This window comes from Chenopodium album, chromosome 7 (assembly GCF_948465745.1).
Source record: "Chenopodium album chromosome 7, dcCheAlbu1.1, whole genome shotgun sequence".
Lineage (NCBI taxonomy): Eukaryota > Viridiplantae > Streptophyta > Magnoliopsida > Caryophyllales > Amaranthaceae > Chenopodium > Chenopodium album.
Window position 1 is genome coordinate 757,199 of NC_137840.1, and position 144,179 is coordinate 901,377.

At 37.1% G+C, this 144,179-nt stretch overlaps 9 protein-coding genes across 14 annotated transcripts; 5 read left to right on the plus strand and 4 right to left on the minus strand.

Annotated features, from left to right (window-relative positions):
• Positions 1-14,001: 14,001 nt before the first annotated feature.
• LOC145639829 (AT-hook motif nuclear-localized protein 10-like) lies at positions 14,002-19,033 on the plus strand. Its single transcript, XM_081691156.1, has 5 exons — positions 14,002-14,008; positions 14,184-14,242; positions 16,289-16,420; positions 17,123-17,287; positions 18,606-19,033. The coding sequence occupies exons 1-5, from the start codon at positions 14,002-14,004 to the stop codon at positions 18,810-18,812; spliced, it is 570 nt and encodes a 189-aa protein (XP_081547282.1). The 3' UTR covers positions 18,813-19,033.
• A 441-nt stretch (positions 19,034-19,474) lies between these two features.
• Positions 19,475-22,783, minus strand: LOC145640750 (uncharacterized). Its single transcript, XM_081691980.1, has 5 exons — positions 22,423-22,783; positions 21,131-21,473; positions 20,409-20,677; positions 20,052-20,248; positions 19,475-19,965 (listed from the first exon to the last, which is right to left on the minus strand). The coding sequence occupies exons 1-5, from the start codon at positions 22,613-22,615 to the stop codon at positions 19,525-19,527; spliced, it is 1,443 nt and encodes a 480-aa protein (XP_081548106.1). The 5' UTR covers positions 22,616-22,783; the 3' UTR covers positions 19,475-19,524.
• Positions 22,784-30,170: 7,387 nt separating this feature from the next.
• On the minus strand, positions 30,171-49,369 carry LOC145638756 (uncharacterized). Of its 3 annotated transcripts, none has more exons than XM_081689766.1 (6): positions 48,992-49,369; positions 47,406-47,748; positions 33,631-33,902; positions 33,234-33,430; positions 31,833-32,276; positions 30,171-30,603 (listed from the first exon to the last, which is right to left on the minus strand). In XM_081689766.1, the coding sequence occupies exons 1-5, from the start codon at positions 49,182-49,184 to the stop codon at positions 31,842-31,844; spliced, it is 1,440 nt and encodes a 479-aa protein (XP_081545892.1). In that variant the 5' UTR covers positions 49,185-49,369; the 3' UTR covers positions 30,171-30,603; positions 31,833-31,841. The 3 variants fall into 3 exon arrangements, with proteins under 3 accessions (XP_081545892.1, XP_081545891.1, XP_081545890.1); XM_081689765.1 differs by having other exon boundaries at positions 31,802-32,276; XM_081689764.1 differs by lacking the exon at positions 30,171-30,603 and having other exon boundaries at positions 31,742-32,276.
• A 9,331-nt stretch (positions 49,370-58,700) lies between these two features.
• On the plus strand, positions 58,701-62,923 carry LOC145640751 (increased DNA methylation 3-like). 2 transcript variants are annotated; one of them, XM_081691982.1, is made up of 4 exons: positions 58,701-58,857; positions 61,326-61,390; positions 61,661-61,877; positions 62,304-62,923. In XM_081691982.1, exons 3-4 carry the CDS (start codon positions 61,709-61,711, stop codon positions 62,591-62,593), a joined length of 459 nt encoding a protein of 152 aa, XP_081548108.1. In that variant the 5' UTR covers positions 58,701-58,857; positions 61,326-61,390; positions 61,661-61,708; the 3' UTR covers positions 62,594-62,923. The 2 variants fall into 2 exon arrangements, with proteins under 2 accessions (XP_081548108.1, XP_081548107.1); XM_081691981.1 differs by lacking the exon at positions 61,326-61,390 and having other exon boundaries at positions 58,703-58,857.
• A 573-nt stretch (positions 62,924-63,496) lies between these two features.
• LOC145638757 (putative inorganic phosphate transporter 1-9) lies at positions 63,497-67,065 on the plus strand. The gene is made up of 2 exons (XM_081689767.1): positions 63,497-65,589; positions 66,008-67,065. The coding sequence occupies exons 1-2, from the start codon at positions 64,895-64,897 to the stop codon at positions 66,924-66,926; spliced, it is 1,614 nt and encodes a 537-aa protein (XP_081545893.1). The 5' UTR covers positions 63,497-64,894; the 3' UTR covers positions 66,927-67,065.
• A 232-nt stretch (positions 67,066-67,297) lies between these two features.
• On the minus strand, positions 67,298-69,167 carry LOC145638759 (cysteine protease XCP2-like). The gene is made up of 4 exons (XM_081689768.1): positions 68,615-69,167; positions 68,296-68,531; positions 67,785-67,925; positions 67,298-67,704 (listed from the first exon to the last, which is right to left on the minus strand). Exons 1-4 carry the CDS (start codon positions 69,105-69,107, stop codon positions 67,489-67,491), a joined length of 1,086 nt encoding a protein of 361 aa, XP_081545894.1. The 5' UTR covers positions 69,108-69,167; the 3' UTR covers positions 67,298-67,488.
• Positions 69,168-76,529: 7,362 nt separating this feature from the next.
• On the plus strand, positions 76,530-77,823 carry LOC145639830 (NAC domain-containing protein 87-like). The gene is made up of 2 exons (XM_081691158.1): positions 76,530-76,872; positions 77,095-77,823. The coding sequence occupies exons 1-2, from the start codon at positions 76,579-76,581 to the stop codon at positions 77,821-77,823; spliced, it is 1,023 nt and encodes a 340-aa protein (XP_081547284.1). The 5' UTR covers positions 76,530-76,578.
• A 2,864-nt stretch (positions 77,824-80,687) lies between these two features.
• Positions 80,688-85,866, minus strand: LOC145640753 (uncharacterized). 3 transcript variants are annotated; one of them, XM_081691986.1, is made up of 3 exons: positions 83,840-85,866; positions 82,070-82,127; positions 80,688-80,920 (listed from the first exon to the last, which is right to left on the minus strand). In XM_081691986.1, exon 1 carries the CDS (start codon positions 85,558-85,560, stop codon positions 84,028-84,030), a length of 1,533 nt encoding a protein of 510 aa, XP_081548112.1. In that variant the 5' UTR covers positions 85,561-85,866; the 3' UTR covers positions 80,688-80,920; positions 82,070-82,127; positions 83,840-84,027. The 3 variants fall into 3 exon arrangements, with proteins under 3 accessions (XP_081548112.1, XP_081548111.1, XP_081548110.1); XM_081691985.1 differs by having other exon boundaries at positions 81,675-82,127; XM_081691984.1 differs by lacking the exon at positions 80,688-80,920 and having other exon boundaries at positions 80,939-82,127.
• A 1,261-nt stretch (positions 85,867-87,127) lies between these two features.
• Positions 87,128-90,142, plus strand: LOC145638760 (protein PLASTID MOVEMENT IMPAIRED 1-like). The gene has a single exon (XM_081689769.1). The coding sequence runs from the start codon at positions 87,426-87,428 to the stop codon at positions 89,979-89,981; it is 2,556 nt and encodes an 851-aa protein (XP_081545895.1). The 5' UTR covers positions 87,128-87,425; the 3' UTR covers positions 89,982-90,142.
• The last annotated feature ends 54,037 nt before the right edge of the window (positions 90,143-144,179 follow it).

Here is a 144,179-nt window from a genome sequence, read left to right on the forward strand (position 1 = left end):
TCCAACCTCTTTGTTATGTATTCTTCTTTATTTTCCTTGTATTTTCCTTACGTAATGTCTCTTTAGTCTTTCTTTTTATTTTTCTAGACCCTAGGGAGAATTATTGTGTTACTGTCATTTCAACGTTCACTTGTAATTCTCTACTAATGCAATATAAAGCTCTTTAGGGAGCGAATGGTTATTCAATCAAAGCTCTCTACCCCGTTGTTATTGCTTTAAGACTTGTGTGTTGTTTAAGCCTTTATAGATATTGTGCTTGCCTTGTTTTAAAGCATCCCCCACCAAACCAAGAGACCCTAGAGACGTCCTCATTTTCGTCGGTTCCGCTTGTGCCCGCTTCGAAGTATCGGCCGTCACAAGCCCCGACTCCGCACTCGTTGTTCTCGTGTGCCCTCTTGAGACACCGTAGGTCCGTGTTGCTGTGTGCTCACGAACCTCCTTGCTTTAGGCTTGCGCCCTTGTCGCCAAAAGACGAGAGCGCGCCGCACGATCTGGTGTTGAATCACTCGGACCGTGACAGTTTGGTATCAGAGCCAGGTTTGCCGTAGAGATGGCAGAAGAAGGAGAGATGCATGAATACACATTCGAGGAAAGACTTGCTTGGCTTGAAGGCAAGTCCGAACAGTGGGCTATGCTTGAAGAAAGGCTGCCCAAACTCGAGGATATTGTAATAAAACAAGCCGACCAAATAGAGAGGCTTGCCGCTACTGTGGATGGGTTAACGGAGCAACTTAACTTCGTGCAAGGCGTCGCTGATGAAGCACAAGATAAATGTGCAACCTTAATGCGTGCCCAGAGAGGGCTCGGGGGAAGTGGAGGTGCCAAGATAAAACCTCCCAAGCCTTGGACCTTCAACGGCACGAGAGATTCAAAAGAAGTCGATAATTTCATTTTCGACATGGAGCAATACTTTCGAGTCTGTCAGTTGGAGAATGAGTTAAAAGTTGATACCGCCACTATGTATTTGGTGGATGATGCAAAGCTTTGGTGGCGCACCAAGTACGCCGACATCCAAGCTAAGAGGACGTCGGTGGATACTTGGGAGGATCTGAAGAAAGAGCTGATGGCCCAATTTTATCCCGAGAATACCGAGTTTGTTGCTCGCACCAAGCTCGCTGCTTTGCAGCATAAAGGTTCCATCCGGGAGTATGTCAAAGAGTTTTCAGCGTGCATGTTGGAGATCCACAATATGTCCGAGGAAGATCGCCTATTCAACTTTGTTCGTGGTCTTAAGGAATGGGCCCAAAGAGAAATTTGGCGCCAAAAGATTGATACTTTATCGGGAGCCATCGCTGCAGCCGAAAGGTTGATGGACTACTCCTCAGATAAAGGACAAGGTTTGAAGAAAGGGAATAGCGGGCCGACATCGAACCCTCCTAAGAACTCCGGACATGGCTCGCAAGTGAGCTCCAACAACTCGAACAATAGATACAATAGGAGTGGGGGAGAAGACTCTCGGAAGAGTGGAGCTTCTTCCTTCTCTAGTAGAGGTAGCACCCCTAGTTCATCTTCGGCAGCCAGGCCATTGACGTGTATCCTTTGCCGAGGACCGCACAAGTGGTTTGAATGTCGACATAAGGGAGAAATTGACAATCTCCAAAAGAAACTGTCCTCCATGTCCTTAGAAAACCCCGAGGGTGAAGAAGCCGATGAGGTAGAACCTAGTGAAGGAGAACATTCCAGGCTGGGGGCCATCCGCATGATGTGCGCTATGGGAAGAGAAGGCTCTGAGGGCCAACCCAAAAACTCTGGATTGATGTATGTGGATGCGTTGGTAAACGGAAAGGAAACTCGTGCCATGGTGGATACCGGTGCTACCCACAACTTCATTTCAGAAAAGGAGGCAAAAAGACTTGGGTTGAAGCTCCTACCAGAAGGAGGCAGTATGAAAGCGGTGAATTCAGTTGCCAAACCGACCCACGGCGTTGCTAAGAAAGTAACAATGAAGCTGGGAGATTGGAGCGGACAGGTGGACTTTACCGTTGCGCCAATGGACGACTTCAGCTTGGTGCTTGGCATGGACTTCTTACACTTTAGTAAGGCAGTCCCGATGCCGCATCTTAGATCTATTCTGGTGCCCGGGCAGCAACCATGTCTTCTCCGAACCTGCGATCCGGGAAAAGGGCCCCTCCTTTCAGCAATGCAATTGGAAAAGGGGTTGAAGAGGAACGAGCCCACGTTCCTAGCAACACTTTCCACGAAGGAAGATGAAGCAAGTGGAGACTTTCCGCCTGCAGTTGCCGAGCTACTATCAGAGTTCCAGGATCTCCTCCCGAAAGACCTACCAAAAGTTCTCCCACCTAGAAGGACAGTGGACCATGAGATTGAGCTGATTCCAGGGGCGAAACCCCCAGCACGAAGCCCTTATCGCATGGCTCCCCCAGAATTGGCTGAACTCCGGAAACAATTGGAGGACTTGCTTGAGGCAGGCTTCATCCGCCCATCAAAGGCTCCTTATGGGGCTCCTGTGCTTTTTCAGAAGAAACAAGATGGAAGTCTTCGATTGTGTATCGACTACCGAGCATTAAATAAGGTTACGGTGCGCAATCACTACCCTATCCCTTTGGTGGCGGATTTGTTCGATCAGTTAGGGGATGCAGTGTACTTTACAAAGCTAGACTTGAAGTCTGGCTATCACCAAGTTCGTATCGCCGAAGGAGATGAACCAAAAACTGCTTGTGTGACGAGATACGGGGCATACGAATGGCTAGTCATGCCCTTCGGCTTGACGAATGCACCTGCTACGTTCTGTACTCTGATGAACCAAGTATTTCGAGAGTACTTAGACAAGTTTGTGGTTGTGTACCTCGATGACATCGTTGTCTACAGCAAGACTTTGGAGGAGCACCTCGAGCACCTAAGATTGGTCTTCGAGAAGCTGAGAGAACATCACCTTTTTGTGAAACGAGAAAAGTGTGCCTTTGCGCAGGAAGAAGTCGGATTTCTTGGACACTTTGTGGGGAAGGGTCGATTGAGGATGGACCCAAAGAAGATATGTGCTGTTCGCGATTGGCGGGATCCCAAGAACCCCTCTGAGCTGCGATCCTTTCTAGGACTGGCGAACTATTATAGAAGATTCATTAAGGGATACTCAGAGATCGCAAGTCCCCTCACCGACCTATTGAGGAAAGATTGTCGTTGGGAATGGTCAGGGCCCCAGAAGGAAGCTTTCCAGAAGTTGAAGGAAGCAATGGTGAAGGAGCCGGTCCTTGCCCTCCCAGACATCACCAAACCATTCATGGTCGAGACGGATGCTTCGGATTTTGCTTTAGGAGGAGTGCTCCTCCAAGAAGGACATCCTATTGCATTCGAAAGTAGGAAGCTGAATAATGCGAAGAGAAGGTATGCGGCACAAGAAAAGGAGCTACTAGCCATTGTGCACTGCCTAAGAGGATGGAGGCACTACTTGTTGGGGTCAAAGTTTACCGTCCGCACAGACAACACCGCGGCGAGTCACTTTCTCACCCAACCCAAGCTGACAGGAAAACAAGCTCGGTGGCAGGAGGACTTAGCTGAGTTCGACGTGGAGTTCACCTATAGAACGGGATCCAGCAATAGAGTTGCCGATGCCCTGAGTAGGCGGGCCAATCTTTCTGCGATGTACAAGTTAGCGCCAATGACTGCAAGCAGCATTGCCACATCCGTTAGAGATCAAGTTCGTGCTTATCTCCCAGATGATCCGATGACAAAAACCATAACAAGGATGATTGAAGAAGGGAAGACTAGACGCTTTTGGTTGGAAGATGGCCTCATCTTCACCAAAGGTACAAAGCTGTTCATCCCCAAAGTAGGGGGATTGAGGAAAATGTTGTTGAAGGAATGCCATGATACGCTGTGGGCGGGACATCTAGGCTGGCAGAGAACCCTCAGTCTACTCGCGATGGGGTACTACTGGCCAGGAATGAAGGAAGATGTGATGAGCTACACCAAAACCTGCCTTGTGTGCCAGCAAGACAAGGTTGACAGACAGAAGCCCGGGGGCCTCCTTGAACCTCTTCCGGTACCAACTCGACCGTGGGAGAGTGTGTCGATGGACTTCATTAGTGGCCTCCCGAAGGTTGACCAGTTCTCTTCTATCATGGTGGTGATAGACAGGTTCTCAAAATACGCAACGTTTGTACCCTTGCAGAAGGCTTGTGGAGCAGAAGAAACGACATCGCTCTTCTTTAAGCATATTGTGAAGTACTGGGGATTGCCAAAGAGCATAGTAAGCGACAGGGATACCAGATTCACGAGCATATTCTGGTCTGAGCTATTCCAAATGATGGGGTCTGACCTCAACATGTCGTCAAGCCACCACCCTCAATCTGATGGGCAGACAGAGAGATTCAATGGGCTTCTCGAGGAATACTTACGTCACTTTGTGAGCGCCAACCAGAAAGATTGGGTGAGACTTTTGGACGTCGCACAACTTTGCTTCAACGCTCAAAGGAGTTCTTCTTCCAACAAAAGCCCCTTTGAGTTGGTCATGGGTCAACAACCTCTCCTCCCGCACACAGTGGCTGACTGGGAGGGCGGTAGGAGTGCTCAGGCTCGAGATTTTACAAGAGAGTGGAAGCAAAACACCGACATTGCGAAAGCCTACCTAGAGCGAGCATCGCGCCGGATGAAGAAATGGGCTGATCAAAACAGAAGGCCAGTTGATTTTGCTATTGGGGACATGGTGATGGTGAAGGTCTTACCAGAACAACTGAAGTTTCTCAGAGGGAGAGATCGTCGCCTCATTCGGAAATATGAAGGCCCCATCCGCATCACTAAACGGATTGGGAAGAACGCATACAAGGTAGAACCGCCTGCATGGATGAGGATTCACCCCGTCTTCCACGTTAGTCGTCTAAAACCCTACCATCCAGATCCCGACGACAGCAACCGCAACGTCAGCTACCGCGCCAACATCAGAACCAGGACAAGAGCCACCCCTACAACAGAAGACTGAAGCTGCTAAGCTCTTAGTGTAGATTTTGTAAGTCGACGAGGACGTCGACGACTTAAGTGGGGGAGGATGTTAGAATCCAACCTCTTTGTTATGTATTCTTCTTTATTTTCCTTGTATTTTCCTTACGTAATGTCTCTTTAGTCTTTCTTTTTATTTTTCTAGACCCTAGGGAGAATTATTGTGTTACTGTCATTTCAACGTTCACTTGTAATTCTCTACTAATGCAATATAAAGCTCTTTAGGGAGCGAATGGTTATTCAATCAAAGCTCTCTACCCCGTTGTTATTGCTTTAAGACTTGTGTGTTGTTTAAGCCTTTATAGATATTGTGCTTGCCTTGTTTTAAAGCATCCCCCACCAAACCAAGAGACCCTAGAGACGTCCTCATTTTCGTCGGTTCCGCTTGTGCCCGCTTCGAAGTATCGGCCGTCACAAGCCCCGACTCCGCACTCGTTGTTCTCGTGTGCCCTCTTGAGACACCGTAGGTCCGTGTTGCTGTGTGCTCACGAACCTCCTTGCTTTAGGCTTGCGCCCTTGTCGCCAAAAGACGAGAGTGCGCCGCACGATCTGGTGTTGAATCACTCGGACCGTGACACATGGCTTAGGGTATTTTTTATTTTTCTCATGGGCTTTTTTTTTTTTTTTTTTTTTTTTTTTTTTTTTTTTTGCCTACGAGGGAGATCAGGGGCAGAATCAAGGGGGGCTAGGTAGGCCATGTGTAATATATGTATTTTAATTAAAATAAGTATTTTGAGAAGTATTTAATTAAATTGAATTGTTTTATTTAAACTATTTTAATTATTTATTTTAAATAAGTTTGGAAATATTTATAAAAGGAAGAAGGGGAAGCAGCGGGGTTTAGGGTTTAGGGAGAGGCTAAGGATCGCGATGGCCGGGGAAGGAGCATGTTGCCGTCGCCAGTGGGTGTTGCCGCAATAAGGGAGAAGGGGAGGTGGCTGTGCGATAAGGGTGAAGTTTTTTTTTTTTTTAAATATTGACACGTGTGAAAAAACAAAATTCTAACTCACAAATGTCAACCAGTTGCAGGTCATTTGGGGGTGATAAAAATTAATTAAGTGCAAAGTTGGGAGTGATAGGGAATACACTGAAGTTGAGATTAATATCGGCGGATGGAGCAAAGTTGGGATTAATGGTAGCAATTTATAAGTTGTGCAATGAGAGAATAAAAATTACTTCTCGACGAAATAAATAAAAACTTCGTATATATATGATCTTGGCCCTCTTAACGTAAAATTTATGGTTACGCCACTGAGTGAGATACATGTTTTTGGGTTTTTATTTTGAATTTCTCCTCATTGACATATTTTTTTACCATGAGTGAGAGTCCTTTAAGAACCGTGATGTCTTGTAAATTTTTCATTAAGAAAACTCATAAATTCATACTCCTTTCCGTCCCTAAATTTCTTATATCTAAACTTAAACGGGAAATAAGGAACTTGGAGTAACCTTAAAACCATGATTAGAAAGTACAATGAGAATTCAAGACATTTATTGTTATCTTTGAATAAAATAAAACAGAATGATATTAAATGCTTGCACATGTCATCAATCCTTTGAAAAGAAAAAAGGCATATCAAATTTGTTTATGAAAAATAAAAGGACCAATCAAATTCATTTATTGTACTGCACATGGATTGCAGTTGTTCACATGGACCAATCAAATTATGGTTTCTATGCAACTATTAAGTGAATTGCTAAATACCGCCAACAAAATTTATCAAACCGCCAACATTTCAAGTAAAGGGACAACATTGCCCTTACTAAAATCTTCCCCATATTCTTTCTCTTAACTTCATTCCATGATTTCCATCCACCACTTCTTAAGCAACCACATCAACCACCACCAATCACACCACCGGTACCACCCATGCCACCATGTCGACCACTACAAACCCACAACCACCGCGTCAACCACCACCATCTACACCAGATTGCCAAGAATAATAACAGTTAATCAATATAATTATCTACAACAATAGTAATAAAATTAATTACAATTATTTTGTAATAATAATAACAATTAATTAGAATAAGTTTTGAATAAAAAAAAATAAGTTTTTTTTTTAAAAAAAAAAATTGCTGGCTAACGACGCTCAAAACCGGTTGGCCGCCACCGGTAACCGGCGGTCAAATCGATTGACCAGCACGGTCAACCGGTTTTGACGGTCGGTTACCGGTGGCGGTCAACCGGTTTTGAGCGCCGGTTACCAGCCACCGGAATTTTTTTTTTTAAAAAAAAAACTTAAATTCAAAACAAAAAGCTAATCGACAAATTTACCTCCTTCCCCGGTTTCCAGCCATGTCCCCACCGTCAACCACCGTCACCCATGTACGAGCCACCACCTCTTGAACGCCGCTGACTGGTACGTTGGTTGTCTCTGTGGTGGTGGTGGTGGTGGTGGCTGTTTTTGGGGATCTTGAGGGGTTGTTGATGAGAGAGAAAAAAGAAAGAGGAGAAAGATGGGTTTGGGTTTAGTATTTTAGTAAGGGCAATAACGACATTTTGCTTAAAAAGTTGGCGGTTTTGATATTTTTTGTTGGCGGTATTTAACACCTCCCACTATTAATTGCCAAACGGAAAAGTATTTTGTGCAACTATTAATTGCCAAACGGAAAAGTAATTAAAGTAATGCCACATCTCACTGATTTAGGGATAATTTGAGGACATTTTGGGGAATAAATTTGGAGAAGAAGGATAATTTTGTAAAAATTCACTTACTAAAAAGGAAAGTAAGAATCTAATTTTAAAACCCCAAAAAGAAAAGCAGGAATGTAATTTAGGGATGGAGGGACTAATAATCTAATAAGTGATCAGTTTGATCACTTTGTATATCTCAAATTTATTGATGGACAATGGTTTCAACTTCGACCAAGTTGGTGTGCAAAACTATATAGTTTAATTTCTCCAATGTCATTTAGATGCTCTTAAGTTATATACGAGGTGTTAGCTTCTCGTATTGTATTTGTTATGTAAAATTAAGACTAACAAATAAAAAAATAGTGATGTCTTTGTTGCTAACAAGCTATTTTTTATGTTCGAAATATCCAAATAAACTTATATATATATATATATATGACTTGTTGTGAACTTGATGACATTTATTTTGAATTTTTTTTTTTTTTTTTTTTTTTTTTTTTTTTTTTTTTTTTTTTTTTTTTTTTTTTTTTTACTCTGGAAAGGAGAGAATGACGCGTAGTTGTGTATGTATGGTATATTCACGGGTGTGTATTTTACCTGGATTTCAAGCATACAAATGCTGTAGATTTTTTTTATGTGGGCTTCGAGGCAGATTTCCAAAACATTAGTAGATTTTTACTTATAAAGGATTCCGCAATTCATTGGTAATTAATGTGGAACTAGCTTTAGCACTGCATTACACGTCTTTTTTCGTTCTAACCTAGCTACCCGACACAGGATTTTTGTGTTATATTATGATAAGATTCCCTTGAAATTTTTAGATTTTAATAATTAAAGTTCTAAAATAAGTTTAGAATTCATTATGGACTTATCTAGCTTTATATATTTTGTAGATTCCATCATTAGTTTAGGGTTACTTCCATAATATTAATTTACACAATTTGATGTCTCGAGTATTTTTCTAATTCTCAAATTAAAGGATGGATTATTTGATTTGCCTTAGGTCTAAGGTAAATTTCCATACTTAAGGTTCTATCTCATATTCTCTTTCAAACCTTTGCTTAACATGCATGTTTCCTCCATGTCCATTACTTGAAGCTGGGGTTTATTGTGTACCTGACATATTTTCCTCCATGTAAAAGGTGGATTTATTTAACAACATTTGTCTCTCAAAATAGTTTTATGGTGATCCCACCCTAAACCTTATCAGATTAAATATAACTAATGTACTTGACTTTAATTTGAAATTTGTCATCCAGGATTATTCTTAACTCTAAACCAATTCAATTAATTGTTGTAAAGGTAGATCAAGGACCTATATAAGTGTAGGTAAAAATAAGAGGAATGATTTCGTTTTCATCTATTTTATTTCTAATTTACTCACTTATTCTTCGTAATTTAGTTCTTTTGTACTGCCAACATATATTATTCATAAGTATTATAAGTTTATAACTAGCCAATTTATGGGACCCATGTTGTTTTGAAAACTAGGACCCAATTGTATAAATTTCTTACATACTCTCTCTCATCTTTAAAGTAAAACTACCAAAATAAGTTTTCATTTCAATTTTTTTTCTTACTTATTTTCTATAACAACAATAATTGAGTAGAACTCACATGATATATGACATTTGAAATATCTATAACAATTAGGATGTTTTCACATTTGCTACCACCTAAAATACCTCGCTTTAGATTCTCTACCATTTTTTAAAATTTTTTTACTTTGCTACCACCCTAAACAGAGTTTATTAGAAATTACTACCCCATGCTTTACACCATTACAATTTCCGTCAGTGGGGCCGAACCACCATGCAGCCACCCCACTACCACCCCCTCCCCTCAACTGTCACCCTCCCCCTCCCCCTCCCCCCTGCCGACGGCCAATGCCCAAAACAACGGCCGACGCCGGCGACCCCATCCCCCTCCCTTTCCCCCATCCACGAAGCTAACCCCCCTCCCTTTCCCCCATCCACGAAGCTAACCCCCCTCCCTTTCCCCCACCTCCCTTTCCCCATCCATCGAAACCAACCCCTGTCGAATTCAGCCCCCCTTCCCGTTCCCTCCACCGGAATTGACCCCCCCTCTCCTTCTCCTACCCTTTTCGACTACCTCTAACCCTAAACCACCACCCAAAAACCACCATGAGCGAAACCCTAAATCTTGTTAAGAGTGGTTTCGGGCGGGTGGTTTAAGGTTAGGAGTGTCGGTTTTTGGGTGGGGGAAGGGAAGGGGGGTCGCTTACGATGGGGGGTAACGGGGAGGGGGGCTGATTTCGATGAGGGTGGGCTTCGTAGGTGGTGGGGTTGGCTTCGTGGGCGGTGGAAAGGGAGGGGGGTTGGCTTCGTGGGTGGAGAAAAGGGAGGGGGGTGAGGTCGCCAGCGTCGGCCGAATCTTTTGGTGCCGGCCGCCGGCAGCGGGGAGGGGGAGGGGTGACAGTGGGATGGCTTTTTTTTTTTCTAAAAAAAAAAAAAACTCTTTTTTTTTTTAAAAAAAAAAGGGTAGCGAATCTGAAGCAATGCGTTTTAGGTGGTAGCGCAAAAACCACTTTTTTCCATCCCTTCTACATCACTTTAGTTTCTCTCCTTTATTTATTTATTTATTTTTACTCCCTAAATTTTAAGAATTGTTCATAAGTTCTCCTTAATTATTCTTTTAGTTCATTGTTACTTTTTCTTTCTTACAAAAAACATTTACCTCATTTGTATTACACTCATTTGTTAAAAAATATAAAGTTGTTAATAAGACACTTTTAGCAAATTTTAAAAATTATTGTGAATACATGGTTTATATTACTAAATAAAGTTGATACATGGATAGGAATTAAAATTTCAAAATTTACTGTGAATTCTTTGTTTGGGCGGGCAAGGGCCCATTGTATTTCATGTCAAAGTTAATTAACGATTGTGATTATTAATCATTTATACTTTCAGTAATGCCAAATTTTTTTATAATTATATTTAAAAGATTTTTTTTAATTGCAAATAGCTTTAAAATCCGAGAATATAATTTACTCAGGGATAGATTATCTAGTATTTTACCAAAATTATTTTTATAATTTTTCGAACAATATTAAAAACCTCAACAATTATTTATACAGTGAGAATCGAGAAGTAGATGATCTTTGTCCCCTTAGATAAATTAATTTTTATGAGAAAGCAAATGAAATTATGACACGTTAAATTATTTACAGAGTAATAAATACTTAAGGTTTTGCTCTGTTCATCCTGTAAAAAATAATTAAGTAAAAATAATTTCAGTGCAATAAAAATAACTCTAGTTAAGTATATATAATCCAATTTAATAAAAATAATTTTAGTTGGTAAAAATCAGTAATTTTATAAAAGAAATATAATTAAGAATTATTAAAATTAATTTAAATTTAGTAAAAATAATTTGAATTTAATAAAACAAAGTCATAACAGCATAAATAAGATGAAAAGAACATGAATTTAGTAGTCCTAAAAAAACATGAATTTAGTAGTTACTTTTTTAAAAAAATATAAATAATTAGTGATTTAATGTCTTATATTTTTACAATGACAGGCTCACAGCCAAAACACCTAAGAAAAAAAAGATGTTGAGCGAAAATCTACAACTAAGTGATGTGTTCTCCCACATTAGTTGAGTTTATAAGTGAGAGTTAGTATTAGGATGTGTATCCCACATTGAAGAAATAAAAAAGTTGTGTTCACATTATAAGGCTAAGGGACTACTTTTTTATCGGCATATGATTTTAAGGTGGAATCTCCTTGATAGTATAAAATGGACAGTTGTGACGGGCGTGGCTCAGACCCGTTTAAAAAAAAAAAAAAAAAAAAAAAAGATTTTCTTAAATATTATAGTTAAGGAAAGAAATCACAATGATAGTATAATATATCTATAATAGGTATAAATCAGAATACAATAATCAATTACACCAACAATAATACAAATGATAATTGAATTTGATTCAATTTTTTTCTCAGTCATCTTCTATATATAATCTCAATTCTCTGCTATTTTTTTTTTTTTTATCTCTCTCATTGTTGTCATCATTTCTCCCTTATTTTTGGTGAGTTTTTATTTTGTTTTCAAAATTCCTCTTTTTGTTGTTTGATTCTTAATTATTGGTAAAAAAAAAAAATTCCTAATTTTTATTTTCATCATGGAATTACAAGTAATTACATTGAAATTCGACAAATTCTGCGATTTTTCTGGTTGATCATAAAAAAAAAAAAAAAAAAAAAAAAAAAAAAAAAAAAAAAATTCGCTAGTAAAATCAGCAGAATTATCTGGTCTGCCGTATTTTAGTAAAAAAATTTCTTACATAAGGTAGTTAGGGTTTTAATTGTACTCACTCACTCATTTACTCGCTTACTGTAAAATTTACTAAATTTCAGGAGTGGATTCTATATTTTTTTTTTTTTAAAAAAAAAAAAAATAAAGTTTTTTACTTGTAAGATCATTTATTTTTGTTCTTAATTATCTGTGGAATTAATGGATTAAATTAAAATTATTATTATTATTTTTTTTTTACTAAATCTCAGGAGTGAATTTAAAAAAAAAAAAAAAAACAAAAAATTTGACATGTAAGATCATTTAGTTGTGTTCTGAATCATCTGTAGAATTAATTTATTAATGGATTGAATTAAAATTAATTAAATTTTTTTTTTACTTAATATTTGCAGGGAATTTAAGAAAAAAATAACGGCAGTGAAAAAGAAATGTTAGGAAGTGAAATGACTAACGTTGGTGGCAGCAGCGGCGGCGTTGACGGTGGAGGAATGCAAAATCCACCAACGGAGCCTCCGCAGGCGGTGACACAGAACATTCCTGTTGTTGCTGGCTCGGAAGGAATCGCCGTGTCCAGGCCGGTTTCCGGTATTGGCAGTGGACGTGGCAATGGCAATGGCCGTGGCGGTGACAGTGGAAGAGGCCGTGTCAATGGTAGTGGACGTGGCAGTGGCAGTGGCAATGGCAATGGCAATGGGGAGTCATCAAGGAAGAGGAGAGGTAGGCCTAGAAAGAATGGCCCTGAATTTTCATCAATGGCTATTCCTCTCTCTTTTGCTTCTCCTGGTGTCACCATTGCCACTCCGCCGCCGCAGCAACATCAAAGGATACAGTTTCGCCAACTGCCTCCTTACCATCTCATGCAGCACCAGCAACAACTACATCAGAGTTTTCTTCAGCAGGAGCAGCCACCGCTGCCGATGCTGCAGCAGCAACAGACTGCTCCTCAACTGCAGCAACAACAGAGTTTTCTTCAACAGGAGCAGCCGCCGCTGCCAATGCTGCAGCAGCAACAGACTGCTCCTCAACTGCAGCAACAACAGAGTTTTCTTCAGCAGGAGCAGCCGCCGCTGCCGACGCTGCAGCAGCAACAGACTGCTCCTCAACTGCAGCAACAACAGAGTTTTCTTCAGCAGGAGCAGCCGCCGCTGCCGACGCTGCAGCAGCAACAGACTGCTCCTCAACTGCAGCAACAACAGAGTTTTTTTCAGCAGGAACAGCCGCCGCTGCAGCAACAACAGAGTTTTTTTCAGCAGGAGCAGCCGCCGCTGCCGACACTGCAGCAGCAACAGACTGCTCCTCAACTGCAGCAACAACCTCCTCCTCAGGAGCAGGGGCAGTCACCGCTGCCGCAACATCCGCCTCTTCAAGAGGTGCAACAACAACCGCAACAGCCACCTCTTCAGGAGGTGCAGCAACCATCGCTACTGCAACAACCACCGCATCTTCAGGAGGAGCAGCAGCCGCCTCCACCGCAGCCACAACAGGAGGACCAGCAGCAGCTGCAACCACAGCAACAGGGTGGTGGATCGCGAAGGAGGGTCAGAGGACGTCCCCGGGGTGGTGGGAGAGTGCGTCAGGGTATGCATATATATGATTTTAACACTATATATTTTCAGCTTTTGATTTCTGATGTTAATTATATTTGTCGCAGGACAAAAAGAAATGGAGTAATAGTATATGATATCTAGTACTAGTATATATACTTATTGGATTGGTTATGATTGACTTATTCAATATGTTCTGTAGATTAAGAGGTTATGTTGCAATATCAATTTAAGATTCTCCTGAATTAGGGAAAGTTACATATTTGCCCTTCTTCTTGCCTTTGATCTTCTTCTTTAAGCCATTGACCCTTAACTCCCTTTTTCACAAGCACTTTTATATATATGCTACCTTTTCTCCATCATCCTCGCTTTTGAAAATTATACTAACCACGGTTTTAAACTAGAAAGCTATTGACTGTATTTGTAGTTATGCTAATTATATGAATGATGGTTTTTTTGTTCCTCTTTTTTTCAAATTAACATGTTAATATATGGTTTTTATAGATAAAAATGGCGTATATAGAATGAATTTGTGAAGTAAGAACGCCTTAATAATGCACCATGTTAACAAAAATAGACTTACCGATGCTAGGTTTGTGAACATCCTCCTTCATAGTTGAGTCTTTTTTTTTCGCACATTCATCCTAAGTTCTGTCTATTTACATCAATTGCTCTTTTTTTTTTTGTTATTATTTTATTTTTGTAGAACCATCTTCATGCAGTAAGATTTTGAAGTTGCACTTGCTTATTTGATGTTTTAATTGCAGGAAATCCTGCACTTTGTGGCGGCCTTAATGGAGATGTAATTATTGTTAATACTGGAGAGGTAATAACTCATCTTCATTTTGCTTTCAAAGAATAGATTAAATATAGTTGATGATGACTAATTAATGGTAGATTTAGGAAAGCTATCTACATTTGGACCTCTTGAGACATGCTAGCAAAATTTGTTAAAGAGTTGCTGCTGTTAATTTCGATGTATCTAGTGTTGTTTTACCTTGTGATATATGTATGTGATTTAGGTGTATGGCTGGTGAAAAAAATTAACTATTAAAACATATGATTATATATAGATTAAAAACTAATTTATTTCAGATTAATAATTGAGAATTTTTTTAACTCAAGTTTCTTAACTCTTTTGATGATGGTAATTATAAATGGGTCTATATTCATATCAATCATCAAATGCGGCAAAATTTCAATGTTAAATGCAGAACATTGGGGAGTTGATTGAACTAAAATTTTTTCCTCCTGGAATTTATTATTCCTCTTATATTCTTCTAGTTATTGTGTAAGATTTGTACATACTATTTTGTGTGCAATATTCCTCTCTTGTTATCTGCTATGTTGGTGTTATTAAACTAGTCTTTTACATGATAAGAATGCATGTGGTTCTTATCTTTTTGAGTAAATGAGACTAGATGCTGTTGGCTGCTTGGCATATGAATTCAGAATTGATATCGACTTATCGAGTACTATGTCTTCTCTGCTTATACATCATTCAATTCCATATTCTTCCTCTTGCAATGGCAAATTGGTGGATCTCCATCATGTGATACATGTATACATATGTTTTGTAGATAATTAAGTTGTCAAATAGTCTTATGATATCCTCCTTAATGTCCATGTTTTACTTTGCAAAAACAACTATTGCATCATGTTTAATAAGTAATGATCTGCTTCTAGGTGGAACAAAAAACTTGGGCAAATTGTTATAATAATATATGAGTAGATGTCATGTTTTTGGGTTTGTTTGTCAAACATTCTTAATTTACCTTTGAACTAATCAGGATATTTTGCTTTACGTTTTACGTGAGTTAGTTTTAGATTAGTTAAGCGAAATACCATAGATTTAATAGTTATTGCTGAAGAAATGTATCCTTTTTTATTTGCAGTTGCATAAGCTATATTATTTGCTCCTCTTTTCTCCCAATGTGAAACATGTTTCGCTTGTCTGTGGTATTGAATAAAGTAATTCTAAAGGTCACAACTTAATGTAATTAGTGTGTGTGATAAGTGGACATTATATTAGTTCACCGTTGAAAGCTTTTCATGTGCCAAGCTGTTGGCATTCCCGTCAGTTATATTTTGGTTTGCTATATATATGCTTCTTGTAACTTGATGAAAAGCAAGAAGAAATGAAATCAGTAAAAAGGCAAGCTAGTCATAGCCTTTATATTTTCCTCTTATTCTAATATAAAGCAGTAGCATTATTTCTTCTTCCCAACAAGTAGCACAAATTGAAGCTGAAGAATGTCATCTCTTCTTCTTTGTTTTCCATGCTGTTAAGTTTGTCCTTGTTTATGATTAGCTTCTTCGCTTACTATGTCCAAATTGGATATGAATGTCTGCATAGTCCAGATTTTAACAAGTCTTTTTTTTCTCTTCATGTCTGCATGCAATGTGTTATAAGCCTAGGTAGGTGGATTCATGTTGTAATTATAGTTCTTCCTTCCAAAACTTAATCACAAAAGTTGTCATTCTACAAAATTATTGCAGAACAGACATATCTCAACTGCCAATTTAATTCATCATGAGCATTAGGTGATATAATTACTGAGAATCCAAATTCTTGATTTTGATGATGTAAGCTGTCTTTATTTTTTAACTTTTGCTTCTTTACTTGTTGGATCCAAGTTTGATATGAATGGCTTTGTGGTTCATATATTTGAACAAGTTGTTTTCACTTCATGTTTGCGCGCAATATGTGTCATCAGGGTAGGCAGGCGGAATTGTGCTGTATTGTAGTTTTTCCTGGTTGTTCTCAAACCTAAACCAGATAAATTATTATTCTACATTAAGTCGAGCCTTTTGGTCAAGCTTAATTTGTTTTTTTGACTTCCATACCTTTTTTTTTTTGTGATTGTTGCAGGATATATCCTCTAAAATCATGTCACTTACCCAAAGTGGTGCTAGTGTTATCTTCATTAATTCTGCTATCGGATCTATATCGAGTGCGACAATTCGTCCAGTAGTGTTGCCTGGTGACTTATCAACATATGAGGTTTGTTGCCACATTTATATGCGTTACATGCATCATTTAGAAGTGGATATGTAATGGGTGTGTATGTTAAGTAACTAATTTCTAAATTGCCTTTTAACCATTATTATTGAGAAGGGTTGAAGCTGCTTTTTAGATTTAATAAGATAGTTACTTTTGCACATTGAGAAAATTTGGATGATTTGAACATCACATGTTCATTATACATAAGATGCTTGCTTTAAGGTTCAAGGGTATTAATTATGGATATGTTACCTATAATGCAATTTTTAGGTTTACACTACAGTCTATAATGATTGAAATCGTAATATACTCTGAAAATATTGAATTTTTTTTTTTTTTTTAATTTTATTTAATATCAATAATGCAATACCCCCTTATTGATTAGATTACATTGTACTCATATAGTAAACTAAGACAAAACATGCATGGTTTCATCTTACAATTTAATTGGCTACTTAAGTATTAATTCTGATAATCCTGCATTCCATAAGGATAAGTGATCTTCATCCTTGTGTAATTGCACAGCTCAGGCAACAATGTTTTACAAATGTGGTGTGCCTTTTCGAATTTCAGTTTGTCTGGTTTATAATTTACCATGTCATGAGTAGGCAGAAGATGAAGACTGGGCTACATTAACGATTCTTTCTAAAATCTTCTTCTTGGTTTTCTGTTCTGTTATATTTCTCCTGCTCTCTACTGCAGGGACGTTTCGAAATTGTGTCACTCTCAGGTTCATTCAGGCTTTTAGATGGCGGCAGTGGTCCACGTAGTTGGAGTGGCGGTTTAACTGTTTCTTTAAAAGATCCTGATGGCCGTATTTTAGGAGGTGGTGTTGCCGGTCTCTTAACTGCTGCGTCTCCAGTACAGGTTTGACATCTGTCCATCTCTCACAGGCCAATTTTATATTTTTCTACCGAGTTTTACAGTTGTTATAAATCATGGACTAATTAATTTTTGTTAAAGAAACGCTAAGTCTAAATGCTCTTAGACGGATGGATATTATGTTTTGACTATGTAGTTGATGACTGAGCAGATATCGAGTGTGCTATTAGAGTCCAGGGCAATGTCAATATATAATCTTATGATAAACACTGATTTCAGCCTGCAGCTTTAAAATTGAGTTTCCAATATGGCAGATCTTTGTTGTTTAAAATGCTTATTGAGCTAATGTTCTCCTCAAGTGTGTTGTCTTCTTACCCTAGTTAATCTTGCTGTCTTTCTACTTGTTTCTTGTTATTATAATCGAGGACAGCAAAGCTATTAGTTTATTCTTTGGTAGCTAAGTAAACATATTCAGGTCTTAGGTTGCTCAAGTTGGGTGTGTTGTTATTGATTATTTTGGTATTAATGGTTTTGAACATAGGATCTTTCTTAATACTCGTGAATATTCATGGCTCTTTAAAAATTGTTTGCTACTTTTGGAATTTGTGAATGGAGAGTATTTAATAACTTAGACCTTACATGAGTCAATATAAGAAAATATTAGCTACTCATTATTTTAACTTGATCTATATGCACCCAGGCGCAATATATAGGGTAAGTTTTTTTAAAAAAAATCTAATAAATCCCCGAATTTAGCAAAATTTATACTAAAATGCTCCCCTTGTTACATCTTACATGAAACACCAAAATGCCCTCTTTGTGATAGAGAATTTTTTAAAACATTTGTGAATGAAATTTATTTATCACTCCTCCAATGGATACAGTTACATTGACCAGTTTAGGCTTTCATCATGTGCATCTATGTTTTTATGTATAATTGTATACCATTTAAAATAACTGGCTGCATTGATTTTGTAGTTATTTTCAGGAAATATAGCTAAACTACCTTTGCCATCTTTCATAATTTATTTCTTACTTCTTCTACTTAGTACATCATTGGGATTCTTATAATTATATCATCAAGAGTGAAATGTTCAAGTTCAATTTTAACTTGCTAAGAAAGAGACCTATGTTTTTTGTAAAAAAACTAAACTACAATAATAGATGTTGCTTATTATATTAAGACGAAGGTAGTACAATGATCTATGCCCTTCCAGTAGAAGTACCTGCATTGTAGGTTATTAGAATGTTATTTTAGGTCTTTGAATGCCCTTTTTATGGTTTCGAAGTGTGTAAAAGATGGAAAGTCATACATTAAACCAAGTAGTGCATACTCTAAAACAGTTTCTGATATGTATGGCAGGTTGCTGTATTCTGCAATATGGGAAATACAGAATCTGTTGTTACTCCTGCACGACCTCTTGCTGTGGCTGGACCAGCAGGACCCAGAAGCCCACCATCACATGGGACTTTGAGTGAATCTCCATGCGTGACAGGAATCCCATTTAACCAAACTGCCGGAGCTGCTGATAGCACTCCGGATCCACTCATCATATCCGTCAGTCCATGAGGAAGTGGCATCTTTGCTACATGCTTTGGCATGGTGTAAAACTATCATATTGATCAGGCCACCACAATCTTGGTCCTGATTCGTATTCAATGCCTTTGTTTAGTTCAAGTACTCTCTTGATTGTCATGCTTGACTGACAGGAGAGTGAGTAGTTACTAGTTATAGATGATACAGCCCATAGGTTTAAGATCTACTAGTCTAGGTCGAAGTGTAGCTCATGCTCTCAGGAGAGGGTATTAGATTGGGATTCAGGTCACAATTCTTTGATCTGATGTTTAATTAAACATTATTAATTATTTATTGCAGTTTGATCCTTCATCATAATGATAGTCAGCAATTCTCTTGATACCTCACTTTGACAAGACTCGTTATAATCTTTATATACTTGGATATTAATCATAATGATGCTTAAATCAGAGTGTGATCCTGTAATTTATGTTTCCCTTGTCTATCTAGCTCTTTGTCTCATTTTTCCATCCTACTTTTAATAATGCTGATCCACTTATGCTTTACAAATTTCAATCCAAAGCCGAAAACAGTAACTCAGTAAGCCTATGAAAATCAAGGGAAACAGAAAATATGTTAGCAACCTTGTCAGTAATCCTAAAATATGTTTAGTTTCTCTGAATCTGTTTTCGACTGTAGGAAAAAGTAATCTGTATATAAGTGCAACAAATTTAAAGATAAACAATATTAACAAAGAGGTCACACCCTAGCTTATAGGTCCTGCCCTAGCCAACAGAAGACGCAATGAGAATGTTGCAAGAAGCAGTGTCTGCCAAAACCAGCCTCTTGCATTCGCAGGGTCAACCTTTTTCGCTAGGAACCATGCAAATATGGCCTCAGATAAATGTGCAGTTGCCACAATGCACGATACTATCCGGATTTTCCTCATTGATCTGAAGATGAGAAGAGCAATGGCTCTGAGAAGCGTCACAGGACCGATATCTGGTAAGAAGTTGACTATAAAAAGACCAGACAACCCAAACACACAAAAAAGCCATGCATATAACTTGGGACTGTCTATATTTCGCCTCTTTCTTTCTCTCCAATACGAAATCATGGTCTCCACGCCTTCCTGTGGACTCACTACGGGAAAATATCCCAACTCCTCCTCAGCTTTTCGCAATGAGAAGTAATGTGTTACACCAATCTGTCACATCATTTAATTTGCATATTAGCAATTGTGATGTACTCTTGCAAATATGCTGCAGAAATGGAAGGATAAGGGATTAATACCTGGTACACTTCAGCAGGAAGGATTAGTGGCTGAGGAAGCCATGAGATGCTGAGCAATGGATATAGAATGGTATAGAAAACCTGACATATCTTTCCGAACACAAGAGCAGAAGGTACAGTCAATGAGGCGTTTGGCACGCCATACTCCAGGCTTTCTAACAGAGGTCGAATGAACTCAAAAGTATTAGATGGGGACCCTGTTAGTGGAAAATCATATAAATTTATTTAGACATAAATTATGCAGATAAACTAGGAGAGAACTGACTCCATAGCAGAACATCCTCTCTGAAAGAGTCAATTAAAGAGGATACCTGAAATGTAATATAATTACTAGCCAAAAAAAAAAGTACACAGTACCATCTGAGATGATATAAGACTGTCCAGCCGCGATAGGGTGCCTCTCTCTCCCAGAAACCTCGTCTAAAAGCCCAATACTTGCCAACAGAAGACCACTTACAAGATTATCTACATAGACCCAGTCTGTTTTCACACTTGCATTTCCAATTTTAAATAGCAGCATACCTAATTTTGCACAATTCACTATCCTTGGGAAAATGTTGTCTTCACCTGGGCCATAGATAGAAGCAGGGCGAACTGCACAGGAGTAAAAATTTCCGCCATTGTCCCTGGTTATCAATGTAAAGGCATTAGATGTGAGGTATAATCATTTTAACACATGCCTGTACAAACTTGCAAACCGCTTAACCCGAAGCAAAGATTTGACATTAGTTCCTATGTATGAGGGTGAATACTGAAACTTTGAAATCACCATGTAGGCAAGTACTTCCCCTGTCTGAAATTATATGGTTAGGTTTTACAAAATACCTTTTATGTTAGTTTGTTGTGCTTTTCTATCATTAACAGCACATTAGAAAATCCGATCATAAATCATTACTATACTTGAAATTGTGATACTTTTTTTGGACATCCTAAAAAGTGTAAATCTAATCATTTCAAGACAGGAGTATTCACGGTAGAGGCAGCAGAAGGCAGTTAACTGTACAAGCTAGCAAATCCTTGCATTATAGATGCATGCTGTGCCTCATAAGTAAAGTCAGGATAGGAGATTCTGTGATCACCTGAATGGACGGCCATTGTACTTGAGGACTAGCTGTTCGGCAATAGCTTTACTACGACTATATGGATCGCAGTAGTCACCTAGAGGCAGATAAGGCAGGTTTTCATCTCCGTTCACAATCTCCTTTCCTCCAAACACAACATTGCAAGTACTCAGATAGACAAGCCTCTTGATCCCAAATTTCAGACAGACATCTAGTATAATCCGAGTACCATCAATATTAACCTTATTAATTTGAGCAGTCCGAAGCATTTCTTTGCCTGACATACCATAAGAAGCGATATGAAAGACACAATCTGCCCCTTGTAGAGCCTTTTCGACATCCTTTTTGCAAGTAATGTCCCCTGTAAACACAAAGCGATCACTAATCCAAGCTCCTTATCAAATATCACCAAGCCTTATTATTAGACTACTAAATGAATTAGAGACAAATTAAACAGGTGCATTGCTGATCTAATTTAACTGATACATAGACATTGTACATATAAATCATACCTGCAACTTATTATAAGCAAGTATACTACTCTGTAATCTGTACATAGATATTAGTAATAAGATGCTGGTCATGCTTCTTGATAGAGTATATAAACCGTTGAAGCCCAAGATCGGTTTATATACTCTTATCACTTCTATATTAAGTTTTTGTAGATCTTAATATTATATGCATGTGTTATATTTACTTATATATTATATATATGAGTATATAACAGTTGTATATCAAGAAACTCATATTTTTGATGATTTAACATAGGATACCTACTGATTTGATGACTTTATTAGATTCATGTATACCAAATGCCATCGTTAATATAAAAAAATTTACTATACATCAAAAATCTGTGTGCCTGTACGCGTGTATAATATTTAAATTTGTTTAAAAGTAACCCATGAAGAATGACCAAAGTTTGACTTTTAAATGGCATAGACGAATTACAATACAGTATTATGAAAGTATGAAACAACGCGAGTAACAAAATTAAACATACAAAGGAGGTCACGAACTTTCCTAATTAAAAAAGTCAAAAGGATGCAACTCTTACTAAAATAAGTTTAGAGTGTATATATATATATATATATATATATATATATATATATATATATATATACTACCTCCGTTTCTAATTATGTGCAACAAAGGTATATTATTTGTGAGACATAAAATATTCCTTTGTTGCACATAATAAGAAACGGAGGTAGTATATATCCTCTAATCAAAATACTAATGCTCATCAATATATATTAAAATTATAACATCACACTCAATACAATAATTGAGAGAGATCTAGTTCATACCAAGAATAGAAACAACACCAGCTTGAGAGAGTAGAGAAGACCATGGTGAAGATATACGAACGTCAAGGGATCGAACCTCGAAAGCGCCTTTTTGAACTAGCTTTAAGCAAAGAGATGCACCCAAGAACCCCAAACCACCAGTCACTACTATTGTCTTCCCTTCTATTCCTTCATTTCCCTCCTTTTTCACCATTTTCTCTCCTTTTATTAATGTAGCTTAAATTTCATTACAATTTTAGCATCAAGTCTTCAAGAAAACAGATAGCTTCAAGTTTGTAGTTTATACTGCTTAAATATTTTTAATTCTTATGTCTAAACATACTTACCAGTTGGCAATGACACATCCTAGCACGTGTTTTCTCTTGATTGGGCTTCGCGCTTTTGTCATAATTTTATTTATAAATAATAAGTTATCAAAATGAAGTTAGCTGGTTCAACGTACAGCTAATCACACGCAACTTATTTAATTAATGTAACACATACTTGATGCATGTAACAAAAAAATAACACATGATCACTAATATAATTTGATACTATAGCAATGACATGAAAGGAATATTTCTATTTTAGTTGATTTCATTATTTTGTCATCCGCTTACCTAATTATAAATGCGATTTAATCCTTCTACTATCTATGTCCTGTTAAGATTAATGTTCGTTATAGTATGTTGCATTTAAGATGTAATATAATATATACTTGTACTTCATATATAAAATCAAAATGGAAGGTTTGAAGTAGATATTGATATTTTGTGACAGAAGTTTTAATACAGAGTTGACAAGCAACATAGTTGACAAGCAACAACATGAAATGTCGAATGTTAACTTTTACTTCGTATCTAAATCATGTACTCCGTACAATAAATTATATTAAAAAATAAACAGTAATGTAAGGATCGAAAATCAACAGACAACTCAAAAGGTCACATATCAAGCATAGCACAATCAAGCTAAGCAGCATGCAAACCTGAGTAGTGATACTTGAATGTCAAAATACTAACAAATTTCAAGCAAAAAAGTTGTGTATATCCACCAATTGGCAGTTGGTGTAGTGGTGATTGGGACTACACTTGGTAGGGAGGACCCGTGTTCGAACCCCCGCAACAACAATTGGGAGGTGACTGGAACCTAACCACCCAGAACTGATCCCCGAATCCGGATTAGCCCAAAGGGTGAACCGGATAGAACACCAAAAAAAAAAAAAAAAAAAAATTGTGTATGTATATCCAGGAAGGTCTTCATGAATTACAAATATATCCATGTTTGTTATTCAGCAAGTAAACCACGGCGTGCATTCCTTAACTGAAACTGTCAAAAATAAGCATGGCATGGCAGAGCATATAGTGGCTGGAAAACAGCAAGCTATGCAAACTGTCAAGCCTAGAAATGCACTCCAGAAAGCTAAGACTTGAAGACATAATATTGGAATCCATTCTAGCAGAAATGATCCTTGGTATTATGTATTTTGCATATGCCACATGATTTTTATATTTGATGTAACCTGAAACCATCATCAACATCTAATACAAGTACTTTGTAAGAGTAACGAGCTTAACTCAATATTGTGTTGGTAGAAAAATTGATTGGAACAACAAAAACAAATAACGGATCTAGGCGTGTACGAAGAACACTTTCCTAAAAACGTTATTCGCCCCACCGTACTAACAAGGCTATGATGAACACGTTTTTGGGATACAAAGATATACACTCAAGAGCGTTTAGTACTAACGATCATGAGACCCTAGAGTTTTTGGGGAAAACAGAGAAAAGAGGAGAAGAACAGGATGAACGTCCATTCATCCATAATTGATCTTAAATAGATCAAATATTGGCAGTTATCCGAAAAGATAAGAATGAGCAGTTATTATAATTGTAACTGTTCAATTTACATTTAATTAAATATTAAATAATATATAATTAAATAATCAGAGTTCAAAATAAACCGACAAAAATTAATTATCGTATTAGGCTTTTAATTTCCGTGTCCGTGTCAAGTGGCTAAGTGCTAAGTCTTTGATTATAAATATATATTAGCCACTTAGCCCACTTGTCCAAAAACACCACTTAGCCCATTTCATAACTCATATCTAATTGTTTACAATATAAACAATACATTCCCTTCTTACTTTTTTCATGTGGGATAACATCTCACACATAACATTATTATTGGAAATATTCCAACAATCCCCCACCATTTCTAAAATTAATGGAAACTCTGAAAACCTTATGCATAAATAAAGGTGTCTTACGATTGAACCTTTACTTAGTAAATTTGTTTTCAAATAGTCAGGATGACATGGTAGACTATGCTTTGAACCAGTGATCCTCTTTGACTAATTAAATCCAAATTACACACAAGATTTCAATCCCCTTAAAATCTAGTAAAGAGCTGACACATTTAAAAAGGTCATGTGTCATGTATCCAATCATGAGCGCCTCGGAGTTAAAAGTCCTAAAACTCCTTAAAGCGGCCAAACTTTACGCTCACTTAGGTAAACTTCACAATACTCCCATTAAAGTATTATAATAGAAATATTTGTATATAAGCACACATTATAATAAAATATTACAATACTTATATTACAATTCAAATAAATTCTATTAGAAGTTTATTAAGAGCTATGCTCACCCTACTTTAATACAAATGGGAACTAATACAAGCATTATAATTATCGGGATGAAAAATACAATGATTAGTGCTCTTCAACCACACAAATAACGTACTTTGACTCATTGAACTTAAGACTCAAGGGTAATCACGAGTGTCAAGTTGAGGTTCCATCATTGGTGATCACAATGGACTTTAGGCCCATCCCTTTACTTGTTTTATTAACCAAATCTCTTGCAAGTCCTTTAGTCAAAGGATCGGCCAAATTTTGACTTGAGCGCACAAAATCCACAGTTATGACACCATCTTGAATAAGACCTTTAACATAACTATGACGTAAACCAATATGCCTTGATTTACCATTGTAAACTTGACTATATGCCCTTGCCAATGTTGCTTCACTATCACAATGAATTGAGATAGGTGATATAGGTTTTGACCACAAGGGCATATCATATAAAAAATTTCTTAGCCATTCCGCTTCTTTGCCCGAAGAAGCTAAAGCTATGAATTCAACAGCCATAGTTGAATCTGCCAAGCAAGTTTGTTTCTTGGACCCCCAAGAAATAGCACCCCCACCAAGAGTAAAAATCCATCCACTTGTGGAAGCATAATCATCACTACTAGTAATCCAACTAGCATCCGAATACCCTTCCAAAACTGAAGGATAACCACAAAAGCATAATCCAAAATTAATTGTTTTCTTGAGGTACTTAAGCACCTTTCTTACAGCATGCCAATGGGCATCACTTAGCTTGGATTACTTGTAAACTGACTTAGTTTACCAACAGCAAAAGCAATGTCCGGTCTTGTACATGTCATAGCATACATTAGGCAACCTATTACTCTTGCATACTCCAATTGAGAGATTGGAGTTCCCTTGTTCTTTGTGAGCTTAATACTCGGATCAAAAGGTGTAGAAACAGGTTTGCAATCAAAGTTATCAAACTTCCTTAACACCTTTTCAATGTAATGAGATTGAGACAAACACAATCCATTAGCATTCCTTGAAATTTTTATTCCAAGAATAACATCTGCATCTCCCATGTCCTTCATGGAAAATTTTTTTGATAGAAATCCTTTGGTATTTTCAACCTCATCAAGGTCAGTACCATGTCATCAACGTGTCATCAACATAAAGACGTATGATGACACCCTTATTTCCATTAAACTTTGTGTAAACACATTTATCAGCATCATTAATGGAAAAACCGTACCCAAGAACAACTTCATTAAATTTTTGATGCCACTGTTTTGGTGCCTGCTTTAGTCCATACAAGGATTTATTTAACTTGCAGACCTTGTGCTCTTGTCCTTGAACAACAAACCCTTTGGGTTGTTTCATGTAAATCTCCTGTTCTAAATCACCATTTAGAAAAGCAGTTTTTACATCCATTTGGTGAATTATCAAACCATGGATAGAAGCTAAAACAAGAAGCATCCTAATTGTACTTGTCCTAGTTATAGGAGCATAGGTATCAAAGTAGTCAATCCCTTCTTCTTGTATAAAACCTTGCACTACCAATCGTGCTTTGAATTTTTCGATTGTACCATTGAATTTTCTTTTTCTTTTGAAAATCCACTTGCAACCAATTGGTTTGCAAGCTGGTGGAAGATCCACCAATTTCCAGGTTTTATTACCCATGATCGAATCCATTTCGTCATTTACCGCTTCTTTCCAAAAAGTTGCATCAGGAGACTTCATAGCCTCACTGAAAGTCAAAGGATCATCCTCTATGTTTAGACATAAAGAAACAGAATCACAAATTGTTTCTCTTGATCCTTCCACTAAAAAGGTTACAAAATCTGGTCCAAAATCTTTAGCCTTTCTAATCCTTTTAGTTCGCCTAACTTCTTGTGGAGCTTCACTAGCTTGTTCCAACGGGGTGTTAACAACTAAGTCCTTAGGTCTAGGAATTGAAGTGAACCTATTTTCATCAAATACAGCATCTCTAGATTCAATGACAATATTAACCGAAATAAAACTATTTGGCTCAATTACTACAAATCTATATGCCTTACTATGCATGGCATAACCAATGAAAATACACTCAATTCCTCTTTCACCTAGTTTCTTTCTTTTAGGTTCAGGAACTCTAACAATTGCTCTACACCCCCAAACTTTCAAGTATGTCAAGTTAGGTCTTCTTTTATTCCAAAGTTCATAAGGAGTTTTCTTATTTCTCTTATTTGGAACCCGATTTAAAATGTGACAAGCAGTTAGAACTGCTTCACCCCAAAAACCTTGTTCTAATCCTGAAATAGACAACATTGCATTAACCATTTCAGTTAGAACCCTATTTTTCCTTTCGGCCACACCATTTTGTTGTGGTGTGTAGGGTGCCGAAAGTTCATGAACAATTCCAGTTGATTGGAAATATGAAGGATTATAATATTCTCCTCCCCTATCTGATCTTAAGCACTTAATAAAAGATTCACAATGCAATTCTACTTCAGGTTTGTAAATCTTAAATTTGTCAAGTGCCTCATCCTTAATATGCAGCAAATAAACATAACAATAACGAGAATGGTCATCTATAAAGGTCACGAAATATCTTTTCCCACCGTTAGTAATAATTCCATTCATTTCACACAAATCACTATGTACAAAATCAAGCAAATTTGATTCTCTTTGAATGGAAGGAAAAGACTACCTCGTAATTTTAGTAACCATACAAGTTTTACACTTTTCATTACATTTGCCAACATAAGGAATTAAGTTCAGATTAGCCATATCATTCATACGTTTAAAATGTACATGTCCTAAACGATGATGCCATAATGAAAAAGAGTCAAGCAAATAAGCAGACTTAACAACAACTTTATTAATAATGTTCAGCTTAAACATGCCATCATGAAGATAGCCTTTTCCTACAAACACCCCTCCCTTAGAGATTACAAAAGTATCAGATTCAAACACAAACTTAAAACCAAAACGGTTCAAAAGACTACCCGATACAAGATTCTTCCTAATTTCAGGAACATGATAAACATCATTCAAAGTCAGAATTTTTCCAGAAGTAAACTCAATCACAACGCTGCCCTTTCCAAACACTTGGGTGGTGGTCGAATTTCCCATGTATAGTATCGTTCCTTCTTCCATAGGAACATAAGAAGCAAACAGCGACTTGTCCTTGCACACATGCTTTGTTGCACCGGAATCAATCCATCAAGAATTGTCATCTTGAATCATATTGACTTCCGAAATTACAGCAACAAAAACATCATGTTTCTCAGAATTTTTCTGCCCACTCGTGTTCTGCCCACCCGAGTTCTGCTTGTTCCCTTTGTTCTTCTTTTTCATATAGTTTTTGTAATACCCCTCATGATTGCTTTATAAGGATTTGATATACTACTCACATCAACAAGATGCATCTTCCTTTTAGGGAACTCATATGCTAAGAATACTCCACAGTTAAGCGTGCTTGGCTAGGAGTAATCTTGGGATGGGTGACCTCCTGGGAAGTTTTCTCGGGGTGCGCATGAGTGAGGACAAAATGCGCCGGAAGGACTTGTGTTGGTCTGTGTGGACAGTTGTTGGCCCTCGATGCGCATTTCGTGACAATAGGCCCCACCCTAATTTGTTTGGGGTCGGGGTGTTACAGTTTTTCTTGAAGTGAGCAGGGCTGCCATAATTCCAGCATTGTTTCTTGTTCATATTTTTCTGATTTTGCTTGTTCGGTTTGCCCTTTCTCTTCTTGCTTTGTGCCTTACTGGATTCTCCAGTTTCTACAACATTAACACTAGAAACATGTTGTTCCTTAGTGTCTTCCTGTTCACGAAATTCCTCTTCAACACGTAGATTGTTAGCAAGTTCTTCAAGAGAAATATTTTCTTTCTTATGTTTTAAACTATGCTTGAAATCCTTCCAAGAGAGGGGTAATTTATCAACAATACTTGAAACAACAATAGATTCATCCATATTCATATTATGCTTTTTAAAGTGACCAAGAATTCGTTCAATTTCATGGAATTGTTCCATAACTGACCTATTGTCTTTCATCATGTAGGAATTGAATTGGGAAACAATAAATTTCTTACTTGTAGCATCTTCTTTCATGTATTTGGACTCTAACATCTCCCATAATTCCTTTGCACTAGTAACATGAAGATAAGTGTCGAATAGAGTATCCTCCATGGCATTGAGAATGTGGTCGTGACAGATGAAATTGTCGTTTTCATGCTTCAGCCTTGCACGACTCTGAGCCACGGTTTCATTCTCAACCTCTTGTGGTACTTCCTGAGTCAGAACATACGCCACATTAAGCAAGAAGTGAACCTTCTTCTGCCAGCGCCTAAAATTGCCTCCATCGAACCTGTCAAGTTTGACAAAATTCGTAGCCATGTCTTTCATTGTTGATGCCATATTTCAAAAGTAACGTTTTTAGATTGTTGGTAGAAAAATTGATTGGAACAACAAAAACAAATAATGGATCTAGGCGTGTACGAAGAACACTTTCCTAAAAACGTTATTCGCCCCACCGTACTAACAAGGCTATGATGAACACGTTTTTGGAATACAAAGATATACACTCAAGAGCGTTTAGTACTAACGATCATGAGACCCTAGAGTTTTTGGGGAAAACAGAGAAAAGAGGAGAAGAACAGGATGAACGTCCATTCATCCATAATTGATCTTAAATAGATCAAATATTGGCAGTTATCCGAAAAGATAAGAATGAACAGTTATGATAATTGTAACTGTTCAATTTACATTTAATTAAATATTAAATAATATATAATTAAATAATCAGAGTTCAAAATAAACCGACAAAAATTAATTATCGTATTAGGCTTTTAATTTCCGTGTCCGTGTCAAGTGGCTAAGTGCTAAGTCTTTGATTATAAATATATATAAGCCACTTAGCCCACTTTTCCAAAAACACCACTTAGCCCATTTCATAACTCATATCTAATTGTTTACAATATAAACAATACATTCCCTTCTTACTTTTTCCATGTGGGATAACATCTCACACATAACATTATTATTGGAAATATTCCAACATATTGAACAACCAATCAAGAAGAAGCAAGTACATATTTCGTTTTAGCTTTCAAAGACACTTAAAATTCTTAGCAAGTAATAAAACACATACTGTACATCATATTAGGTTCAAAACATGAATATGAAGCTGAACTGGCTGAACATATTCTGAAAGTGGACTAGACTCAGGAGTCTAGTTCGAAATTCCATTATTCTTACTAATGTAACATTACACTTATTTTAATAGTTGAAAGTAGCTACCTAAAGAACAAGAAGACATAAAAAATAAGGTATTACATTAACAAAAACTGAAACCTGAGAATTGCGAAGAAACACAAGGCTTGAATAGACGCTTGACATTGATGCACAAGGCTTTGATACGGGCTTTTATTAGATGACGACATTTGAAGCACCTGAGCGTACTCCTGACCATCATTCTTAACAACCACCTCTTGCTTCTCAAGTTCTCATCACAATACCTATCTTCATGGTTCATATCCTTTTTTTTTATAAGCCATCACTTCCTCTCTACCCCCTCTTGATAAATTATTGGTTCATTGATAAAAGATACCGTATCAATAAACATCTGGAAATATTTATAAAATAAATAAATAAATAAATAAATCTAACTTGAGACCATAACCGAAACGTATATTTCTAGTATAGAAAATTTATAGGAAAAACAATGATACTCCATAGTAAACAAACACAAATTAACAGATAAACAAGCAAAGATCTTCACAGGTAATTTTAATTCTTAGGGCTAACCAGTTTGGTTGCATGCTACATTTTGAGGATCTTCTCAACTTTCTTTCCCTTAATTTGAAAAGGAAAAAATGTCGAAAATAAGTCAAATTTTACGCAGATTGCTCAAAATAAGTCAAACTTTTGATTAGCAAAGAATAAATTGACCATTGGTACCCAATAACTTTAAATGCGCATTATTACTTTTAACCTGCTATGAAAGAGGTAGCAGGTCCCCATCCCACCATAAGACACCCCAGCCAAACTACCACCAGCACACCACCAGACCCTCACTGCCCTTCCCTACCACCATTTCAACCACCACCGTCACCAAAACTGCCACAAGCACCAAAGTAAAACCCCACCTCTGCATTTTTCAACCCCAAATTCTACCCAAACATCCTCTTCAATCTTCCACCAAGCCACACTCGTCATTCTTAAACCTCTCATCCATCAAGACCACCACCTTTGGCCAACCATAAACCCTAACCAAAACTTTAAAAAAAATGGGAGCAAGAGAGTTGTCAGCAAAATTAATATCACCACCATCCTCACACCACATGTCACCAAAAACACACACACGAAAATCCCACCAAGAACAATCACCACTATTTGTGACGTCTTACAATGGTATTCAGTAACCATGTTCCATGGCCAAATCTCTATCTCCCACAATTATTGTCCTTCCTCTTCTTTTGATTTGACAATCTGGGTTTTTCTCAAAACCTCAAAAAAAAGTCAAACCCTTTCATCAATTCATTTAAATTGGCGCTAAAGATGGATGTTGTTTTGGTTTAACATATGGTGGGTGATTTGATGATGGTTAAACCAATATTCTTTGGTGGCGAAGACGGTAAAAGAGAGACAATGGGAGGAGAGAGAGATGAAAGAAGACCGGGGCAATGGAGAGGAAGAGAAACAATGGGGGCGCCGGTGGAAGGGGGTGGAGGCTATGGAGAAGAGAGGGAGAACAATGGATATCAGGATATGTATGTCCCACTAAATCTTTAAACAAGAAGAAAAAATAAAAACAAACAAACCTCAACCATGCTTTAACAACACGAGCATAACCTGGCTTAGCTAGTTTCGAGCCCTTTTCAACAGTAAACGCAATGAGAAGAAACCGAGAGCAAAAGTCTGCAAAAACCAGCCTCTTGCATTAGCAGGGTCCACTTTTTTTGCAAGGTGCCAAGCGTATAAGCTCTCTACAACATGTGCGCCTACAGCTAAAAAGGTAATTATCCGGATAACACGCATTGATCGGTAAAAGAAGAGAGCTAGAGCTTTAATGGGTGACAGAGGACCAAAATCTGGAAAGAGAGCAACAGCAATTAGAGCAGACATTCCAAGCACGCTGAATATCCACGCATATATTGTAGGTCCATCCAGGCTTCTCCTCTTCGTATCTTTCCAGTATGAAATTGTCGCTGCCATGCCTTCCTTTGGGCTCACCATCGGAAAGTAACCCAACTCCTGCTTAGCTTTTAGCGACGAGAAATAATGTGTAACACCAACCTGTCACGGGACATGAATTTGCAAATTCATTATTATAATGCACGCTTAGATTTAATGGATCAAAAATGATAAGGCGACAGATAAGATTTGTAACTTCACACAGCTACACAAGGATATTGACACAAAGAAAAAGGTCAATAGGAGACAGATTTGATCTTTTTTGTCAGCATCCTTTTCTCTGCTTGACAATTCTTGTTACTTATTGTAGTATAGGAGGAAAATTATAGAGAAAACACTTTATACTCTCCCATATAGTGTTTCTACAGTATCAATACAGCATACTGTGAAGTTTTTTAGATAGATGAAACATTGTCTTATAACATAGGACATCCTCTTCAATTCCATTCAGATGATGATATCACCGTTCAATTAGCCATTAAAAATTGAGATATAAAAATCTTGAATCACAATGCGTATAAAAATTCTGACATTTATATTAAGTACTGTAGTACTTGTACATTATTTTTCCTGATAATTTTAAACAAAATAAGTAAATAAAATCAGCTTATAGTTAGGGTTTGATCTTGAAATATAAAATCAACAGTTAGAGAGAGTCGCACAAAGTATTAAGTTTAGGAAAAACACTCAAAGGCGGCATTAAGAGGGAACGAGTTCGTTCTTTTAATGAAGTACTATGTTTTTCAATCAACCCTATTGTTCTTTTTTGAAAAATCAACCCTATTGTTCTGGTAGAGTGTATAATAATGTTTTTTTTTTTTTTTCCAGCATACAGATGAGCTTAATTTCTCCTTTTACACAATATTATGCAGTCATGCAGTGAAAGTCCTATAACTCAACACCTTAACCAGGAATATTAATTTTTAGTAACTCATATCAAACTCCAACAGCGTAATACGAAGCAGCAATTAAAGGTCTAAGGTCTCAGGTTTAAAAATACATGATTTGGTATCTCCAAGGAATGAAGGAAAATTAACAGCGTAAGATTAGAATAAAGACCTTGTATACTTCAGCAGGTAGAATTAATGGATGTGGAATCCATGATTTGTTAAGCCATGGGTATAAAATGGTATAGAAAAACCAAAACATATTTCCAAGCACAAGAGCCGAGGATAAAGTCAATGAGGTCTTTGGTAGATCATAATCCAGGCTCCTCAAGAGAGGTCGGATGAACTCAAAAGTATTGACTGGACACCCTGCAGATCAAAAGTTAAAATATTATAACTCTATATCAACCAAGCAAAATATAAGCAGTGCTCAGATTTAGTATGAAAAGCAAGAAAAGGCAGGTTACATTGTAGCCGATTTAAGAGCAGGAAACTTTATCAAGCAAGCCAGAGGTGTTCTACAAAATGATTGCTAAATTATCAGTATCTAGACAAATTATACAAATTACCATCAGAGATGAAGTATGACTGTCCAGCTGCTACTGGGCATCCCTCTCTCCCAGGAATATCATCTAAAAGCCCCATACTTGCCAATAGAAGAGCCAATACAAGATTATCCACATAAACCCAGTCTGATTTAATAGTTGGATCACCAACTTTAAATAACAGAATACCTAACTTTGCATTATTCACTATCCTTGGGAAGTGTCTGTCTTCACCAGGTCCATAGATAGCAGCAGGACGAATAGCACAGGTGTAAAGATGTTCACTGTTTTTTTCCCTGAATGACAAAGAAGGATAAATTGTGAAGCATAATTACATTCAAATCTATTACCACAAACTTGTCAATTCCTAGCATCAACAAAACATCTATATACCCAACTAGAGAAAAGATCACTCTCAGAAAAGCTATGACTAACCAACTCTAAATTTACTCATTTTCACTTCAAGGCAAGCAATTCCTTAAAAATAGTTACAGTTTGGATGTTTATATATTCTCAAAAGGTCACCAAGAATTGCTTCGAAATGCATTCCAGGAACGGAAAGTCAAAGTATACAATCAAGGAACCCTTCAACTGCTCCACTCAAAGACTCCTTCAGAACTTTTGTGTACTTTTTATCTGATATAAAGTAATAGTCTAGTCAGTTGCTATCTTCGGATCAAGGGTTATACTCATTGCACCTAGTAGGTGTAGGTGTAAGGCTAAATTGCAAATATCTAGCTGTAAGACCCTTATTGGGCCATGTACGACATGTCGTGTCTAGGCAAAGGCACACTGGTAGCTTGGCTCGGCGCTAGGCTATGTACATAGTATTATACGACCCTGTGGTGTGGTTGATGATGAGTGGCATTTTTGCCACTCTTTTATCCCTTTTTCTCTATGAATTCTCCCCTCATTTGCACTTATTTGAGCCTTTTCAAAGCGTTTTATCTTCGTTTTTGTGATGCTTTGTTATTTCTCGTGTCCCCGCCCCCCTTTTTCTTTCTTGATCTCTTTCCTCTACTATTTTGCTTATATTGTGTATGAGTGTTTGATCAGGTTGAATGGAAAGCTTGCATTACCTTCCCTGAGGCTTCGCTTATACTTCGGAATGCTTTGGAATAGGTGAAGAGTGGAGCATGAAGTGATTGTGGAGAACCGAATAAGACTAAAGGAGCGGCCTGTCACGTGCTTACTCTTTCCCTAAGTCCTTTGCTCGCGTCCTACTAGAATTACCCCCGCAACTCTAGTCAAGGATCCCCGAAGTACCCAATCCCGTTAGTCGCCGATCTCTTCGATCAATTGGGCAAAGCCAGATACTTCTCTAAACTCGATCTCAGGTCGGGGTATTGGCAAGTGCGCATCGCCGAAGGCGACGTGCGTCACTCGCTATGGGTCATTTGAGTTCTTGGTGATGCCTTCACCAACGCGCCGGCTACTTTTTGTACTTTAATGAACAAGATTTTCCAGCCATTTCTTGATAAGTTTGTCGTCGTCTATCTCGACGATATTGTCCTGTATAGCGACCTAACAAGCCATTTGGAGAATTTGAGACAGGTGTTTCAGGTGTTACAAGAGAACGAGTTATATGTCAAAAAGGAGAAGTGCTCGTTTGCTCAAGAGGAGGTGTCTTTCTTGGGGCACCACATCCGGGCCGGAAAGATTATGATGAAGCATGACAAGGTGCGCTCCATCATCGAATGGGAGGAGCCCAAGAATGTGTCGGAGCTACGCTCATTCCATGGGTTAGCAAACTATTATCGGCGATTTATCGAGAGTTATTCAGCTCGGGCAGCACCGTTGACAGACTTGTTGAAGAAGAAAGTGCAATGGTGTTGGAGTGAAAAGTGTCATAAGGCCTTTGATGATTTGAAGAAAGCAGTCACCAATGAGCCCCGTATTAGCTCTGCCCGACTACAACAAGCCGTTCGAGCTTCATACGGATGCTTCAGAGGGTGTGCTAGTACAAGAGGGGAATCCCATTGCCTACGAATCTCGCAAGTTCAATGATACCGAGAAGAGGTATCCTGTGCATGAAAAGGAGATGACAGCCATCATACATTGCCAGCAGATAGTGCCTCCAAATACGCAAGCAATGTATGATGGTTGTCATCTCCTTTTCATGCCCAGGATACCTCTTCTCGGTATCGTTGAGCTTGCGAGATTCGTAGGCAATAGGATGCCCCTCTTGTACTAGCACACCTCTCTGAGGCATCCGTATGAAGCTCGAATGGCTTGTTGTAGTCGGGCAGAGCTAATACGGGCTCATTGGTGACTGTTTTCTTCAAATCATCAAAGGCCTTATGACACTTTTCACTCCAACACCATTGCACTTTCTTCTTCAACAAGTCTGTCAACGGTGCTACCCGAGCTGAATAACTCTTGATAAATCGCCGATAATAGTTTGCTAACCCATGGAATGAGCGTAGCTCCGACACATTCTTGGGCTCCTCCCATTCGATGATGGAGCGCACCTTGTAATGCTTCATCATAATCTTTCCAGCCAAGAAAGACACCTCCTCTTGAGCGAACAAGCACTTCTCCTTTTTGATATATAGCTCGTTCTCTTGTAACACCTGAAACACCTGTCTCAAATTCTCCAAATGGATTGTTAGGTCGTCTCTATACACGACAATATCATCGAGATAGACGACGACAAACTTATCAAGAAATGGCTGGAAAATCTTGTTCATTAAAGTACAAAAAGTAGCCGGCGCGTTGGTGAAGGCATCACCAAGAACTCAAATGACCCATAGCGAGTGACACACGTCGCCTTCGGCGATGCGCACTTGCCAATACCCCGACCTAAGATCGAGTTTAGAGAAGTACCTGGCTTTGCCCAATCGATCGAAGAGATCGGCGACTAACGGGATTGGGTACTTGTTCTTCACTGTGAACTTGTTCAACGCCCGATAGTCGATGCACATTCGCAAGCTCCCATCATGCTTGCGTTGAAATAGCACAGGTGCTCCATAGGGCGCCTTGGAAGGCCTGATGACTCCGGACTCCAGCAGCTCCTCGAGTTGCTTCCTTAGCTCTTCGAGCTCTGGTGGGGCCATCCGGTATGGTGCCATGGCTAGAGGCCTTGCCCTTGGTGGTCGACTTCCCTTCTAGGAGGAAGTCTTTTGGGTAGCTCCGAAGGCATGACGTCCTTGAACTCTTCAAGAACTCCGAATACTTCCGTTGGAACCTCACCCCCTTGAGGCTCCTCTTCTACCAGTGTGGCCAAGATCGTCCGTTGCCCCTTCTTGACTCCTTTCTTCAGCTACAAGCAGAGATCGTCTTGGCTTCCACCTCTTCTCGAGTAATCGGGATGGACCACTCCCGTTGTTCTTTTGCAATAGTCATGGTTCCACCCCTTCCGAATGCAAACAGTCTTACCGTGTCAAGGAACTGAAGCCCCAACACCATTGGATAATCATCTATGTTTATTACGGTAAGATCGATGGTACCCTCCCATTCTCCCAAACGAATGGGTACCTTGCTAGCTACACTATGGATTGGGGTTGGCTTCGAATTCACCGTCTTCAAGGACCCGGCCTTCTTGCGAACTTAATCCCTAATCTTGTAGCTTCTTGAAGAGCAATAAAGTTATTGGTGGCACCCGTATCAATGAGTGCTTTGGAGGCCTGCCCATTCACCTTGGCCTCTGCAAACATAAGAAATGGTTTTGTACGGGGCAGCATACTTACCTTGGCTAGGCTCTCACTCGGTGTGACCATTGTAGCCTTCATGCAGCACAAACGCATAGTCCCCATATGCGCCTTGTTCCCTAACGATTCCCCGGATGAACTAGCGATCAAAGCGTTGAGCTTTGGGGCACTCCCTAGTCCAGTGCGGCCCTCCGCACAAGAAGCAGCCCTGTTTTGCCTTGCCATCCGAAGACTTATCTTTCTCCCTGCTTTTGTCATTCTTCTCGGATGGCTTGCCCCCATTGTGGCTGCGGTCGGTGGGTTTGGCTCCCCCACCTTTCCCCTTGCCACCGCTACTTGACTTGCTGCCCTTGTCCCTCATCGAGTCTTGTTTGTAGTCGTACAAGGACTTGGCCACAGCAATAGCATCCGCAAGAGTTTGAATGTTGCGACGTTTCAACTCCTGTTGTGCCCACCTCTGTAGCTCGTCCATGAAGTAAAGAAGTCGGGTTTTCTACGGCATCTCTGTTACTTCCAGCAAGAGCGAAGTATACATACTCTTTGATGCTTCAGCCTTCGCAGCTTCTTCATGGCAATCTCCTCCGCGTTCTCCGGAAGTCTGCTTTGAACTCGTCCCAAGGTACTGAGTGAGACTAGTCCCTTCTTGATGTCGGATTCCCGCCTTCTCCACCATAAAATGGCGTCCTTAGCCAAATACATTGTAGCGGTGCTTATCTTCTTCGCATCATCCCTTAGATGCAACGCGTCGAAGTACCTTTTGATGCTCCACAGGAAGTTATCTAACTTCCAAGCATCCCTCTTTCCATGGTACTTCGGTGGTTCGGGCACCTTGATTTTAGGTCCCTCCCGAACTGTGGCGCCCACGGTCAATGCCGACTTGCACAACACCACGTCGGCTTATAGGGAGTTGATTTTCTCCTTCATAGAGCCTAGCTCCTTCATGAAGGTGTCCTTGAGTTGAGCCATCTCTGACCGAATAGCATCGGCCATCTGGTTGACTAGGAGCTGTGTCCCATCCTTCATCTTTGTCGTATCAGACTCTAACTCTTGGACCCTTGTTTCGAGTCCCTCGACATCTCCCTCGATGCCATCCACCCTTCTTGGGAGTTCACCAACCAACTGCCGAAGGCTGTCGTGGTGATCAGCGATGGAGCACTCCAAGGAAGCCACCTTTTCCTCAAGCAATGAAGTACGACTTACCTTCTTGCTTGTTTGTGGTTCCTCTACGGTCGAGCCAAATGTTTCCTTCGGCTGTGCCATCGTCCACTCCGCACCTAACCTTGTGTCGTCACCTGCTTAACCACAGACCGCCCCTACGATCGACGTTGCTCTGATACCACTTGTCACGTGTTGACTCTTTCCCTAAGTCCTTTGCACGCGTCTTACTAGAATTACCCCCGCAACTCTAGTCAAGGATCCCCGAAGTGCCTTAGCTATGCTAAGTACGATGCTACAAGTTAAGTGAGAAAGCTTGGAAAATGGCTAAGTGAGCAAGTAAGTAAGTGAATTAAGAGAGATTGCTTTGAAAGTGCTTTGTATTGCTTGAGAGAAGATTACAAGTGACTGAATGAATTTACAAAATGAGGGAAGGTCCCTATTTATAGGCCTCCCAAGTGACTAGAGACTTCTACTCTAGAACCTTCTAACCTCCTCAAATGGAGGGTCCTAGAAGCTTACTTCTCTAGAGCTTTCTACACAATTCTAAGTTACAACTCATATGTACATCTTTCCGGAGTATTCTACACTACTCTAGAGTTACAAGAATGTACAAGAGCAACCTAGAAACTTCCAGACCTCTCCTTGAAATTCTGGCTGCACCATCGTGTTCATTGGGTCTAAAAACAGTGGACAGCCAAGTTTGGGCTCATTTGGGATTCATTTGGTCTCTTAAATGACCCATTATTGTGTTACTGTAAATGCGGTGTTCACTAGTATTTCACCAAGGGTGTTAAATAAAGCTCTTTAGGGGGAAGGTGCTTACCAGCACCCATGGGCATCTCCCTTGGCCCAAGTTGCTGCCTACCGCCCATACGACCGCATTGACGCTATCAAGGGTGTGGGACATGAGTCGTGACAAGCCGCTCACCCTTTTAGAAGCCCCCGCCCCTCTCGAGGCTTTTTCTCACTCTCTTCAACAGACTAGAGGAGCGGTCTGTCACAACTCAAGCCCCACACCCATAAAGGCAGCAAGCAACGTCACTTGGGCACTAGGCAACAGTTCGGGCCAAGGGAGTTGCCCATGGGTGCTAGGAAGCACCTCTCCCCTAAAGAGCTTTATTTAGCAACCTGCTTCAAATCCTAGTGAACACTCAAGTGACAGTAAATAATGGGCCATTTGGGGGCCCAAATGAAGTCCAAACGGGCTGAAACTTGGGGGCCCACCGTTTTTGGACCCAATGAAGATGATGGTCGAGTCAGATTTTGGAGATGGGTCCCACATTGTACCAGATTGCGCTACAAGGTTCGTGAGCCTTCCGGAAGCTTCTAGAATCTTCTAGAGCAATCTTGTACATTCTTTGTAAACTAGAGTAGCCTAGATCTCTCCCGAAACATGTTCATAGAGAGGAGTAGAGTAGAATGGTGTAGAACTCTCTAAAGTAGCCTTGTTCTAGAACCCTCCATTTGAGGAGGTTAAGAACTTTCTAAGCTAGAACTCTGGGAGCACTATAAATAGGCTGCCTCCCCCTCATTTGTACATGTCCACACATTTGTAAACTCTCTCAAGCAATACAAAGCATCCTTTAAGCAATCTTTCTAAGTTCTCTCTTGCTTGCTCATTTAGCCATTCTCTAACTTACTCACTTAACTTCAAGCATCGTACTTAGCCTAGCTAAGGTACTTTGGGGATCCTTGACTGGAATTGCGGGGGTAATTCTAGTAGGACGCGTGCTAGATACTTGGGGAAATAGTCAGCACGTGACACGTGGTATCAGAGCAACGCTGACCGTCAGGGACGGGCTGTTGCGGAGACGGTCTGTTGTGGAGTGAAGCTTTGTTGCGGTACGAGGTTAAGTGCGGAGGTGACAATGGCTCAACAGAAGGAAGTACATGGCTCAACCGTTGAAGAACCACAAACAAGCAAGAAGGTAAATCGCACTTCGTTGCTTGAAGAGAAGGTAGCTTCCTTGGAGATCTCTATCGCTGATCACCATGATAGCCTACGACAATTGGCTGACAGCGTTAGTGAACTCCCGGGAAGAGTTGATGACGTCGAGAAGGACGTTGAGGGACCTTAAACACGAGTCCAAGAGTTGGAGTCAGATACGGCGGAAATGAAGGACGGGACGCAGCTCCTAGTCAACCAAATGGCCGATGCTCTTCGGTCAGAATTGGCTCAACTCAAGGACACCTTCATGAAGGAGCTGGGCTCCATGAAGGAAAAGATCGAGTCTCTACAAGCCGACGTGGTGCTGTGCAAGTCGGCAGGGGGTGCCACGGTTCGGGAGGGACCTAAGACTAAGGTGCCCGAACCACCGAATTACCAAGGAAAAAGGGATGCTAGGGAGTTGGAAAACTTCCTTTGGAGCATCGAAAGGTACTTCGATGCAATGCATCTTAAAGAAGATGCTACGAAGATCAACACCGCTACAATGTATTTGGCTGACGATGCCATCCTATGGTGGAGGCGACGGGAGTCCGACATCAAGAAAGGGCTTGTCTCGCTCAACACTTGGGACGGGTTCAAGGCCGATTTCAAAAAGCAATTCTATCCGGAAAATGCGGAGGAGATTGCTGTGAAGAAGCTACGTGGGTTGAAGCATACGGGGTCAATCAAGGAGTATGTCAAGCAGTATACTTCACTCATGCTAGAGGTGACGGAGATGCCGGAGAAGACCCAACTTCTCTACTTTATGGATGGGCTACAAAGATGGGCGGAACAGGAACTGAAGTGTCGGAACGTTCAGACTCTCTCGGACGCTATTGCTGTAGCTAAATCCTTGTTCGAGTATAAACAAGACATGAAGAGGGACCGAAGCAGCAAGTCGAGTAGCGGTGGGAAGGGGAAAGGTGGGGGAGCTAAACCCACCGATCGCAGCCATAATGGAGGAAAGTCATCCGAGAAGCGGGACAAGGCGAAGGAAAAAGACAAGTCCTCGAATGGCAAGGCCAAACAAGGCTGCTTCTTGTGTGGAGGGCCGCCTGGCAGGGAGTGCCCACAGCGACAAAAGCTCAATGCTTTAATCGCCAGTTCGTCCGGGGAATCGTCGGGGGACGAAGCGCATATGGGGACTATGCGCTTGTGCTGCATGAAGGCTAAGGTGGTCACACCAAGTGAAAGCTTAGCCAAGGTAAGTGTACTGCCCCGAACGAAGCCATGTTTCATGTTTGTAGAGGCCAAGGTAAATGGACAGGTCTCCAAGGCACTCATTGATACGGGTGCAACAAACAATTTTATTGCTCTACAAGAGGCTAAAAGGTTGGGGATTGAGTTCGTCAAGAAGGTTGGGTCCTTGAAGACGGTGAACTCGAAGCCGACCCCAATCCACGGCGCAGCAAGGAAGGTACCCATTCGTTTGGAAGAATGGGAGGGTACCATCGATCTTACCGTGGTAGACATGGATGACCACTCATTGGTGTTGGGACTTCAATTCTTTGACACGGTAAGACCGTTTGCATTCGAAAGGGATGGAACGATGACAATTACAAAAGATCAAGGGGCATGGTCCATCCCGGTTACTCGAGAAGAGGTGGAAGCCAAGACAATCTCAGCAATGCAAGTGAAGAACGGTGTCAAGAAGGGACAGCCGACATTCTTGGCTACACTCAAAGAAGAGGAGCCTCATGGGGGTGAGGTTCCACCTGAAGTATGCGGAGTGTTACAAGAATTCAAGGATGTTATGCCTCCGGAGCTACCGAAGAGACTTCCCCCTAGAAGGGAAGTCGATCATCAAATTAAGCTGTAGCCTGGGGCAAGGCAGCCAGCAATGACACCATATCGGATGGCCCCACCGGAGCTGGAGGAACTAAGGAAGCAACTCAATGAGCTACTGGAGGCGGGATTTATCAGGCCATCCAAGGCGCCCTATGGAGCACATGTGCTTTTCCGACGCAAGCACGACGGAAGCTTGCGGATGTGCATTGACTATCGGGCCTTGAAAAAGATCACGGTGAAGAATAAGTATCCCATCCCGTTGGTCGCCGATCTCTTTGATCGATTAGGGAAAGCCAGGTACTTTTCTAAACTTGATCCAAGGTCGGGGTACCGGCAAGCACGCATCGCCGAAGGTGATGAGCCTAAGACGACATGCGTTACTCGCTATGGGTCTTACGAGTTCTTGGTGATGCCATTCGGCCTCACCAATGCCCCGGCTACATTTTGTACTTTGATGAATAAAATATTCCAGCCATTCCTTGATAAATTTGTCGTCGTCTATCTCGACGATATCGTCGTGTATAGCGACGACCTAACAAGTCACCTAGAGCATTTGAGGCAGGTGTTCCAGGTGCTATGGGAGAACGAGTTGTACGTTAAGCAGGAAAAATGCTCGTTCGCTCAAGAAGAGGTGTCTTTCTTAGGGCACCGCATCAAGGCTGGAAAAATTCTGATGGAGCATGACAAGGTGCACTCCATCAACGAGTGGGAGGAGCCCAAGAACGTCTCGGAGTTACGCTCATTCCTTGGGCTAGCAAATTACTATCGACGATTCATCAAAAGCTACTCAGCTCGGGCAGCACCATTGATGGACTTGCTAAAGAAGAAGGTGCAATGGAGTTGGAGCGAGAAGTGCCAAAGGGCCTTTGATGATTCGAAGAAGGCAGTCACCAATGAGCCCGTACTAGCATTGCCCGACTACAACAAGCCATTTGAGCTCCATACGGATGCCTCAGACTTTGCCATTGGAGGTGTGCTGATGCAAGAAGGGCATCCGATAGCCTACGAGTCACGCAAGCTAAGTGATACCGAGAAAAGGTATCCCGTGCATGAAAAAGAGATGACGGCGATCATTCATTGCTTGCGCCTTTGGAGGCACTACTTGCTTGGGAGTCGGTTTGTCATCTATACCGACAACGTTGCCACAAGCTACTTCCAAAATCAGAAGAAGATCATCCCCAAGCAAGCTCGATGGCAGGATTTCTTGGCAGACTATGACTATGTCATGGAATACAAGCAAGGAAAAGTTAATTTTGTCGCCGATGCTCTCAGCCGAAAGGCTATGCTTGCTGCGATTAGCAGCATCACAAGCTCCATCCTTAATCGGATCAAGGATGGCCTCCCCCATGACCCCACGGCCAGAGGACTGATGGAGTTGGCCAAGGAGGGGAAGACGCGAAAATTCAGGGTAGAGGATGGGATCCTCTACACCACCGGACGTCGGGTGTTCGTGCCTAAGTGGGATAATCTTAGGCGGGGCATTCTCAAGGAGTGCCATGATTCATTGTGGGCTAGACACCCGGCACTCTTGGAGGAGACTTATTTTTGGCCCCACATGAGGGATGATGTGGAGGCCTACGTGAAGACTTGTCTTGTGTGTCCGCAAGACAAGATTGAACAACGGGTGCCGGCGGGGTTACTTGAGCCATTGCCCATTCCGGAGCATCCTTGGGAGAGCATCTCTATGGACTTCATCTCAGCTCTTCCCAAGTCCGAGGGATGCGGTTCTATTATGGTAGTGGTGGACCGCTTCTCAAAGTATGGGACATTCATACCGGCGCCAAAAGATTACACAGCTGAGCAAGCCGCCAAGCTCTTCTTCAAACATGTTGTCAAGTATTGGGGCTTGCCAAGGAGTATAATCAGCGACAGAGACCCAAGGTTCACAGCCAAGTTCTGGACGGAATTGTTCAAGCTCCTTAGGTCAGGACTTCATTTCTCAACAAGCTTTCACCCGCAATCAGATGGGCAGACGGAAAGGGTGAATGCCTTGCTGGAGTTATATTTGAGGCACTATGTGAGTGCCAACCAACGAGATTGGGCTAAGTTCATGGACATAGCCCAATTCTCCTTCAACTTGCAACGATCTGAGGCAACGCAACAAAGTCCTTTTGAGATCGTCATGGGGCAACAACCCTTAAAGTCGAGAGAGTTCTTTGCCAACTAGAAGAAGAGAAAGAAAGTACTCGAAAGCAGGCGAGAAAGTGTGAGCTTACAGTGTTTTTTTATTTAAATAAACTTCCACCTCAAGCGGGTAGTTTGGGAACAGTGAAGCAGAACTTTTTTCCCCATGTGGGTACTTTTGTGGACTTCTCCACTTGCCAAGTTTTTAAATTATTGTGTACAATTTTAGACGTAATATTATGACGGACTCCGTATTTTTTTAGTGAAGTTCAAACTTTTTAGGGTTTATTAATTACTCCATCCGTTTTTAAATACTTGCTCCATTTCTATGCGCGGAGTTTTAGGAAAAATTGGAGAAAGTAATAAAATATGGAGGTAGTGGGGTAGGGGTAGAATAAAAAATTGTAAAAAAACAAAAGTAGTAGAGAGAATTGGAGGAGAGAGAATATGAAATAAAATATGATTTATCTTTTGGAGAAGTAACTCCCAATGTTTTTGACTTCGTTTCTAATTAGGATTTTTAAGCTTTGTATAAATACGTTTTGTTTAGTTTCGAGACGATTATCTCTTTCACTAGCTAAACTCTCTCTTACTTAGTTTTTAAGCTTAGACTTCTTTCTTGTTTCTCTCTCTACAACTCTTGGTTTATGCAATTCATTATTTCTGTTAATTTTGGTAACAATTTCTTCCCTTTTTACTTTCAGTAATTTAATTGTTTTAATTCATCCTGTCTTGTTTAATAGTTTTGTTTAGTTTAGATTTAATGATGGGTGAGTAGATTATTTTCAAGGGTTGTGGGGATCCATAAATAATATGAAGGGCTAAATTATTATTGTTGATTATCAATGTTTCATTAATTTCCTATTGATTAATTTAATGTTATGCAATTAGATTAGGCTTGGTTTAACTGTATAAGTTATGTAATATTAATTCGAGATTCGAGAGATGAGAATTGATGATTGGTTAATTTATAAATGGTTAAGTCAAGATTCGAGAGTGCAATTTAATATCGGTAGATTAGTTCTGTGATTGTTATACGTAGCGAAAGCCCTTTATGATCTGATTAATTATTGCATTATTGCATTGGTGATTGATTATTATTCTTTACCCTGGAATATTGTTTATTGGTGAAACTATACCCTAGGCTTTTATTCATTGATTTCTCCCTACTTTTATCTCCCTTAGTTTATTTTATCATATCTATAATTTGGTTATTTAATAACTTAGATTATTTTAATTAATTAGAAGTAGAAAGACTTGTTTCCCTATGGATTCGACCCTACTTCCCTATCGGCTTTAGCTAGAGGATTTAGAAATTACTTTTGATTAGGTGATACGACTTTAGCATGTCAATTTGTAAGACCCCTATTGGGCCATGCACGACATGGCGTGCCTAAGCAAAGGCACACTAGCAGCTTGGCTTGGTGCTAGGCTATGTACATCGTACTATATAACCCTATGGTGTGGTTGATAAGTAAATAAAGGCACTAGGGTGCTTCTATATGTCACTAGCGTGTTCACTAGTTTTTCAAGAGCCATATAAAGTTCTTTAGGGGGACAGTGCCTCCTATGGCTGGGTGTCGGCCATGGGAGCATCATTGGCTAAGGCAATGGTGCATGGTGCTAGCGTAGCAAGGGCTACCTAGACTATGGGCACAAGGTTAACTTGATGACTTAGTAGGCTTAGTGACTTGAACTTTGGTGCGGGCTTGGCTATGGCTGAGAAGCGACGTGTCGATTGGGATGTGGTAGAAGCGACGCGGTGCTTGTGGAGCAACGCGACGCATGCCAAGGGTCGTGTTGCTTGTGAAGCAGCACGATTGGTGCGATACAACATGATGCTTGTGATGTGTTGCATTGCTTGAGGCGGTATATCGGATGCGAAGGGGTGCACCGATTGGCGAGCGAGGTGAAGGTTGGTGAACTATGGTGATGGTCTATGGATAGGACGCTGCTCTTCACATTATGAGTGATGGTTCGTGGACAAGGAAATTTGGATGAAGTGAAGAGACACAAGGGATAGTTGTGACGATCCGTTATGTTTGGTAAGGATTGCTGACTTGGATTAGTGTGTACATAATTGCATGAGTGCCACTTAGCACACATGCGTGAATTCGCCTATGAGAGGGGGTTATCCTCCCTTGTTAAAGCCGGCAATTTCACCCAAACCCATAGATAATCGATCCACTCGACCCGAAAATATGGATAAAAACCCGATCAAAGGTGGATTATAAATGGATGACGAGTGGATCAGGTTGGATTCGGGTGGACCTTCATCCAACCTGTCACCCAATCCACCCATCCATCTACATATATATACTATTAGCCATTTAATACATATAAACAAATATTAAAATAAATAAAAAAAATATATATAGTATTTACTACATCTAGAAGCTACTGATATAATAGAAAATTAAATATAGTCTACTGTTTAATTCATTCATGGGGGTTAATATTAGTGGACTACTTTTCCAAATCTGATTTTTTAAAAAAAAAAAATTAGAATGCAAATAAAACTTGAATTTCACCCCATTAATCACCTGATCCCGATACTGATAGATGGATCGGATATGGGTGGAGTTTGGATCGGGTGACGATGGTTCGGGTGATGGATGGGCATAGGCGGATGGATGCGGATAGAGCATAATCCGACCTGTATCCGATCCATTGCCAGCCCTATCCCTTGTCTATAAATAGATGACCTTGGGGGCTTGTCCAAGAGATCCAAAAACTTGCGTGTAAATAGATTATTGTTGATATAATAAAAGTATGTTGTTGTGATAAATCCTAAGTGTTCTATTTTGTTCTTTATATTGTGTGTTCATATTTACATCAAGTGTTAAGTTAGGCTGGTTAGTACAATCTAACGCCATCACAGTAAATCAAAAATTCTTTGTGACACTATCAAAGGTACATTGTCATAGGTATTAGGGTCAAGGTCACTCGTTATGAATATACCAATGATTAAGAGGCGAAAAAACATAGACTTCAGGAATGATAGGCAAATTTAGCAAGCCTTTTTTGAATCATAAAAAAACAAATTATCATTCACAGTAAAAAGCGCTAAAACTTGGTGACATAATAGTGAAGATTATTCAGTGTCTAATGTTCTGCATCTTTGTACCTGCAGAGTACAAGAAGTTTCTCACCTGAAAGGGCGGCCATTGTACTTCAGGACCAGCTGTTCAGCAATTGATTTACTGCGTCCATAAGGATCAACATGGTCATCTAGAGGAAGATAAGGCAGAGTTTCATTGCCATTAATGATCTCTTTTCCCCCAAAAATAACATTGCAGGTACTCACATAGACAAGCCTCTTGATCCCAAAATCCATGCATGTATCCAGTATAAGACAAGTCCCATTTATATTAACCTCATCAATGCGACCAAATTGAAGCATTTCTTTTCCTGACATGCCATAGGAAGCAACATGGAAAACACAATCTGCCCCTTTTAGAGCCTTGTTGACATCCTTTTGACACGTAATGTCCCCTAAGGTACAAAAAACAATCATTGTTACAAGTACAGTGTGAAAAATCACAGAGTACTATAAAGAATGACAGTTCATTTATTTAAAAAAAAAAAAAAGAGGGGGGGGGGGGGGGGGGGGGGGGGTTCCTTTAGTAAGACTGCTGCACAATTCCAGGAGTCATTCTAAACTCTCAACAGAGGTTTGGGAAAATAGTAGGAAAAATGACAGATGATACTGAGCTTATCTCTTTCTCTCTTGTCCTATATAGTTTGCTTAATTTTGTTTCCTTTTCTAATACTTGTCTCATTACACCTGGATTTCCTAATTTCTACGATAGGATGTTTCACATGGACTCTGTTAAATGCTTATTGAGTGATACATATCATTCCATACATAGTATTAACTAATGCTAAAATTACTATAATATGCAGCTACTGATTTAATTGGCTGATTTAAACACGTTAAGCTGTACACTAGCAACAATGAGATGGAATTGTTATGAAAGTACTAAAAAAAATACAGATGATGATTCTGAATCCTGCATCACATAAAAGGTTAAAGAACTATTTCCTCGTTCCATATTATATAGCCACTAAGGCCTTGTTAGATTCAATTGATTTTGTCTTATTTAAGCATAAGTTCGTATAAATTCAGACAAAATATAATCATATAAGTTCAGGCAAAATACATTATTAGACAATTACAAAGAAAAAGCTCTTTTTTTTTTCTTTTTTTTTTTTGAACAAATCAGAGAATCTTAGACAAAACAAGTTCAAATTAGAAAAGTTTAGACCAGTAAGTTGATAAAATAGAGCCTAAAAAAACTTTCTCAAATTCAAATTATCAATCAATGCACTCTAATTTGTCCACCCAAAACATCAACACAACACTAATTGAAAGCTCGAAATACAATTACAATAACTTAATAATCTCGATTCATAAAGCGCAACGGAGACAGAGAGTAATATAATACTCCGTAGCAGATGTAATTAAAGAGCAGGATTGAAAAGAATACATTATGATTATGCAATTAGCATTGAAGAATCTTAAAAAGCATATTAATCAAACACACTTCATTTGATCCCTTAAAACAAGCATATTCTGCTAAATCCCCAAAAGCCCAACTCTCTAAAATCATTACGACAACAATTTCATCCGTATACTAGTAATTCCACAAAATCGAATAATTAATCAAGAATTGATGATCATTTATAGAATAACCAAAGTTAAAATTGAAGAGAAGAGTAGAGTAGAGTAGAATACCAGTGATGGAGACAAAGTTAGGGTGAAGAGACAATTGAGAAAACCAGGGAGAAGTTGAGCGGATATCAAGAGATCGAACATGGCGAGCACCTCGTCGGAGAAGTTCGAGACAGAGAGCTGCGCCGACGAACCCTAAACCTCCGGTGACCACCATCGTCTTCCCTTCGATTCCTTCATTCTCGCTCAAATGCATTTCTCTCTCCTCTAATTCTCTAGTATTCTGTACTAGTCGTCTACTACTAAGTTACTGTGTAAGTTGTGAGAATATGATACCATGAATCATGATCCCTCCTGTTTTATCAGAATAATGTGGACATCTGTTTCATTTCGACTTAATTACTCATTAATCTTAGACCTGCAATCAATCCATTCACCTATTCCAACATTAATTAATTCATCATTTTCTCATCGTGTATATGTAGCATAACGAGTACCTCGTGGTGTCGGATGCCTCCGTTTTTAAATACTTGCTTCATTTCTATTTTTTGCACTATTTATTTATCCTACTTTGACTAATGTTTGTGATTTATACATAAGAAAAAATATAGTTTTGTGAGTACTTGTTGGAATCATCTCAATGAATAGATTATTAATTTTTAATTGTTAGAATTTATACTTATTGATAATTAAAGATATTAGTGATCAAAGATTAGCATCGGCATGCGTGTCCAAAAGAAATGGAGCAAGTATTTAAAAATGAAAGGGGTAACGGCTTAGAAAGTAAAATTATTTCTAAGATCGGATTAATTTGGAATGTAAGTAAATACATTATTACTCATCGATTACTGTAATTTATATTTATTTCAAGTTAATATTACTCGTCGATCATATAATTAATGTTTATTTCAATTAAATAATTCTACATGTTTAGTTTAATCTTAGAGTCTGTTCACATTTACTAAACTGAGCTGCATTAAAACTGAACTGAACCTAACTAATTAGATTTAATTGGAGCTGAACTGAATTGATTGGAGCTGAACTGAACTGAACTGATTGGAGCTGAACCGAAATGAACTGAACTGAACTGAACTAATTGGAGCTGAACTGAACACAATTGAAATTAAGCTAAAGTGAACAGGCCATTAATCGTCTACAGTTATTTTTTGGGTGAAAATTACCAACAAGCAATTGACATTCTACCACTTGGGATCTAGAGTGTCTTGAAGGTACGTCTAACATTTAAGTATTAAGTAATCATTATGAAGATTACTAATTAAAGCAGATAGAGGAAATGAAGGGTATGGGCAAATAACAAAGTAAACCACATTGCCAAATGGGAGATATTATAAATTCAACATAGAGAAGCACACACAAAATGGTGTACTTCCCAAAAAGATAAGCTTAAACTAGACAATTGTTAGACACTACTATTGGGGAATTGGAGAGGATGATCAGCGATTTAAATACATAAAAGATGTACGCTAAGACTAAATTATTACACATTAAACTAAGAAGCGTATACAAAAATTGTAAAAAGATAAGTTTAGGCTAGACCATTGTTAGGCTACATGATAAAAGTATGATTACCGGCCTCCATCATTGTCGTTACTCTTGGAGAAGAGGATTAGGGGGGTTCACGGAAGACGTATGCTAAGACTAAACTAGTTTAGACAGCTAAGCCAAGGCTTCATCCTATACGAAAAACTAAAATAGAAATAACTCTATATGATGTGTTTGGTGATGATTCTATGCTTGATAAAAAGATAATTTATAGATTTATTATGGTGGCTGGCAGTTATATATTGTTTTTGGCGACTCTTCATTTTGATCATTTTCAACGTCCTTTACAAATGTCATGAAAATAAATCATTTTACAAATGTTAACCATTTTCAACTTCTTATTTTATAGAAATAACCACACATGTCATGAAAATAAATCATTTTACAAATGTTAACCACCCAATCGCTTTTGCAATTAGAAATAACTACTTTTTCAATTAAATAGTTGGTGCAATTATTATGATACTCTAATAAAAATATATATTAAATTGAAGCGAAGGAAATGAAGTATATTGAAACTATAAACTAAAGTATAAATCGAAATAAAATTTAGGAAATTTTGCGAAGAACTACCGTTTAAATGATTAGTTTTGGAAAAAAACTACCATTAATTTTTTTTTTTTAAACAACTACCGCAAAAACAAAAAAGTTTGAGTAGCACTACCTTGACAACTATTCCGGCGAGAACCTCCGGCACTGGGCCCCACGAATTACACTTTCCCTCCTAAAATCCCACCTGAATTGACGCATGTACTATAGATTGGATAATAAAGATTAATTGCCCCTAAAACCCTCAATTTTAATTTTTTTTCCCCAAGAACCCTAATTTGAAGATTTAATTGAGAAATTATGTCAATTAAAATGGGTAATGAGACATACATTACCTTAACTTGAGTTCGCCTAACATTTATCTTCATCTCTTGCTTGGAATTGAAAGCAATCAAGATATTAGGGTTTTGAATTTTTTTTAAACAAAGGCAAAAGGGGCAAATGAAGTTTATTAGTTAAATATAGAGGAGAGAGGAAAATTTTTTGGAGGGAAAGTGTAATTCGTGGGGCCCACTGTCGAAGATCTCGCCGGAATAATTGTCAAGGTAGTGCTACTCAAACTTTTTTTATTTTTGTGGTAGTTATTGTTTAGGGTAAACATACCCCTTACACGTGGTTCAATCCCATAGTGACACGTGCGTGGCCCAATTAAAGGGTGATACGTGTCCCAATGGGAAGATGACGCGTGTAATGAGCTCACAAAGAGCACCTGAAATAAGAGAAAAAAGGGTCTTTCTTACATCAGAGCCCAAATCCCGAGAAATCCTGTAGAAAACCGCAAAAAGGCGCCCCCAGGCAACACGTATCAATACTTGATTGCGCAGCCAATCAGGACACGGAAATTTAGGGCACAAACCCTAAAGGGGCACAAATTCTCACCCCTATAAATACCCCAATCATTTATGATGGGAGGGGTGGATTGTGACATAAAATTTATTAGAGCATTAAAACAGCTCCAACTTCTCTCTACTTTCTCTCTCTAGCTTTTCCGTTTCCGGTTACTAACTTAACCGTCGGAGGCGAATATTCAGGTAACGGAATATTCGTTGTTTTGCAGGTGTCAAGTCTCGTTGCCAGCAGTACGTGACTGATGTATCTATTTTATATAGTATTTTATCCTCGTCCCTTGGTCATAATTGATAGTGTTTTTGGCTCTTTAGAGCCACTTTTATTACTAATTGGTGTTTTCTAGGTAGTTTTGGTTGACTTTTGTAGGGAATTGCACTTTTGGAGCATTTTTCCGAGATTTTATGGAGCAACTACGAGCATTGGAGGAGCACGACCGTCTTTCATAGCCCAAGGCCGGTTAGAGCCATCGAACCGGTTATTAAATGCTTGGTACATGTGATACAGAGGCATTTGGACCGAGTATTCAAGACCCGAAGAGGGAATCCGGATTAGGCGAAGAATCGAGGCCCAATCGAGAAGTCCAAGTTGCAAGAAGATTGTGGCCCAGCCAAATTAGGCTCTGCCCGAAGGCGCGCCCGGCCGGGCGGGGCAGAACATAGTCGCAACATCCTTCGCCCCATCTCGCGCCCGGTCGGGCACGAGAGACGTCCATGATGAAGAAAAGGCGGGTCGATCGGGCGGTGTGGCGCACAACCGGGTGTGTGTCCCTGATGAAGTTTTAAGCGTCGTTTAGTTTGTTTTAGTTTAGGATTTTCTTGCTTAATATAAATACGTTTTTGTTAAGCAAGTTTAGCTCTCTTTCTCTTTTACTTCTATTATTCTTTCCCTTAGACTTTCTCTCTCTACTTAATTTTTAGATTATTTTCTCTCTCTACAACTTTATTCTTAACTTGTTCTTAATTCAACTCTTTAATTATATTCCGATTACTTTAGTAACGATTTCTTCTCCTTTAATCTTAGTTATTTATTTTATTTCTTTCATCATGACTTGTTTAATTGCTTTGTTTAGTTTAGATTTAATTATGTTTGAGTAGTTTTCTTTTTAGGGTTTATGGGGATCCATAAATAATACGAAGGGGTAATTCATTGTTGTTGATTGTCTGTAATACCCCGAATTTTAGAAAATATTTTGGAAAGTTTCTAAATTATTTAATTTGGAGCCAGAATGAATTTTAAATTTTGGCGCCAAATATAAGTACTTAATCAGTTGAATAACTAATTATTTTCGGATTTCTAAATTAATAATATAGGTTTAATTATCTTTTAAAGGTCGGTCCATATTTTATTATACTAACTATTTCAAGAGAAATATCTAATATACATTATGTATTTAACTAATTTTTATATTATCTAAAATATTTAATTATTTTATTATTATGATTTTGGTTTTTATTTAAAAATAAAAAAATAAAAAAAATAGAAATTTTTGTGAACGTGAGCTGATCATGTTTTTAAGAGTGATTTTATCACCTTAGTTTGTTAATGATTATTTAACTTAACCTCTAATTCTCTTCTTCACTATCTGATATGCCCATTTTATATAGTGTTTTACCCCCGTCCCTTGGTCGTTATTAGTAGTGTTTTTGGCTCTTTCGGGCCACTTTTATTACTAATTTGTGTGTTCTAGTGTTTTCGTAGTTTTAGTTGTATTTTGTAGGAAATTGCACTCTTGGAGCATTTTCCCGGGCTTTATGGATCAACTACGGAAGCTAGAAGGACGTGACCACTTTTGGAGCCCAGGATCGGTGAGAGCCGGTGATTAAAGGCTCGGTAATTGGGATCCCGAGGCATTTGGACCAAGTATTCGAGACCCGAGAGGAAATCCGGATTGGGCCGAGAAATCTAGCCCAATCGAAGTCCAAGCCTCAAGGAGAAGCAACCGCCCGATCGGGCTACCTCTAGCACGATCGGGCGCGGCAGGACTATTAGGCTGAGCGTGCTGAGGCGCGCCCAATCGTGCGAGCTTCTAGCACGATCGGGCGAGGTTGCTTGGGAAGAACGCGAAGAAAAAGGCGTGCCCGATCGGGCGGCCCTTCGCCCGATCGGGCGCGCGTTTCTGGAAGACCTGATTAAGTTTAGTTTTAATTCTCGTTTTAGAAAACGTTTAAATACGTTTTTGTACGGAATTATTAGATCATCTTCTTTCTTAGACTTTCTCTCTCTACTTAGGATCTTTTCTCTCTCTTAACTCTTCTCTCAACTCTTGTTCTTGATTATTTCCATTAATACAGATTAGTTTGGTAACGATTTCTTTTCTCTTAATCTTATTTCCCTTTATCATGACTTATTTTATTGCTTTGATTAGTTTAATTTCTACTATGTGTGAGTAGTCTATTTCTAGGGTTCATGGGGATCCATAAATAATATGAAGGGGTAATTTATTGTTGTTAATTATCAATGCTAGATTAATTTCCTATTGATTGATTTAATGCTCTGTGACTAGATTTGCGCAGATCTTTTATGCATGAGTTTAACAATATTGATTCGAGATTCGACAGATGAGAATTGATGTTTAGGTCTAGTTTCAATAAGCAGATTAATTTATAAATGGTTAAGTCGAGATTCGAGAGATGAGATTTAATACCGGTAAATTAATTATGTGATTGTAATACGTAGCGAAAGCCCTTTACAATCTGGTTGATTGATGCATTGATGATTGACTATTATTGATTATTGGTATTGCATGATAATTTCTTATTGAATTATTTTAACGTTTTACAATTGCGGCTTGTAAAAGTATAGCAATATTAAATTGATGAATCGAGCAGATGTTAATTTGATATTAAAGGCTATTTTCAATAAGAACTTAGATCTAGTAAATTGCGAGAGCCTTTTAGATCTATGTTGATTAATAAATTGCGAGAGCCTGTTAATCGTGTTATTTATGCAATATCAATGATTGATTACTATGTTTTACCCTGGAGTATTATTTATTGGTGAACCTATGCCCTAGATCCTTTTATTCATTGTTTTCTCCCTACTCTTAATCTTCGTAGTTTAGTTTCCTTTAATTACAATATATTGGTTACTTTATAATTTAGATTATAATAATTAATTAGGAGTAAAAAGACTTGTTTCCCTGTGGAGATCGACCCTACTTCCCTATCTACTGTAGTTAGAGGATTTAGGTATTTACTTTTGATTAGGGGATACGACTTTACCCTGTCACTATCTCATTTTGTTCCTATCTATCTTCCTTCTCCCAACCATATGTACTGTATATCCATTTAAATTTTCTTATCTTTTGACCCAACTATTAATCTAGACTCAATTTGATTCAAGTACCTTAACAACCCTTAAAACTTATCACATTTTCTAGTAATCATATCACACCTTAAGTTCTATCCTTTCTACACTCTCAACACTATAAATAGACCCTCAACCCTTCACAAATTCTTCACACCAAAAATACTTTACTCTACTCTCAATCTCAAGCCCTCCTCTATTCCTTTCTTGTGCTCAATTAAACACCGCAACCGCACCACCATTTCTATCGGCCATACACTACCCTTCTCTCGTCAACTTGTGCCGACCCATATTAATATCGTTGCCGCAAGCTAATTAAGGTGTCACACGCCCTTCTGCTTATTATTGTAACCTGACTCTTTTTATATCCATAATACTACTATTATTATTATTTTTTTTACTACTACTCTAAAGTTAATACTATTATACTTTTATTGATATTATGTAAAGTATAGCTTTAATGTACAAATTATACGTACTAAGAATCATCATTATAAAGGATTGGTTTATAAGTTAACACTCCGTAGTTTGATAGTTCATGCACTAATAGAGTATTATATAAAGTTTTGTGTTTATTTTTGTTAAGCTTATATTAATTAAGGTTATTTTAATTGTGTAGGAGGAGTCCCTCGATTGTGGTCAAGTTTAGTGATCATACCTTAATTGTTCTCGTGATCAAGGTACGTATAGGTGGCTAGGTCCTTGATACAATGCGTGTTTGGTAACTGTTTGTTTTAATGATTGTTTGAATAAACGTTACGTACGAATATTTAAGTTAATGATTTTCATGACGAGTTAAAATACATGATTTTATGATTTAAAGGTTTGATCCTAAAAGTGTTGATTGATTTAATAAAAGTTGGTTTAATTTATAAATCACTTGATTTAATTAATTTGCAACTCATTATGAGCCTGAGTATTTGGTATTTTAATTGTCCCTTTACTGGGACTGGTTAAGTAAGACCATGAGCTTTGTATGTTCTGGTCTTTCCTCGAGTATAGTATAACTTGCTTGGGGGGTGTGCACACTTAGGTGAGGAAAATTGGTTCGGAAATATACCTTGAAAATTGAGAAGTTTATAAATTGAAAATCTATTGGTTTGGAAAGCTTTTATTGATGAACGTTACTACCCTTGGAAGGTTTAATTTTAGAAAGTCTAATTTCGAATGTGACTTTTGACAAGTTAAATTTAAATGGTTATTTCGAAAGCATGTTTGCCTAATAAAAGTATTTACATGCCTTGCACTTATACGTACTTAGCGTTTGTGCTAATTTGTTTTCCTTTTTGTTTTGGTTCGCCTTGTTTACCATTTTTGGTAAGCAATCTTGATTTCAGGTGTGGAGTTGTTCGTGCGCATACTATATTTATGTGTGGATAAGTTTTTATTGGATTATTTTAAAACAATTATTATGGTTATTCTTATTATTATTAATAAAAGTTAGTTATTTTTCCGCTGCAATTTGAGTAATTAGCTAAGCCTTACGTTTTCACGTGGCGGTAACACGCCCAAGTCTATCTCTACGGTATTTGTATACGTATAAATATAGTATTTACGTAGAGCGAGGGAGGTTTGAGGGTGTTACATTGTCAATGCTAGATTAATTTCCTATTGATTGATTTAATGCTCTGCAACTAGATTAGCGCTGGTCTTTTATGTATAAGTTTAGCAATATTGATTCAAGATTCGAGAGATGAGAATTGATATTTAGGCTTAGTTTCAATAGGCAGGTTAATTTATAAATGGTTAAGTCGAGATTCGAGAGATGAGATTTAATGCCGGTAGATTAATTATGTGATTGTAATACGTAGCGAAAGCCCTTTATGATCTGATTAATCGATGCATTGATGATTGATTGTTATGTTTTACCCTGGAATATTGTTTATTGGTGAACCTATGCTCTAGGTCTTTTATTCATTGATTTTCCTCCTACTTTTATTCCTTCCCACTTTTACTCCTAGTAGTTTAGTTCTCCTTTATAATAACAAATTGGTTACTTGATAATCTAGATTATATTGATTAATTAGGAATAAATTGACTTGTTTCCCTGTGGTTCGACCCTTCTTCCCTATCTACATATTTAGTGGATTTAGGTATTATTTTTTATTAGGTGATTACGACTTTAGCCTGTCAGTGACCCGAGGGATTCCAAAATCACACGAAACAGTTGTTTCAATTTTTTTTTAAATGGTAGTTGTTTCCAAAACCCGTCATTTAATTGGTAGTTCTTTGCAAAATTACCCTAAAGTTTAAAACCATGTGTTTTTACTTATTACTTTATAGCAAAAATATAAATTATGGTTAGGTAGTTCAAAATCAATATGTTACAACTTATAATTTTTTTTATATTTGTGTATTTGTTTTGTGATACAAATTGTAATCATGAAGCTCAAGGTTGAATTTTCTTAATTGTATGACAATTCAATTAGGGACAAAAAGATGTACATGTATATTGTTTGCAGTCTTACAACTTCATATTTAAAACTCTCTCGATCTCTTACATATAAACTTGAGGTGATGAGTCCGATGGCATAAACGTCTCTTAATCGAGGAAGGGAGCAATCCCCATTGACGTGTTTTGAACAAAAAGGTCAAACTTAACCCTATCTTTCCCCCTTCCCCCCAAATTTTAGTCCCAAGATCCGTCAATAGTTGAGGGGGCGTTTGAATTGATGTGAGTTATCCAAGAAAAAGGTAAGAGTTAGAGATGTAATGTGTAGGTGAGATGTGATGGTGTAAGAGTTAGAAAGTGTTCCACTATAACTCTTCAAGTAAGGGTGCTCAAAGACCGATCCAACTAAACTGAACTAGATTAAACCAAAGAAAACCCATTCAAAACTGAGAGCATGTTCACATGTACTGAAATGAGCTTAATTGAACTGAATATTTTATGAGAGAAGGAAATTAGAAGCTGAACTGAACTGAACTGATTGACTGAACTGAAATTAAGCTGAAGTCTGAGTCAAGAAATAAAAAAAAATTCAATATATGGTTTGGAATGATTCAATAACCTTAAGAAATCAGTTTTGGATCGGACTTGTATTTTGTTTATAATTATGAAAACAAAGGCACAATAGTGATTTTTTTTTATATTTTTCTTTTTTTTTTGAACGGTTTTTATATATATATATTTTTTATATTTTTCTTTATGACTTTAGATGTATCAAATTAGATATCAATTTTTTTTTTTTATCAAATCGGAGTATTTCATATGTGGAATAAAACAACCCAAATTCTATTTTTTTTTTTTTTTTTTTATTATTATTTAATCATCCCACTCGGTTCTCCTTTGGCCTTTAGTTGAGTCTCAATTCTAAGTGATTTTGGTTAAATTTCAATCCTCTTTTAATTACGTAGTACTCCGTATTATTAAGCGAGATCGAATCCGAAAAAAGCAACTCAATCACCATCGCACCAACAAGGCCACAAGCCCACAACCAATTGGTGTGTTGTGTACTTGTGTGTAAAATCAATTCCATATACAGTACGGAGTAAAAAAAGTGTTAATTACTGATTTTGACCCACTGTTTTCTTTCTCCTTTGAGCCATTTCACTTTTACGCTGCACTCCTTTCTCTCTCCTCCATTGAATTGCAGCGTCCTCTGAATTCTCCATTGAAGCGCCTTCTGAGCTTTCTCTCCTCCATTGAACCACCTTCTCAGGTAAATATCCCTTCTTTTCTTTTCGTTTTCGTTAATTCCAAAAATCAATTTCTCAATTTAGTACACAAACCCATTCCCTAGCTACAATGGCTTTTGAAGGTTGTTAGATTGTGAAATGTAGGGTTTATCTTTGATTTAATTTTTAGTATAGTCAAATTAGGGTTCTTCTATGGCCTATTATTGAAAATTTGTTATAATTACCGAAGTTGTGAAAAGTTACAACGAGCAATTTTGTTACTGGAATTTTGCTTTTGATATTCATAAGATAGCAAAATTCAATGTAATTTTGGAGATTAATTTGATAATTGAGTCAAATTTGGTTTCTAATTCGTTGCAGAACCCTTTAATGTTGGAATGGAACGGTAAAAATAAAAAAAATGAACCTTTTATTTTGTTTTGCTCATTGTTGAAAATATGGAAGGAAGGTTCTATTTTACAGGTTTCGGTGATGATATGTGTTTTTGGTGAGGATTTTGATCTTTGATCAATTTGTTGAATTTGTTATTTGTAAAATTGATGTCAAAGGGTTTAATGTTACTGAAAAATTTCGTTAGCAAGGTAGGATTTGTGTTGTGAGCCCTAAAGTGAGGGGTACCTCAAGTGGTTAGAGCTTCCTCCCGGTTCCAAGGGATCTTGGGATCAATTCTAATCTCTGCCATTGTGGCTCTCTAAGACCAAAAAAGGAACGATACTGGCTTTTGAAGCTTGTATTAATACGCGTTAAATTTTTCTCATGTCTTGCATTTTGGACCGACAGTTTCGAATGACGGCTCATGTCAGCCTACCTCAAATACTTTGGACATCAAGGCTTTGTTGTTGTTGTAATTTGAATTGTCTAAAGTATAGGCAAGATCATGTTCTAATTCTGAACAATATTTCCATCTTATAAGATGGCATGTTGCTACTTTACAAATCTGTAATATGTGCTTATTCTTGTAAATAATAATACAATCAGGCTGCTTTTCATCAAAAGCACCCCTAAAAAATGGAATCCTAATCTAATTCAAATACATACTTGATACTCCTCTCTATTAACTTCAATAATTACGTTTCTATAAGTTGAGAGACTTAAGCGTTGGCCAACAATTAGTTTAGAGAAAATGTGGGTTATATTGCCCAACGTTTATTAAATTATGTGTAATTAGGGTTTTTAAAACTTAGCTTCTCATTATTAAATGGTAGTGCAATGAGGATTATATACACAGGCACACACCTAATGTATTTTCTTAGGTCTTCTTGAAGTGTTGAAAGATTAATTGAGGTCAGGGATTTTGATTCAGCTTTTATATGTGAGTCTTTTGGAGAAAAGCCTTGCAGAAGCTTGTTTCATTAGCATTTTTTGTTTTCATGATGTATAGCTATAGCCTTTTTGTTTTCAAGCGTATTTTGTTCAATATGTGTTAGCATTAGATATAGTCATGTGATCATGGTAAATTCCAAACTTTTTGTCACTCATTAGATCACAATGCCTATGTTCATACTTGGCTGATTATTGACATATTGTTGTGGGATTTTACTGTGCCCATCATATGGGTGATTCCTTTCAATTTATCTCATTTGACCATAGTATTCACAATACCTGTGTTCACATAAATTGCTCCTAAAACTTACTTGTTTAAGAAAAAATTTAGCTATTGAATAGGTTCATTTCAAGAACTTGAGGGGAATAAACGCAGGGCAGCTAGAAAATAAGTACTCAGAGTTGACGTAATGATATGCATGCAAATGCCAGTTAAATTGATTATTAAGGGTGTGAGTTCGAATCCGTAGGAGGTGCTTTGAAAGGATCCAACTACTATGGTTACTTTGCGGTTATGCTTCTTGTCTCCAAATGCCATTGCCATCCTTTTCCTCATTTATGTTTCTATATGTGCATCATATTTTACTTCCCTATTTAATTCTCACATTATTTAATTCTTTGGTATATTTGAGATGTATTTTTATCTTTTTTTAAAAAAACTAGTTATTTAGTATTGCTTCAATTATGAACTAGTGCCCAATTTCATATTTATCGCATAGGGCTCCCATAATAGTAAAGCTACCCTTGGTTTAATGAGGTCGCTTCCTTTGAGAGAGTTTAGTTTTTGTTGGTTTGAAGAACTTTAGCTCTAGACCTAATAGCTGTGAGGTTTATGCACCAAAGTTGGTTTAGTGTTGGTGAAGTAATGGCTAAATAGTCGTCAATGATAAACATTTCTCAGGATGCTAGGTTATGGAGAAATGATTGAGATTGACATACATGTGGAGTCAAGATGTTCTCTCTACAGACTTTTCATGCTATAAACTCTTATCTCCTGAATTTCTAGTTTGTAAACTAACATTTGCCATGATCTTTACCAACAATCGATCTAGGACATATGTTTCTCACTTGCTACCTCTTGGAAGAACAATTATTCTCCTCAATATGCGTGTAATTAATATTTGTCTATGGATGATTATGCATTTTTAACATTCATCTTTTGGCCCAGAACATTGAGTGCCTTGACAACTGCTTATTAAAAAGACAAAGGGGGACAATTGGAACAGTTCACAGGTGCTTATTTGCTTTATATCATGCTTTGCTTTGTGTATACAACTAAGTACACCATGCTTTATAATTTTGAAGTAATGATTTAACTATTTGTTAACCCTGTTTAATTTAAGATCCTTGCTTCTTGACATGTGATCCTTCATGTGAATTCTGGTTTAAATTTGTCTTCTTTCAGTCTCCAACTTTGTTTCAAGTGTACTTAACTGACTAGTTATCATTGATAAAATTCAATTTGGGATTGATGGTTTGATATTGCTTGGTTACACTTCGCAGGTGCAAATTTAGTATAAATTCGTAGCTACCAAAGTTGGCGGAGTTGATATGGGAGAGAATCCTACACTGCAATTCACAGCAGACACAACCCAAGTTGTTCTAACTGGAACAGCTCGATATGGAACAGCTGGACCTCCTATTGGTCATGTTGACATTGGAATAAGTGAATCAGCTTACTTGTTTCGAGTTGCACTTCCTGGTGTTAGAAAGGACAATTGTAAGTCTCTCCTTTACCTTTGTTCACTCTTATAACTTTTGGCTTCCTTTTTGGAGAAGGTGAAGGAAGTGTTGAGCTGGCAGTTAGATTAAAATGGCTGGCATCTTGGTCAAGTACCCAAGATCTCTATATATAATCTGAAATTTGCAGACAAAAATTTCTGAACCTGAGTACCTGACCCATATAAATTTAAGATCAGAATCTGAATTTGACTTGTCACTTGGTTGGTGATCTGATTGAAACCCATTAAGTTGAGGAATGACGAACCTGCTGACATATAGCTAACAAATTTATCTTTTTGCATTGGTAACTGTTGTGCATTAGTCATTTCAAAACTTTGAAAAAAAAAAAAAAAAAAACCTGATTGGGTTAAATCATATAGTAGTCGTGATATTGAAAGCCCGCTTGTGCTGTACTGTTGTGCAGGTGACTTGAGCTGTGAGATTGAACGTGATGGGAAGGTTCATCTTCAAGGGAACATAACAGGGGGAGAACTAGCTAAAAAGAATCCTAAAACTGTGTACCACCTGAGCTTGTCACAGTTGAGCCCACCTGGACCATTCTCCATTTCTTTCAAGTTGCCTGGTCCAGTTGACCCTAGGTTATTCTCACCCACTTTCAGGTCAGATGGTATCCTGGAGGGAGTTGTGATGAAATACAAGGCACCTGGTGTACCCCCATGTGGTAATCAGTTTGATCCTGCAATTCCTGCGTGAGCTGAACTGCTTCTCAATTCTGTGTAGTAGCTGCTGAATGTGCATGTAAAGGTATGTATTCTGTTAGTTTACCGGATTAGCACAGTCCAACTAGTCAATAGATTAGCTGGATACCAGTTGATAGTGTTGCTAATTGATGTGACAAACTTACGGACTGGTCTTGGGTATTTGACTCTTAATTGTATTGTACACAACTCATGACCTGGTGGGCCTAGGTTAAACTATTGCAGTTGATTTTCTGCTTAGAGCTAATTATAGATGTTTGGCTATGATTTATGGATTGATATTAGTATTAATGATATAATGTGATTGTATTTCATATTGTTCCCTTTTGGGTCAGCTACGTGAAATATGTTACATATTTTGATAAGATGTATTGGATCCCAATTTGATTGAGTCATCTCTTGACAATATGTTTGGATGAGGAATTTGGAGGGTAATCAAGAGAGGCTACTATTTTTCCTTTCTTGCATATGAAATCGGGAAAGGGAAGGGTTTGGGCATCCATTTTCCTTAGCCTTTTAATGAACTAAATCCTTTTGGTAATGCAAGCCACTTTTCCTTGCTCGGGCCTCTCCTCTCCTTAACTATATCTGCTTACCAATCGCTAAAACACAACTAAGCAAGCAGACAAACTGATCCACATGTGAAGTGGGTTCCCCCTGACTACACCACTTTCAGCTATCGTGGATTGACGAATGGGAGGTTGTAGACTTTTCTGCATCTTTCCCTTTCCACATGTTGTATCTTGGGAAGATCCTATAACTTATCGACCCTACCTTTGATTAGTATTATTGTATTAGCGATACTAACAAAATCACCTGAACCAGTGGTTAATTTCATGACGTATTATGAGAGATGATATTCACAATTTTAAGTAACATAATATTGGATTTGAGAGATACGGAGTACCCAATATAGGATTCAGTTTGAAAACCATGAAATCCAAATCTATGTAAAAAATAAATAATGAAAGAATGTCCACAATATAATGGTGGACTCGAGATCATCGAGGAGGTGATACTAGACCAATGTGTGTGCAAGCACGGTGTATGTGGAGGGGTGAATTTTGTACGGAGTAACAAACATACACCGAGATACCAGTTTCACCCCCGTGCTGCATAAGATGCTCCCAATAGCACGACTTTGTTTTGAAGAATGTAAGAATTTATTTTCTTATTCGATATCGTGGTTGATTTTTTTTTTTAATTGTTTCTGTCGTTCAACATAAATTTTTTTCAACATAAATTTTAGGTTTGTGCATACGAGAGGCAATAATTTTTCCAAAATAAATTGGAGGATGATCAATACCTAAAAAGAATTCATTGCGCACAAATTACAATTTGAATCTTTTAGAGGTTCAAAGTTCATTTTCCATGAAGTAGGGTATGCCCGATTGATACTAGAGAATTCAAGAGTTATACAGTACACAGCTGAATGGACCATGTTCAGGGCTTGCTTTTGACAATTTTGTGAGGACTTAAAGCAACTTCCTCTACAAATTACTCCGCATATACTTTTCCTAGCTAGCAGTCATGTATGTGAGAGTGTGAGACGACTGTAGACTGCCTTACACCCTTACTGGAGTAGCATAGCGCCACCAGCTTCGATTTAGCTTATTAGAAATCGAGCTCAGGGAAAAGTTGAAAAATACATTAGTATTTACCCTACACCAAAAGTTAAGTGTGAAGTATAGAGTATTAGTTTATCTTTACAAAAGAAGTCATCCTTTGTAATAGAAAAGTCACCTTAGTTTCACATAATCGTTGAGGGTTTGCTACAAACTAGAGTCGATTTCAACTTTTGCTTTCCTGAGAAAAATCTAGGTTGTCCTTACAACACAATTGGTCCTAGCTATCTGATAAATTGATCACATTAGAGAAATATAAGCCTTTTAATTCTCTTAAGAAATTAAAAAGGAGTACTTACATAATACTATGGTTAAAAAGAAAAATCAAGGCCATTTGAAATAATAGTCAACCATTACAGTAGGACATCTCCTACTGTCCATAGCAGGGGGAGAGAGAGAGGATTAACAGCCAACCAAACAAGTCAAAGTCAAAGTCAAAGTCTACCCTCAAATCCTTTAAAAAATCTTGATTATATTTTAATCACATATTTAACATAAGTAGATTAAGAAAACTTCATTGTCAATCTGTCATCTTCATCACTCAATTTAGCAGAGAGCACCTTCCAACTTAATTTAATTTTCCTTGCTATCTTTTTCCTCTTCTCCAATATTTGTTGATCACCAAATCATATTTATTTTGAACTATTATATAGTTTTAACAAAATTAAAGCATGGGGCTGAAAGTTTTATCAGCTTTAGACACAGCAAAGACACAATATTACCACTTTAAGGCCATTATTATTGCTGGGATGGGCCTTTTCTCCGATGCCTATGATCTCTTTTGCATTCCTCCTATTACCATCCTCCTTGGCCATGTCTACTACTCCGAACAGACACCGAAGTTTCACATCCCTACTGCTGTCAAATCCGCCATGGTAGCTGTTGCTCTCCTTGGCACTGCCCTCGGCCAGCTTGTGTTTGGCATCCTTGGGGACCGGATTGGCCGTAGAAAAGTCTACGGCTTGGCTCTTGTCCTCATGGTTTTATCTTCCTTTGGGTGTGGTTTCTCTATTTGTACATCTAAATCGTGCGTCCTCCTTAGCTTAGTCTTCTTCAGGTTCCTCCTTGGAGTAGGAATTGGCGGGGATTATCCTCTTTCTGCTACCATCATGTCCGAGTTTGCTAACAAGAAGACTCGTGGAGCGTTTATTGCGGCCGTGTTCTCCATGCAGGGGTTTGGGATATTGTTTAGCTCCATGGTGATAATGACTGTCTGCGCTATCTTTAACCAGGCCACTAACGCCTCGAAAGATCATAAGTCGCATGCTTTGGCGGTTGATTTGGCATGGCGGATCATACTTATGCTTGGTGCCATCCCTGCTGCCATAACTTTCTATTGGCGTATGATGATGCCTGAAACCGCCAGGTATCCACCTCTAATCGACTTATATCTACTCGAATCTGATCTTATTATTCATTTATGTTGGATAAATATTAACATGTCAAGTTTCACAACTGTAAAACTTTCTGTTTCTCGATCAACTCCTCTTAATTAATTGAAACATATGCAAAAATTTCCCATTAAATTGCCAAGTCTAGCATAGATCTTGCTTAACCCAACAACTGGCTCATTGGGTAGCTGTTTTGCTGATATATGATTGCTTGGGAAGTAAAAATATATGTGCAATTGTTTGATTGGCAATAATAGAGTGATTGTGAGCTTCTATTTACTATCGAATGGAGGAAGTTGCTTACCTAAATTTTTAAGTGGTCCAGTACCTCTGTATGATAGTAGTAGCTTAAATATTAAGGCAAAATAAATGTGGTATGCTATTATGAATTAGGTACACAGCCTTGGTGGAGCGCAATGTGGTACAAGCAGCAAAGGACATGGAGAAGGTCCTGGATGTCCAAATGAACCAAATACTCGATGAGGCTACACCCCCTCCCTCGTCGTCTCTGGAACCTCCCTCAACTTATTCGTTTTTCTCTAAGCAATTTTTTCACCTTCATGGCCACCATCTCTTCTCCTGTGCTGCCACATGGTTCCTACTAGACATAGTCTTCTACAGCAGCACCCTCTTCCAGTCTCGTATATACAAGTCCTTCCTTCCAAGGGACGAAAACAAGTTAAATGCTTTTCAAGACGCATACAATGTAGCCAGGCTTCAGGCGATCATTACAGTATGCTCGGTGATTCCTGGGTACTGGGCTACTGTCTTTTTTATTGATCGAATTGGGAGAAGGATGATCCAAATGACGGGTTTCATTTTTATTGCTATATTCTTATTTGCCATTGGAGTGCCTTATAATGTTCTTTTGAATGGTGGTAAAATAGGTTTCATGTTCCTCTATGGCTTTGTATTCTTCTTCTCCAACTTCGGCCCAAATACCACCACTTTCATTGTTCCTGCTGAGCTTTTTCCTGCAAGGTTTCGGGCAACATGCCATGGGTTTTCTGGGGCTGCTGGAAAAATGGGTGCAATTATTGGCTCAGTTGCATTTTTGTGGGTATCTGAAGATGAAGATAAGGAGAAAGGCAACAAAGGGACTGGAAAGATTGGTTGTTCGTTGATCGTTTTGGGTGTGATTTCTCTTGTTGGAGCTGTAGTGACTTATTTCTTCACTCCTGAGACTAAAGATAGGTCATTGGAAGAGAACGAAATAGAAAATAGCTTGAATGAGATCAACGAATTGGTTAGACCTCGCGATGAGTCTGGTGCTCAAATACACGCTCCTAACCAAGTTCTACTTCCTGCTTAGTTATTGATTCGAGTCTAGTAGTGCTTAGCTTCCTCCATTAGGAGCTTATTTTATTTTTTAGATAGGAAATATGAATAATCAAGAGAACTATTACAATTCATGTTATTCATAGTATATATATTTAGCGATTTGGTGATGATATCTCATTTTGATGCATAGTTTCATATAATACAACCATCGAACGAATTAGAACTGGATGGATCGGATATGCAATGAAGATGATACAACAGCAAAGTATACATATGCTTCTTTGTTTTCATCTTTGTATCCCTTGTCTAATCTTGAATTCTTGACCCATATTTGAACTTATATGCTCTTATATGAGCTTAGTTTTAAGATGGAAGGTTAATGAAAGGGAAGTAGGCCGCCAATATAAATAAATGCTTGTTTTTCTTATTAAGTAATTAAACTTGAATTACAAAGAAATTACAATGTCAAATAATGAAATTTAAAGGAAACAAGTAGCATAACATACACAAGACGATTGATTAGTCAATATATAGTTTCCTGTAATTTGCAGGAAAACTAGCAGAAACTGATGAGTAATGACTTAATGAATTGATCACTTGCTTTTAGTAGGGTAAGAAGCCATCTTGTTGATACCACAAGTACCTTCTGGCTTCCCGGTATTCCTCTTCATCCTGATGAATCCCTTCTCTCCCCATTTGCTTCCCCAAGAGTTCTTCACTATAATGTAATCCATGCCCTTGGCTGATCCATACCCGACAGCTGCAACTCCGTGATCCAAGGCAGTTCCACAGTGTCCATCAAAAACACCCTATATATTAAAAAAAAAGAGTCAGATAAGATTATGCTAACAAGTCATTGCTAGAAATTTGGTTTGATTTGATTAGTTACCCCGCTGTAGAACTGGAAGTCTCTGCCAGAGGCCTCGATAGCTACACTGATAGGCTGATGGGCCAGTGCTTTGACAAGACTTGCATCGTCGTTGGCTGGTACATCATGGTAGCCATCAATGGTGACCACTTCATTAACATCCTGATAACCAATTATTCAAACATGTATATGGTCATTTTAGGAGATGATTTTGATGCAGAGGACCAAAAACAATCACCAATAAAGTCCTATTCAATCATGTAGTATTCCAAGGTTATCAGACTTGTATATGATAGGGACTTTGTTTAACTGATAGTAACATTCAAGATAGCTTCAAGGAAAATAACAAATTTGACCATTGCAACTTCTAATAAATATCATCATAAAAAAAATTGGCACATATTTGGTGTTACTGTCAGTTTAATTGTGTGATTTTTATATTTTGTGAGGTTATATGATATAGCTTTTACAATGAACTTAAATTTTTTATTCCTAAATTTTCTTGTTATTGAGATGCAACTATTATGCATACCTTCTTGTTATCACAAGTGCCTTCCTCCATAAGGTAAGGGTAGTCGTCTTCTTTGTGAAGTCCATTGTTACCCATGATGTATTGGAAAGCATAGTCCATAAGACCTCCATTGCATCCGTTGTTGTAAGTGTTGTCACAATCGATCAATTCTTGCTCCGAAAGTGAAGTCAAGTTCCCTGTCACAATCTGGTTGATTCCTTCTACTGCAGCCACTGTCGAAAATGCCCAGCAACTACCTGTAGTAGCAAGTTATTTTCCTCAGTGACCAAACACATAACAATTACCTGTAATAAGATGAATTAAAGGAGCAAATACCCACCACAATTGCCTTGGTTTTTGACTGGAGTAACAGCACCCTTCTTTCTCCAGTCAACAGACTTGGGTAAGGCCTCGAATTGGACATCTTTGTAGCTGAATCCAGAGGCCTTGCCACTCTTGGGGAGGTCGGCGTTAAGACCCAAATACTTCTTCTTGAACTCTTCATGTGTCATGTCAGCGAACTCGTTTAGGCCCAACCAGTAGTTCTTAACCTTCTTGTTAGTCTCATCAATGTGCTCCAAGTTGTCCCTGAACACCTCAAACCTATGCAACTTCTCTTCAATGCTGTGGTAAATCTTGCCATGTCTCTCAATCCATGACTCAAACAGCCTGATTAGCCTGTCTATGCACGACAAATCGTGGGATCCATATCCCACAATAGAGAAATGGTGATCGTCGTGAAGAAGATCATTACTAGCAATGGCACACCTAGAGGCTAACAACGTGATTGATAGCGAGATGAGGATAAATTTAGAGGAAGCCGCGAAAGCCATTTTTGTAGACTCAATAAGCTGCAGGAAGTGTATGTATTGTGAGAAATTAGGATGAGAAGTTGGAGGATTCGGGGATGAATTTATATAGCTTGCTAATTAGTAGGTGTAATTTGTATAATACACGAAAAAATTAAAACACAAATTAATAGTAATATTAAAGGTTATTTCAAGTGAGATAATATTACTTTCAAGTAAAGTTGGAGACTTGGATCAGAATTGTGTTTGCAGTAGACGAGTCTTAAAGCTTAGTTCTGACAGTAAACTTTGAGTCCAAGTTAGCTTTGTATTGGCATGTATTGTCTCCTAATATAGTGTTTAATGTATGCAAAGTTGTAGTGTATACAAAGAATGTTAAGGCTAGACTGGCGAATTCGCGGTGCTTCTAATGAGTACTTGGCCAAAAGAACCATTTTTCTAATGAAGGGATTCATCATACATCTTTTTATCTTTCTAGCCTTTTGGTTTAGGGGATATTGGCCTATTGGGGCTCAATAACCCGATGGAGCTGCCTCTTTTATGTATGCTATGAACCCGAGCTTATCATAGGCAGAGATGTGTGCGACGATGGGAACAGGTGAAAGAAGGGATCTCACACAGTGACTAGAACAAGAGGCTGGTAGGATTCGAACATGAATTGTTTGAAGATTGGACATACAAATACTATTGTTGCCTTGATGGGTAATGGTAGTACGAAAATTGATGAGAATTTTGATTTTCTTGCACTAGTACCTAAAGGAGGGTTGCCGTCAATGGGACAGGACGGGTAGATGTTGGTCTTCCCAGCCTCATTCCCATCTAACATCCCCATTTCCATCCCCGCGGTGGGCCAAAACTCATCTCCATTTCTGCGCCCAACCTCCACTTAGATATTCACACTCATCTAATCCCCGCATTACAATAAAAAAACAAAAATTATAGTTAATATTACACATTTTTTGTTTATTTTGTAAGGCTATTATAAAGTAGTATATTTAATACTTTATTTTTCCTTAACATTTTTTTTAAAAAATAGTATAGAAATATATCATTTTATTTTAAAAATTAGATGTGAGTATGGGGTGGGTACAAACTAAAATCCTTTTCCACGTCCATTTCCTATGATGAGTTTGTTGTTTATCTCCATCCTCGCCCCATTACCATGAAGCATTAATCTCTCTCTCTTTTCTTTTTCCTTTTTTTTTTTTTTTTGGGACAGTAATTAATGTAAAATTGATTGAAATCATTCATTAAAATAAAAATGATCCAAGAAAAATGATACAATATACATATTCTACCAGTGTGGGCCGTTGTATGTGCTTACTGGGTTGATGGGCTTACTTGGTCCAGAAAGGATGTGCCTATAACATCATTTCAGATCTTACTCTTTTTTAGTTCATGAATAATTTTCTTTCCTCATTCAGCTTTTCACGCTATTAAATGTTAATGTATACCGCCTTACCGCGTAATCAACTTCATAAACAAAGTAAATTACGCTACCTTATATATAAAGTTATATAAACTCCTTCCAGTCAATCTTAAACAAGTTATGTACATTCAAAATTTAAACTACGTAGTATTATTCATGTCGTATCTAATAATCTACAACTCCAAAGTAAGTGCGGAAACACCTATTATCTTCCTGTTTCTTGTACGTTATCCTACACATATTACAACGCCCAAAGAGGTAATCCGTAACGAAAACTTTCGTTACATAAACATTCCCCATAAAAAAATGTATGATGAAAATGGTAAAAACTCCTTTAAAATAATGTGGCACTACCAACCAGACTACACACTAGCACAAATGCATAGAGCTGTCAAAAACCAACCCGAACTGGTGAATCCGAACCGTTTCGAACTGTTCCGAAAAGAAACTGAACCGCTATGAACCTGTTATTTTAAAACCGTAAACCGACCCGACCCGATTTTTTAAAACCTGAAACTGAACCGATACGAATATTTGAGAACCGTTAATGAACTGTACCCGTTATCAAGCCGAACTAATACAACCCGAAACCGAGAACAACCCGAACCGAGTACTTTCGAACCAGATAGCAACCCGACCCATTGTAAACCGAAACCGATTAAACCCGACAAAAACCCGATAAACCCAAATCGTTTACAACCTGTAACTTAAAGCAAAACACTATAGTGTATTTAAAAAATCTGAATCAAAAAGCTAACTCTAGATTTGTTATTATTATTTGATCCTGAAAATCTTTATACAGAAAAGGGACTTAATTAAAACTAAACAACTAATTAATACTCCGTATGATGTATTGGAATAACTAATTATAGAATGTTGAGGATATACTAGGATATATACGTTAACATAACCCGTTTAAAACAGGCAAAACCAATTGTCAAACCGACTAAGTACAACTCGAGCCAATTATGACCTGAACCGATTACAACCCGACCCGATTAGGACCCGATATTTTTTGACCCAAAACCCGCTTTAAACTGACAAACACCGTTTTTAAACCGACCGACTTTAACCCGAACCGATTATGACCCGAACCAATTATAACCCGACCCGGTAGAATCCGACCCGAAAAGAAACTGTAATAAAAACAAACCTAACCGAACCGACCCGAAATTATTTAAAACCGATCCAAACTGAACCGATAATAATTCCAACCCGTTAAAAACCGATCCGTTATAAACCGAAAACCGATAAACCGAACTAAAAACCTGCCAAACCCGATTGACACCCCTACAAATGCACAATACACTAGTTCACTAGCCACTAGCCACTGTCCACTAGTACACTACACTAGTGAAGTGAGTATGAATTATACAATGACCTGTCTTGTCGTCATACGCCTCAATTCAATAAACAAGGTTTCTCCATCCCCACCACACGTGTGCTTTTTGATACTACAAGTAATTTATCTCTTTTCGAAATTAATTCATTGGCCAAATTATTATATTCATTTATTTTCCTGCTCATTATTTACTACAACTACTATTACGTCACTAACAACTCTCAAAAGATTCACCTAATCAAACGCTCTTTTTATCATTTTTTTTTATCAACATGCAAATATGCAATGCATGCAGGAATCTATTTTGATTTTCACAAAGGAGTATGCTTTATTTTAATATTACTCCATATTAATTATAACGATATTATTAAGTTGACATGTAAAAAAATTGACTTAGTTAAAATAATTATTTGTACTCCGTAATTTCCAATTTTTGTACATGGCTATCTTGAAATTATAAAAATAAAACTTTATGCGAAGGACATGTTCACATTTACTGAACTGAACTAAACTTGAAGTTGAACTGAAATGATTGGAGTTGAACTGAACTGAGTTGAGCTGAGCTAAAATGAATATTTTAAGAGAAAGAAAAATTAAGAGCTGAACTGAACTGAACTGAAATTAAGTAAATGTGAACAGATCTAAAATATATAACAATAAGAAAAAGAAATTATAAAAATTAGAATATGGTACGTTTTTAAAAATGAATTTTTTGTTAAAGGTAGATGTCATTCACTTATATGTATGGTTAATTTCGCTATATAACTATATATTAACTATATGTATATACATTCAAACCTACTATCTCCAAAGTAATTAAGAGCAAACTTAAATCTTTAATTTGTTGTGTCAACTCGAAATTAAACACTATGGATCTAGAGTCAACATATGAACAAACATTGTATGACCCATCCTAGACATGTTTTATTCTAGCCTTATGTGACTTACTATTTATATTATTGTTTGTATATGAAGTGTATATTTTGGACCTTCCTCGAAAATTCATGACAAGAGTAGGAGTAATTAGTCTAATTACTATAAGAAATTTAGTTCAATAAAATCTATCACAAAGATTTTAATGGACTAAAATAATCCAAGAGGTTCCACATTTTTTGGCTTTCTTCTGATAAATTCAACTTAACATATTTAGATTTGACTTCTATTTATTATTGATACTCTGTAGTATCATTCTATCAATATTATATTGCTATATATCAATGTTGATTTTTTTTATTTAGCTTTGACTAATTTAAGATTTTTTATTTTTCTATCAATGTGTCTTAAAAAAAAAATTATTGAGAATGTAGAAACGCCAAATTAGCTAAAGGTCTCCAATGACTGTAAAGCTAATTAAAAGTACAAGAAAATTTATGTTCATGATTATACTTTGGCTGGTTATTATATACGAGTATATATATATATATATATATATATATATATATATATATATATAACTTAACAAAATTAATTTTTTTTAGTACATAATATACGAAGTATTACTTTAATGGTTATTTTCAAAAAAAAAAAAAGGGTTTTACTTTAATGGTTGGTAAATCTATGGATGGTAATTAGTAAGAAGTTAAATTGAATTTTGCAAATCTGGAGTTGATGTGTAATTTACATTCTGTTATGAATTAAACTAATAAAATAGTGCATCGATGAAATGTATTATAAATTTATAACGTTTAAATCAATATTTTTATAGTTTGAATTAAATTTCATATTCTATATTTTATATTGATTACATTATACGATACACAATGTAGTCATACGTAGTATAGGAGTAATTTATACAAAGCAATAATAATCAGCCAATCAAGTAAGAAGATAGGTTGGTCGGTGGAGGGGCAGGTCCAAGAAGACAGACGTAGTCGATCATTTAATAAGAGGGGTAACAAACTAACAACTCAACCAGGCATCCCATTTTTGTTTCATTTTTTTTTACTTTCAAGAGAATTTTAGAATTTTCATAGCCTCATAGCTACTTTATTTAATTCTAAATTGTTACATTTTTCCATTTTTAGTTTATTGTTTTACAGCTATTTCACCCTTTTATAATTAAAACTTTTCTTTTTCACGGCTTATATATAATGCCATGGGTGATATATATATATATAAATATATATTCACGGATTATGACATTTATATTATTTTTGTATAATTTATTTAATTAATTAATTTTGATTGATTTTTTTATTAAGTTTGATTTTTACTGATTAATACTTATTCTTACCGAATCTAATCTAAATAGGAAGTATTTTTGATTGATTTTTATTAAGTCTGATTTTTACATGTCAATATAATGTATTTTTGAGTTGAGTCGGACAATATGCTTGTTTAAGAGTTAAAGATTTCAAATTCCAAATATATGATTCCTCCAAGTCGAAATTTGTCTAATACTTAGTAATTTGCAACAAAAGTATTTACTTAATCCCGGACTGGTTATTGTTCAAATATTTGTAGCAATTAATTATATTGATAAGTAAAATTTGCCCTAATGTGTATGTACACTAGTCCACTAAGGTATCAAAACTTTACAAACCTATCCGTTTCATTAGTGTGTAGCCATATCATATTATGTCTCCAGTTACTTATACTCCTTAATTAAATATATTATGTCTCCTAAGGACCTGTTCATATTTATTGAAATAAGTTAAACTAAAATGATTGGAGCTGAACTGAACTGAACTGATTGGAACTGAACTAAACTGATTGGAGTTGAACTGAAGAATTGAAATGAACTGATTGGAACTAAACTAAACTGATTGGAGTTGAACTGAAGAAATGAACTGAAATTAAGCTGAAGTGAACAGGTCTTAAGATCATATATGTAAATACATGGGACAAATGGGATAAAACAAATTAAAAAGGACGGACTAAGGGCCTGTTATCATAGAATGAACTGAACTGAAATGAAATGAATATTTTATAAGAGAAGGAAATTAGAAGCTGAATTGAACTGAAATGAACTGAACTGAACTTAACTGAAATTAAACGCATGAGAACAGACCCTAAATATATACGGAGGAACTTTATAATCAAACAATAGGGTTACATTCACGCAAAGGCTCAAACTCTGAAATGAAAAGGAGTGAATTTATAAGGGTAGTTTTAAAATAGGCCTACTCATAGCTCAGTGCAGGCCTATTCTATGCCTACTACATGCTATTAACACTCCCTATCTTGCCCTACTAGCCTACTACATACTATTCCCTTTCTTCTTCTTTTTTTTTTTTTTTTTTTTTTTTTTAAAATTTTTTTTTTAAATGTCCTTCATCAACATTGATAAAAATGAGGGAGATTAGGCAACAATGATCTCATCATCCTCGTTTCAAAAAAAAAAAAAAAAATAAATAAATGATCTCATCATCCTGATTTTTATTCACAAAAAAAGAGGTGCCCTGCCCTTTGGTTGGCTACATCCTGCAAACTTACAATCCTTGTATGGAGCAGCATTATTGTAAATTTGTAACAATATCAGTAATAATTCAAGTATTTTTTTTAACATAATACTTTCTCAGTTTACTTTTATATTTATGTTACTAAGGGCCTGTTCTCGTATACTGAACTCAGCTGAACTGAATTGAAATGAATTAAACTAAACTGAACTGAATTGAGCTGAGCTGAACTGAAATGAATATTTTATAAGAGAAGAAAATTAGGAGTTGAACTGAACTGAAAATAAATGTGTGAGAAAAGGCCCTAAACTCACAATTACTCTTAAAAAATATTTAAGAAAGCAGTTTATCATTCGACGTACTCAAAGTAACACCAACTCTCTAGGCACTACCCGAGCCACACACTATAGAGTAAGGACCTGTTCTCATAGGCTGAACTAAACTGAAATGAATATTTTATAAGAGAAGGAAATTAGTAGCTAAAATGAACTGAAAATAAACGTATGAGAACAAGTTCTAAGATACTGTAATTTTTAAACTACGTGTCTAATAAAAAAAAAAACGAATAATAAAAGGGGATAATAATATGGTTACACACGCACGCATAAATCTTTGATCAGTGGTTGAATAACAGTCAGCATTAAATACACAGGGAGGTGCACCCTTCCTTGTATTGTATGTGTTACCCACTTACCCTCCTTTGTTTTTTCTCTCTTCATTCATTCTCAGGTTGTTTGATCTTGTAATGTTAACCAAATTCAATATTTAATTTTATGACAATCAAATCTATTTTATCAACCACCAAATCTAACCCCCTCTTTTCATTTCCTGCTCCTTATCATTATTATTAATCTACTACTCCTCCTTCGTTTTCAGTGCACACTACTATATATTCATTCATACTTCTCTCTTTATTATTTCCTCATTTTATTTCTCTTTTAAAAAAAATGTGGAAGGTGGAAGATGTGTTAAGGGAGCTTAAAGAAGAAGGAATATTTGAAGAAAACAATGCTAAATTTAGTGACAAAGATGGTGGTTTACCACCTGGTTTCAGATTTCATCCTACTGATGAAGAACTCGTTACTTTCTACCTTGCTTCTAAAGTCTTTAACACTACTACTACTCCTAATAATACTACCAACTTATTCTTGTCCAATTCCGGTGTCCAAATTCTTGAAGTTGATCTCACTCGTTGTGAGCCTTGGGACCTTCCAGGTACATATACGACGTGTTCTATTCACTTGATTTTTTTTTATTTTTTGGTTACGTAACATTATGACCGATTATGTATTATTGTTATGTGTGTGATGTGCAGAGAGAGCAAAGATGGGAGAAAGAGAGTGGTACTTGTACAGCTTAAGAGACAGGAAGTACCCTTCAGGATTAAGGACTAACAGAGCTACTGAGACTGGCTACTGGAAGGCTACTGGTAAAGACAGACAGGTTTACGCCACTGGTATTACAACTACTGCTGCTGGTAATGGAGGTGGTATGTTGATTGGTATGAAGAAGACTCTTGTCTTCTACCAAGGCCGTGCTCCTCGCGGCGTTAAGACTAAATGGATCATGCATGAATACCGCCTCGACGGCCATTTCTCCTCCTTTCGCCTCTCCTCTAAGGTCTTTTACTCTACTGCTTATAACCGTGTTTAATTTTCATAACTTATACGATTCATTTTAGCCGATCCCAAATCATTTTTACTTTACTGTCTTATTTTCTGTGACGATTCATGTTAGCCGACCCTAGGTATTAATTGAAACCAAGTTTTCTAAAAGGGTAGAAATAGTAAAATTTCCTACTCCTAGGATATGTTATAAGGACTGATTGTAAAATAATTGCAGGAAGAATGGGTGATATGCAGAATATTCCACAAGAATGCAGAGAAGAAGTACTCTCCACAAATTCATCATCCACCTTCTTCGCCACCACCACCGCTGCCGCCGCTGCAACCTCTATCTCCTTTCTTTAGTAGTTTACCTCCTTTGGCTGAACCACCCACCACCACCACCACAACCACCCAATCATTAGCTGATGCTACACCCTCGCAGCCTCGTCATTATGACCTCCTCCATTCCTTATTGGTAAACCCTTTGCCTAATTTTTCATCCATCTCTGGATCAAACACCATTTTCCCTACTGCCACCTCGGCCGCCTCAGGGGAAACAACCCGGTTTAAGTCCTTCCAAGAGCGATGCCTCTCCTCCAGCACCAGCAACAGCATTGCTGCTGCTACTGTGCCTGCTGTAACAAAACAGTGGCAGCAGCAGCAGCAGTGGGTTGACAAAATATGGGCTCAGAATGAGTACTTCCAAAATCAATATCATCATAATCCCTTGAATATTAATCAAGTGATGGAACCTCAACCTCTTCCTAATACTTACAATACTACTGCTACTGTCAATGATAATGATGAGGACGACGATGTCGATGTCGATGTTGAAGCCGCTGTTGATCATATTGAAATGTCTCCCTCATTTGCAGTAGCAGCACTGGATAGGATGCTAAGTCATACTATCAATCACCACCAATACAATCCTACAGAATCTTGGTCTTTTCGTCTTCATCCCTAATAATTTTCATTAGTATTATCATTGTTGTTACGTACTACTCATAGTATTTGTTAACAGTTAGATATCTATTTTTATGTATGTAGTCCTAGTTGAATTAGTTGCTGCTAATTATATAGATCTACATAAATACTCATCTAGCAAACATAAATTTATGTATACAAATATGTGCTCTACTTATCTACTATGCCTTTTGCTAATTGCTACTATTCTTTTTCTTTTTTCATCAGAAAAATCCCAAATATCCCATGCACGTGTCTAAGTCTAACACCGTAACATAGAAGTGCATGAGTTTAATACATACCGGAGTTATATAATCCTATATATGATCCTATTATGTGTATGTGTGGTATTCATATTATTATCACACAAGTTCAAAAAAAGTGAAAACATATGTGGCTATTGGACAACAAATTGGGTCAAAAAGGGGAAATTTCTTGTTTCTCATATGAGGGTATTTTCGTAAATAAATTAACTAATCGTATTATTCTGGACTCTACAATTAAATAGTAATGTGTTTATCTACACTCAATGAAAATAAGGTTGTAACTTGTAAGACTGTATCGATCCTCACTGAATGCTTATATTCAAAGCTAGACTTGTTTAAAAGTAATTTTATTTATTTTTTTAATAATCAAAATTCGATGAAAAATAGGAAAAATCAAACCTCGTTGTATGTTTATATTCTAAACTTGTTACTGGGGTGTAATGCACCGGGAGAAAAACAATAATAGTAAAATGGTAAAATACTAAAATATATGTAAGGACGACCTAAAATTGTGAATGTTACAAAATAACAATGTACTAGTCTAAAGTCTAAACTCTATAGTATAGCCTAACCCTTTAAGGCTCTATTATTACTATACACCAGTATGAATGAATGAAGGTTCGTTGATCAAATCAAATACGAACAAAACAATAATAGAGCATGGATGGATCCCTAGCCCAGGTCAGGGTACGGCTATGTCCAGCCATCAATTTTAGATCTCTCTCTGTGCTCTGCAAACAATCCAAATATAATTATGTAGCCACTAACCTAGGTTAAGTTGCTCACTTCTAGTAATTTTATGTGTCGTATCAACTTATGACGGGCATTTTAAAATCAAATTACAGCTTCATCTATACAAGCAATGTTTGTGTCGTGCATGCCTTGTGACAGTCTAGTGTCGTGCAAGAGATTTTCATTCATAGAGGAATCAATGCTACTATTAATTCTGACATGATTTGTTGGTGAATAAAAGGGAACCCCTGCTAGAACAAAAATATACACACCAAAACACAGAGATTATAATAACAACAATTTCTACAAATCATGTTAAGTGTGTCAAAATAAACAATAAAAGCTATAGGAATCATATGAATGAAAAAAACGAATTTCAAATTGTACTCTAAATATAACTTTGTAGTTTGTAATACGAAGTAGATAAAATGAAGACATAAAAAGTCAAGTCGTGTATTGACAAACATAAAAAGTCAAAAACATAGTGTATTATAAAACAAAGTTATATTTAAAATATATATACGCCGTATGAAGTATGAAAATGATTTTGGCACACTCATTGTGAGAGCACACTTTTCTATGCTCTTCTCACATAAAGGTGTACCAAAATCAATTTTTTGGTGTACTCCCATAATAAGAAAAAAACTTGTAATTGCATACAAAGTATTTAATTAATCAATATACGTTAGTTACTGAATACCCTGTCTCGGTCACAACACAGGAAAAAATGAACAAGCATATCTAGCTATAAGATTACCAACTGGCTGTAGCCTCATCAGTCATTAACTCATCATGAGCTAGTTGTTATGAGGTGGTCATAAAAGTAGTATGACTAATCAAAAGACTGTAAGGTCAAATTTGAAGGGTAATTAAGAGAGAAATACTCGAGCTTTTCAAAAAAAAAGAGAGCAAATACTCATTTTAAACAAAGTGCTGGAAGAAATTACTTGCACCTAGACAGTATTTCCCAAGGACTCGACTGCTTAACATTGTTTGCTTAATTTTGTAAAGGGAAGGAAATGAGAGGGAATGATACTGAAGAAAAAAAGAGTTAACGGGAACTATCCTTTTCCTACCAAATTCTGATTGTAGAGAAATTTGGTTCTGTACAAGGACAAACCCCTACAAATCTACTATTTTCTTCCATCCTTCCCATTTTCTCATTTTATATCAAAGGAAAAATAGATCCCTCACTCTGCTTTCCCTCCAAATTCTAGTTCATTCAAACAGTATTAATGACGAATTCACTAACATTCTCAATAGTTAGCACCACATTGGCTTAGCCCCCTGGAACAACGATGCATTTTTAAGTTAAATGACTCTCTGTATCTGATTTAACAATGAACCCGTCACCAAAAAAACAAAAAAAAAAAAAAAAAATGCTGTATTTGTTGGGCAAACATGATCCTAGTGCACCAAAAACACAGCAGTGTGTTAACTGTAAGTACATCCTTAATCTAAATTCCACAAATAAGATCCAAATGTATCAAATGTACTCCAAACTTTCAAAGGGACCTAAATCATACTGATATTAAATGTTACCAATGACAGTCATTCACACTGCCAATAATCAAATGCAATTAAAGAACAAGTCCTTCAATAATCTACTGATAGGCTATTATGTCCACGTCTACAGCTGCTGCTGATGGATATATCATATCAGTCCAAAACTCCTAACCAACCAATGAACCAATGTTATCAAAAAGGTTCTTTACATCTCTCCACCCCTCCTAATCGACCCACATTGCCATTTATTTTTATAGAAGGTTAACGAGTTCTCATAAAGGGTAAATAAATAATCAACACTGGTACTTGTCATTCAACGAAGAAAACTAAAATCTTTTATTGAAAGAAACCATGGAGGGGGCCTATGGAGAGGAATAAAAAAAGTTTCGGGGTATAAGGACACATACAATATCTAGAACAAACTTCTCTTCGACTGAAAATCAATACAAAGTGTTTTTCAACTCATAAAACTATAATGTCATGTTCAATATATATATACATTAACAGTAAATAACATATAAAGTTTCAAACTATATAGAAGTTGCACACCTAAAGCTGTAGCATCAAAGTATTCGCCGAGAAACAAAGATATGCCTGCACCAAGAAGAAAAAGGAATCAAGTCATGCCCCAGAAAAGATTCAGGAATATGAATTTACATGTCATGAGAAAAAACAGCAATACACTAACAAAAAACATGGTTCAAAGTAGGAATTTACCCACAAATTACAATATGAAGCCCTATTCTTACTTAATAATGTCAATTAGAACTAGTACATGTAAGGCTGCAATCTCTCCCTAGGTAAAACAACAATGTAAGCTGGCCATCAAATGCTCTCTAATCTTAATCTTAAGGATACCATCAAATGCTCGGTTGAACATCCTAATTGCAAGCAAATCCAAGTTTTTTTTATGCTGAGAATAATTGATACAAAAGATGGCCTAGCATAAACTATCTTCTTCTTCTTTCATCTTCAAGAGGATTTTCTTAGAGTCAGAAAATCCTAGGAAAGCTACATTGTTTGGAAAACACCCTCCACTATCTCTAAACTTAGCTAACAAAAAGATGAGTGCAAACACTTACGCTAATGCGTTCTATGCTTATCAATGATGATCTGACTTGTTGGAACAGGGTTCTTATAGGCCTCATAAAAACAGAACATAGCACACTTCTCTTTCTTATTGTTCTTTCATAGAATAGCGTAAAATACACACTTCGAAGACAGACATATAAAAAAGCAAAATTAAGCCAATAAAAATCCACAATAACACACCAAGAACTGAAGAACAGTTCCAAGAGTGAAGGATATGTACATGAAATAGAATCATCTAAAAGATTAAAAAAAAAACCTAGTGACAAAACCTCAAATGATGGTGGAGGATGCTTCTTGGAGAGCGAGGTCATATAATGCTTTGTAGAAAAATATGTCCATTAATTGGTCATATAAAGGCTTATGATGGCCTTAAGCCAATTACGGAAACAAATTAGCACATGAATGCATAATCTATCTGTTCTACAGCACTAAACCTCTAATGCCACTAAAGTTTGTATATGTCGTCAATAAGCAGTGGTTGTATGCTCTCAGAAACTTATCAATGCACAGCCCTATGCACCATTGCACTGGAATAACTTGCAGGCCCTAGAATAAAGTGTGATTTTCTGAAATTATCCAAGCAACTTTCAAGGCCTAGCTATTCAAGGATCTCCATGAGTTGGTGCTTGATGTTCAATAGCTTTATCATACCATCGTCATTCAAGCTTGTCTGGGGGGCCGATAAAGGTGATAATGCACTTCTAAGAGCCTGCAAATACACACACAAGAAACATATCAGTACCAAACACCAAAAGGCTAGCTGACACTACTTGACTCACAAAACAGAGCCAAACAAGAGGGGGAAAAAAGCTAAAATTAAAAGCAAAAATCATAGGAGTTTAGTATATCCTGAGCGAAAATACACATAGGAGCTAATCACAGAATAGCAAGCATCTGCAGCCCGCAGGTAATCTCTTAAAAGGACAGAGATTAATGTCAATCAAGAATAGAAAGCATATATACAGAAGGCCAACTAAATCACTCCATGTTTTGTTTAAAACTTTAAACACACTACACAGAAATAGATGTGTAGAACACCAATTAATAAAAAGAGCAGTCAAACATATCTACTAGCCATGAACACACATAGCTGAAATAGGTACATCACTAGGCACTCGAGTAAATTAATGGGAATAAGGCCACACATGCAAGTTCATGAAGATCCTCATCAAAGGTCAAAATCACACAATCACTCATCTACTCAATAGGGGTCTTGTTTCACTCATGTTACTTCAATGACAATACACTACCAGGCTTTTTCTATCACACTCAATTTCCACTAGTATAAACCAGATAAGTATAATCATCCCCAAGAACTTTTTGTTTACTAACAAGAAGCATATTTAGATGTTATCAGACTTGCCACTTTAGCAATTAATTCTTTCCAAAACTTGAACAAAAAAATTGAAAAAAAAAATTATTAACAGAGGATTGCCTAAATATTGAGGGAGAATACACCTAATGCCACAATATATGCACGAAATATGATGATAATTCGAATCACGCCAAATACCTAAAATAATTATATCACCAAAATTATCTCTACCGCAATTCATTTTTTATCTATTTTTACATAAATTGGAGCTTTTACTATTTTCTAAGACAAGTCATGGAAAGTATTATAGATGGTGTTGATATGGAAAAACTGGGTTAAATACCAAAATAAGAAAGGAAAAAAAAAAAATAAAAAAACCTTCAAAGCTCACTTGGGGTACTACAAAGGGTAAGATTAATGCAGGTGGCATTTGGAATGTTTGGTTTGAACTCAAAGTAGAGAGTGTGAGTTCTAGAATGTAACCACCAAGATGTAATCACACAGCTAGCTTAGTTGACAACTCCAATGAAATGTCCAAAAGTTGTTTGGTTGACACCAAGATAGTTGCAATTCATGGAAATTTTGAGTGAACAAGGCGGTCGGTGTTTTATTGCCCACGCTCTATGGAAAGTTCTAACTCCTAAGCTGGTCAAATTTCACCCATTTTCACCTGTTGTTAACCAAAGCAATAACCCCATTTGCAGTATTAGCTTGTTTATTTACAATCAATAATGAAGGAATGGCGACTTCCTTGGGATTTTGGGAATTAGGATGATAACATGTGAAGTTATTTAACCAACCCCCTTCATGTATTTTAAATTTTCTATTGTTGACCAAACAAAGTAATTCCCATGTAATAATTCTCGATGCAACCAAGCTATCACTTGCGAAGTATTAAACACTACAAATAATCAAGCAAATCAAATGTAGAATGCCTCAATTTAAGCTAGCTCAACTCATACAGGAATTGGAATTTGAACCAATGAAAATCATCATATTACAGGGGACATACATTGACATATATTTAGAGACATGCATTGATTATATAATTACATTCTAAATCCTAAAGCATAAAGAAGAAGAAAACAGTCATATAAAGCACAAACCTGAAAGCAAAAGTATACGAAAATTGTCATCCATGATGAAGGTTAATGCAGGATTGAAGTGCACCAAGGACAGAGCACCATACTTTCTTCCAGCACTCCAGCAGAAGACACCACACAGCAATTGCCAAAGTACTTACATGCAGTGATAAGTACTATCCTCAGTGCAGAGTACAGAGAGAGTGAGATAGCTATTTCCTGGGAGGACCGGGTGGTTGTAGATGGGGTTGTGGATAGTGTGGGTCGGGGTAGGGAAGAGTATTGGGATTGATATGACCCTGCTGGACATGCCATCTGTATATGGGGTAAAGCATTTGATCAAACTGGTCTAGGCGTTGGTTCATGTACTGCTGAGAGTTGTGAATTTCTTGAATTCCAGAACGAATAGACTCCATAGATGCTTGCAGGGTAGCAAAGTCACAAGGCTGATTTGGAATGGACTGGGAGGAAGAACCACCTACATGTTCCTCACTTACGAAAACAGGAGAGGGGTTAGTTTGGTACTCCCTTTCACAATTTTCCTCGTCCTCCTCTTCCTCTCCATCACTTGCAAAGATTTCGGGAAATACCCAATTAGCTTGGTTCCTAATCGTAGTCCGCTCAGGATTAGGCAAAAAGAATGCGGGTTTCTTATTAACTACCCATCGGTACCTATCACCATCCTCCTGCAACCATCCCATATTTACAAGCTTAGGAATATCAAGGGTGGCAATATGGCCAACCGGTTGTATATGATCGAAGTCAAACCCTAAAGAAACAGCAATAGGAGTGACAAGTCCACCAATGACAATCGGACTCTTCTTCCTAGACTTTCCTACAGCATGAAAATGCCGGGCAATGAAAGAGGCCGTATTCAAACGAACATCCGGATACAACATGCTTTGTATCATTTCCATTTCCCACTCCCTAACAGTCCCTTGACTATCATGTCTCCCAAAAATAGTACTTGCCATTAACCTCTGCAAATATCGAAACACGGGGTTATGAATCCGAGAGGCCTTAGACGACTGAGGATTATATCCATTCGACCCCGTAATTTGTCCCCAAATCAAACCCGGATCACTGTTATAATACAATACATTACCCCCTTTCGGTAACCCGTAAAATGCACCAAATTCATCTAAAGTTTTAAAGTATTCCCTGTTAAACATTCTAAACCAAACACCAGGAACATGTCCTTTAGGAACTTTAACAGTATTTTGTTGAAATGAACTCAAAAATTCTAAAGTAAGCTGTTGATAAGTATGATATTGGTTGATCATCAAATTAGTCCACCCAACTCGATCAAATAACCATTCTAAATCAGATTTAATACCCAAAGCAGTAATACATTCATCACTAACAAACCTAGTTGCTACAATCCGACGAACTTTCAAACATTGAAAGCGATTAAAATGCTCATTATCACGAAATTCAATAAGCGGAAAATCAGCATCTTTTAAGTTAAATTTAAAAGGGTTACCATCCGTTTCAGGTTCCGAAGAGGGGTAATGTTGATGATGAGATGAAGTTGGTTGTGCACGGCCCCTCTTGCTCCCCCGTGCACCGGACAATTTGTACTCGATTTCAAGATCGGAGTTAGAAGTATGGTTTTGATCGGAAATAGTGGTGGAATTTGGATGGGATGCAAGAATTATGGGTTCTTCGGGAGAAGGGTGGCCGTGCCATTGATGGGTTGAATTTGGTTGTGCACGGGCCCTCTTGATTCTTCGTCGCCCTGACATATCTGATGATCAGGAGATGAAAAAGAGGAAATTGAAGGTTGCTTTAGTGGTGAGGAGAGAGAAAATGGTGGAAATTGGAAGAAATTGAAGGGAGTATCAATGGAGGAAGAGGGGTTTTGAGGAGAGAGAAAGAGAGGGTGTGACGGCCGTGCAATTTGAGTGGGAAAAGTGGGTTTAAGGGTGAGATACCGGTATAATTGTGGGGCCCGAGTTTTGGTTTTAACAGTCAGGCTGCACATGCTTGAGCCCGTGCATGAGGCACGGGTGTGCCGTGTCGTCTACGGCCAAACGGCTTTGTTGAGTGGCATTTTTGTGCAAGGATAGCTCAACTTCGTCTCAAAGAATTACTCTTACATTTTATGGCACATATACTCCATTAAACACAAACATAAACAAAAACAAACAAACATACATACACATTATTTGATTGCTATGCTTCTTTTAATATCGAGATTAATTTTTATTATCTTTCAATGCGTTGATTCTATACAAGTATTTGTATCCATTTAAATGCAACTGAGGTTTCCAATATCTAGGCTAAGGAAATCATCAACTCTTAGGTTACCAAGAAAGCCAAGAAGCCATGGATTTTCCTACGGAGTAGAATTGCTACAAAAACATAGGCAACATGTTTTTATCTTCTTTGAAAAATACAAAACTCCTCCGGTCAAGTGAATACTCGTTTTCATACGGAACATCGAGATCTACGAGAAAACGACATTCTTGGGAGGAACAAAATCCGTGGTATTCCCTAAGTTTAAGGAGAATCTTGAGGGTAATGTAAATTCAAGAGAACATAAATTCAGGAGAACATAAATCCTAGTACGGTGGTCCGATTGGGCCAATTTTTCTTGAAACCCCTAATCTCCAAGAGTACTGCGTAGGCGTCTGCTTGGATAAATCCCCTAATGCCCCGGTTGAGAGATATTATCCTGAAACTTTAGGGATCCGTAACTTTGGCTCCAGGTGTTCGATTGGAGCGAACTTTTTTTCAAATTGGGTGTCTCAGCGAGATCTACACGCCCCAAACCCTAGCCAATTCGAAAAAGACCTCAAGAAGGGAAATTGGACAATAATCTATCCATTAGAAGGGTATATCAAAATTCATTCATAATACCAAAGGCTACTTATGTAATTTACCATAACATCTCCCTAATATACTAATATCCAATAAAGTTAGTCCATATTTATTTTTTTATGATTCACACAGCACCTCACAACCACAACCTACTTATAAACTTAACAAACATAGAGCCTCTAAGGTTTGCCGTGCTGGTATAGCACCTTTGCCGTTTCCTGAGAATGCAGGGTCGAATCTACGTCCTTGCATTTTTTTTTTTTTTTTCGTTAAGTGTATTCCATTGTTTTTGTTTCAAAAAGGCAAGGTAGTTAAGGACACAATCAGTAATGCAAAGGAATATAAGATGCAGACAATCTTCTTTGATAAGACGCTTCAGATTTCAGTAGAAAGAACATGCCAAAAAGCACATTCAGCATTTATCACCAAACCAAACAATAAATTTCAAATGGGACAATTAATTCAATCAACATCCTAGTCCTTTTCAGAGTATACAAGTGCACAAGAACACAATAAGTGATGACTTTCCTCCCTTATCCTTCACATAATTCCCTCTTTATTACCCACACAAAATTCATTGGTTTTCGACGCACCAGCTAAGATGCATCCGCATTCAAAATTCATGGCAGTTTCTCCACCGCATAATCCCACCTTACCACATAATCTAACATTGTCTTATCTTGGTCTTCCTGCAGGCTGCAGCATGCACCTTTCTGGAAAACCATCATCTTTCTTTCTTTAATCAAATCACTTTTTACTTTTTGGAACTACAAATTAGCCAAAAGTAATGGCAGCATCTGAGTCAAACACTAAACTCTTAGAGGAGCTAGAAGAACTCAGCCAAACCCTCTACCAGTCTCACATAACTGCAACCAGAAGAACTGCATCACTTGTCCTCCCTCGGTCTTCCGCCCCCTCGATACCTACTGCTGATGAAGCTGACACGGCTACAAATGAAGACAGCAAGCCCAGTGTCAGGCCCAGGTCCAGGAGAATGTCCTTATCTCCCTGGCGTTCTCGAGCCAAGGAGGAAAATGAGCAACAGAAGAAAGAAAAAGAAAGTGATGTTAAGCTATTTGATCATGAGGATACACCATCAACAGACAAGAAGGGTATTTGGAAATGGAAGCCAATGCGAGCTCTGTCACATATTGGAATGCAGAAACTAAGTTGCTTGTTTTCTGTGGAAGTTGTTACAGCTCAGGGTCTTCCAGCATCCATGAATGGGCTAAGGCTCTCAGTTTGTGTGAGGAAGAAGGAGACAAAAGATGGTGCAGTAAATACTATGCCTTCAAGAGTTTCCCAAGGAGCAGCTGATTTTGAGGAGACCTTGTTTGTTAAATGCCATGTTTACTGGGCACAAGTTGGTGACAAACAACAGCTGAAATTCGAACCAAGACCCTTTCTAATTTATCTTTTTGCAATTGATGCAGCAGAGCTTGATTTTGGAAGAAGCTCGGTGGATTTGAGCCGCCTTATCCAGGAATCTCTAGAGAAAAATGCTGAAGGTTCCAGGATACGACAGTGGGACACGAGTTTTGACCTTTCAGGAAAGGCAAAAGGTGGACAGCTGTTGCTGAAATTAGCATTCCAGATCATGGAAAAAGATGGAGGAACTGGATTGTTCAGTCAGCTCGAGGGGGGATTAAAGCCAGGAAAAGCAAAAGCCTCTTCAACATTTGGACGGAAGCAGTCAAAATCATCATTCAGCATACCAAGTCCCAAGTTGTCGAGCCGTTCTGAAGTCTGGACTCCATCTCGCACAGGAACAACTGCAGATTTTCAAGGTATTGATGATCTAAATCTTGATGAGCCTGCACCTGAACCTGAACCTCAGAAGCCAAAAGAAGAAGAGTCAGGTATTGAGGAAGTTGATCTTCCAGATTTTGAAGTGGTGGATAAAGGAGTGGAAATTCAGAACACTGGTGAAACCAATGAAGATGAAGAGCTTACAGAAAAAGCAGAAAATGGGTCTTCAACAAGTGAGGTTGTAAAGGAAGTGGTACATGATCACGTTCACCTCACAAGATTAACAGAGCTGGATTCGATAGCCCAGCAGATCAAAGCTCTTGAATCGATGATGGGTGAAGAAAATGCGGACCAATTTAACGAAAATGAAGAAGAAACATATGATGCAGAAAAGCTTGATGCTGATGAAGAGAATGTAACAATGGAATTCCTGCAGATGCTTGAGGATGAGGAAGCAGTTAATGATTATAAACAGTTGCAGAATAAAATGCCTACCGCTTCTAAAACTAAAGAAACTGCTGATGATGCCGAGTCTATAAGTGTTTTCCTACCAGACCTTGGAAAGGGTTTGGGATGTGTAGTTCAGACTAGAAATGGAGGGTTCTTAACTGCGACAAATCCTTTTAACATCGAGGTATCAAAGACAGACACTCCAAAGCTTGCAATGCAGATATCTAGACCTTTTGTTATAACTTCAGACAAATCCGTCAATGGGTTTGAGATATTTCAGAGGATGGCTGCTAGTGGGGTTGAACAACTTAGCTCAGAAGTGCTATCCCTGATGCCCATAGAAGAGCTGATGGGAAAAACAGCAGAACAGGTAGCTTTTGAAGGCATTGCATCCACAATTATCAGTGGCAGAAAGAAAGAGGGTGCCAGTTCAAGTGCTGCTCGTACCCTTGCTACCATTAAACAGATTGCAAGCGCTTTGGGCACTGGCAGGAAAGAACGCATCTCAACAGGGCTTTGGAATGTCAATGAAGATCCACTAACAGCTGATGAAATCCTGGCGTTCTCCATGCAGAAGATTGAGGCTATGGCAATTGATGCTCTAAAAATACAGGCAGAGATAGCTGAAGAAGAGGCCCCTTTTGAGGTTTCTCCACTTGGTGGGAAGGCACTAATTAGCGGACAAAAAGACCAAAACCATCCTCTTGCTTCGGCAGTTCCACTTGATGATTGGATGAAAGATAACAAGCTAGAAGAGTCAGAGACCATCACACTGTTGATGGTAGTTCAGCTGCGTGATCCCCTTAGGAGATATGAGGCTGTCGGTGGACCTGCTATAGTATTAATTCATGCAACTCCTGAGGCAAAACAAGAGAAAAATGAGCAGATTAAATTTAGAGTGGCTAGTTTGCATGTTGGGGGCATGAAAGTTCAAACAGGACAAAAGAAGAGTGCTTGGGATACTGAAAAGCAGAGACTCACTGCTATACAGTGGCTGATAGCATATAACATGGGAAAGGCAGCAAAAAAAGGCAAATCTCCAAGCTCAAAGGGCCAGGATCTATTATGGAGCATTTCATCAAGAATAGTTGCAGATATGTGGCTCAAGTCGATAAGAAATCCAGATGTAAAATTCACAAAGTAATAGTGGCATTTTTCCTCTTTCATGTACTTAAATCCCTGTCAATCATATTAACTTATTTTTTCTATTTAAAGTTGCATCCTACTCCACCCACAGAAAAAAAAAAAATGTAAGCAAGCACAACAAAGTAATGACTGTATATATAATAATGAATTCAATGTTTACTAGTCTCCAAAAGAAAATGTATCAGTTACATAGCCTTATTCACATTGGAGCAGGATATTCTGTAAATTAAGTACAATTACAATTAAGATACGTTCATCAATATTCAACTGATTTTACCAATAACTAGTTCAATGAAGCAAAAAAAAATTGAGAATATTAATCTTATTTGGAACAATACAATATAGCACAACAAATTTATATTTAACTCAATAAGTTTCAATTTACTTCCACCAAACTTAAGCTCAGCATTCAATACCGAAAAAAAAAATTCTGGGGTTTGAGAGGGTAATGGATCAAAGACATAATTCCTCCGTTCTTTTTTTACTTGACCCAATTTGACTTTTATACTATTCACATCTCCTCCTTTGGCCGTCTTTTGTGAGTTATGTGAAAAAAAAAGGAACATATTCAATCATGATCTTATTAAAATCGACTTAAGTAATATTGTACCATCATAATATCTAGTTTTTGTAAAATTTACATACGGAAAATTACAGTTATTGATGGTTAAAGTTATACATTGGCAAGTGTGATGAATGAATTACGTCAAGTAAAAAAGAACGGTGGAAGTATTTAATTGCAAAATTTCTTCTAGAAGCAAATCAATGTCTCCGGCATATGATTTTCATTGGTTATTTCAGGGTTGTCATACTGATGATCTGCTCTTACAGTTGCACCCCCAAAATTGGCAACAGTTCCAGGTTATATAATCAAAACATACCATGATGGATCCAGTCCTAAGAAACAATCAACCTCTCATATAAAGTTCAACTTTTAAAATTAATGCACGAAGTTAGATCCCTAAACCGTCTCACAACATACATCCTTGCACAAAGCTAATTCATCCCCAAAAAAAGCTCACTGCCTTATGGAACAGCATCCCTAATTCCCTATACTTTTTTATACTGATCTGCAAATATGGGATACATCTAATGATCTATGTAACGAATCAGAGCAAGCCACCTGTGTCTTATACAAACAAAAGCCAGCAGAGAAAAAAACAAGGACAGGGTCTGAGACCTCTGACACTATTTTAAACAAGGTGGTGAGGCACAACCATACCAAGCAACAGTAACCAAAGGGGTGCAGCCACTAGTTGGCATATTAGGATAATGACAAAGGGGTAGTAAAGTTAGTAATTAAAGCTGTACCATTTAGCTAAGCAGTACAAATAGGTAGAGAGTGGTAGAAAGAAGATAGGCAGAATTTTGGAGTAGTTTCTTAGGAGAGTTTTGACCTAAAGTCACTATTGGAGCTTTGTAGGCTAAACCTACTACTATCGTTGTAAAACCATTAATTTGTTTAATCAAATTTCTGAGTTTTCTCTTTTGTTGTACTGTTATTACATCGAGTAATTTCAGTCTATTACAATCTAGACCTCCCAAGAAGCAAAAATATAAACAATGGAGCCACACTTACTAATTTAAGACACTATTTGAGTCCACCAAGTTATAATAAAGTGATTAGGAACTAGGTTGGACCAATAAAAAAAAAGGCAAAGTCAATTTTATGAATCCATGACTATTTATGGGACACAACCCATGGCTGTGTAAGATAACAAACTTTTGAAAATATACACATATTGAACTCTAATTTCCGAACATATATTTCACGTTGAAAGAGCACCCATAAACTAAACTGATTCATACCCACCGGGATTGAGATTATAACTAGATTTTAACCAGTATCTATCAAAATTTCCCACTTCTACAAAGGCGTGCACCATTGATGTAACAGTGATTTAGAGATTGGGCATAAAAGCTAAGAGGAGAAGGCATGCACCTTAGCTAAGCGAGGTGCTATTTTCATGATAACAAAAGTATATCCCTTTAGAATCAGATATGATAAAAAATAACTTAAAAAAACATAGAATTATTCATATTAATACCATATATCATTTCTTAAAAAAAAAAAAACAAATAACACTACGGTTCATGATTTTCTTAAAAAAACCTTCAATAGATATTAACTTAATTCAAGCTCCTGAGACTAATGGTGATCACTACTACAAATAGATGTAGGAAAATTGTTGAAAACATACACCACAAAGGTTATGTAAAATACATACATATGCTTGCATGTAGAAAGGAGAAAAAGAACTTCGACCTCATCTCTTTGATAGGCAGTTCAAAGAGAGAATGGAACCATAAAAGGGTCTGCAGAAAATACTAGGAAAGCAATTGTTGATAGGATTTTAAGAAACTTTAAAAAATATTTGAAATTTGGACCTATAGAGCTAATTTTGATCTTAACAAAGACATAAAGCAGGTCAGTTAAATACACTTAGAGCTAAGAAAGTAAAATTCATTACAGCTTACAAACTTGACATCAAATCAAAATTGAATCCCTCAAAAATTAAGAAAATAAATAATAGAGAAGGGGTGAATCTAAATAGCAATGAAATGGGACATTTAATTAAAATAAACTGGTACCAGAGAATAATGATGCAAAGTCAAAAGAATTGATAGATTTTACTAGTTACAATTTTACAGAGGCATTCTTTGACCAATCAAATTATTAACTTCATATTACATTTTTATAAAAAAAAGGGAAAAAAAAAAAAAAAGATTATTTCTAAGTTAGTCTGACACTGACCCTTAGTCTCAGGGCTTCAAATAGAGAGTGCTTCACACTGTACCTTGGAGGTATGTTATTACTAGCTTCGCTGGCTGATAATGGTTTAAACTTGTTTGCAAGAAGATAAGCAGGAAGTGAGAAGGTAAATTGTGGTTGATGACTCAAACACACCTTTTTGTTTTGTTTGTTTGTCTTCTGAAATACAGAGTATGAGTATACACATATGATGAAGCTAGGAATACTGCATAATTAACGGTCTAAGGTCTAACACTAAAAACACATGGACTTTGATCAGAAACACAGTAGCTACTAGTTAGTGAGTGCAAGGTCTATATTTGTTAGAAAGTAAAGGACTAAAGGCCATAAGAGACAGCTACAGTGTGGCAATTAAGATAAATGTAAGAATTAGCTTAAATGATGAACATTATAAGAAACAGTGGTCCTCGTAATAATTAGATAAAGTAGCATATAAATGAGTCTTCTATAGATTTCATGATCAACAGAGAGAGCTAAAGTCCCCAAGGTTAGATATATAGAGCAAATTTGCAATCCTACATCTGTGTGTCACACATTTGCTCTCATAAAGAATGATTCCCTATGAATTAGTTCTATCTTGAAAATTACACAAATCCTCAAATCTTTGATGGTGAAGGCTTTATCAACTCAAATGCGATCCTCATTCGTTTAGTGGTGACAAATATTCTCCACAACGTCACTCCTAGCACCAACAAATTCAGGAATCCAAACGAACAAATCTAGAGCACATTCGATACACATGATCACATTAAACATTCAATCGAAATATTGATCCTAGCACCAACAATTTCACTCCTAGCACCAACAATTTCGAGTAAACATTGATTGTATTAAACATTCAATCGAAATATTGTTATAACACTAAACACATGATTGTACTTCAAGGGCATTATCTACCATAATCTCTTTGTAATGTTATAAATCTAAGTATCTGACACCTGACTTGATCAACATACCCAACATTCCACATACATATCAAGAATGGATGCATTAATTGAAATAGTGAAATACAAATTGAAAATCCATATTTCTCAGCTAAAATCATGCAACTGAAAGTGCTAAACTTGAGGCAGCCAAGACTAGAACAAACCTTCACAGCTAGCACAGAGGAAAAAGGACAAACTCTCTCTCGGGCATTTCGTCGAACAGTTAAGCTGCATCATGAATCCGGCCGTCATCTACAACCCCACTTAAAAAATGTTAGAGAAATCAATCTTGGAGAAAACCCAGCAAGCATCAACAGCCAAAAGGAAAGAATTTGTGGGAATTGTAGAAAAAAAGAAGTTGTATGTCTCTTGAAATGGAGGAAATGAACGATAATAATAATCCAAAACATCTTTTTTCCCATTAAAATTCTTAACAATAATAATTCTCCATATAAACCCAACTAATATATTTTTACATAAATGTAGTATTTAATATAAGTTTTTTTTTTCAAAAATAATATAAGGTTTTTTTTTTTTTTTAAAAAAAAAAATGAATGATAATATTATTAAACAATACTACTCTATCGCCTCTATATATGTTCAAAAAAAAAAAAAAGACACACCAATATTACTCTATATTATCTTAGTTATCTTTAATACTATCAACTTTTTATTTATTTATTCATTTTTTCTAATTTTGTTACTTTTGCAATAATATTCAATTCAATAAAAAAATAAAAATATTTTGTTAACACACACATATACACTTTATTTTTTACTCTTAAAGTCGTATCAATAATAAAGCACATGCGCGGATACTATCCTTAGTTCTTTACTTTTTAAAATAAAACCTCATAGACTCCTTTAAAAAAAATAAAATCAAGTCTAAGTGTTACTATTCTCAACATTGGTATACCTAGGTATGATTTTAAAGTTATATTTATTTTTGAATTAGTATTATGAGTATAATTTTTTATAAAATTCAATATAATAACTCTTTATAAGATTTAATAATGACCGTGCATTGCACGGGAGTTAAACTAGTTTCCTACCTAAATGCAATGATGATTGTCATATATATATATATATATATATATATATATATATATATATATATATATATATATATATATATATATATATATATATATATATATATATATATATATATATATATATATATATATATATATATATATATATATATATATATATATATATATATATATATATATATATATATATATATATATATATAATATTTTTTTTGGAAAGCTATCATATTTAAAATTTTTGAAATTTAAATATTGAAAACTTCTACATTACAACTAAAATCTATCAATTTATCGTAGGAAATTGAAACAATTTTAAATAGCACACTAATAAATGACCTCTTACATTGAGTTATGAATTAGACAACGTTGAACATATACTATACCATAATTTTGGTTAGAATAAAAAAAAAATTAAAATTACAAAATATACGTAATTCTTATTTATATTCATGTATAATAGTGATTTATAAACAAAAGTTGTTGACACCCATAAACCGTGCATCGCACAGGTTCTAACCTAGTAAATAAATAAATAAAATGCTTGAGCTTTGAGTATTGGGGATTTGGAGGATTGTGGTGAATTGACCCTCAAAGTATATAAAAGATAAAAAAAAAATTAAATATAAAAGAAACATTTATAATTAATTTTGGTATAATAATAATTAAAAAATTCAACCAATTAAAAATTAGTATAATGGTAGTCATTTTTTGGAGGACTACCATATAATTTTTCATAAATTTAGTATAATGGTAGTCATTTTTAGGAGGACTACCATAGAATCTATACTTAGTATTTTAAAAAGCAAACCAAAAAAGACATATGTCATCATTCTATTACATATATATATATATATATATATATATATATATATATATATATATATATATATATATATATATATATATATATATATATATATATATATATATATATATATATATATATATATATATATATATATATATATATATATATAAAATTCTTTTTAACTCTTTCATTAAACACTTTATCTTCATCTCCCCTCTTTAATTCAACATTTTTATTTTATCTCTTTGATTTTAGTCCCTCCATCCTCTTTCTATTAAGTTTCATTTTAAATTAAAGTCCCAAAATTTTTATTTCTTTAATTATGTTTTCAGTTACATATTACAGTCATATTATTTATTGGTATTTCCTCACTCATCTCTCAATGCAATTTTCTATGAACAAGCCGTGCATTGCACGGGCCAGAAGGCTAGTTTTTTCATAAATTAAAGAGTACAAATGTACAATTGTATAGCCATAGCCCCATAGCCATTGGAGAAAGGTTGGATGACTTTTAAACTTTAAAGTGCGTTCTCTTTACCTTAAAAAAAATAAATAATAAGTTTTAAGGTTAATGTCTATTATATTTCGTATTAGTGAAGAGGCATAGGGACTAAAGATATGTTCTCATTGATTGAACTCAGTTGAATTGAACTGAACTGAACTGAAATGAATATTTTATAAAAGAAGGAAATTAAGAGCTGAATTGAACTGGACTTATTAGAGCTGAACTGAAAATAATCATATGAGAACAGACCCTAAAAAGTAGTGTTAAATTACAAAGTACCTAAGTTGTCCATAAAAGCTAATCATTTTTTTTTTAACAAAAAATTGCAATTTTTCATAACAACACAAGTATCTTAAACAAAAATAAAAATAAAAATCAAGTTTTTTCATAACTTAGAATCTTTCAAAAACGTTAAAGGAAGACTAGATCAAAAATTAAAAATCAAATAGTTTGAACCATAATTGCATGGTCATGGATTCATGGCTCTCTGCTCTTAATTAAACGTTTTGTTTCAATTCTAATAAATTCTTTTAAAATTAAGAATTTAATTTTTTACAAAAAAATTACTTTTTTTTCTTCATCTATTTTAAATTTTAACATATATTTCTCTCATTGCATATACATACGTGAAAAAATTGAATATGTAATTATAGAAATAATTTTTTATTATACAAACTACTCCCTCTGTTCTGTAATATTTTGTGCACTTTACTTATATAGACGTCTGATAATGTTTTACGCATTGTACTTTATTTGGACCTCCTGTTATATACTCTCGAGAGTACCTTAAGGAAGGTGCACCCAAGGGTATTTTCGTAATATCCCCAGTGATGATGTACATTTGGCCATTGCCGGCAAACTCCACTCCCGGTGCCGATACTCCTACCGTCGATCTCGACTTTCTATCTCCTTCTCCGGCAACTCTCCGATCATCTTTGCCACTTCTTTCGCTACAAACGCATCATCTTCTCTCATGCAATAACGGTTCCTCCTAGTGTTAAATTTCGAAACAATATGAAATGGGCCTAGGCAACCCGAATAAGGAGGAGGAGAGTTGATCCACAAACAAGGTTTAGGAGCTTCTATACTAAAACCAATTAGCTATAATAGGACTTACTCCTCTACCTTATAAAGTGGAACCACCTCTCCTCTTTTTCCAATGTGGAACACTCACAAATGAGATATATTGGGTTCCAACACTCCCCCTAACTTGTGAGTGTCCTTAGAATTAAATCACACCAGAAGGTACAATATAAATCCTCTTTGGGAATAAACATCCAAATAGAGGCTCTTTAATTAGTGGCTTGACAAATATCCAGTTTTGAACGGCCCAACAATCTTGGGCTCTGATACCATGATAAATTTTGAGATAATATGAAATGGGTCTGGGCAACCCGAATAAGGAAGAGGAGAGTTTGATCCACAAACAAGGCTAAGGAGCTTCCATACTAAGGCCCTTAGTTCGCCGTATATTTGTTTATCTGAACTTATCTGATCTAATCTGGTCTGGTTTGATTTGATCAGTTCTGAATGTCGGATTTAACCAAACATCAACCTTAAATATACGATAATCTATACGGAAAAAATACATCAAGTTGGGTCTTGTTAGATCCGTAATAATGTATATTTTATTAATGTGATTTTCAGATTTTTTTTTTCATTACGAAATTAAAGATATTTAGCGATAAAAACTGCACATAAAATGATGATTTCATCTGAACTTATTTTTTCTGATCTGGTCTGAACTTATTTTTTCTAATCTGATCTGATCTGAACTTATTTTTTCTGAAATAAGTAAAAATAAGGTGAACTAAACAAGGCCTAAAACCAATTGGTTATAGTAGGACTTAGGGTATGTTCAAATTTACTTAATTTCAGTTCAGTTCAGTTTAGTTCAGCTCCAATCAGTTCAGTTCAGTTCAGTTCATTTCATTTCAGTTCAGCTCCTAATTTCCTTCTCTCATAAAATATTTATTTCAGCTCAGTTCAGTTCAGCTCAGCTCCAATCAGTTCAGTTCAGTTCAGTTCAGCTCCAATCAGTTTAGTTCAGCTCAGTTCAGCTCCAATCAGTTTAGTTCAGCTCAGTTCAGTAAATGTGAACATGCCCTTACTCATCTACCTTATATAGTGGAACTATACCTTTTCTCTTTCTCCAATGTGGGACACTCCAAGTGAGATACACTGGGTTCCAACACCCAGATTTTGATCACTTCGAACGTCGATTTTTTATATTAGTGTTGTTTATATCGTTGTTTGTTCTTCTGATGAAGAGGTTTTTAATTTTGTTTCTAAGGTTTTGATTTTGATTGATTGGAAGTTTGTTTAACGTTCTTGGATTATTTTGATGTTGTTAGCTTCAATTTGGAGTGGATGAGAGCTATGTTTTGAGGATTTTCGGGAGAGATAATCACTCAATTGTTGGATTTGCAGCAATTGAGGTAAGTTTTTCTATAGTGTGTACCACTGTTGATAATACTCAATGTAAGTGTTCTTAGCAACTTTATAGAGTACATTAATCCTTTTTTTTTCCAGAATTTAAATCAACTCAGATTGTAAGTTTATATTTTAAAGGCTTAGATATTTTTTTAATTGAATTTTAATAAATGGGGTTGCAACCAAATCAGCCCTGTTTCTGTGATTTTGGTGGCCTAGGGCAAAGATACAAATTGGGGCCCTAATTAACAAATAAATAATACAATGTTAATTTTAAAAAATGGGTGTGTACATTTTTTTTATTATTATTTTTATTTATTTATTATTATTATTATATTTTTTTTTTACAGATACATACTATGAAAATTTCCCTTGTTGCATCTTCTATTCTTTCACCACTCACCAACACCCACTAACCCATACAATAAAGCCACCTTTACCTTAAACCCACCATGACACCATCACTTTATCCAACATCTCTATTTCTCCAACTCCTTCTCACTTCACTCGACCCCACTACCATCACCACTCCCTAACCACTAAATCACCACCTCACAAACCCCTCTTGCAACAGCACCTCCACCCACAACCACCAAGTATAAAAAATGCGAAGCACAAAATATAGTAGAAACAATTTTTAAAGGGAAATCAACCAAATTACATAATTATATATGAATAATGAACTTACAAATTAATCATTGCCTCTTTGGTAACAGTTCAAGACAACCAATCAATGTGATATTTTTCCCCCCAATTTTTTGGTTCTTGAAATCATTTATACATATAAATGAAAATTTAATGGAAAGAAGAGAATTTGATGAGTGATGGAGGACATACTGGAGGTTATATACAATTAGATTGATGCCCATTGAAAATTAAAGAGTAAAATAACTGGTAATTAAAATTTTCAACTTCATTTGAATGGAATTAATTTGACTAGAAATTGGGAAGAGATACAATTTTTTTGGAAAGAGAATCAAATTGTTCATCACTTTGGAAAGTGAATTAATTGGGCGGATAATCACAGAAGAAGGAACCATAAAAAACATTTGATATTCTTTTGTATTGACTTTGCTTGTCTATTGTTTTTAATAATTGGGGCCTTATCTCATAACTGAACTTGGGCTTTTTCAAGTTGGGGCCCAGGGCGGTTGCCCCAGTAGCCCTGCCTTTGCTACGGCCCTGAACAGATTTGATGATAATGATATTGAATCAAATTGCAAAGAAGAGGAATACAAAAATGGGTTCTTGAAGTTTCGTTGAGCTATTCACAATACCATTGATGACAATGACGATGATTCAAATAATGTTATGCTCATTTAATCAACATAACCCAAACAGATTCCGTTAAGTGGTAGTGATTTTTCCCTTTTATGATTTTAGGTGGTAGCAAAATAAAATATAATTTTAGATGGGTAGCAAAAGTGAAATAGGGGTATTTGAGTGGTAGCAAAAGTGAAAAATTCCAATTTTCTTTTCTTTTTTCCTTGATATGTCTTCTTCTTGATTTTACTCAAGTTCTTCTCTTTCATATTATGATTATCATGTAATGTTTATTACCATTTAATCAACAATCTTATCTTTCTGTAGCTGATTAAATCACCCCAAAAATTTTAACTTATGAATTTAATTGATTAACACTTCTATAAATGAAGGTGAAATTTACACAATCCCATTTCTACAAAGGGAAAAAGACGCTAGCTTTAGGCCTATAACACAATTACCAAGCTGGAAAATCTATTGTCCTCTCTTCATAACTGCATGTATCTCTATTTTTCTTACATTTATTATGCTTGTTATTCAAATGAATATTCTTACTGTGTTTTCCCCCAACTTTCTGTTGGTGGTTCCCCTGAATTGGATTGTGTATTTTTAATCCTTTATTTTCAGACAATTTACTGCCCTTTTCTTTCCAAAACTGATCAAATGACTCTCAAGAGTTATATTCTGGTTTGTATGGTTGACTATCTCTAGTTCTATCTTGGTTCTTTGTTTTATCAAGACTTTATGGTTTAAGCTTGTGGGTTATTGTATATAGTTTGAATTCTAAATGCTTTCTCCTTGTAAAGATCTGCTTGTGTCTCGCCAAAAACCAAACTCAGTAATGAGTACCTTTCTCCTTGTAAATACCTGATGATTGTGTCTCCCCAAAAACCAAACTTAGTGATGACTTTATGATTTAAGATCAGTTTTTCAATGATATATTATAAGCCCAATTCCGAGTTATAAATTTGGTCAAAATACTAAAATGAGCCCAAACCGAGCTTTTATATGCGGACCCAATGATCATGTCGAGGGTCCATCAATATTAATTATATTTCTAAAACCATTAGGATTTATCTTAAGCTTCTAGAATAATCTAGAAGGTTGTTTTAAATTCTAAAGACATTAGGGTTGATTATTATCTTCTAGACTAGAAGGTTCTAATTTATCCTATTTTTGAAAGATAATGATTAAGAATTTTATGTCGGATAAAACAAGTGTTTTTAAATAGATTTAATTCTAATTTAATAAGGATAAGTACAAATATTCGACTAACATATAATTGGAAGTCGGATTCTATACGAATCCTATCTTTTGAAAATTATCGCGCAGCGATGGAAATATTGCGAAGCGATGAAGCCATCGCGACACGATGAATCCATTGCCCACGCGATGAAACCTATTTTACTCCGGATTGATTTCGGATCGTTTTTTTATCTTTTCGGTCGTTTTTCTTTATAAATAGGGGACAATTTCCTTCGTTTTCATTCACCAACAATCACTACTAGAAAAAAGCCCAATTCCGACCGAACCGTTCCGACGGATAGGAAATCCGTTGGAAAGTACGAAACTTCAGACTGATTAAAAATCTGTAGGAAATTTATGACGGATTTTTAATCCGTCGAAAAATATACCATTTTCGACGTAAATGGTATATTGTCCGACAAATTAAAAATTAGTCGTAAATTTCTGACCGAAATTAATTCCATCGGAAATTTGCGACGGAATTTAGTAAAAAAAAATTAAAAAAAAAACCCCAAACCTTAATTAAAACGCGGGCCTCCCCCACCCCATTTCATTTCACCTCTCTCTCTCTCTCTCTCTCATCCGCCTCTCCTTTCCTCCTCTCATCTTCTCTTTCTCTCTCCTCTCCCCCTCCCCTCTCTTCTGACTCCTCTTCTATCCTCTCCTCCTCTGCCTTCTCATCTTCTCTTTCTATCTCCTCTCCACCTCCCCCGTCTCTTCTCACGGTGGTGGTGGATTTAAAGCAAAGTAATGGATTTTAAGGTGAAATTCGACCATGAAAAATACTAGATCTAGTGTTTTCGTGGCGAATTTGGCCTTATTAAACCAAGTTTGAGGTTAATTTTGAAGCAAATTCAAGTTTTAAGGTATGTATGTTTTTTTTTTTTAATAATTTTTGGGTTTTCCGGCGCCTTCTCTTCTCTCCGCCCACCGTAAGTTGAGGTGAAGTTCGGTCAGGGTTGGGTGTTTTGGGTGGGTAGATTTGGGTTTGGTGAGGGTGTAGGTTTTTGGTGGTGGTTCGGTCAGGGTGTAGGTGTATCGGGGTGGTTTGGTCAGGGTTGGGTGTTTTGAGTGGGGTTCGGTTAGTGTAACACCCCCAATTTACTAACCAATAATAAATAAGAATTAAAGGAAAAATAAACAACCTTTAAACAAAATTGCGGAAGCATACACTTAAATCGGAGGTATTACCGCCACACTTAACAACCTGTCAAGTTTTAAGGCTTACAAAAATCCCAATAATTACAACCCAATAAACTAGGTGAGCTATTTATACAACTTTATAAACTCATAACATCATACTAATCGAAACACTTGATCTCCTTTAGCTACGACCACTTGATCAACCTGCTTAGAAAATCTTGACTGCTCACCATTAAGGACAAATTCCATAATAGATCGTCGCAGGGCCACCATAAGAAAAAGACATGGCCGCAAACACAAGTAATAAAAGAAACAAACAGACACACACGTCAGCAAAAAGCCGAGTAATCACCACTTATCAAAATATAATTAAACAATATAATAATCAATATAACTAGCTTACTTAGAAATGTAGCCCAAAACTACATTTACAAATGTATCAAACTCAAGGGTAAAATTAATTCCATACTCTGAAAGTAACCTCAAATATAATAATACGATAATCTGCTCAATTAACTCATCTAACCAATAAGTGTGCCACGCTCTTTGTTCTATACCTAGCCTTGGACATAAGTAATTCAAATAACAAACGAACAAGTATAAAAACTTAAATACTCTCAATAACCAGAAAAACACCTTGAACCAGACCACATACGGGTCAATTCCCACTTTAGGGGACCATTGAAAAAATATATAAATAAAGATTGTACCTCATTCTTATATTAACTCATGATCATTATCTCATTACCAACATACCAAGGACTAGGTCTATAACGCTGAGCCTCAAACCAAGAACAAAATAAATAATTCTCAACCTTTTGATCTCATACTTGATCAAATAATCCTTCACAAATTTAATTTATAATATCTCAACAATGGCACGGTTCCCAAATAACATAACAATTCGATTCAAAAACATCTCAACTCTTATAGGACAATCATACTAGTAACCCAAATGTAATTAACTCACAACCCAAAAATTATACTCTGCATAAATAACCCTAAAACCTCAATAAAACAATACTCCATATAGCAACAACATTAAAAACCCTAGAAATAATCAATCATAAACAATAAAAGTAATACGATACTTATATCCAATCAAATCATATAATATCATATATACGTACACAATCACAGATAATAAATCATACAATTCACACATAAGTATACGAAATATAATATAAACAACTCCAATATAAGGTTCGTGTGATCACACATAATAAATAATACAATCAAACATCTTTAAATTGATAAAGTGTGATTACCTTTCCGATCAATACCCAAACAATCGAAACACTATTATAAAATTACCATGCTAATGCTTCAAATGCGTGCAATATTGATTGCGAATGCCGATCTATCAAACTAATAAATATTATAATACATATAGGGCTGCTAGATGAAACTCTCGGCTACACCATAGAAGAATAAAGTAAAACAAATTAGTTTAAAGAATAATGGCTATAAATCTTCAAAACTCACGGCAACAGGTTTTATAGCTTGTGAAGGTGTATTTATACCATCTCACAAAAAGAGATTAAATTTCCTTAATAAAATATATTATTAAAATTTTATCAAAATAATATTTTTGTTTATATAAAAGCTCTAATTTTATATTTTATCAAATCGTAAAATATACGGGTATTACAGTTAGGGTGTAGGTGGGTAGATGGGTGGGTTGTGGTTGGGTGGGTAGATGGGTGGGTCGTGGTCTGGGAGGTGGTGGTGGGTGCCTGTTTGGGTCTAGGTTAGGTTTAGTTAGGGTTTGGTTAGGGTTTGGTCAGGTTTGGGTTAGGTTTGGTCAGGTTTGGGTTAGGGTTTGAGTGGTGGTGGAAGTGGGTGGGTGGTTGTATGGTGGTCTGTAGTGGCGATGGTGGTGGTCTGATGTGGTTGGTGGTGGTGGTGATGTGTAAAGGTTAGGGTTATGAAGTGGGTTTGGTTGGGGTTGACAGAATGACAGGTGCTTTTTGGGTGGTTGGAGGTGGTGGCACAACGTATTTTTTTTTAATTTCCCAAAAATATTTTCCGACAACCCGTCGGAAATTTCCGACGACGGAATTCGCCGGTTCCGAGAATTGTCTTACGACGGAAATTTCCGTCGGAATAGTGTTTCCGACGGAATTTTCGTCGGAAAAGGTGGTTTTTCCTACCAAGGCGTTTCCAACAACCACTTCCGACGGAATTGCTTCGAAAACCCCTTTTCTGACGGATTTCAGGGTGTTTCTGACGGAATTTCTGAAGGAGTTATGTCTTCGATAAATGCAATTACTAGATATATCAAGGATCACTATTATGGAGATAATAAGTTCGTTCTTTTGGGTCGTCATTATCTGTTACTAGACTATGATCATTGATCTTGGGGCTAGTCAAATAGTCCAAAGCCCACTAGAATGGATCATATGAGGTCACACAACAAAGGTATTGGGTTAAGAAAGTTAGAGGCCCATTTATGGGCCTCATGAACATGTAACCAATCATGAATTGGATTGGGCTAGTATAGTTAGATTAGAGTTAGGATTTGGACTTTGTCATGGACTCTTATTTAGAGATGAGATCTATAAATAAAGTCCATGCCTAGGGTTGTATGAGACAACATAATTAACAGTTAATTGTGCACCAAGCAACCAGTAATCCAAAACCTCTCTCTATGTACCACACGCCTATCCCCTCCCTTCGTGGTGGTTCGTGATTTGTTCGTTGCTCGTTCTACTCCATAGAAGGTCAATTGGAAGTGTTCAATTGCACTAACTAGTATTAGTGGAGGACTTAATCTGTGCCTGTGGACCAAGTAGAGGAATCATGCTTGAGGTTCGTTATCTCCTTTGTTCTTGTTCGATCGCACGTGGAATCACGCTTCAAAGGCATTAATTCTAATTCTTTATGTGTTATGCATGATCTTAGGATTAGGTGCTATATGAATATGATTCATGTTTTCCGCACTCATACCTATAAACTCCTACAATTTTTTCCGTCGGAAATGGGCTATTTTCTAGTAGTGAATCATAATCTCTTTCTCTCCCTAAGCTAAAGCTTATTCTTTATTTCTCTCTCTTGATTTTCTAAACCTTTTTCTAAACACACACCATACGTCCTTTGCGAGACTATAATACACCAAGTCAAGCTTGAAATTGCCTTAGACCTCGACTTGAAATGTTTATATTTTTTAGGATTTCGTCCCAAATTCATATTTCAATTAACATTGTTTTGATTGTTTGATTTATTCTTCATTGAAGTTACTAAAGTGTATATCCTTTTAATTAATAGAAGAGGTACGTGGCTTCAAAGTAAGTAATTCAATTGTTCTATTTCTTTAGAAAGCATTCGTAAATTACTTTAATTCTACTATCATGTTTAGGATAAAGCCTTAATTTTTATTGTGTTAGTGACATGCCATGATTTGTTATAAATCATGTTAATATCATACCCAATATCTTGCTAATATTATGCTTGGAGAATTATTATGATGATGATGATTATTTGTTGTATCCATAATATAATTATACCTTACTTGATTATTTATATAGTATTGTTATTGCTTGATCACGCCCTCCCCTGCAGGTTTAAAAGGAATTTGTACTTAAAATCACGCTTAATAAGATAATTAATAATTTGATTTAGGCCTAATATGATTTTAATTCAAGTGATCGTCAATATTAGATTTATTTGTGCATCAATAATCAACCAACGTAGATTAAACATGGTTAGGATTAATTTATTAATTGTATGTTAATAGGAAAGCGCATATGAATATGAAAAGAATAAACATGGTTAGGATTAATTTATTAATTGTATGTTAATTAGGAAATCGCATATGAATATGAGAAGAATAAAGTAGAGGCCTATTTAGTAGGGCTGTACACAGTTTGGTCTAGACCGTAACCAAACCAGACCAAACCGCATTTTAGTGGTTTGGTTTGGTTTGCGGTTTGGAAAAATACGGTTTGGTTTCGATTTTTTTGGGAAATACGGTTTGCGGTTTGGTTTGGTTTTTCAAAAATTATAAACCAAACCAAACCGTAAACCAGTAAACCGCATTTTAATATTTAAATAATTTTTAAATAAATTTAAATAGTTATTATATATTATAAAAAAATTAAAAAACAAAAAAAACATGAAAAATCATTAGAAGACTATACGGTCAGTATACTACTATACTCTATACTCAATCTCAAATATCAATACTTAAAATTCAATAGGTCATATAATTATAATGTAGTATGATATATTATGAATTATTTTTCTGGACAAATGTATTATGTTTTTATCCACTGTTAATTTGTTATGTATTATTTTTATTATGTGTTATTGTGTTAGCACTTGATTAGTTGGTTGTTATTTTTATTAAAAATTTGTAGTAGAATTTAATCCCTTTGGCTAATTATTTGAACTTTATTATAAATTTATTAATATTTGACAATTTTTAGGAAAAAATATCGTCTCATCATAAACCGCAAACCAAACCGCACCAAACCGCATTATTACGATTTGGTTTGGTTTGGTTTCAATACTAATATGGTTTGGTTTGGTTTGGAAAATTGACCAAACCGTATTTTACGGTTTGGTTTGGTTTAGACTCAAACCACACCAAACCAGACCATGTTCACCCCTACTATTTAGGGTGTGTTCAATCTCTTTTAGGTTGGATTCGTACCATCTTCCTTGAATATCCAATCATGGTTCAAAACCACTATCTAATTAGCGATCTTTGTGATCGTGAATTAGGTGTAACCTTCACACTCGTGGACGGTTTACAAGTTACTAAAACTTGTTGACGACTTTTTTGCACTAGCATCTTTCTCTATTGAGTACTTTTAATCAATTGTTGAAATCTTTTGCTCTTTGAATAATCATTTTATTTCTACGAATTTTGATTGATTCATTATGTTGCTCAATATCTTTGTCTCTTGAAGAAATATCTAGTGTATTTATATTATCATGCTAAAATTTAATAATGTAGATGGAACTTGCATTAATCATTCGTATACTCGTGCTATGTATACTGCTATGTAATTTCTTGCTGTAAAAACAACATGCTCTCTCGACTAAGAATCAAAAAGGTCGATCTATTCGCAACAGATATTTGAGAAAACTAATTAGCAAGACATTATCTTAAGGGGAAGTAATGGAGTTGTGAAAGATACAAATATGAGTTTAATAAGGCTGATAGAAAATTAGTCACCAAGTTAGAAAAAAAAATGGGCCATGTATTAACAAATTATATATAAATTATTCGTAAATTAACAAATCACGTAAAATTATATATATATATATATCATGACACAACAACAGTAATAAAAATACCAGAATAAAAATAATGAATAAATAATTTGGTTCAAATACTCTTGGTGTTAGAAACCAGAATAAAAATAATGAATAAAATAATGGGTTTATAAATAAAGATTTGGAAAATTAGGATGATTTTGTTAGATTCATTGAATGAATATGGTTAATCAATAAATAATTTGATGGGTATCATTAATTTAACGATGTTAGATTAATGTTTTAAAGTGGTCAGATTATATTGTAGGTTATAATTTTTTAAGTAAGGGAAAAATAGTACAATTACCAAGCTGAAAAATCTATTGTCCTCTCTTTATTACTGCATGTATCTCTATTTTTCTTACATTGATTACGCTAGTTATTCAAATGAATATTCTTACTGTGTTTTCCCCAACTTTCTGTTGGTGCTTCCCCTGAATTGGATTGTGTATTTTTAATCCTTTATTTTCAGACAATTTACTGCCCTTTTCTTTCCAAAACTGATCAAATGACTCTCAAAAGTTATATTTTGGTTTGTATGGTTGACTATACTCTAGTTCTATCTTGGTTCTTTGTTTTATCAAGACTTTATGGTTTAAGATTGTGGGTTATTGTATATAGTTTGAATTCTAAATGCTTTCTCGTTGTAAACATCTACTTGTGTCTCGCCAAAAACCAAACTCAGTGATGAGTACCTTTCTCCTTGTAAACACCTGATGATTGTGTCTCCCTGAAAACCAAACTTAGTGATGACTTTATTGTTTAAGACCAGTTTTCCAACGATATATTATAAGCCCAATTCCGAGTTATGACGAGAAAATTTGGTCAAAATACTAAACTGAGCCCAAACCGAGCTTTTATATGCGGACCCAATGATCATGTCGAGGGTCCATCAATATTAATTATATTTCTAAAACCATTAGGATTTATATTAAGCTTCTAGAATAATCTAGAAGGTTGTTTTAAATTCTAAAGACATTAGGGTTGATTATTATCTTCTAGACTAGAAGGTTCTAATTTATCCTATTTTTGAAAGATAATGATTAAGAATTTTATGTCGGATAAAACAAGTGTTTTTAAATAGATTTAATTCTAATTTAATAAGGATAAGTACAAATATTCGACTAACATATAATTGGAAGTCGGATTCTATACGAATCCTATCTTTTGAAAATTATCGCGCAGCGATGGAAATATTGCGAAGCGATGAAGCCATCGCGACACGATGAATCCATTGCCCACGCGATGAAACCTATTTTACTCCGGATTGATTTCGGATCGTTTTTTTATCTTTTCGGTCGTTTTTCTTTATAAATAGGGGACAATTTCCTTCGTTTTCATTCACCAACAATCACTACTAGAAAAAAGCCCAATTCCGACCGAACCGTTCCGACGGATAGGAAATCCGTTGGAAAGTACGAAACTTCAGACTGATTAAAAATCTGTAGGAAATTTATGACGGATTTTTAATCCGTCGAAAAATATACCATTTTCGACGTAAATGGTATATTGTTCGACAAATTAAAAATTAGTCGTAAATTTCTGACCGAAATTAATTCCATCGGAAATTTGCGACAGAATTTAGTAAAAAAAAATTAAAAAAAAACCCCAAACCCTAATTAAAACGCGGGCCTCCCCCACCCCATTTCATTTCACCACTCTCTCTCATCCGCCTCTCTTCTCTCCTATCTTCCTCTCATCTTCTCTTTCTCTCTCCTCCCCTCTCTTCTGACTCCCCTTCTATCCTCTCCTCCTCTGCCTTCTCATCTTCTCTTTCTATCTCCTCTCCACCTCCCCCGTCTCTTCTCACGGTGGTGGTGGATTTAAAGCAAAGTAATGGATTTTAAGGTGAAATTTGACCATGAAAATACTAGATCTAGTGTTTTCGTGGCGAATTTGGCCTTATTAAACCAAGTTTGAGGTTAATTTTGAAGCAAATTCAAGTTTTAAGGTATGTATGTTTTTTTTTTTAATAATTTTTGGGTTTTCCGGCGCCTTCTCTTCTTTCCGCCCACCGTAAGTTCGAGGTGAAGTTCGGTCAGGGTTGGGTGTTTTGGGTGGGTAGATCTGGGTTTGGTGAGGGTGTAGGTTTTTGGTGGTGGTTCGGTCAGGGTGTAGGTGTATCGGGGTGGTTCGGTCAGGATTGGGTGTTTTGAGTGGGGTTCGGTTAGTGTAACACCCCCAATTTACTAACCAATAATAAATAAGAATTAAAGGAAAAATAAACAACCTTTAAACAAAATTGCGGAAGCATACACTTAAATCGGAGGTATTACCGCCACACTTAACAACCTGTCAAGTTTTAAGGCTTACAAAAATCCCAATAATTACAACCCAATAAACTAGGTGAGCTATTTATACAACTTTATAAACTCATGACATCATACTAATCGAAACACTTGATCTCCTTTAGCTACGACCACTTGATCAACCTGCTTAGAAAATCTTGACTGCTCACCATTAAGGACAAATTCCATAATAGATCGTCGCAGGGCCACCATAAGAAAAAGACATGGCCGCAAACACAAGTAATAAAAGAAACAAACAAACACACACGTCAGCAAAAAGCCGAGTAATCACCACTTATCAAAATATAATTAAACAATATAATAATCAATATAACTAGCTTACTTAGCAATGTAGCCCAAAACTACATTTACAAATGTATCAAACTCAAGGGTAAAATTAATTCCATACTCTGAAAGTAACCTCAAATATAATAATACGATAATCTGCTCAATTAACTCATCTAACCAATAAGTGTGCCACGCTCTTTGTTCTATACCTAGCCTTGGACATAAGTAATTCAAATAACAAACGAACAAGTATAAAAACTTAAATACTCTCAATAACCAGAAAAACACCTTGAACCAGACCACATACGGGTCAATTCCCACTTTAGGGGACCATTGAAAAAATATATAAATAAAGATTGTACCTCATTCTTATATTAACTCATGATCATTATCTCATTACCAACATACCAAGGACTAGGTCTATAACGCTGAGCCTCAAACCAAGAACAAAATAAATAATTCTCAGCCTTTTGATCTCATACTTGATCAAATAATCCTTCACAAATTAATTTATAATATCTCAACAATGGCACGATTCCCAAATAACATAACAATTCGATTCAAAAACATCTCAACTCTTATAGGACAATCATACTAGTAACCCAAATGCACTAGTAGAAAAATTGCAATAGGCAGCGGTTCAAACCCGGTCTAAAGCACCGGTTTGAACCGGTGCCAATGTGGGGGGTGCCAATTACCCCCCTTTTGCCACCGGTGCCATAAACCGATTTTGGCACCGGTTAACCGGTGCCTTAAATAGTTCCGCGAAATATTATATTTTAGTGGCAGCTCTTTTAGGCATTGGTTAACCGGTGCCTTTTTGGTATTTTTTTTTCTTGCAATAATAATGGAGTACAATACGGAGTACAAACCATGTAAATTGTAAATTACGGAGTACAAACCAAACATCAGTAATCCATATAACAGAAGCAAAAACAATGAAATATAATCACATTATATTCAACAATTAAATTGTTATTGCACAATACAAAAAAAATTAAAAAATTACAATAAATTATAATGAAATTCAACTCAGAAATTGATATTGTACAACCAAAAAAAAAAAAAAAATTACAATATCAAAATAATATTCCATAATCAAAGTCTTGAATCCTTGTTGCATGAATTAACACCTGCATCAATTAAAACCCAGAAATTATTAAAACTAAAAAAAATACGAATCTCAAAAACCCAGAATATTTCCAAAATCCATTAAACCCAAAAAATCAATTAACCCCATTAAACCCAGAAAATCCATTAAACCCAGAAAATCCATTAAACCCAGCAAACCCAGAAAATTAATTAACCCCAAAACTTTCGAAAATCAATTAAACCCAGAAATTTCGAAAAATCAATTAAGTGCAAAAAATGACAAAATCAAAAACCCAAATAATTCCAAAATCAATTACACCAATCAATTTCGAACAATATTACAACAATCAAACCCAAAAAAATTAAGGCATATAACATAAATAATTAAACCTAGAAACCCTTACCCCGAATAATTAAACCCAGAAACATGCACTAACCTTAAATTTGACCTGAAAATAAGCGGACTTGGTGGCGGCGGTGGTTAGTGGCATCGGTGGTGGTGGGCAGAAGACATAAGAGAGGGGAATATCGTCTCTAAAGCCAACAGCATAATCGCGAAACCTAAAACAGTTGCAAGAGCTCAGCATCGAGAGGTACGAACTCTCCATTATAATCAGTATCCATTCAAAAAAAATCGTCAAGAATCAGGGATTAATCTCTAAATAGAATTAACATGCACAACGATGAAATTGCCAAACCCTAGACGATGAACAATAACAAAATTTTTATGTTAGAGAGAAATTGGAAAGAAGAGGACAGAGACGGGAGAGAGGACAGAGAAGAGAGGTCAGAGAGAGAAGGAGGAGAGGAGAGGAGAGAGAAGGAGGAGAGGCGCCGAGTTAGGAGAGAGAAGGAGGTTAGCTTAGGGTTTATAAAGTGAGAAGGCCGTTTTTTTTTTAATGATTCGGTTCAGTGGCACCGGTTCAAACCGGTGCCTTTTTTTTTAAAATTTTGGCACCGGTTTGAGCTGAACCGGTGCCTTTTCTCTTTGTATAAAAACCCGCCCAATTTTGGGCCGATTTTTGCCACCGGTTTGGCCTGAACCAGTGGCATTAGGGGGTTGCCTTTTTGTATTTTTCTACTAGTGATGTAATTAACTCACAACCCAAAATTATACTCTGCATAAATAACCCTAAAACCTCAATAAAACAATACTCCATATAACAATAACATTAAAAACCCTAGAAATAATCAATCATAAAAAATAAAAGTAATACGATACTTATATCCAATCAAATCATATAATATCATATATACGTACACAATCACAGATAATAAATCATACAATTCACACATAAGTATACGAAATATAATATAAACAACTCCAATATAAGGTTCATGTGATTACACATAATAAATAATACAATCAAACATCTCCAAATTGATAAAGTGTGATTACCTTTCCGATCAATACCCAAACAATCGAAAAACTATTATGAAATTACCATGCTAATGCTTCAAATGCGTGCAATATTGATTGCGAATGCCGATTTATCAAACTAATAAATATTATAATACATATAGGGCTGCTAGATGAAACTCTCGGCTACACCATAGAAGAATAAAGTAAAACAAAATTAGTTTAAAGAATAATGGCTATAAATCTTCAAAACTCACGACAGCAGGTTTTATAGCTTGTGAAGGTGTATTTATACCATCTCACAAAAAGAGATTAAATTTCCTTAATAAAATATATTATTAAAATTTTATCAAAATAATATTTTTGTTTATATAAAAGCTCTAATTTTATATTTTATCAAATCGTAAAATATACGGGTATTACAGTTAGGGTGTAGGTGGGTAGATGGGTGGGTCGTGATTGGGTGGGTAGATGGGTGGGTCGTGATTGGGTGGATAGATGGGTGGGTCGTGATTGGGTGGGTAGATGGGTGGGTCGTGATTGGGTGGGTAGATGGGTGGGTCGTGGTCTAGGAGGTGGTGGTGGGTGCCTGTTTGGGTCTAGGTTAGGTTTGGTTTGGGTTTGGTCAGGTTTGGGTTAGGTTTGGTCAGGTTTAGGTTAGGGTTTGAGTGGTGGTGGAAATGGGTGGTTGGTTGTATGGTGGTCTGTAGTGGCGATGGTGGTGGTCTGATGTGGTTGGTGGTGGTGGTGATGTGTAAAGGTTAGGGTTATGAAGTGGGTTTGGTTGGGGTTGACAGAATGACAGGTGCTTTTTGGGTGGTTGGAGGTGAAGGCACATCGTATTTTTTTTTAATTTCCGGAAAATATTTTCCGACGAAATTCCCGTCGGAAATTTCCGACCGAAATTTAAATTCCGTCGGAAATTTCCGACGAAATTCGCCGATTTCGAGAATCGTCTTACGACGGAAATTTCCGTCGGAATAGTGTTTCCGACGGAATTTTCGTCGAAAAAGGTGGTTTTTCCTACCAAGGCGTTTCCGACAACCATTTCCGACGGAATTCCTTTGAAAACCCCTTTTCCGACGGATTTCAGGGTGTTTCTGACGGAATTTTTTCTGTCAGAAATGGGTTGTTTTCTAGTAGTGAATCATCATCTCTTTCTCTCCCTAAGCTAAAGCTTATTCTTTGTTTCTCTCTCTTGATTTTCTAAACCTTTTTCTAAACACACACCATACGTCCTTTGCAAGACTATAATACACCAAGTCAAACTTGAAGTTGTCTTAGACCTCGACTTGATTATATTTCTGAGGATTTGGTCCCAAATCCATATTTCAATTAACATTGTTTTGATTGTTAGATTTATTCTGCATTGAAGTTACTAACGTGTATATGTAATCCCCCGTATTTTTTAAATATTTTATAAATGAAAATTTATTTTATTTATAATATTTATTTGTTATTTTTCATAATTTAATTTCAAAAGTTTCAAATTATTAATCTGGGTCGAAATTTATTTGAACAAATTATTTTATGCGCCTTTATTCTACAATTTATGTCCAATCACACAAGCCTAACCCATTTGTAATCGACCCATTATTTTTATGAGGCCCAATATTCTTATTTACCCTACAATTCTCTCCTATAAATACCCCATACATCCCCAAAAATTTCCCCACACAAAAGGTTAGTCTTATTTTCTTTCTCCTTTGTTTTATTAATTTGTGTAATTATAATTATTGATTATGGGTTTTGATTTTATTGTTTGAAATTAATTTAATTAGTATCAAATTGAAATTTTGATGATTATAAGTACTAATTAGTTTAACTTAATTCCAGATTGTTTTGAACACTTAAATTCGTGTTTTTATTTTAAGATTTTCGTTCATTAATATTAATCCCGATCAGGTTCTGAACTCATCCGATTTTGACAAAAAAGTAATGTTTTCCATGTGGAAACAATCTTTTATGAAAGACTCACTACCTTTGGTAGTGAGCATCACCCTCTCGTGGCCAAATTCAGCCTCTAAATATGATTTTCGGGCAGTTTTTGATTTTAACGAAGTTTTTTTATACTTAAAATATTATCCTTGAATTTGATTAATAAAATTAATTATGTTTAAATTTAATTAAGCATAAATATATTTTTTTTATTGAAGTTTTAAGTGCTGGAAATAGTTCCTAAGTACTACTTTTGATGTTTTATAAAGAGGGTTTAATCACCCATTAAAAAGGGAGATTATTAGAGGTTTTTAAATAATTTTAAGATTTTTATTAAACTTTAAACTTGTTGTAATTTCATTTATAAGAGTGTATTTTAAGGTTTTTATGAAGAAAATTTAAAGAACTATATATAAGCCTTTAATTTTAACTAAAGGGAGGGTTTTAAAGTGTTGTTTGATTTGGATTTTGAAGGTTTTAAAGTAAGTTAGTGTTGCTGTAAATTTGATTGATTGGGTATTGATTGAGATGTTATTGTTTGGTTTAGGAGAGGAGTTTATTGAAGGTGATTTCTAGTTTTTAAGTGGCCAACCGAATTGTTTACACGAGGTACGTACATGTCTACTTCGTTATAAGTAGTATCATGTTTAGGTACCAAAAGAAAAGAACTTAGTTTCATGATTAGGGAACACTTTGATGGAAATTGTTTGGTTACACATTGATTTAATTCATGTGCATATGTTTATGAGATATGTTTTGGTGAATTGATTATGTTTGTATGGAATTATGGATGCAAACATGTTGAGTTATATTGGATTAATTGTTTGTATGGAATGTTGATACAAACATATTTTATAGATTGGTTTGTTAACCACATTTGGATTATTAAATGATTGGAATTGAATGGTTTAAGTGGAATGAATTTATTAATTATTCTACAAGGTTATTATTTATTTATTTATTACTCAATCATGACTTGTTAGTATGTTGAGTAAAGGTAGATTAAGCCGAAATGGCTAGGTGGGTTGACTATGTTCAACAATTTTGGATAATTTGGAAGTTTAATGGAATTAAAGGTCAATTTGTGATGTGATCACCATTGTCCTAAATAAGATTAAAAGTAAATTGATGTATGATTTTTATATATGGTCTATTTGATTGAGTCGGCTATTAATTAAAATTGTAATCACGTAAAGTGAAACATGGATGAGCAATAAAACTCTAGAAAGCGTGCACTTCTAGAGTATTGACAATTATGGGTTGGGGTACACGGTGGTAGCCCGTGGCTTTTCGAGGCTTGTTTGATCAACATGTCCTCTTCTCTTTTGGTATTTACATTTTTATTTTATAATGAAAGTTAGATGGGATCCTAGACTAACTTTGTGAGAATGGAGTCGCGCTCATTCTTGCATCGCGCTAAACTTTTATTTTAAATGGTCATTTGGGACCAAAATGATTTGGTGGATTGGACAACCTCGTCTATTGCTTACTCCAAATTAAATTAATTAAATTAAATATAAAGAGTCAAGTGTTTGGAATTGATTAGCAAGTATGTTGAGTCGATTGAATTGTTTAAGTGTGGAGTCTTGATTAATGAATTCGTGTTGTATGTTTATTTACTTTAATTAGTTGAGCATGCTAGATTTTGTGCGTTGTAGCTTGTATGTACTCAGCTTTGTTAATTGCGTGCTTTTGTGTGTTTTCTTTTGGTCATGGCCTTCGCCTTTCAATGACCCTGTGATGATCCAATTATTACACTTGTATTATTGGGGAGCAGTATTGCACAGGTTAGCTTGATGATGTGAAGTTCGGGAATTTGACATACGCATTGTCAAGGGATTGGTGTGATTGAGAGTATTCGTTCTTTGTGTTAAACTTATTTATGTTTTACTATTCTAATTATGTTTTGGGATTTTGATTATTGGTTTTTAAATAAGGGTCTTTATGGTTCCAATTTATAAGCTTTTACTTATTGGTTTTCTAAATTATATTATTTTAAGATTTAAGTTGGATTTCCGCTGCAATACTTTGATAAAGCCTTAACGTTTTAACACGTGGCGGTAACATGCCAATGGTTCTCCTCTATTTTTATTTAAAGTAAGTGGTTTTAAAAGGGAGCATTATTGGGGTGTTACAGTATATCCTTTTAATTAATAGAAGAGGTACATGGCTTCAAAGTAAGTAATTCAATTGTTCTATTTCTTTAGGAAGCATTCGTAAATTACTTTAATTCCTACTATCATGTTTAGGATACATCCTTGATTTTTATTGTGTTAGTGACATGCCATGATTTGTTATAAATCATGTTAGTATCATACCCAATATCTTGCTAATATTATGCTTGGAGAATTATTATGATGATGATGTTCATTATTTGTTGTATCCATAATAATTATACCTTGCTTGATTATTTATATATTATTGTTATTGCTTGATCATGCCCCCCCCCCTGCAGGTTTAAAAGGGATTTGTACTTCAAATCACGCTTAATAAGATAATTAATAATTTGATTTAGGCCTAATATGATTTTAATTCAAGTGATCGTCAATAATAGAATTATTTGTGCATCAATAATCAACCAACGTAGATTAAACATGGTTAGGATTGATTTATTAATTATATGTTAATAGAAAGCGCATATGAATATGAGAAGAATAAACATGGTTAGGATTAATTTATTAATTGTATGTTAATAGAAAATCATATATGAATATTAGAAGAATAAACATGGTTAGGATTAATTTATTAATTGTATGTTAATAAGAAAACGCATATGAATATGAGAAGAATAAACATGGTTAGGATTAATTTATTAATTGTATGTTAATTAGGAAAGCGCATATGAATATGATAAGAATAAAGTAGAGGTATATTTAGGGTGTGTTCAATCTCTTTTAGGTTGGATTCGTACCATCTTCCCCGAATATTCAATCATGGTTCAGAACCACTATGGAGTTAGCGATCTCTGTGATCGTGAATGAGGTGTAACCTTCACACTCGTGGACGGTTTACAAGTTACTAAAACTTGTTGGCAACTCTTTTGCACTAGCATCTTTCCCAATTGAGTACTTTTTATCAATTGTTGAAATCTTTTGCTCTTTAAATAATCATTTTGTTTCTACGAATTTTGATTGATTCATTATGTTTTTCAATATCTTTGTCTCTTGAAGAAATTATCTAGTGTATTTATATTATCATGCTAAAATTTAATAATATAGATGGAACTTGCATTAATCATTCGTATACTCGTGCTATGTATACAGCTATGTAATTTCTTGCTGTAAAAACAATATGCTCTCTCAAGTAAGAATAAAAAAGGTCGATCTTTTCGTATAAAGCAACAGATATTTAAGAAAACTAATGAGCAAGTCATTATATTAACGGGAAGTAATGGAGTTGTGAAAGCTACAAATATGAGTTTAATAAGGCTGATAGAAAATTAGTCATTGAGTTAGAAAAAAAATGGGTCATGTATTAACAAATTATATATAAATTATTCGTAAATTAACAAATCACGTACAATTTTATATATATCTTGACACAACAATTATCATCATCAAAACTTTAACATAACTATTAAAAAACAAATTAATACACTTGCTGACAATTTCAACTACAGTAATAAAAATACCAGAATAAAAATAATGAATAAACAATTTGGTTCAAATACTCTTGGTGTTTAGAAACCAGAATAAAAATAATGAATAAAATAATGAGTTTATAAATAAAGATTTGGAAAATTAGGATGATTTTGTTAGATTCATTGAATGAATATGGTGGGTATCATTAATTTAACGATGTTAGATTAATGTTTTAAAGTGGTCAGATTATATTGTAGGTTATAATTTCTTAAGTAAGGGAAAAATAGTAGATGTATTTAGTATATATTTACTGCGTATAATCTTGAGATAAATTTAGCTTACTTTCTATAGGATGATGAAATGCCAACAGAACTCTATCACAAGGTTGAGAAGAATTGACAATTTCTGGTAACAAAATCATCGATTAACACTAAAAAAATTTATTGAAAAAAAATTCAACATATATGCTAATAGACAAACAAGATTTGATGAGCAAGAGGAATATTTCAGAAGTGGTTTGAGGCTTAAGATATAAATTGATTTGGATTTGGTGATCCCTAAAATAGGTAAGAATTTTTTTTTTTTTTGGAATATTTATCAAAAAAAACTTTTAAAAACACTTTTCAAAGCTTTTTGGCAAAAGAAAACTTGAGTTTTAGTATTTTGAATATGAAAACCCGATTGTAAATTTTTTTTGTTAAACAAGACCTTATGTCTCTAATTTACTTAATTAGTCTCTAATTTCTTTTAATTATCCTCTAACTCTCACTTAACCATATAATAATTAAATTAATTTATAAATTAAAAAATAATAACCACCACCATCCAGCCACCCCCTCTTCTTCCTCCTCCTTAGTAGGCGGGGGCAGCCCCCTTCGCCACCACTTTCTCTCTTCTCCATCTCCATCTCCCCCTCCACCAAACTCATTAACTTCAAATTTTGCCACTACAAAACCTTCTTCTCCACCATCATCAAATCCTTTTCTTCTCCTACCCTTTCCTAAGATAGATACCAAACCAATTGCAATTTGCTTCTAAATCACCCTAATAGCACATACAAACAAAATTAAAGCCAAAACAAGCATCAATTGCAAGCAAGATGTATAAAATTAAAAAACCCCAAATTGCAACATGCAAGCAAATTAGCAATTAAAATCGAAGCAAAAATACATTGATTCTGTGGGAGAACTTAAATTAAAGCTTCCAAGAGGATCCTTGCAAATTTTGGTAGTGAGTTTGAGAGTAAGAATACTTCCCTGAATCAAGAGTCTTATGCAAACTCTTGAAATTAATAGTTAAAGAATCGGAGAATTAAACTCTTTTGAAACAATTCCTTATTTTGACAAATAGGAGAATTCAAGAATGAAATGAATTTTGAAATCCCAATTAAAAGGAAAGATTTTTTTTTTTTTTTTGTGTGTTTTGAAAGATGAAAGGAATGATAACACTTGAATCCAAAAATAAACCTTTTAAAACCCTCTTCGTTAAGCATGAAAAATAAAGATAGATTGATATTCCAAATTACCTGTTTGGGGAAACAAGATCCACAATTTCTATCCACAATTAACAAAATTCCTTCGACGGGCGTTAAGAATAGCCTTAGCTCCTTGTTTCGTTGGAGAAGAAGCTAAACCAATTGATGACACCAAAAACGAGATGAGCCACAGATGAACTTGAAGAACAAATTAGCTACTTAATTTTACCAAAAATAAAGCAAACAAGGAAGATATGGACTCGCCGGCGATGGCTAAGAGGGGGCGCCGATCGCCAGCGATGGCTAGGAGGGGGGCGTCTATCGCCGACGATGGCTAGGAGGGGAGCAGGGGTTGAGAAGTGGTGGGAGGATAAGGTGGGGTTTTGTATAGAGAAGCTTTGTTGTTTCAATGAAACATAAAGATTTTCGTAAAAAAATAATAAAAAAATAAAAAAAGAAACATAACAGAGTGTCAGAGACCACATGTGATGGTTTAAGTCTTTAACTGTTCTACAGCAATGCTTTTTCTTTTTAATTTAAGGGCTTGTGGATTATTGTAATAATTACTTTGGTACCACCAAATCTACGTTGAGTAGGTTAATTAGATTACTTTTCTGACGGAGTTTAACCTAAAAATCCAAAATCCCAACCAATAGTGAACAGGCTAAAGCCACATATCGAGTCCAAGAGCTACTGTCCAAAGCTAAATCAGGCCCAAACTTTCAAGCGTTAAAATCCTACTCCCTCTGCTCTTTTTTTATAGTTTCCATTTGGAATTTTGACACTATTCATGAAGTAAGAGAATCTTCTAATTACTCTTAATATATAAGACATAACATAATCATGTTGGTATAATAAAGCTATAATAATGAAATCTATAAGATAACAAAAGAAGATATTCGCATCGAAATATTACCAGTGGAAAATAGACTTTTATTCACAAGTAACAAGTAATACAACCTCATATCAAAGGAACATAATTATGTCAACTTTCTACACATTACTCCCTAAATTTCAAAAACTCCTAAAGTTGAAAGCTAATTCTACCACTACACCAATTCACAATCCTAATCTCTCGATCACAGGTTTTCCTTCCAATACTAGCATCACAGTCGTAGTAATATTTACAAATTTTCTCCATTGAAGGTCTTAATTAGCGAAGCAGAAGCTAACATTCACCTCAACAATATTTGAATGATTCCAAACTACAAAAGCTACCATGAGGCTCAGTGAATTGTTTAATGAAAATCCAGTGATTTTGAGATATGTTACAAGAAGGGCTTGTGTTAGTTCACCTTGTTTTTGCTTATCTGAACTTATTTGATTGGATCTGATGTGGTCTCAGATCAGATCTGGTTTGATCTGATCGGATCTGATATGATCTTGTTTAATTTGATCGGATCTGATCTGAAAGTCAAATTTAACTAAACTTTGACCTTAATTATATGAGAATCTATAAGAAACAAATATATGGAGTGAGGTCTTGTTAGTTTTGTAATAATCTGTATTTTATTAATATGTGATTTTTCATTACGAAACTAAATATATTTGGGTTAAAAATTGCGCATGAAATAATGATCTGATTTGAACTTTTTTTTTTTTTAATCTGATCTAAACTTATCATTTCTGATCTGAAATTATTTTTTTTGAAATAGGTAAAAATAAATTGAACTAATCAAGGCCTAACTCTGTAATGGTTAGAAACTAGGTTAGAACCCGTGCGATGCACGATTTTTATAAAAACATATTTTTTAATTTGTACATTTTAAAAATAAATCACTATTATACATGAATATAAATAAGAATTACGTATATATTGTAATTTTAAAATTTTTTATTTTCATCAAAATTATGGTATAGAATCTGTTCAACGTTGTCTAATTCATAATTCAATGTAAGAGGTCATTTATTAGTTTGTTATTTAAAATTGTTTCAATGTTCTACGATAAATTGATAGGTTTTAGTTGTAATGTAGAAGTTTCCAATATTTAAATTTCAAAAATGTTAAATATGATAGCTCTACCAAAAAAATGACATCATCATTGCATTTGGGCGGGAAAAGTTTTATTGAGAAAGCGACACGTAGGCGATGATGATGTCAGCAACTTCTGTTTTAGTATAAGTTAATAGATTAGTATGAGCAATTTGACAGTGTTTTAAAATAAGTTTTTGGGGATTTTTTTAGCAAGGTGCATATTGTATCTTTTAAGTTCTAATTTTTTTTCTTTATGTTTCATGATTTAGGGTGTTCCTTTTTATTCTTTATATTTAGGATTTTTCTTGTTTAAGTCATTGATTTTGGACAAAATTACCCTTATTTTACAATTTAAATACTCAACTGCCCTTCACTTTTCATATGCAATTGTACTATTTATAATAATTTAATTGGTTTTCAATACTCATTATTATTTTCTCTCATCTCTCTTCTACTTTCAACCTACTTTATTTACCCCACTTATACAATATTCTTTTTTTATTTTTTTTTATTTTTAATATTAGCAAGATCCTAGGCATGCTACTAACAATATTAATAACAAATCCTAACTTGTCACTAAATAAAGATCAAAGTTTTAGCCTAAACATGATAATAGAAATCAATAAAAGCATCCTAACATGATAATAGGAATTAAAATAATATTCTAAGCATGATTTTTAAAGGAATAGGGCTATTAAATTACTCACTTTGAAATCTCGTACCTGTTTCTATTAAAAGAATATATATACGTTAGTAAACTTTAATAATGATTAAATCAAATAATCAAATAATAATCGAAATATGGATTTGGGACCAAACCCTTAGAGCTATCCACCTTTCACGTCGAGGTATGAATCAACTTCGAGCTTGGCTGGGTAATGAGGTATGATGACTAATAAAAAAAACAAGGATGTGTGTTTGTTTAGGCTAGGCTTAGGGAAATCAAGAGAAAGAAAGAAAGAGTAAGTTTTAGTTTAGACTTTAAAGAGGGAGAAGAGATAATGATTGTTGGTGAGTGAAAACAAAGGATCGTCCTTTATTTATAAGGAAAAAAAACAATGGAAAAGATAAAAAAAGAGTCCGAATTCGAATTGGAATAAAATTGCTTTCATCGCGCGCAACGGGGTCCATTGCGACGCGATAGGAGTAACGCGGCGCGGCGGGCTCCATCGTGACGAGATGGGACTACCGCTGCGCAACGGGCTCCATCGCCATGCGATATTTTATGAAGATAGAATCCGTACAGAATCCGACTTCCAATCCAATTGAGTTAACCATATTTCTGTACACATTCTAATTTTATCATAATTAAAACGGTTTTTCACCAAATGCCCTTGAACTTTTCAAAAATTCACCAAATACCCTCAAGTTTTTCAAAATTCACCAAATGCCATGAAGTTTGTTAATATTCACACCGTGACCTCAAAATACTCCTGACGTTAAAATTCTGTTAGCAATAAAATTTAATTCACCAAATGCCCTAACTTTGTTAAATAATTACACAAAATACCCTTATTTTTGGAAGTACAAGTGTACAACGTCTAGTTTGAAATTTAAGGAAACAAGTCGTTAGTTTTGATTTTCACCCTTTTTTTGCATAAATAATCTATACATAACATCCTTTTTTTTGCTTAACCACAAATTTTTAACTCCTTGAGAAATAAATCTAAATCATCCTCCTCAATGTATGAGAGCTTTTATGTAAGAGTTGCAAACAAATCTTTTTGTAGTAAGAGAAAATTTACAGTAAGAACTTCTGAGTCCGATAGCTAGTCCGCGGACAAGCCCAGACTGTTTACTACGGTGGGTATAGACTAATTGTCAAGCCGCATAAAAGAGGCTTGAGTTTGCTATATTAAGTCCATTAGACAAAATATGAACTATAGCCCGATCCGTTTTCCGTCCAAGCCCGTAAGTAATCACCTCTATTTCATTTGGCCCTCCTTTTCTCTGTCTCCGAGGTCTCCGACACTTCTTTTTATGAATAGAGGATGTTTGCAACTCTTACACAAAAGTACTCATACATTGAGGAAAATTATTTAGATTGATAACTCATGGTGTTAAAAATTTGTGGTTAAGCAAATAAGAGAGATGCTATGTATCGAGTATTTATGCAAAAAATAGGGTGAAAATAAAAACTAACGACTAGTTTCCTTAAATTTCAAACTAGACATTGTACTTCCAAAAATAAGGGTATTTTGTGTAATAATTTAACAAAGATAGGGCATTTGGTGAATTAAATTTTATTGTTAACGGAACTTTAACGCCAGAGGTCACAGTGTGAATATTAACAAACGTCAGTGGCATTTGGTGAATTTTGAAAAACTTGAGGGTATTTGGTGAATTTTTGAAAAGTTTAAGGGCATTTGGTGAAAAAATCGTAATTAAAATCATTAAAAAAAAAAACAAGTGTTTTATCCAATATAAAATTCGAAGTATTTATCTTTTCAAAAACAAGATAATTTTTTTTTATAGAAATAGAGTTAAGATACATGGACCCTCTATATGATCATTGAATCCGCATATAAAGCTCGGTTTAGACTCAGTTTAGTATTTTGGTCATAACTTCTTCGTTACAACTCGGAGTTGGGCTTATAATATGTCGTCGTTGGAAAGATGTTTTCAAGGCCCATCCAACTACACAATCATTGAACCCAGGTAATGAACCAAAATGAACAAGATTAGACGTTATTTTAATAAGGGTAATTTGTAAATTACCACCCAAAAAGGGATCCTATTTTGAAATTACCACCCATTAAAACTTTTATTTTAAATTACCACCCCTTAAATTAATTTTTTTTTTTCAGATTACCACCTTTTTTGGATTTCCGGTAGAATTTCCGTTTGAGGGCCCCACATTATTAACTTCCCTCCTTTTTATCTTCCTTTTCCTCGACCTAACCTTCTGATTGTTACATTACACTCAAAAAACAACTTCTCTCATCAATTCCTTCAATTAATTCATCCAAAAGCATCAATCTTTTCCCTGTTCCTTCCTTTAATTCTCTGTCAAATTCGCAACTACCCCTAAAGGGTTGAATCAAAACCTTAACTTTATTTTTCCTGCAAATTAAATGCTTTATTCTCCTCCATTTCTGCAAGACATAATCCAAAAACAAAAAAGGAACTAGCTTACAACTTTATTCAACAATTAATCATTCAAATCTTTCATTGACAAAACACAACACATAATATACAATTATTCAACATTATAAACAATTACTCAACAAAATTGGACATCATCAAGTCAAATCAGCAGAAATCTAACTGAAATGCCCAATTAATTTCAGATAGGTAGCCTAATTGCAGAAAAAAAAAACCCAATTTAATTACCCCAGGAACCCTAATTCCTAAATTGGCAAAAAACCCTAAATTATGAAGTTGTTGATTCACACCTTAGATGCGAATTGAGAGTATGAACTTCAGTGAATAAATTCTTCACACAATATCAACTGACAGTTGAGGAAATTTGGTTGAAATTAGGGCAAAAGTTGTGATTTGAAGTTGGAGAATTTATAAACAAAACGAAATCGGGGAGAGAAAGAGTCAAAAGAGTCAAATTAGCCGTTATTAGCCGTTGTGTGGGGCCCTCAAACGAAAATTCTACCGAAAATCCAAAAAAGGTGGTAATCTGAAAACTTTTTAAATTTAAAGGGTGTAATTTAAAATAAAATTTTTAACGGGTGGTAATTTCAAAACAGGACCTCTTTTTTTGTGGTAATTTACAAATTTTCCTTTTTATAAATAGGACACAAAAAGGATGATTTTAAGGATATGAAATGAATGATTTTAGTTTAAAACATTTAAGGAAAGGTTGGAAAGTTAATGCTAAAGTAAAATTCATGAGATTCTTAAGCTCTTCACCTAACACGATAATAAAAAAAAAACGTAAAATGTAACACCCTAGAAATTCCTTTCTTTTAAAATACCTGTTTTGCCCTGTTTAAAACTTTAAATAGGAATATCTAAGGTGTTTCGGGGGTTTTTTGGATTTCCTGGGATACTGGTCACGCTCTTCAGGCAACGAGACGGTCCAACCTGCAAAACAACGAATATTCCGATCAACGGAATATTCGCCTCCGACGATCAAGTCAGTGATCAGAATGGAAAAGGCTAGAGAGAGAAAGTAGAGAGAAGGTGGAGCTATTTAATGCTCTGTTGTTTGTAAATGTCTTAATCCCCCTCCCATCATAAATGATTGGGGTATTTATAGGGGTGGGACTCGTGCCCCTCTCTAGGGTTTATACCCTAGATTTGCGTGACGTGATTGGCTGCGCAATCAGTGAATGCCACGTGTTACTCTGGGGGCGCCGTTTTTCGGCTTTCATTGATATCTCTCGGGATTTGGGCCCTGACGTTGTTAGGGTTTTCTGGCAGGTTGATTATTAAGGGAACAAATTCCCTTAACACATGGCATCTTCTCATGACGACACGTGTCACCCTCTGACTGGGCCACGTGTCGCGACGAGACTGGCCTGCGTCCTTAAGGGCTCTGAGTTACGTGGCATCTTCCCGTGGTGACACGTGTCACTATGGGATTTGTCCACGTGTACGGGGTATTTTTACCCACAACATTTGCCCCTCAGAGGGGGTGGCTCGTACGCTTACAGGCCGACCCCTATGACCTCAAATAGCCTTGGTGCGTACATGTGTATTATGGTTTTGTCAGTTTTCCGTCCGCCTGACAATTTTAGAGCGAACGCCTGTCCATACAAATGGCGCGGACGGAGATAGGCCGTCTTTCTTTTGGGAGATGCGGCCGTCTTGCCATCGCGGAGAGGGCTTTAGCTCTGCCAACTTCCCCGGACGAAGATAGGTCGTTTTGCTTTTGGGAGATGCGGCCGTCTTGCCATCGCGGAGAGGGCTTTAGTTCTGCCAACTTCCTTTGGACGCGCCGTTTATTAGGTCATCCTCTTTTCCGCCTAATTTAACGGAGTTGCTCCTTGTCCCTCCAAATTCTAGGTCACATTTTCAAATTGTAACCGTTCAGCTGTGTTAGGCGGGAAAGATGAATTTACTCTCTTACCCTCATAAATTTTCCCTATATATACAAGGGTTTTGACTTCATTTTGGCACTTTGGAACTTTACATTTTCTAGAGAGAAGTCAGAGCTTCTAGAGAGAGAAAGTGTGTTTTCCTTTGAATCTTCAAGAGCTCCGCCGTGCGTTTGAGTTTTCCAGGAACATTTGTTGAGTTTTCCGATCAATCTTCAAGGCTTCCAAGTTTTCAACACTTACAGAGGTAGGCCGCCTATTTTCTTTTCCTTGCATTTTTATTTCCTTGTTTATTTAAAAGCTGGCTCAACACTCGGCTTCGTCCGTTTCTCCTCATGAGGCCGGCCGTTCGTCTGGGACTGAGGAGTCTAGAGTGGACGGAGACGAGCTGTATCCTTCATGGAGTGGGTCCATTTCTAGTGTGTACCAACTCACATCCACCCATTCTTCTCTGTCCCTGCAGTTGAACATGGCACGGACGATGTAGACGCACGATCGTCATGCGGCCAGAAATCCAGACGGAAGTCTGGTAAATCCTAGGCCTCCCTATGACCCCAATAATGTTGACTTAGAGACCCCTTCTACCACTCCTACGACCGCTTCCACGGGCACTTACTGCTCGGCCGTGGAAGTAACTTCCTCGTTCGAGGAGCGCCAAAGAACTCAAGGCGCTTCTACTGCGGGGGGAACGTCCGGGCGAACTCGGGGTTGAGGTTCCCCCAATATGCCAGCTCGGTCATGGATGGGGCCGAGTTGCTACTCTGTGAAGGGCCTCCTTCTTCTTCTCGGGCGGACGCTGATACGTCCGTCCCAACTCCCTCAGAACTCTATCTCCGATATGGCAGGTCGGACAGACCAAGAACGGGGGTTTCAATTAACGAACCGTCCGACCTGCCCCCTCGCAGAGCACCTCCTACGGGAAGTCAGGCGGCCGGTGCCAAAGATAAAGGCAAAAGGCCGCTTAAAGATATTGTCTCTCCCCGAGGCGGCCATAGTTCTAGGAGCCGCAGCTCTGCGGAGGCAGCCGATCTGGACAGAGTGTTGTCTTTCGAGTTTGGGAGCGCTCCTCAGCGAGAGGAGGATGAAGCTGAGAATGCGGCCGAGGGTGGAGCGGCGGCCGCAGAGGGCGAAGAGGTGGCCGAGGAGGATGTTGCCAACATTGACAACTTCAAGGATTCGTACGCCTGCACGGTGGGTAGCACAGCCTTGCGCTACCTGAACTACAAATTTGAGGATTACAAGGCATTCCTCCACCTTGGGGAGGGATTCGAGATTCAGCCCCCACGGAAGTCCCGCGCCGTGGCCGCTTGGGAAGAAGCGAGGTCGCGCCAAAGATCCTTTAGCGTCTATAGGGCGGCCTTAGACGTCGAACTGCGCTTCCCCCTCCATCCTTTCATCCGCACAATCTTGGACGAGTATGACATAGCCCTCTTCCAGCTGATGCCAAACAGCTGGTTGAACATTTTTGGGTACTTGGTGACGTGCATCTGCAAAGGCTTCAAGCCAGACTTTGCAGTTTTCTATGAGATGCACTCACTGACTAAGCTGGACGCGGATACGGACGGCTGGTTCATCTTAAGCACCACTAGAGACTATATGATGGTGGTGGACCGCGTCTCTAAGTGGCGTGACTGGAAGCACCGATTCTACCGCATCAAAACCAAGGACGTTGAACTTAACTTGCGGATGAATCGGTTCAATGCTGAGCTTATTCAACTTGGACGTGGGGACCTCAAGCCCGATAAGCCACCCATCCACCCCAGCCAGGAGTACCAGCTTGAATATTTCAAAGTCAAGCGGGTGAAAAGGAACGGCAAAACTGAGCGTGTTCCAAGTAACTGGGTCCCTTTATCCAGTTGGCTGCGGGATCCCACCTTTATGTCCGCCTATGGCCTGTACAAGAACCTGCCCCAAGGTGGACGCATGGACACATATTCTTACACATACACAGATTATTTGATCTTTAAGAATTTTCTAACACTTTTTCCTTTTCTTTTTCAGCTGAAGCGTACAAGATGCTTGACCAAGAGCAGAAAGGGGAGGTCAACATGACCGAGATTGACTTGGCTCGGTACAAGGCTCGCCAAAAGCTGTACGAGAAAACTAAAGGAGTAATTAAACCCTTCTTGATTTCTTCTTTTCGTCCGCGTATGTATTACGGAAGAGATCTTCTTCCTAACTTGGCACGGCCCATCAATTCGTCCGCGTAGGTATTACGGAAGAGATCTTCTTCCTAACTTGGCACGACCCATCAATTATATTATCTTGCTTTATTTTTACTAACTTTTGCCTCTACAGCTGGCCACTCCAACCCCTCGGTCCAAACGGAAGCAGTCGTCCTCTGCGTCCAAGACGGGCCAGGATGGCAAGGCGTCCAAACAAAGGAAGACGGTCGCGTCCAAGACCACTTCCACTTCTGCGGCCAAGACGACGTCGCGGACTGCCTCTAAGCAGTCCAAAGGAAAACAACCCCGGCTGAGTGATAGCGGGGCCTCCAAGTCCATAGATCCGGCCGCCATGTCGGGTCATGTTAGGTCCGAGAAATCGGATGATGGGGGTAAGTCAACCCCGGCAAAACCGACCGGGCCAGAAGTGACTCCGCCCGTCCAAAGAGTCAATGAATCTGATTGGCTTGATGCCAGTTAGTCGGCCGGCGATCAGCCTGGCCGGACGGGGGAAGAGGATACCGAGCCTGCGCCGCCCCCGCCATTCACTTTCAACCTTCCTACCCCTCCAAGCTTCTCTGACGGTCAGTCCAAGTAACTTTGGATTTTTATTTTGTGTCTTCTCTTTTTTACTGATCTTACATCAAACTCTTTGCGTCCGCATACAGATATTGCAGAGGAGCTACACATGAAGACGCCCGGCCAGTCCCTTACTGGGGCAGACAGAAAGGCTATGCGAGAAGCCATGGCCCGGGCCGTCCCTGCTGAGCAGCGAGATAAGCTGCGGGGGATACATGAGGGCTTCCTCGGCCCCATGATTAACTGCAGCGCTGAGGTAACTTTCCCCTCAAATGCTCTTAGTCAATTTTTCACTCTTACTTTGCTAACACATTTACCCTGTACGCAGCTCTTCCTGCGGCTGAATGCCTTCCTGGAATGGAAGGACAAGGAGAATGAACGGCTAAAGCATGCCTGGGCCCAGATTCAGAAGACCCAGGATGCCATTTGGGGAGGTGGCCGTCCAGCGCCGGTATTTCGAAACCCAAATCAACGCGCTGTCCGACAAGACAACGCGGCAGGCGGAAGATTTGGTGAAGCTGGGTGAGGCCCTTCAGCAAGAGACCGTGGCCAGAGATGCCATGAGACAGGAGAAGGATCAGGCCCTGCTGGACGGCCAGCGCTGGAGGGAAGAGTTCGAGGCCTCCGAGAAGCTTCAAAGTGATGTGGACTTGGCCCGCAAGCACCTGAAGGAGGCCTTGGACGAGGCGGACACCCTGAGAGCCAAGGTGGAAAGTTTAAAGAAGTCCGTTGAGGACTTAACTCTCCAGTTGCAAACACCTCGGGCTCCCAGTGCGGACGAGGTGGTCCGCATTGAGCAGAATGCTGAGGACAAGCTGAAGAGCCACTTCTTTGAGGCTTTTGAGCTCATGGTGGACGAGGGAGAGGCGGCCTTTTATCAGGAACGCTTCACCAAGCGTCTTAACTTTGTCTGCCTCAGAGAAGAGGCTAAGAAGGCCGGGCAACCTTCACCTGAGCTAGACGTCACGCCAACTACCTCAGAAGAGGAGGAAATCGAAGAAGTGGCGGCCAGCAAAGATGGTGAGGCTGAGAGCAAGGGGACGCCTGCTGATGACGCGTCTCCTGCCGCCGTTCAAGAGCTCGCCCCGGGCCAGATTCCAGCTTCTACTTCAGCCGCCCCGTAATTTCAGCCTTTTTCTGCCTTTGTCAATTATTTATGTATATTTTTCTTGACTTTTTCAACCGCCTTTCCGAGCGGTTTTATGTAAGATATTTTACCGCCTTTTGAGCGGTCCTTTTATTAATTCAGCTTTCAGGTTTTGCTTCATACTTTGCAAATTTTACACTTAAGTTTTTGCATTTTCGTACGCATATTTTTTCATTCTTGAGCGATTTTATGTACGCGTGTTTTTGTATCTTCGTACTTTCGAGGGGGTATGCCCCTTTATTCGATGTTCTCCTAGTCCATACTTTTGGTGGTTTGATTGTCTTGGTAGAATTTATACCTTAGGTGGTATGACTTCTACCAAGTTAATCAAATTATAATAATGATTGCCCTTGGACTAGGTGGTACGCCGAATCAACACATTAATTGGCCGTTCAATTGGCTTTATGCGAGTTTGTCCGTTGAAACTATCGCTCGGACGCACTCAGAAAATTCCAAGTATGATCTCAACTTAAAATTTTCATGTTCGGCTGGGCTGGAATGCCTAGGTATGCCCTTGCCCCATTATACGGGTTTCACAGGGTACCTTACCTTTTCCGTCCGCCTTAATTAAGGGCGGACGCATTCATGTGACTTGGGATCAAGCTGCCCATTCTTATTTTATTTAATTTACTTTGGTTCTGCGACCGAGTTGCTATGTTGCAAGCAACCTACTTGCAAATTTCACGCGGCCTATCCGTATAAGTTATGACTGTGCAAATAAGCATAAATTAAATGGAAAAATAATTATAACAATGTTTGACTTTTTCATTAATTTGTCAAAATTACATTGTCGTGGCCGTACGGCTTACATTGCTCGGTTAACAGACCTAGCTGTATACACAGCTTTTGGCTAAGTAATTAAACATAATAATTCTTCATATTGTCAGTGTTCCATGTACGCGGGATGGGTCGACCGTTCATGGCTTCAAGACGGTAAGTCCCATCTCGGACCTCTTCCCTGACTCGATACGGCCCTTCCCAATTTGGGGTCATCTTGCCATCCTCATTTGCTCGTCCCACAACCTCCATCTTCCTTAGGACCAGATCTCCCAGTTTTATCGACCGCTTTGACACTTGGCGATTGTATGCCCTTGTCATCCGAAGACGATAGATTTCGTGTCTAAGCGCCGCGTTGCCCCTAGCTTCAGGAAGGAAGTCTAGGGCGGTCTTCATGGCTTCCCAATTGGCCGCCTCATCATATAGCATCACCCTAAGGGTGGGCTCATACATTTCAATTGGAAGGACCGCCTCGGCACCATAGACTAAGAAGAAGGGAGTTTCTCCTGTGGAACTCTTGGTCGTGGTTCGTATGGACCACAGCACATTAACTAACTCGTCAGCCCATAAGCCGCCTGCTCTTTCAAGCTTGCGCTTAATTCCATTGGAGATCAATTTGTTGTATGCCTCTACCTGACCATTTGCTTGTGGACGACCGACTGAAGCAAAGCAATGAGCTATGCCTTGGTCTTCCAACCATTCTTTGAGTTGAGGCGTTTCGAACTGAGGTCCGTTGTCAAACACCATAGACTGAGGAACGCCAAAGCGTGTAATGATTCTCTTCCATATGAAAGCGGAAACATCCGTCCATTTGATGCCCCGAACGGCCTCGGCCTCTACCCATTTTGTGAAGTAGTCTACTGCTACAAACACATACCGCCTCTGGTCGGACGCTGGTGTGTACGGTCCTAAAATGTCCATCCCCCATTTGGCAAAGGGGAGCGGACTACTGATGGCCGAAAGACTGTTGGCGGGTCGGTGAATTACTGTTGCGAACCTCTGGCACTTGTCACACTTCTTTATCATTTCCATTGCGTCCGTCTTTAAGCTCGGCCAGTAGTAACCCAGGCGGGCAGCCTTTTCAGCCAAAGCTCGTCCTCCAATGTGAGAACCGCACTGCCCCTGGTGAAGATCATCCAAGACATCATGCCCCCTCTCAGGAGTGATGCATTTCAGGTACGGCTTTACAAATGCCTTTTTGAACAACTCTCCTTGCTTAACTTCAAATCAGGCCGTTCTCTTTTTCATCAGCCGGCTCTCTTTGGGATCGGTCGGGAGTAATCCGTCCTTTAGGTAAGATATGATCCCGTCCATCCAAGTGGATCTTCTATCAATGGCGTGTACTGGTTCAACGTCAATACTCCTCTTTTCTTTCACTTCCCAAAACACTGACCTGGGAGTATCACATGATGCTGAGGATGCTAACTTAGAGAGGGCGTCCGCCTGATGATTGGACGAGCGAGGGACCTGCTGTAGAGTAAAATGATCTAGGCTCTTAGCCTCCTCTTTTACAATCTTCAAGTACTTTATCATGGCCGGCTCCCTCGCCTCGAAGTCTCCATTCACCTGGCCGACTACAAGTAGGGAGTCCGAGCATACATCAATTTTTGTCGCTCCTGCCGCCTTACACATTCTAAGGCCGGCCAAGAGGGCTTCGTACTCGGCCTCATTATTAGAGGCTTGAAACTGGAATCTTAGAGCATACTCAAACTTATCTCCCTCAGGAGACTGACATATAACACCTGCTCCACAGCTAGTAGCTGTCGCACTACCATCCACGAACACTTTCCAGATCTGGTCTCCGGCCGTCTGAAGATCCGGCCGAGTCATTTCTGCTAAAAAATCAGCAAAGGCTTGCCCCTTGATTGCTTTCCTTGGCTCAAATGCAATGTCGAAACCTCTCATTTACAAGGCCCATTTAAGTATACAGCCGCTTGCCTCTAAAGTTGTAAATGGCTTCTTCAGAGGTTGGTCTGTGTAGACCACAATTGAATGTGCCAAGAAGTATGGCCGCAGCTTTTTCGATGCCATGTATAATGCCAAGCCAAATTTTTCAATAGGGGGATACCTTAGCTCGGCGTTATGAAGTACGTGGCTAATAAAGTAGACAGGGATCTGGCGGTCGTCCCGTTCAGCAAGTAGGACTGCACTTAAGGAGTGTTCTGAAATGGCAAGATAGATAAATAGCTTCTCGCTCTTAAGTGGACTGACAAGCCGAGACAATGTATGTAGATGGCCTTTTAACTGTACGAATGCTTCCTCGGCCTCCTCTGTCCACTCAAACATGGCTTTCTTTTTTATGGTTTGAAAGAAATAGCGGCAGTTATCCCCTGATCTTGACAGAAATCTACCAAGTGCGGCCAAACAGCCAGTCAATCTTTAGACTTCTTTAATTGTCCTTGGTGACTTCATGTCCATGACAGCTTGGATTTTTTCAGGGTTGGCCTCAATTCCCCGTTGATCAATTAAAAATCCGAGAAATTTACTGGACTCGACACCAAAGACACATTTCTTTGGATTTAACATCATCTTATGCCGCCTGAGTTCGGTGAAAGTTTCTCGTAGATCCTTCAGATGGTCGGCCGGCTCTTTTGACTTGACAATCATGTCATCAATGTACGCCTCCATATTCCGGCCGAGTTGATCTCTGAAGACTGTATTAACAAGTCGTTGACAGGTAGATGGGGCATTCTTAAGGCCGAATGGCATAACTTTGTAACAATACAACCCCTGCTCAGTCACGAACGCTGTTTTCTCCTGGTCTTCTTCCCATAATGGAATTTGATGGAATCCGGAGTATGCGTCCATAAAACTCATCAGGGCATGCCCGGCCGTCGAATCAACCATGCGGTCGATTTTGGGCAGGGGAAAGCTATCCTTAGGGCATGCCTTGTTTAGATCGGTGTAATCCACACACATTCTCCAAGTTCCATTCGGCTTCTTCACAAGGACCACATTGGCCACCCATTCTGGGTAATAACATTGCCGAATGAAACCGGCGTCCAGAAGGTTCTTGACTTCTACTGCGGCCGCCTGATTCCTCTCTTCTCCATGATTCCTTTTCTTCTGGCGGACAGGTTTGACGGCCGGGTTTACAGCCAATTTATGCACGGCCAGGTTAGGACTTATACCTGGCATCTCGCCAACATCAAATGCAAATACATCTTTGAACTCTCTCAATAATTGAATTATCTCATCCCCAAGCACACCCACAGTTATAGTGCCTACACTAACCGTCCGACCTGGTTGATCGGGGTCAAGCACTATATCCTGGTGACTGCCGGCCGGCTGGGGTCGTAACTCTTCTGGCCGACCGACAGTCATTAGCTGCTATGCTTGCTCTATCTTGGCCGCCTTACGCTTCTGGCCGACCTGGTGTGTTGGGAGTGAGGTTCCTTCTTCTCTTGGCTCGGACGACTTTGGTCCGCGCGCTGTGGGCTTAACCGCCAACTGATTACATTCCTTAGCCATCTTCTGACTTCCTTGGATTGTACCTATTTTCCCGTCCGTCCTCTCAAACTTTAGCAGCATTAGGTGAGGAAAAATGACTGCTTTTGCTGCATTCAGTGTAGGACGGCCGAGTATGACATTATATCCAGTCAGTTCTTTCACAACCAAGAAGCGGACAACCATATCCCTTCCTTCCCCTTTTTGCCCAAATCAGACGGGTAAGTCTATCCGGCCTACCGGGTGGATGACATTCCCCCCAAATCCGACCAACGGGTGAGTGATGTCCTGGAGAGCATCCTCTGGGAAGCTTAGATTTTTCAAGGCGGCCAGGCTGATAATATCAGCCGCGCTACCCGTGTCTATCAATATCCGTCCGACCTTCAAATTGGCTATCTTCATAATGAATACCATGGGATCATTGTGCAAGGCTTTAACCTCCCCCCGATCGGCCTCACTAATGATTACTTCGGGGAAGGGTTCAGCCTTCACTAAGTCCGTCTGCATCACTTTTCCCAGGTTCCGGGCGTCCTGCTTGATCCCTTTCATAGTGGGACCGCCTGAGGAAAATCCTCCTGATATCACGGCCACAAAGCCTGAATCAGTGTTGTTGCCATCATCTTCTTTATCTTTGTTCTTATCATTCTTATGTCTTTTCTCGGACGTGTTGTTTGTCCGTGTGTAAGTGAATTTGGACTTCATCACATATGAATTCAGCATGCCCTTCTCGGCTAACTTGTCCAGCAGTCTCTTCAAGTTGATACAATCATTTGTGTCATGTCCCACGTCCTTGTGGTAATGACAATACTTGTTCTTGTTCCTATACTGAGTCGGGCCTCTCAGCGGCTGTGGCTTCTCGAACTCAAACTTATCCTTGATTTCCATCAAGATAGAATAACAATCCTTGTTGAATTCAAACTGAGGCTCGTACGCCTTGACCTTCTTGGACTTCTGTGGCTGGGCATCAGCCACCCAGACTTCCTTTCTCTTTTTTCCTTCTTTCTTTTGGCCGACCGAGTCTTGCTGAGAAGGTTTCTTCTCATCCCCCTTGGCCGGCGCTTCTGCTTTTGTGAGCGAACAAAAGTCCGTCGCCTCAATATAAGCTTCGGCTTCTCGCAGAACACCTGCGTATGTCCGAATCTTTTTCCTTACCAAGTCAAATTTAAAACCATTGTGCCTTAATCCCCGGAGAAATTCAGAGTAAGCCATTTCGTCCGGCAGATTATGAATTTGGGCTTTTTCTTGGTTAAATCGCTGGACGTACGAGCGTAAGCCCTCATTTTTTTCTTGGACGATTGTCGCCAAGTTAAGGCTAGTCTTTCGAGGCGGTATGTTGTATGAAAAATTTCCCACGAACAGCAAACTAAGAGTAGTGAAACAATTGATGCAACCGGCCGGCAAACTGTTGAACCAATCCTGCGCCACACCTTTCAGAGTGGCCGGGAAACATTTGCACCAAGTGACGTCATCTACGCTTTGCAAGTACATCAGGTTCCTGTATGAGGTGATGTGCTCTTCTGGGTTGCCCGTGCCATCATAGGCTCCCACAAGCACACTCTTCACCTTTGGTGGCTGAGGGGCATTTAAGATATCTTGCGAAAACGGGGGCGGCTTATCTCCCAGAGTAAGTAGGCGCATCTGCCAATCGATGGGCTGTGGTTGCACGGACGGTCCAGCTAGGTAGGGAGCCTGTCCGTACACCTGCCCGTATGGCCCAAATTGTCCGTATGCCTGGGGGTTTGGCTGCATCAAGCCATTGAACCCCTGAGGAGGTTGATATTGCAGTGATTGGGCTGGAATAGGAGTCGGAGCATGGAAGACTGGAATAGGAGTTGGGGTGCGGACTGCCTGACTTCCACTGGAGATGGCCGTGTTGGTATGCTGGGAAAGAGAATGATGTGAAAAATCATCCGGCATAGTTGGGGTTGAGGTCGTGTCCAAGTAGGCGGCGCGCTCCCGCTGCTTATGCCGAAGGTAATCTCTTGCGTCCTTCCATCGTCTGGACGGCTCAGGCTCCTCTCTTCGAGGCTGCCTACCCCTCCCCCCAGCCGACTGCGTTTTCGCCAGCAAGTCAGAGAAATTAGTTCGCGGTACTCTCGGGGACCTTCCAGTCGGCCTTCGAAAGGGAGTGTTTCCAGCGTCCGTTGCATTGACTGCTTTGTTGTGTGTCTTCTTTGGAGCCCTCTGTTCCTCTCTCCTGGGCGGCTGCCTAGAGGTAGAGGCTCCATTTTCAATTTCTTTTCTGAGCTTGTTAAGCGCGGCCTTAAGAGAGGCAGCGGTAACAAGAGGGTCATCAGCTTCTTCAAATGTGGCTATCAGAGGATCGCTAGTACGGATCGTAGGGATTAAATCCTCTACATGTCCATCCTCGCCTGGATTAGGTGTCTGACCGTCTATCGCCATAACGTACGAGTATCCCCACAGACGACGCCAAATGTTTCGGGGGTTTTTGGATTTCCTGGGATACTGGTCATGCTCTTCAGGCAACGAGACGGTCCAACCTGCAAAACAACGAATATTCCGATCAACGGAATATTCGCCTCCGACGATCAAGTCAGTGATCGGAACGGAAAAGGCTAGAGAGAGAAAGTAGAGAGAAGGTGGAGCTATTTAATGCTCTGTTGTTTGTAAATGTCTTAATCCCCCTCCCATCATTAATGATTGGGGTATTTATAGGGGTGGGACTCGTGCCCCTCTCTAGGGTTTATACCCTAGATTTGCGTGATGTGATTGGCTGCGCAATCAGTGAATGCCACGTGTTACTCTGGGGGCGCTGTTTTGCGGCTTTCATTGATATCTCTCGGGATTTGGGCCTTGACGTTGTTAGGGTTTTCTGGCAGGTTGATTATTAAGGGAACAAATGCCCTTAACACATGGCATCTTCTCATGACGACACGTGTCACCCTCTGACTGGGCCACGTGTCGCGACGAGACTGGCCTGCGTCCTTAAGGGCTCTGTGTTATGTGGCATCTTCCCGTGGTGACACGTGTCACTATGGGATTTGTCCACATGTACGGGGTATTTTTACCCACAACATAAGGTATTACTGCCACTGTGAAAACGGCTAAGGCAACTATCAGAGACACATAGCGGAAGACTAATTTCAAAACCTTTCAAAACAAGTCAACTTGAAAAAGTCAAGCAACGAGTAAAGTCAAACCAAAGTCAAACGAAGTATCAACCTACAACTTGGAACCATTATAGACCCTTATTAAAACCAAAACGAACTCAAAACCTTTTTGTTAGTCATGCATAATAATAGTATCATAAATAAATAAAGCATTAAACACATCCTATATATACTTATGGAAACTAGCATGATTCGCTCTTCACTCATGCCCATTCATGAATATGCTTCATCACCTGAAAAGATTCTCTCTACTTGTTTCCACTACTCTCCATTAGAAATGAGTCATCAAAGGGCCAAGATAAAGACAAGGCCAACTGTAGGGAATATTTCAAGCATTACCCAAACTTGAACCCCACTGTGATCATACACTAAAGTACGGTGGCGTCCAAAGGGAAGGAAGCTAGAGCAAAAGAGTCGCCAACACGTTTTAGGAACTTGTAAACCGTTCATAGGGTGAAGGTTACACCCCTCTTGGATCGTTAACTCCAATAGGTCAGGAACCAAGACTGGAAGTTCGGGGATGAAGGTACAAATCCAATCTAAAAGAGAAAGAACCTGCCCTAATAATAGGCCTCTACTTTATTTTTCTCGTATTCATGTGCGCTTTCTGACTAACATGCAATCAATAGGTTAACCCTAAACCTGTTTAATTTATGTTCGTTGAATATTAATGCACAAATAAAACTATTATTGGCGATCACTTGAATTATAATCATATTAGCTCTAAACAAGATTATTAATTATCTTATTAAGCGTGATTACAAGTACCAATTCCCTTTAAACATGCATAAAAGGCGTGATCAAGCAATAACAATAAATATAATCAAGCAACATAATAATCATCATAATCATCATGAAAATAACAATCATAATAACTATAATAAACATAATCATGTTAAAGCATAATAATAGCAAGATCCTAGGCATGATAGTAACAAGATTAATAACAAACCCTAGCATGTCACTAAACAATAAAAATCAAAGATTTAGCCCTAACATGATACTAACATGCTATTAAGAAATAAAATAGGAAGCATCACAGAAATCATAATTGATATAATTAAGAAACTTATTCTTTACCCTAAACATCATACTAAGAAAATCATCCTAACATGATAGGAGGAAAAGCATCCTAACATGATACTAAGAATCAAAATATTAATTTAATCATGATTTATATATCATAATATCAATTAAACAATTAAAATACTTACTTGGATGCCTCGTACCTTTTTCTATTAACAAAATACACACATTAGTAACTTCAAGGAAAATAAAAAAAATCAAAACAATTAAATTAAATAATTGAAATAGAGATTTGGGACCAAACTCTCATAAATACCAAACCTTTCACGTCTAGGGCAAAGGCAACTTCGAACTTGGCTAGGTGTGTCTAGTGCTAATGTATAAGGAATTGTGTTTGTAAAAGTCTAGGCTAGAAAGAGGGAGAGAGAATCAAGAAATTCTTGATGAGAGTTGATGATTTGAAAAAGGGGAGATATGACCTCTATTTATAGAGAAAAAAGAAGGTCGAAGAATAAGAAAAGAATCCGAAATCGAATCGAGATGGACATCAGTTTTTGCGGATTTTGTTTTTATCATATCTTTTGATCTAGAAGTTCAAATAAGGCATATAATATGTCGTTGGAAATCTCTTGAAGTCTAATTTCCACCCAATTAGAATCAGATTAAAATCTTTTGTAGATAAAAAGATATGGCCGAAATAGTGGAAGGGTGTCAGTTTTGGATAGAATTTCATATTCCATTCATATCTTTTTCGTTATAGCTCGGAACTAATATTATAATATATCATTGGAAAGATAATTTCAAGATATATCCAACCATATAAGATTTGGATAAAGATTACGAGGCACAAAAAATTATATCTGACTGTCTTTGAACATCTTTAAATTCGAATAGAACATTTTTTTTTTTTTTGCTAGCTACTTCCTATTTTTTTTTCTTTTTTTTTTCCGTTTTTTAAATAATAATGCTAATGTGTATTCAAGTGATGACCTTTCTTGCTAGGTACAAACATAGCTAAGTTGCGTACTTGGCTACGTCGGCTACCCAATTACAACTACCAATTGTGGTGGAGGTGTCTAAACCTTTGACGCTCCCTTCGTTTACCCATCCCTTTGTGAGTTGTGCCTCTCCCTTATTTATGTTTTAATTTCCTCTTTGTTCACATTGAGGACAATGTGATGTTTAGCTTTGGGGGAGGATGATTGTCATCATCACTTTATGCATGTTAGTTGTGTTTTAGCTTAATTTTTATTGCTTTGTAGGTGTTGTATGGTTTGTACCATTCATTAGGAGTGGGAGTTTACATACAACGAAAAATAATGTATTGCTTTTTTTTTTTTTTTTTTATATTGCATACTTGTGTCTATTTTTCATATTTTTTTACTTCGAACCGTGTGCGGATTTGGTTTGACTCTCCTGAGCTTCTTTTGATCTTAGTTATAATTCTAAAATTTAGTCGGTTTGCGCTATACATTGCTAACTGCTTGACATTGTGTGAACCAATTGAATGGTTTGTGGAAGATTGGTTGTCCCATATCAAGTATATCTAGCCAATTCTCTTGTTAGGTCACCTTACTCTGTGTTTGTGTGATTGATGCAATTTGTTATTTCAATGACTTTGGCTTGAGATTTATTAGTAATTTGATTATGATTCACGCATGCCGCACATGATAAAGGCCATGTTCTTTAGGTAACCTTCAGATGATATTTAGATACATTTGTTCCCATTTTGCTCACCCATGTTGTTGCCTTGCCCATTCGTTGATATATAGCTACATTAAAAGCCTCTTTAGCCCCATTTGTTAATATTCCCAAGTCTAGCTAGCTTGGGGAGCTTATTGATGTGGTGTTGTTGTTTGTGTGTCAAGCTTCAATTTATGCAAAATATGGTGGAATAAAAATTGAAAATAAAATGTATTTATAGTTGAGAAGTGTTACTTGAAGATGTGAAGAATGAAAAAAGAATGAAAAAAAGAGCTTGTTATATGTACTTAGAAAAAGCCGAAAAATTGAAAGAAAAAGGCAAAGAAAAAGGAAAAGAAAGAAAAAATTATTCATGACGATGTATAGTTGATTTCAATCTTGGTTCAATATAATGTTTTAGAGAAAGTTGGTGGTGTCAATCATCGGAGAATGAAGTTTAGATCATTATTTGGTCGCGTTTATGTTATTGCTCCCAAAGTTGGCTTTTTAATCACATTTCCTAAATTTATCCTACCCTTTTTCCTTAGCCCCATTACAAGCTTTAAAAAGTCCTTTTGATCGGCATGTGTGTTTTGTGATTGAGTGAACGTTATTTCTTGCTATCGTCAAGTTACCCTTTGTTGCATCAATTATTCATATACTACAAGGTGTGCGGCGACGACTAGCTTGATTGGGAAATCGTTTCTGGCCATGTTTGGTTTCAATCGTGGATCATGATGTTGAGTGGTTCTATTTGTATCCGAGCTAGATTTTGGTCTTAATAACTTTGGTTTGATTGTTTTCTCGAGAGTCAGGTCGATCTTATTCTGGTTCCCTAGAAGTCTTATTTGTCTTGTTTCTCCGTCTTGAGTCTAGTGTTGCTTAGGGACAAGCTACGGTTTAGCTTGGGGGAATTTGATGAATCACATTTATATAGGATTTATAGGCACGTTTATGCTAAGTTTATAGTTGCTTTTTAGGTCTTTTAATCGCTTTTTAGGTCGTAAATGCAAAAGTTGTTTGTTTTGTGCTTTATTACGCTCCGTTTGTATTTTTCTTAATGTTTCAGGTGATTTTATAGTCATTTGGACGCTTTCGAAGTGTTCGAAGTTGATTCGGATGATATTTAGATGGAAGTCGATGAATCGAGTTAATTAATCAAAGATTCCATGTTCGTGAATGTTGATTTTGATATTTATATGCATGAGGAATGAATATAGCATCCACAAGGGTCGTTATGCACTTTACGGAAATGAATTTGAGCTAGAAACGAAGAAAAACGATGGTTTACAAATTGTCAAAATTGACCTTTGTCCACTCTTTTGATCATAACTTGATTTCTACAGATCGGATTGATGCGATTCAAACTGCGTTGGAAACTAGACTTGAAGAGCTTTCCAGTGATAGGTCACACGTGCCCCGAGACTCCTTCTAGAACAGGAGTTATAGCCCTTGAAAGACGACCCTGCAAACCAGCGGACCACTAGCGCCCAATGTAATACCCCGTATTTTCATATGTATTTTCCTAATTAATTATTATTTTCTAAAAAGGGTATTTTAGTAATTCAACTTACTATTTAAATCTTGGAGCCAAAATGATATTTGAATTTTGGCGCCAAAAGTATTTTAAAAACAAATTATTATTTTGGATAAGATTTATTATCCATTTATCCTATTTTAAAAACCGGATTATTTAGATATTTCAGATATTTTAATTAAGGCAAAAGCTATATTTTATTATTATTTTAATAAGTACGAAAATCCCATTTATTTGACTAATAAATTTCGGATTTTCCTATGTGAAAATCTGATTTTATTAGTTAAATTATTTGGTGAATATTTGATATTTTATTATTTAATTATTTTATACAATAAATATTATTTACATAATTATTTTAATTCCTTAAAACTAGCAAAATAATTTCCTAAATACTAAATAGGAGGGCTGAAAATATGAGCTTAGGAAAGCTCAAAAATTTCGGCCATCCCATGTAGATTTTGGGAAAAAATATTTGGTAATTTTTATTTTTAATTATCTCCTTAAAATCTCCTATTTTCCTTAATTCTAATTCTCCATCTTTTTAATATCCAATCATTATATTTTCTTGCCATTCATTCTTCTTAATTATTCCCCAAGTAATTCCAATTTCCGTAACATTTTTCATGACATACATACCTTCCATATTCAATTATACACAATCTCTTCAATATTAAAACTTTCCTTAAATCTTTACTCACTTCTCCAAGTAATCCCTTAAACCCTACTTACCATAATTCTTCCTACATTTTCCTACCATAATTCTTGCATGAGCTAGCCTATAAATACCCCTTCATACCTCTCACATTCTTCACATTAATTCTCTTCTTTTCTTCTCCTCAATTTTACACAAATTGTCCCGTTTATCTTTGAAGTCAGTTTTCGAGCACTTCTGGTCAGTTTTGGGGTATTGACGTTTCACAGAAAATTGTTCCTCTCGAAAAATCCTTTAGGTTAGATTCAAGAATCATTCAATTAAAAGTTATAACGAAGGAGTTATAGCCTCTGCAAGTTCTGCCTACTTTTTCCAACGAAAGTCCAATTCTTCTTTCTCCTTGGTTTCTTATCTTTCTTCACCTTTTCTCTTATTCAATTATTATTATTATTATTATGGGAGATTAATATAAAATTATTATGAGAAGTTTAATTATATAAAATCAGATTTTAATGATGTTATGTGGAATTAATTTAAAAGGTTCATGTACATATAGTTGGGAGGGTTTAATTTAATTGTTTGTGATTAATTATTTGATAACCTTATATTAATTAAGGTTATATTTATTTGTAGGGTGTTTTTTATCAAGCTACTTGAGAGTTCTTTTGAAGTGATTTTTAGCTAAGCAAGGATAAAGGTACGTTAGGTGGCTAGATACCTTGAAAGTGATCGATTTGAATGAAAATGTTTGAATGATTTATGTTGCTTGAATTAAATTGACTTGAATTATGGTTTATGAAATAAAAGTATGTTTAAAAGGTTGGTTTTAATAATTGAATTGGAGTATTGGATTTTATAACATGTTTTGATCAATTAATTTATTATTCATGTTTAAAAAGGATTGATTTTGAAAGCAAGTTGGATTTATTGAAAAGGAGTTTGGATTGTTTTCATTAAAGGTTGAATTATTGGATTTAAAAGAGGATTTATTGAATCATTGATTTATTATTATGCTTTATAAGCATGTTAGTAATCCCAATATGCGGATTTGGTTTATTGATAAGGACTTGGACTTTGCATGACCGGATTTTTCCTCAAGAATAGCCTTGTAACATAAGGAGACTAGCTTGGGGGGTGTGCACACTTAGGAGAGAAATTGGTTTAATTGGTTTATTATGAGGAATTGGGTTTTAATATGAGGAAATGGTTTTAAATAATTGGCATTGGTTTTATTGGTTATTGGAATATTGAGAATTGGTTTTAAACCATAAGTTTAGAATTATTGAAAATTGGTTTTAAAAGCATGTTTGCAAATAAATTGAGTTTAATTATCTTGCACTTACCATACTTAGCATATTTTGCTAACCCGTACTTCTTATTTGTTTTGGTTCGCCCTGTTTACCATAATGGTAAGCAGTGTTATTTCAGGTGAAGTGAATAAAGTGATGCAGTGGAGTCCCGGGATTTGGTTTCACTAATTTAGGAATCTTGGTCTTTGTATTTAATTTGAGTACTCATGACATTGGTTTCTATTTATAGTTATTATTAATAAGAAGAGTTTTGAAGTTTCCGCTGCAAAGTATTGTTTTGTTTAGTAAGTTGAGTAGCCTTGCGTAATCACGCGGCGGTAATACGCCTAAGTCTAT

Coding starts and splice junctions, on each gene's coding strand:
- LOC145639830 (XM_081691158.1), top strand. CDS start 76,579: ATGGGAGAAAGAGAGTGGTACTTGTACAGCTTAAGAGACAGGAAGTAC. Junction 76,873..77,094: donor CCTTTCGCCTCTCCTCTAAG/GTCTTTTACTCT, acceptor AAATAATTGCAG/GAAGAATGGGTGATATGCAG.
- LOC145638757 (XM_081689767.1), top strand. CDS start 64,895: ATGGGGCTGAAAGTTTTATCAGCTTTAGACACAGCAAAGACACAATAT. Junction 65,590..66,007: donor ATGATGCCTGAAACCGCCAG/GTATCCACCTCT, acceptor ATTATGAATTAG/GTACACAGCCTTGGTGGAGC.
- LOC145638760 (XM_081689769.1), top strand. CDS start 87,426: ATGGCAGCATCTGAGTCAAACACTAAACTCTTAGAGGAGCTAGAAGAA.
- LOC145639829 (XM_081691156.1), top strand. Junction 14,243..16,288: donor TTATTGTTAATACTGGAGAG/GTAATAACTCAT, acceptor TGATTGTTGCAG/GATATATCCTCTAAAATCAT. Junction 16,421..17,122: donor GTGACTTATCAACATATGAG/GTTTGTTGCCAC, acceptor TCTCTACTGCAG/GGACGTTTCGAAATTGTGTC.
- LOC145640750 (XM_081691980.1), bottom strand. CDS start 22,615: ATGGTGAAAAAGGAGGGAAATGAAGGAATAGAAGGGAAGACAATAGTA. Junction 20,678..21,130: donor TACAATGGCCGTCCATTCAG/GTGATCACAGAA, acceptor ATTGATAACCAG/GGACAATGGCGGAAATTTTT. Junction 20,249..20,408: donor GTCTTATATCATCTCAGATG/GTACTGTGTACT, acceptor TTCCACTAACAG/GGTCCCCATCTAATACTTTT.
- LOC145640753 (XM_081691986.1), bottom strand. CDS start 85,560: ATGTCAGGGCGACGAAGAATCAAGAGGGCCCGTGCACAACCAAATTCA.
- LOC145638756 (XM_081689766.1), bottom strand. CDS start 49,184: ATGCATTTGAGCGAGAATGAAGGAATCGAAGGGAAGACGATGGTGGTC. Junction 33,903..47,405: donor TACAATGGCCGCCCTTTCAG/GTGAGAAACTTC, acceptor TTTGTCATTCAG/GGAAAAAAACAGTGAACATC. Junction 32,277..33,233: donor TACCTGCTGAAGTATACAAG/GTCTTTATTCTA, acceptor GTCCCGTGACAG/GTTGGTGTTACACATTATTT.
- LOC145640751 (XM_081691982.1), top strand. CDS start 61,709: ATGGGAGAGAATCCTACACTGCAATTCACAGCAGACACAACCCAAGTT. Junction 61,878..62,303: donor TGGTGTTAGAAAGGACAATT/GTAAGTCTCTCC, acceptor ACTGTTGTGCAG/GTGACTTGAGCTGTGAGATT.
- LOC145638759 (XM_081689768.1), bottom strand. CDS start 69,107: ATGGCTTTCGCGGCTTCCTCTAAATTTATCCTCATCTCGCTATCAATC. Junction 68,532..68,614: donor CAAAAACCAAGGCAATTGTG/GTGGGTATTTGC, acceptor TTGCTACTACAG/GTAGTTGCTGGGCATTTTCG. Junction 67,705..67,784: donor ACTTCCAGTTCTACAGCGGG/GTAACTAATCAA, acceptor TTTAATATATAG/GGTGTTTTTGATGGACACTG.